Below are 144,179 nucleotides of genomic sequence, written 5' to 3' on the forward strand. Positions count from 1 at the left end.
AGTTTTTTCAATTGCATTTCCAATTGATTGATCTCTGCTCTCCCTTGTTTGTTAATATGAGCTTTCAGGGATATGAATTTGCCTCTGATTACCGCTTTGGCTGCATCCCAAAAGGTTTGAAAGGATGTTTCGCCATTGTCATTTTCCTTGATGAAATTATTAATTGTTTCTATGATTTCTTCTTTAGCTAAACGGTTTTGGAGTATCATATTGTTTAATTTCCAATTGGTTTTAGATTTGGTTTTCCATGTACCATTACTAATCATTATTTTTATTGCCTTGTGATCTGAGAAGGCTGCATTCATTATTTCTGCTTTTTTGCATTTGTGTGCTATGTTTCTGTGACCTAATGTATGGTCAATTTTTGTGAATGTGCCATGTGGTGCTGAGAAGAAGGTGTATTCCTTTTTATCCCTATTTATTTTTCTCCATATGTCTATTAATTCTAATTTTTCTAAGATTTCATTCACTTCTTTTACCTCTTTCTTATTTATTTTTTGATTTGATTTATCTAAATTTGATAATGGTTGGTTTAAGTCTCCCACTAGTATGGTTTTATTGTCTATTTCTTCCTTCAATTCTCCTAGTTTCTCCATTAGAAATTTGGGTGCTATATTATTTGGTGCATACATGTTGATTAATGATATTTCCTCATTGTCTAGAGTCCCTTTTAACAAAATATAATTACCTTCCCTATCCCTTTTGATCAGGTCTATTTTTGCATTGGCTTTATCAGATATCATGATTACCACTCCTGCCTTCTTTCTATCAGTTGAGGCCCAGAAGGTCTTACTCCATCCTTTAATTCTGACCTTGTGGGTGTCAACCCGCCTCATGTGTGTTTCTTGAAGACAACATATGGTAGGGTTTTGGATTCTAATCCATTCAGCTATTCGTCTACGTTTTATGGGTGAGTTCATCCCATTCACGTTCAAAGTTATGATTGTCATTTGTGGACTCCCTGGCATTTTGATTGCCTTCCCTAATTCTAACCTTTTCTTCTTCGGCTCTACCTTTTAGTCCAGTGATTTACTTTGAATCAGTCCCCCTTGTCCCCTCCCTTGATGTTTCCCTTTTTAGTCCCTCCCTTTTTGTTCCCTCCCCCTCCCCCCTCTCTTTCCCTCCCTTTTTGTTCTCCCTCTCCCCCTCCCCCCCTTGGTTTTCCCTTCTCCTTACCCTTGTTGGGTAAGATAGAATTCAAGATCCCAATGGATCTGGATGTTTTTCCCTCTCAGAGTTGATTTCCCTGAGATTGAGGTTTAAGTAAACCCCCCCCCCCCCTCTCTTCCTCTCCTTCTTATAGGTGTTTTCTTCCCCTCCCCTTCCCCTGTGAATCTTTGTGTGAGAACCATTATTCTATTTGGTCTTTCTTTACCCCCTATTTATATATTACATTTTCCCCACATATTAGTATACATAGGTTGATATAAATGTAGTCCTTATAGAAGAGAGTTTGAGTAAAAGAAGATAACATTTTTCCCCTTTCCTTAATATTTACCTTTTCAGGTATTCCTTGCTCTTTGATTTTCGGTATCAAACTTTCCACAGAGCTCTGGTCTTTTCTTTGCAAAAAGTTGGAAGTCTTCTATTTTGTTGAATGCCCATACTTTCCCTTGGAAGTATATAGTCAGTTTTGCTGGGTAGCTGATTCTTGGTTGGAGACCCAGCTCTCTTGCCTTTCTGAAGATCATGTTCCATGCCTTACGATCATTCAGCGTAGAACTTGCAAGGTCTTGTGTGACCCTGATTGGCATTCCTTTATATCTAAATTGTCTTTTTCTGGCTTCCTGTAGGATTTTTTCTTTTGTTTGATAGCTTTGGAATTTGGCAATTACATTCCTGGGAGTTGTCTTTTGGGGGTTTAGTGTAGAAGGTGTTCTGTGAGCTCTGTCAGTGGCTGTATTGCCCCCTTGTTCTAGAATCTCTGGGCAATTTTCTTTGATTATATCTTGTATCACCATGTCCAGTTTGGTGTTTATTTCTGTCTTTTCTGGGAGTCCAATTATTCTTAAATTTTCTCTTCTCCCCCTGTTTTCCAGATCTATCACCTTGTCGGTGAGATATTTTATGTTCTCTTCTAATTTCTTGGTGTTTTGGCTTTGCTTTATTAGTTCTTGCTTTAAAGCCTGGTTTTCTTTTACAGTTTGGTCAAACTGGTTTTGTAGATGCGTGAATTTCTTTTGCATCATTTCCCACTTTTCCTCCCAGAGGGCTTCCATCTTTTTGGTCCTTTCTGATTCAAATTCTTCATGGGTTTGTGGAGAGTTTCTATTTCCTTTGGAAGATTTTGGAGAATTTTCTTGTATATCTTCTTCTATCTGCTCTGTATTTTGTATTTTGGCTCCATAGAATGTGTCCAGAGTCGCCCCTTTCTTCTTATTTTTCTTGGTATTTTGGGGCTTCTGTGCTTCTGTGGAGTTTGTCATCTCTGAACGTGGAGGATTGGCTTTTCTTGTCTTTGTCTGGTGATCAGAGGCTTTAGTCCTGGGCAGATGTTGGTTCTATGAGCGTTCCCTGGGTTAAACTGAATATGCCTCACTGGAACTGGAATGGAAGGGTCGGACCACGAGGCCACACTCTCCCCCTGGCTCGATTTCCGGAAGTTGCCTTCAGAATCCCTGGCCGTGAGGCTGTTTCGTCGGCCTGCGGGGGGATGGGCTGCTGCTTCCCCAAGCTCCGAGAGCACAGACTTTCACTGAGACTTGGATAGCAGGATCCAGCCCGTGAGGCTGTCTTGCCCGCCCTGAGGGTTGCTGTTGTTTTGACCAGCTCTCTGCAGCGGAGGCCCCAGGCAGTAAGTTTCACCCGGACTGGGACTTGGGTAGAAGACCCTGAGGGTTGTTGTTCCTCAGACCCTGCTCTCTGAGCCCGGCGCGGCTGCTGCTTCCGGGAGCTTTGGACTCTGCGCTCCTACCCCTGAGGTCCGAGGGATCTCGGGTTCTGGCTTTTAAGGGGAGCCGTACCTTTTGAACCGGGTCCAGGTCCAGGAGGAGGGTTCCCAGGGTCTGTGCTGTTGATCGTTTTGAATTTCGGCGCCTTAGGAGCTTCTAGTTTGAGATCGGTCGGGAAGGGTTTTCCGGAGATCTGAACTTCAGCTTTCTCTAAGCTGCCATCTTAACCGGAAGTCGAACCCCCCTTTTTTTTAAAGAGACTCAATAAGTTAAAATGATACATATCCCTATAAGAAAAAAGGTCATTGGTAACTCTTAAAAAATGTTATTATCGACAGGAAGTCCTAGGTTCAAATTTGGCCTCAGCCACTTCCTAGCTATGTGACCCTGGACAAGTCACTTGACCCCCATTGCCTAGCCCTTATCATTCTTCTGCTTTGGAGCCAACACACAGTATTGACTCCAAGACGGAAGGTAAGGTTTTTTTATTTTTTAAATGTTATTATCACCTGGGCAGCTAGAAGAATTACACTCAGAGGGAACAGTGTCAAACTGTATAGGATGAAATGCCAAGACACAAATATGTATATAGATATATTTATGCATAAATACATATATATACATATATATATATACATACACACAACTAGAGCCAAAAAAAAAGAGGTTACTACTAAAAGAAATGGGAAAAGAAACAAAAAGGGATAAGTTTATATGCCACAAAGAAGCTCATGGCGGGAGTGGGGAGAACATCAATACACTGGAAGGGTAAAGAGGTTGGAGGTAGGAAATACTCAACTCTTATGTGCATTGAAATTGACTCAAAGAGGGAAGAACAATCAAATACATTGCGGCAGAGAACTGATTTGTGCCCTATAGGGAAGTAGAAGGGTAACAAATGGACTGGTGCGGAGGGAAGCAGTACAAGGGAGGGACAGGGTGGGGGGGGTAGTATATAAAAAGACTGTAAAGAAAACAAGAGAAAAATAAGAAGGGAGAGGGGGTAGAAAGGAAAGTCTACAGGAAGGGTGGGATTAGGGGATGGAAGGAAAAAATATGATTCTTGTAACCAAGAAATAATGTTATAAATTGACTAAATTAATTTAAATGAAAAAAAAAAAGAATTGCAATGGTTTTGATATGTGCTTTGAGAGTATGGAGTCAAGAATGACGCAAAGTTACAAAGCTAATACAAAGCTAGTTTACAACACTGGATGATGGTGCCCTCAACATTAACAGAGAAATTAGAAAGAGGTGTGGGTTTTTTAGGGAAAGATGATGAATTTTGTTTGGATCATATTGTGTTTGAGATACTTTACACTCCCAGCTTCAAAGGTCTAATAGGGAATTGATGATATTGGACTGCAGCACAAATGACTGGGAACATATTTCTGAGAGACATCTGTATAGAGATGAAAAAACTATGGGATCTGATGAGATCACCAAAAGGAATATAGGCAGAGGACCCAGGTCAGTGGCCTGGGGGAACATCTAGAATTAAAGAGGCATGATATACATATGATGAGCCAGCAAAGGAGACTGAGTACTTAGACTGGAAAGCAAGCAGCAATCATTTATTAAACATTTATTATGTAGGAGCAGAATCAGGAGAATAATTTCATAAAGACATAGAAAGGTTCTAGAAGGTGGTCAGCAGAATAGATAGATTAGGATGAGAAAAAAAATTGAATTTGACAATTAAGAGATCTATGGTGACATTAGAGAGAGCTGTACCAAATCAAATGATGAGGTTAGAAGCAGAAATGCAAAACAAAAAGATTCCTAGAAACCTATAGTTAAGACAACTTTCCCTCTCTCTCTGGCATTTCCCACCTTCCCCTAGCTCGAGTTAAATCTATTCCACTTTTGGAAAGCTCAAATGATTTTTTTAAAACTTATCTTACATCTTAGAATCAATGCTGTGTATTGGTTCCAAGGCAGAAGAGTGTTAAGGGGAAGGCAATGGGGGTTAAATGACTTGCCCAGGGTCACACAGCTGGGAAGTGTCTGAGGCTAGATTTGGAAAGCTCAAATTATAAGGAATTTTTTCCAGATAGCAGTCAGGTCTAACGATGTCACTGCAACTTTTACCCATTGCTTCTGGTTCTGCCTTCTAATTCTCCAGGTCTTCTCTTTCCCAGGCTAAGTATTTCCTGTCTTTTTAGCTACTCCTTCTAACATCATGAACTTAGAAGACAGCACAGTTATGGCATGCTTGTCAAACTTGTAGGTGACATGCAGCTGAGATCCCAGGGGAAAGTCGGAGTCTATATCTTAGACCAAAATAAGGGGCCAGATGTAATAAGATGAAATTTCTACATAGACTGAAAAAATGAGCCTAATCAATGATGTAGGAAGTTTGTATGAGAAAGTAGCTGGGAGTTTTAGTGGATTAAAAACAGTCACCAATGGGATAGGGTAATCAAAAAAGTCAACACAATTTTATACTACATTGAAAGGAATAATACCCAGAAAAAAAGGAGGTGATAGTCCTCTTTCCTAGTCAGAACACAGTCTGGATTATTGTATTTATTTTTAGGTACTTTGTGTTATGAAGGAGTGGTTATAAGCCGGAGGATGTCCAATTCTACAAGCCTTTTTTACTATGTACCTAGAACTATGACTGCTCCTGGAGAAACAAATACAAACACACTACCTATCTTACAGGGTAATTGTAAGGATCAAATGATATTACACTATATGAATTAGGAGAGACTTCAAAGACCATCTTAATATAATACATAGATGTGTTGCTGTATGTTCAACAACCAGCTCTCTCACTGGGAGAAATGTATCTAGGATACATCTTCAAATTTAACCTGAATCGTTAACATTTTCTCTGTTGGGTGGTGGTCAAATACATGCTACCTCCAGTCTCTCCCTCAGTATGTCTTGCTGCTCAGCTAGGGATGGCTTGGTTTTTGTGATTTACTTGTGTCTCTTGTTATGGCTGCTAGATTGCTCTCGTCTTTGTAGGATCTTCATGCTGACTAACTAAGGCTTTGTTCTGGGCTCTCTTTACCTTTCTGCCTATTAAAGTATCCCCTTGGTAATTTGATTGCTATAGCATTAAAATTTTAAATGAACTTTTACAGTATTGTCATTTTTATCATATTGATATGACCTAGCCATAAGCTCTGCTATTTATATTTTTTCCTTTAAGAAGCAACTTGTATTTGACATACAAGTCTTTTATGTGCTTTTTTAGGTCAATCTTCAGATATTTTATACATTTTGCATTTATTTGGAATGAGATACTCCTATTAGTTTTTTGTTTTGTTATTATATAAAATGCTATTGATTTTTGAGATTTATTTTGTAGCTGGCCACTTTGCTTAAGCTAATTGTGTTAATTAGTATCTTTGCTGTTTCTTTTTCCAAGTAAATCAGCAAATCAGCAAAAGGGAATAGTTTTACCTCTTTATCTTTGTCTTTAGTTTCTTTCTCTTGTCTTATTGCTATGGTTAACACTTCCAGAACTATATCAAATAATAGTGGGAAGAGGGAGCATCCTTGTTTTATGACCATTTTTTATTGGAAAGGATAATAGTGTATCCCCATTGCATATAATGCTTATATTGAGAGATTTTTTTATATTGAAAAAAAGTCCCTCTATACCTATACTTTGTAGTTTTTAGCATAAATGTAATTTGCCAAAGGTTTTTTTCTGCATCTGTTGAGATTATCTGGTTTTGGATATTTTGGTTTTTAATATTATGTTGATTGCTTTCCTAATGTTGAACCGTTGTTGCATGCTTGGTAAAATCTTCCTTGGTCCTAATGAATGTTGTTTTAGATAATTCCCTGAAATTTATTTGATGGGATTTTATTTAAAATGAGTTGAGTTCATTAATGATAGTAACCTAGTTTTCTCTTTGTTTTAGCTTTACCTGCCTTAGATATTAGGACTGTATTTGACTCAAAAAAAAAAAGATTGTGGCAGGGTGTTTCCTTTCTCAAATTTTGGGAATAACTTGAGAAGTATGGGATCTAACTGTTCTCTAAAAATTTGGCCAGTTTCCTGTCAATCCATGGAGACCAGAAGTTTTTTTCCTTTATAGCTAGACATAGTCTCTTTTCTGAGACTGGGCTAAGGTCTCTATCTGGTCTTAATAATAATTTAAGTATTTTACATTTTTAAAGATATTCCTCAATTTCTTTTGTATCTTTAGCTTTATTAGCATGCACTTGTACACAATGTTCTTTTGCTGTGCAAAAAAATTGCCAATTTGATTTTCTGCTCTTTTTAATCAGATAAACTAAAAGAACTGTTTCCAATTTACCCATTTCCGCTCCAATTTTAAATCTCCTTTTATTTACTTTGTAATTTTTTTTTGCTGGCTTTCTAATTTTTTAAATGCATATTCAGTGAATTGATCCTTTCAATTTTGTTAACCTATGTTTGTAAGGATATATTTTTTCACTGAGGATTGTTTTAGCTACATACCAGAAATTTTGACATTTAGTTTCATCATTATAGTTTTCCTTTACATAATTATTGTTTTTGTGATTTGTTCTTTGACCCAATCATTATTTCAGATTTCACTGTTTCCATTTGAGTCTGTATCTTTCTTTTGTGGTCCCTGAAAAAATTTCTATTCTTACTGTATCATGGCCTATTTTACCATGTCAGCCTCTTCCCTCCACTAAACTTCCACCTTCTCTCCTTGTGTAAATTTAGAAGGAAGTTTCCCACTTTCACTCTTGCTATTACTGTCTTTGGCTGCTACATCTATTCACCCTTCTTGCAGATCTTATTTTGAACACTCAAGAAGCAAATAATCTCTTCAGTTCTGGTTTTCTTCCTAAAAATATTTACAAATGCTTCTTTATTACATTTATTCTGAAATGGTTATAAATGCTAATAAAATGTGTGTATAAATAATTAACACAGCAACACCAACTACAAACTTTTACTGCACTCAGGAGAGCTCATGAGCCATCAACGCATTCAGCTGTAACTTCTCCCCACCCCAGTTTAAAACCTTCTTCAATGCTATGTATTGGTTGACTGGCAAGGGCTAGGCAATAATGGTGAAGTGACTTGCCCTGTGACACAGTTAGGAAGTATCTGAGACCAGATCTGAACACAGGACAGCCTGTCTCTAGACATGGAAAAAAATATCAAGACAGATGGGTTGTTTACCCAATTCGTTTGTTCATTAATGGGACAAAGATCTAACATTTAGAGTACCAACAGTTGAGTGAATGCTGATTGCTAGCAATATCTCCCTCCTTTTGCACCATTCTCACTATAAAAGTACAATGGGGTATAACTGAGGATCATTTTGTATCTTTTGGTTCATGAGATGTCATGGGTCATGACTTTGGCATTTTGGTAATAAGCCTCAAAAAGTAGGTGGTTGCCAAGACTACTCTACATCATTTCCAACATGGTAGAACCTACCAGAGTTTATGCTCTTTTGGAATAATCTACAAGGACCTAGGGTCAGAACCTTAAGGGGCATCAGAGTAAGTTCTCTAATTAAGCACCTACTAGGTGTTTAAATGTTTGGCTTGGTCTTTTCCCAATGCGTGGGTCAAAATTATAATGCAAACCATTACAGGAAAATAGAAAGTACTTAGTAAATATTTAATAGCCAAAAAAATACTTCTGATTTAAAGGCAACTAAAACAGGATAAATGCTTTTTGAAAAGATCTTAGAAGTTCCCTTGTATAGCCCCTTTATTTTACAGAATATAGAATATAAGACCCAAAGTGAAAAGATTTGCTTATGACCCATTAGTTTAAGTATCCAAACTGAATAGTATTATAAACTTAAAAGACTAATCAAACACATTTCATGTCTTACCTACATGCTTACTGTATAAAACACATGTAAGTAAACATATAAAACTTGCTTTCTGCAATTTCATCTCATATTTATTTTTAAGTATATACTTGTCTGTTCTTAAGCTGAGGGAAAAAAAATCCTCTTAAGGAAAACATGGTTTCATTAAAATCTTCATTCTCACTTCCTAGAGCACACAGATGAATTCAAACTGATCTGGAGAATAAATGAACAAAAGCTTCAGCCATATAATACGAAGTGATAATATAAAATACGTTCAGATTTATTCTGTAAAGGGTAAAATTATGGCTGGACTGAATATGAGTATGGTTGCCAATATTAATTACTCAAGTCAAAATGACTTTTACGGTAGTTTATTTACAAATAGAGTGAAATAAGGAAAATAAGGAGAGATACTCTGGCCTGGTCCAAACCAGGCAGGGCTTCAGAGGCCCCAGCAAACAGGGGACCCAGAGGTAAATTAAACAAAGATTCTAGCCACAAGGCCTTCCCCAAGATGAGGGGCCTCTCCAGAGGTTAGTCTTTCCAGAAAAACTAGGAAAGGGAATCGGCCTTTTCACTCACACAAGTGGCAGTCCAAAGGGTCCGAGGTCTCAAGCCTGAACTCCTCCAAGATCAAGTTCCAAGGGGCAAAATCTCACAGGAAGTTACCACCATTTTTAAAGACGATTCTTTGCATTACTTCCTGTGCCTTCCCTTTACATTTTTTATGGGGATCAATGGCAGCTTTAACTTTGCTTCAGACTGCCCAGGGGACAGTCAGCGTTTTTGATTTGTCACTCACTAGCACACGTGGGGTAATAGCCCTTCCCCCCTACTTAAGGATTAAGTGGGGGTATATACATTCCTGGTGGCTAAAATCTAAATAAATAGGGGAGAGTTAATCCCATCTTCACAATTTCCATTGGGAATTGAAAAATTGGTTTTCCAATCTACTTTTGATTATTGTATACATGTGATTGTTAGGGAGGATATGCTCCTTGTCCATGGTTTATAGAAAAAAAACCACCTTACCTAAGCAGAATAAGCTAAACCTTTTTAAATCAGAGTAAATGTAACATGTTTATAGAGTTGATTCCTTATATTGACTTTTTTCAAAAATCTATTTCAATAAATTGCTCATTACTACAAACTACTTTATATTATTACTTATTAAGATAGGTCATACCAATCTTCATGTACTAGAACTTTTGCCAAAACAGAACTATAAATTCAGGTATAAATCTCTTACAAGATAAAAGTATAACCTTCACTAGTCTCCTTTGTATATATTAGAGGATTTGACTCCTGGTTTATAAATTGCCCAAGAGAGCACAAGGGTCCACAACTGTAACAACTTTTTGGCAACTCAAAAGATGTTTTACTTAGGCAGACTACAGTTCTGATGTGGGGTAAGTAAGCCACATCCACAAAATGACCTTAAATAACCTGATTTTCAATTTGAATAACTGAAATACCTACTGCAATCTGTTTTGCACTACAATTGCTAGAACTTTTAAGATGAAGTTTCCTATCCTATTATAATTAATCTCAATCCAAACTACAGGATTTATCGTTAGTCATTTTACTTTCAAATGTCCTAGCCATCTTTCTTTCTTGCTGTTAGTACTACCTATCACTTTCTAGTTACTCCAAAAGACAAGTGACAAGTATTACTGACTTCCCACTGCATTTATAGTACCATAGATTACTAAATATTCCCTTCAGCATAATACAGCTTCTGGAACAATAAATTATAAATTTACTCATCTAAATTTATTCATTTTTGAAGCTCTGATAGAAGTTCTTAACTTGAGGTCTGTATGCTTGTTTAAAAAAATCATTTGAGCACATATCTTCATTAGTATAGTGGTAAGTATTCCTGCCTATCACACAGATGACTGGGGCTTAATTCCCCAATGGGGAGGCCATTGATTACCTTCTGTAAATTAAATTTTTAAAAATTAAAATACAGCATCAAAAAAAACCTTTCAATTGTTCAACCTATTTGGCTTCTTATATATTGTATTTGAAAACATTGATCCAAGGAGTCCATAGGTTTCACTGGATTGCTAAAGGTATCTATGACACAAAAAAACTGTTAAAACCCCTTGCTCTAATAGAGGTTAATAAAAATAGCATTCTGTGTTTTGCAAACTGGCAATCATTAATAGTTCAACAAGTCCTAACTTTGGGAGAAACATTATTTAAGCAGTTTGGGGGGAATTAACAATATATTCCTCTTACCGAACTGTAAAAAGTTACTTAGTATGATTTCCTTGAATCTCCAGTAACCTTAAGTTCCTTAAGCAAAAGCATATGTAATCTCAAGAAAAGGGATGTTTAATTGGGTTAGTCACAAAACTATTTATTTGGAGAAATGATCCCACAGTAGCAAGAAGTTTCTCAGCTTTAAAGTGGAAAATAAAAACAGTAAAGTTGTTTGCAACTATAAGTGAATACAAAATAGAAACTTTGTTTTGCATTCAGTCATTTTTATTTAAATATATGGTACTGCAGTAAAAGTGTAGAAATAACCAGAAGCAATGCAAATTGTCAGTGATCAAAAAATGATGTAAAATGTAGGAGGCAGCATTATTCATTGTATACTTTCCAATTTCAACAATATATACCTTTTGTTTAAAAGAATTACTGACTTAAAAATTTCATCCATCCATCCATCCATCCATCCATCCATCCATCCATCCATCCATGTCAAAATGACAGCAACAAATTCCAGCTATGGTCATTTGATCAGATTTTAAAAAAAGTTTTAAGACAGAAAGTCAAAAGATTGGTTCCATCAAAATTGACAGAACATGGCTAATTTCAGCATAAATTAGAAACAAATGCATTTTCTTATGCCCCATTTTACGTATGCAAAACATATTGGGCTACTATTGAAACTAGAAACTAAAGGCTGTGTTGATTCTAAATGATAGTTTTCTTTTACTTCTTTAAATAAATCAATGTTTTAAGGTAAATGGTCTCAAAGATATTTGAATATATGCATATACAAACACATGTATATACATGTTTTTCAAGGAATACTTCAGAGATGGATGAGTTTTAAAGATGTTTTGAAATAATGATTTTCTAGAATGTTACTCCCATTTATAGGACGACGACATGTTAGGAATAGCTGCTTCCTAATATATATATGCATAAGCTTGAGATAGAAATATGGTCAATAGAATGAGACACCACAATGAAGGCTTCATGAATAATTTATTCCATTTGAAGTTTTTTTTCTTTTTCTTTTTTTTTTAAAAAGTATAAACCTTTTTTCATTTCCTCAATCACAATTTGTACAACTCAGTGTTTATGGCATTCGGCAGCAATAGTGTTTGTTCCTTATTCTCTTTTTTATCATGTTAAAAAAAACACAATTGGACCATATTAAATGTCATTGCTAAATAAGAACTTAAAAACTCCCCTTATTAAAGTGACCTGGCCGTTTTAAGAGGGTTTATGATGCTGCTGACATGTCCAGTAATGATGTCACAATCCAATTTAAACCCATAACTTTAAGGTCCGCAAATCCAGTTTACCTTGAAATCTAAAGCTATTTTAAAACTTCATGAAAAAGTCAACATGAGGAGTATTCTTAGGTCCCAAATCCAGTTTTGCTAGTTAATACTCCACTGAAAGAGAAAACACATAAATAAAAAATCTGAACCACAGTTCTGGGCCCACCAAAAAAACAAAACAAAACAAACAAACAAAAAAACCCCAAAAGGCAAATCCAGCTGATATATTTTGTCTTGTCAAACAAAAGTAAGCCAAGAACATTTTTACTTAATTTAGACAAACTAAAGTCTTTAGAGAAAACCCAGACCAATGCATTACTTTTGTGTAACATTAAATGTATTAGACTGATATGCGATGCCATAGGTGGTTGTGTAGCAAATTATATGATGCAACAGCATTTAAAAACTTCCTTTTAATCTATTCAATTTGAACATTTTAAATAATGCGACATAGTATTTTGATATTACAGTATTAACATAGTGCTTGATTAAAGATCTGCAAATCTTTGTAGTAACACATTAAGTTAAAAAATTACCTCAGAAGGTAAATATGAAGACGAAAGGAGAATATTTTAATACAGTAATCTGTGCCATACTGACAATTGAGTACGAATACAGCTGAGGATATTTGACTAAGTAGTAAGAGCTTAATTTTAGTGGTTTCAGAAAAGTTTAGAAAGATTTAAAAATTACAGCTACTTTAAAATTTAAGGATTACACATAAGTACACTTGGTGGCCATCTGGCCAAACAATAAGGTGTACAGAAATTTATTCATACAGTGTTAATTCACAGTCCTGATAACTGAATGGCTTGCATAAGAAAAGTATGGCTAGATGTTTCTGACTGGCTGGAAGCAGACATCATGTAACTATCACTTCAAATCCCCAAATACTGAACTTTCACCCTGCTTCCTAATGGACAACTGCACAGAACACAGATATGAGCACTGTAATGAACAAGGATTCAAGTTGTTGATGATCCATTGGTACAAACTGTAATATTTAGCTTGCACATTAAAAAACTGCTCTTACCCATCTGTGACAGTTTTATAGATAAGTCAGTATAATAAATTAGTCATTACCACCCTAGGGGTAGAATGTTAATCACTATTGAGAAAACTGATTCAACAGGTAAGAAATATTTTATTTAAAAGCCAAATAGGTTAACTTTAGCATGCTTCTTGCCGCTGCTGGTATGAATGTGTCCATTGCCTGCAATGGATATCATGTCAAGCAGATCCATCATCCTGCATAAAAGTCTTAAAATTTTTTTTTTTCTGAAGTGGGTCTCCTGACCTTCTCTAATGGCTATTAATTTGCAATTTGACTTTCAGTTGACATGTGGGGGGAAGGGGAGCACAATGGAAGGAGAGAGGTGAAGAGAAGGAATCCTATCAGCAAATCCTATGTTTGGGGAATATTTAGCCCACATAAATTGAACTGTATATTATGCTCCTGGATGTCATTATCTAGGAAGCTGGTTCCTTCTTATGGCTACAAATAGAAAAATCACTGACAAGAGTTTAAAATTTTACTTCTACCTGGTTTCAAACTGGAGGCGTGTTCACTTCAGGCTAACAAATTTCAACAACGGAAATTAAGAGACAATTCATTGCTGAATTAAAAATATAAAAAGGGGTACTTTTAGAAATTCCAAATTAGCCTCTTTTCCCTCATATCCCAGCCAAGTTTTTAAAAAGCTATAGAACAAAACATGCCAACTGACTGTATTGTGTTAGCATAATTTAAAAATTAATGCAGAGATGTGATCTTTACACTTCAATATCAAAATAAGTTGACCATCTGGATTGCACTATTATTTTGAAGAAATGACTGAAAACCTTTGTCATCAATGGAACATTTTCTTTGTACAAAAACAAGAGTTGCTAATATTTTTATATACACAATTCAAAGAAGTTAGGTTGTTCATATGAAAGTGATAATTCAGATAGTTATTTTGTATTTATGAAACAGGAGTTTCAGGAACAAAAAAAAAATAACAACAACAAAAACCAAATTGGAGTTTTGTAAATACAAGTGATTTTGTCCTTGTAGAGGATTAGTGAGTGCACTTAACAGGAGTTTTACCAGACTGCTTCTGAGAAATAGGTAGACTAGGCGGCATTTTACGGAATCAAGTCAGTCCTACCTCCGAATAGGAGGCTAATGGGCTCTCATGTGAACAGCACTGTTGAAGGGATTTTTCAAGGGAGTAGAAGCTGCATAACTGCAGCCATCATCTTGGCATGTGCAAAAAGGAAGGGGGTGGGGGTGTTGGGGTTGTGATGAAGGAAGGGGGGTGATTAAAGTCCCTCAAATTCAAGTCCCTTCTTTAGGGAGGTGAGAACCTCCTTGGCATGCACCTTATCTGAGCTGTGTGATGATTAAGTATGGACTCTAGTGTTTGGGACTGCCACCTCCAAACCAAGGAAATTAAATAAATAAGAAAGGCAAAGGGTTTAAGAAGTTTAGAAAATGGTTATTTCACTAGTGGAATAGAGTCTGAATACCAGAATTCACTGAGAATCTATTTACACCACAGTTTGCTTGCACACACACACCCCCGCCCCCATTCACACACCCACACACCCACGCATACTTGATCTCTTAAAAAAAAAATCAAGAGTGACTGCTTTTAAAAACATTTGTAAAATGGCTAGAGCTGGGCTAAATTTCAACCTTCTAGTAAGACCCTATAGAGATGTCATAGAACTTAGCATGTCTAGATCTTGGCATTGAAACAGAATCTTTTCAGTATGATGTTAAACATTACAAAATAACATCAGGATAACAGTATCTAGCAAATATTTCATAAACACTAAATTTCTATTAATGGAAAAGGTCTGAAATAGTAGTCATAGCCCTGAACCATAGTACAAAATGTAACTGAAGAATTAATTATATTCTCACTACAAGTTAAACCACCTAACAATATCACTTGTATATTGCCATCATGTTACTCTGTAAAGGTGTGATATATAAAATGCTGTAAGACCCGGTACCTTTTCAATTTATAAACACAGTGAACTTCATTACTGTACATGTACTCTGCAACTACAGCTTAGCTGTAAATCCTCCACACACAATGGCATGGACATTAACCCCCCTCTATCCCCATTAAACTGTACATCAAGACAATACAAATTTACTGTCCCACCCACCCCCTTACAAAAAAATAATACTCTAAAAGCAACCCTACTGCAACTTTTAATTAAGACGATTACATATATTTTAGACCAATTGCTTTAAAGCAAGAAGGCAGTATAAACCTTCTAGGAAAATTTTTATAAAAGAGGTTAAGAAATATAAGACAATTTATACATTTAAAAACTTACAATAAATAAGATGCAGGCATTTTTGAATACTAGGTACTATAATCCAATACAAGAACATCTTGATGTTCTGAAGCCATATGCTGAACTCATTGTTCCTCGTGTCTCTTCTCCATGCTTTTAATATTCATTTAACATGACTGGGCACTATGGCTCATTACTTTCACAAATACTGTGACTGGAAAAAAAAGGTTAATTTTTGCTACTAAAATGTTATAATACATTTTGTATGATCAATCATCATAATCCTAAAGAGTTCGGTATATGATCAGTGGAAAAACAGCAGGGTTACAGCCCCCTCCCCCCGGGTCAAAACAATATTTGTTGAAGTAAGAAGAATGATACCCCATCACAAATGACTTGCACTGAGAAGATTATAACTTAGTCCTGCAATGAAATAAAATCTCTTTTCCTTGTTCTTTTCTTGCACAGTTCAGAAGATCACAGCATATTCATGATAAAGTTATATAACTGATTCAGCACCACAAAATGAATTGGGAGACATGACCGTCTGTCCTGGGTTGCAGGGTCACAGGTAAGCCAGGAGAGTGCATTGTACTGTTCCAAAACAAACCTGAAAAAAAAAATATGTTTCATAAGTCATTTTATTTACAGTGTAGTATTTAGAAACATTTATGTGCTAAATGCAATTTTTCTAATAAAGTAACTAAAAAAAGCGGGGCATAGGGGAGGGAGGGTGCAGGGAAGTAGAAGTGTTCAAAAGCATATTGAGCCTAGTAGTTAGAAGGGGAAAAAAACAAAGCACTTAATCCACGTCATTCAGAAGTTCCTTTTGGAAAAGGTCTTCTACATGAGCTCCATCCCAAATATTAACTCCCTTAAAAAACAAAAAACTAAATGTATCAAGTCACTAAAGGAAAACCAAATTTCTATCTTAATTGTAAAAGAAGCCAATACCTGAGGACATCTGAAGTCTGATTTGAGTCAAGTGGGTGGGAGTGTTTACTGTGAAGCAGCTCGTCTGATTGCACTGAAGGCACATGGAGGTGCAAAGAGGCCTAGGAAAGAAAATTAAACGAGAATGTTTTCATTCTATACAAATAAGTGGAGTTATCATGAAATATTGAGATGCCATTCTTTTTTTTTTCCCTATCAAGGCACAACCAGTTTAAACAAAGATTTCTGTAATTTTATATTGATCAACTTGCCTAGATTTCAAGATGAACTGTAATTAATCAGTAGGAATCAAATCTCAATCACAACATTTTTAATCGTCTGAGAGATGACCCACTTTTGTTTTCAAGTCAATAATGCCGATATTACATAGCTGTATTTGCTTCTCAGGGCCCTGAACCTGGAAAGGGGTAAGTAAGTAAACCTAAGAAAACTAACACTGAAAGTAAAGCTCTAAATTACCAGATGATTTGGAACCAAGAGTTATAATTGATAATATTAGAAGATTATAGGAAATACGGCTATCCTACCCCCTCAGGTTATAATTCTATGAGTAACATTCATTATAAACAAGTTTCAGGAATTTTGATGGTTGTTGTACTGCTAGAGGTCAAATCCACTGGATCAAGGATTCTTAATCATTTTTTTTGTATGCCATGGGCCCCTTCTGGTGATACCATCTCAGTATATTGTTTTGAAATGCATAAAACAAAATATAAAGGATTACACAAAGGAGACCAATTGTATAGTTTTCATAATATATGTTTAACTCCTTGTACTAGATATGAGAACTAATCAATTAGGATTGGGGCAGGACAAAGGGGAAGGAAATGATTTGGAATGAAAATAAATACTGCCTTGATGGGAGCTATCTAGGTGTATGACATAATCCCCATTAGCATAGTCAATTAATCTTTCAGAAATCCTGAACAAATGAGTCTACTCTCTCATTGACATTTTCACATAGGTATCACCACACAAAGCTTAATAGCAACTATAGGAACTATTTACTTTTTTTTTTTTAAAGTGTACTGCTAAAATAAAACACAAGACCGTTCTTACATCCATTCAAGGACTCATATTGTATCTAAATATTTTTTAAAACTCTTTTAAAAACATTTACTATGGCTGGGCATTTGTCTGTAATCCCTGAAAATAGAAAGGCTGAAGTTGGTGGACTACTTGAGTGCAAAAGTTTAGGATTACAGTGAGCCAAACACTAAAGAGTCTGCTCTAAATCTGGCACCAACATGCTTAGCCCTCAGGACTTAATCTCAAAACATAAAAATGCTTAAAAAAATTTCAACTGCAAGCATGGTTACTCCCACTGAAAGGTGTGCTCCTCATTCCTACAATGTATGTGGTACACTTTTAAATTAATCTGATTCATTAATGCTTTCTCTATCCCTTTATTTAAACTCTGATGTGTAGAGCTATGAATGTTTACAATGAAAATTTAACTTATCAGTCAGTCTGTGTGTGTGTGTGTGTGTGTGTGTGTGTGTGTGTGTGTGAGTGACACACACCCCTTTGACCCCCCCCCCCCCACGTTATCTGTAAAATGCATACAAATAATACCTTAAGAAAGAGGGGACACTGATGTTGTGCTTGAGGACATGCTGACCAAAACCAGTCAGGTAATGGACCCGCTTTGGCAGTTGATACAAAGTAACCAAGGGCCAATGGTTGCTGAAGAATATTTGTTACTTCATCATGAGATTCTGTCGAAAGCAGCCGATCTGTACCTTGACCCTTTAGAATGGATAAAAGGGATAAAACTTAAGAGTTCATCTGAGAATAACAAAGAGTTTTCCACATAAAAACATAATATGATTTATGACATTTGGTGTGGTTTTTTTGGATTCTATTTAGGAAACTGTGTAGTGCATATAATGATCTGAAACTACTTGTCACCATAAATACACCCACCTTTTTAACATATTTTCCTGTTGATGCTTTATAGTTGTGAATTTTAGACTAACACAACCTTTGAGAAACCAAAGTACCAAAAGGCAATGAAAAGCTGTATGGACGGAAAGAAACTATATACTATTCTTGCTCATGATGTATGAGACATTGCACAAAGAACTATGGAAACATTACTGGAAAAGGAGATGGAATTATCATCATGTGGCTAAAATGAGGGATCACTCACACACACACACAACTGCTACTGTGAGAACCATAAAACTTAAGAAGACCTATGCTTCTAGGCATCTTGGGTAGATACTCTGCAGATTCTATGGCAATATAAGCAAGAATCACAAGAGGGTGTAGTTGTATTCATGAGATGACAGATTTATTGATATGTTAAAAGCATTTGGTATGATTATAAAATAAATTATGGCTCAAGGGAGTTGCTTTTAATCTCTGATACAGATTATAACCGGCAAACTTTTTTTTTTTAAAACCCTTATCGTCCATCTTGGAATCAATTCTGTGTATTGGTTCCAAGGGAGAAGAGTGGTAAGGGCTAGGCAATGGATGGGAGGGGTGGGGAGAGGGGCCGGGGGCGAAGAGAGTGTCAAGTGACTTGCCTAGGGTCACACAGCTGGGAAGTGTCTGAGACCAGATTTGAACCTAGGATTTCCCATTTCTAGGCCTGGCTCTCAATCCACTGGGCTACCCAGCTGCCTCCTGGCAGACTTTTTTAGGCCCAATCCTTCAATTATAAAATAATCTCAACAATGGATAATTAAGGGAATTTGAAAGATTACTCCAGGGTATTTGGGTTTTTAAATATTATTTTTTATTTTAAAATATTTTTTCCATGTTTATATGATTCATTTTCTTTCCCACCCCTATTTCCTTCCCCTTCCCAGAGGCAGCAAGCAATTCCACTCACTCCAGGGTATTTGGGAAAGTTTACTGTATAATTAGTACCAAAAGAACGATTGATTTTCCTTTTATAAAATTTGCATTTTAAAAGTACATATCAATTATTTGCAAAAGTTACTTAAGTTGCTTCATCATATATTACTCATTAAACTACTGTTTTCCTTGCCAAAATCTGTAGAGCAGCAACAACTAGGAACTAGACCTATAACAAAGTTGTTGTGGTCCTGGAGACCAGTAAGAGTAATGATAGATTGTAAACAAAGGCTTATAGCTTTTTTATCACTGCTCTGCCAAAAAACAAGAAGTATTTATGAGTATTTATCAAGCATTATAGGATACACTAAATGACATGCAATGAGATATTCATGGTGTAAGAGTAAGTTACAAGCGTCCAATAATTAATGTCACAGCATGGGAGACAAAAGAGATACACATGTATATTCACTATTAGGTGAATGAGTAAAAAATATGTCTGCCATATAGATAATAAACTTAATTTATTACGGAAGTTACCTTGCCAGCGTCACCTCCATGAGGATAATGAGATCCTGGAGAATGTACAGGGGATGTAGTTGGGGATGCAGGAAGGATATTAATGATGTCAGGGTCAAGATCATCTGCTGTGTCTAAGAGATCAAAAATACCTATTCCATCTGCTCCATCTGTATAGGAAAAAAAGGGAGGGAAACAATTTGTAAAATATTTTCCAAATTTCATATTCACGTGCACGTGTGCATATATAGATATACATATCCAACTTCCCCACCTAGCATGTGATTTAAGTATTGGCCTAAATTAAAATCTTGCTTCAGACTTGACTGGACAATATACTTAATCTTTTTTTCTCATCTTCTGCTTTCCCATTTCTGAAAAATGAGGACACTAATAATACCCACTCCACTAGATTCTTATGAGGATCAAATGAGATAATGTTTAAATGCATATGCAAACCTTTAAGCTCTATATAAATGTTTACTATTATTATCATAGTTGTAAAAATAGAAAATAATTTAAAAATGGATACAGGGTCTCTTCAGTAAGAAAGAAAATGTCCAAATTGTAGTATAATATCATAAAATACTGAGAAAATACTTATATCAAGTAATTTGGGAAGTTATTTGGAATTGTGCAAGAGAATTAAAAGTAATCCATATTTTTTCAATATAAATTTGAATGGAGATACAATTATTGCTCAAAGGTTTCTACAATTATTTTATAATGCTCAGTTGTTAAAATTCTAAATGACAATCTCAACATGAACAGGAATACAAAATAAATTTTAAAATGTGTTCCTTTACCAATTTTTGTATTTTCTTACCATTGTTTGTATTGAAAGCCAGGTCCAAATTCTCAGTGGTGTAAGTGGCTGAAGCTACTTGCACAGAAGCAGAAGTAGGGAACACAAGTATATGAGTGCATGATGTATCCTGTGGGGTACTGAGCTGAGATGTCTGCATATTTAAAGTGGTACTTCGGCCAAACACAGACCCTGTTGATACGGAATCTGAAACAGAACCAATAAATTTTCTCTTTCAGAAAAAAGTAGGATAAACAAGAGTCTCATGTAATATAAGGTATTTCAAAAGTCTCTGTACAGTTTTAAGCTTTGCATGAAGACTTTTTGGACATTTTACATCTACAAAAGTAAAAAAAAGGGGGAAAAGTAAAGAATAAATCAAAATTAAGAAAGATACCTAACCTGGCATAATAACGAAAGATCCTTGGGGCTCCATTGCTACCAGGCAAGCACTAAGAATGCTTGGAGAGTCAGCAGCAGATATGCCACACATCCTACACATATCCTTTAGTCTTTTACTAAGAGATTGCAGATTGTGGCGACTCAGCAAACAGCTCCAATCTGTGGATATTAACATTCAGAAATAACATACAAGCAATGAACTAATGTAGATAATATTAACTTGAGGGATTTAAACAGAAGAGAAAAAAAAAACATTTAATGGCTTAATTCAGTATTCTCTAAAAGGCAAGGGCTAATAACAACCACCTAAACTGGTGAATGCATGCCAGGGGGAGCTGCTCTCCTCCCCATCTTCACGCATGCCTGAGTACATTTCACTGACCCCTCTACCCAGTAGCCCAATGAGAGAGTTTCTGCCCTCCCCTGTCAGGTGTAAAGTGGTTCACATGCAGCCATGAGGGTTGTAGCTGGGCACGGTCTCTAAAAGGTTCACCATCGCCGACTTAAACTATTTTCTATAGTCTTACCATTCTATTATTCCCTTCACTTTGTAGTATCTGCCCAATTTCTAAGGGATGTTTCTAAATAAGAACCTACACAAATGATGGTGGGTGAATTAGAAGTTAAATAACAATGAAAGGAAGTAACAACCTTAAAGAAAGCAATAAATAGAAAAACACTCATGAGCAAATTAAAAAGCCAGGTGGAGTGGGAGGTGGAGGAGAAAAATCTTTATGGCCTTTCTTATATTTTAGGATTTAGCTCTTAAGAAAAAAAAAATCACCCAAATAACAACCAATAATATGTATTATTGTAAAGCTGATCTGTTGCATTAATTTAAAGGCTTTGAAAATGGTTGGAGGGTGGGGGGAGTCAAACCTAATTATGGTCTGCTTCTGAAGTTTGTATGTATGTGGTTCATACATAAAAGCAATTTAAATAATGAATTTCGAAATCAAAATTTTACCTTTTAATTCTCCGTGCCCTATTCTTCCTAAACGACCAATTACAACTCTCCATGGTAAAGAACTCATCTGTACAAGTCCTAAACACCATTCCCACAGTTTCTGGAGACCAAGTCTTCGAGCAGAACCTTTTTTCCTACGTGCTCTATGAAAATGAAAAGAAATAGTTGTTGATGTCCTTGGAAGCAAACAAAGGGGGGTGGGGTGGGGAATCCTTTCATATTCACTCTTATTAAGTAACTCCTTTCAAAGTATTCAGCAGGAGTAGGGTTTATATACGTAAGAAGGTAGCAGAGTACATATAAAATTTTAAGTGTTTAACTAACACAAAATTGACCATGTTCTAAGTTTAAATAAAACCGTATCTACAGATATTCTCTTAATTCTGGATGGTTCAGATGGCCAAATTAGCTAAAAAAAAAAAACAAAACTGTTATCCAGAACTGTTATTCACAGCTATTATCAGGTTATTGGTTTAGGCTTTTTTTTTTCACCTATTCAGAACAATGTATACCTATAGATCTCAAACTATATAAAATATAAACATTCAATTTCATACAGGCCAACTTCCTATAAAAAAACTTTAGGAGGCTATTGCTAGTTAAAAAAAAACCCCCAACAAAACTATCGATTTCATTTGAATAATGGTATTCTCACCCCAAACCACCTTCTAAATCATTATGTTAATGCTCACAGTTTTAGGAACATTTGCCAGTATTTTATTTGAATGTTATTAAGTTATATAGCCCCTGAGGTTATGAATTTTGACAAGAAAGCTTACAAAATCAATCTCAATAAGTTATAATATGAACTACTTAAGAGGTGAGTTTGTTTTGATTTTCTATTTGTATATCTAGAGCGTAGCACAGGGTTCTGTACACAACTGAAATAATAGCTAAAGCAGTGATTCCCTATAAGGTCAAAGACATAGTCTGGCCCAGTGTACACAGAGCACAGGACGTGAAGTCAGAAGGCTTGGGTTTAAATCTCACTTTTGTGACTTAACTATCTCTGGAATTAAATATATGGAAAATCTCAAGTTACAAATTTGTCAAAGGAAAGGAGAACAAACTATAGGTAGCCTTTATATAACTGAAATACAATACCACTATACAGAGACTAACTCAAAAGAAGTCAAATGATTTGCCCATGACCATACTACTGAATTCCTAAAACTGGGGTTTGAACTCAGGGTCTTCCAATTTTAAGTTAAGTGCTATCCTAAAGTCCAAGCTCATACTATAATACAATATAGTAATTAAATGTAAAACAAAAATGGCTTTTCAAGCCATTCTTCCTTACTGACCTCTTTTTGTCATATTTTTGTGGCAATAATAAATTAATTTTTGCACTGTAACTTTAAAAGGTTTATGCAGTACTTTTCTCAAAACCACATGTAGAAAGAACTACAAATTTCCTATATCTTAACCAAATCTCTGAAGTTAACAGTTTTATTCATGGCCATACAACTGATTAGTAATGAAGCCAGAATTTGACTATTATAATGACTCTATGAACACCAAACTTTTGATAATTTAACATACAATAAAATTTAAAAAGTAACTTTTAAAACTATTGCAGGGGGCAATTGGATGGTCCAGTGGATTGAGAGCCAGGCCCAGAGATGGCAGGTCCTGGGTTCAAATCTGACCTCAGACACTTCCCAGCTGTGTGACCCTGGGCAAGTCACTTGACCCCCATTGCCTAGCCCTTGCCACTCTTCTGTCTTGGAACCAACACACAGTATTGATTCTAAGACAGAAAGTAAGGTTTTAAAAGAAATAAATTATTGCTATTCATATTCACTCTATGTTACAAGGTGCTTTATGTTTTTCCTTATTTGAGTTTCACTACAACCCTGAGTTAGGTAAACTTATAGGTACCATCCCCATTTTATAGATGAGGAAACACTAAGGCTTAGAGAAATTATGCTACTTTCCCATGGTCATATAGCTAATAAGCACCAAAGGCAGGATTTTATTCCAGAGCCACCATTCTATTTAACTCAAAATATAACTATTTTAAGTTTGTTCAGGGAATGTTAGATTTGCTTCCCAATGAAGTTCAAGCCATCTATGTTCCGGTGGAGCTGAGTATAGTATTAGGCAAACAATATTTAATAGTCTGATTAGCTATGTAGCCATATAAAACTAAAATGAGTAACTTGAGAATTCAAAAACAGATCTTCAAAATAAATAAAAAAGAAATAAGGTTCATAAAAAAATCTAATATGGATTTTTCCTTTAACTTCTCTTTGCAGACTAAAAAGTAATAAATAAAATAAAAAATCCCAAAACTTATACAGTTGCTATTTGAAGCTATTCATAAGAGGTATTCTGATAAGCATACCTAAGTACTATGTCATTCCTTTTTAAAAGAATAAAAGTTCATAAACTCCCATACTTAGGTGAAATTTTATTACCTGTTTGGAACATCAATATTAATGATGCAAGTTTCTAATAGTTCTCCATAGAGATCTGTGCATGATGCAAGAAGCCACCTTTGATCATGAGATAAACAATAGCCCACAAAAAGTACATTGTATTTCTGTCCAGCTTCTCCAAATGTTTCTCCTAGTTCTGTCTGTTTGTCCTTCACGGGGGCCAGAACAAAAGGAGGAGTATAAAGCCGAATACACTCTGGTCTCTGTAAAACAGGAAACTGAGGTACTAAAACGCCATCGTAAGGAATAATTTTAATGATGACAATATGAGATCTTATTTAAAAACCCCACAAAATAATCAGGAAATGAAAATGACAAAGAATTTTTTTTTTAATGCTTAACCATGGTAAAAAACCCTACAAACAAGAATTTGCTTATTCAAGAAAAATACTCACATCAGGACTTTTAAGGGCAGTTTCCATTGCTAAACCTGGCCCAAAGCCAGTTAACGTTTTTACATTGGTTGATGTTGGGAGTGGTCTCCGACACTGGGTAAAGACCGAAAAAGCCAAAGATTTTAAATGCTGGGTATAGATCTGTCTATCTTCATGTTTCACAGGTTGTAGCAGGTATTGACATGGGACAATCTAGAAATTGCAGACAAATAATGTTACAAATGTGGAATATGTAATCCAGAGATCAGATTATGTTCTAGGTTAAATATATGCAACTGATATTCTGGCAGAATGTTGAACTCAATCACTGATATAGAACCAAAGTAAATGATAAGGTAGTGTTTTCCCAAACTACTTGGCCACAGAACACTCTTGGTCTTGAAATATATAGATGAAACCCATAAATGATGGTAATTGCTGAGGGAAGACAAAAGAATGTGGAGAGAAAAAAATCACAATGCAGGTGAAAGAAAAATCTAAGGTTTGTCACAATGAAGGAAGGAGTGGTGATGCTCCACCACCATGAGTGCTCACCACTCTCAGGTTCCTCTACTTCTTCCCCTATTCCAGGTACAACAAATTGTTCTGTCCTCCCCCTGGCTCCAACCGGTCTCAGGAACAAGGCTACACATTGAAGATGTCAGTGACCATTTGGAGCTGTCATTGATTTTCTCATGGAACCTTATTCACATTTACATGTGTAAAACCAGGATTCCATGGAACCCAATTTGGGAAACGTGGCTATATAAAGTTTAGCTTAAAAAAAAAAATGAAGCTTCCTGATTGTTTATCAAAATCTATTTAACTAAATAAGAAACTTGTCAGTCAACCTAGATAAAATCAAAAGCTGAGTTTAAGAATTACCCTAAAAGCTTTAAAAAGAAATAGGCTCTGAGTGAAAAAAAATTCCAACAGTTTAGTAGCATTAGCTCACCCCAAACTTTAGCTACTTCTGGTATAGTCTGTAACAGACAACAGAGATGTGTCAAAATCTTTAAGTCTGTGCAAACCCTGTTATGTATGACAGAAAAGTCAACCCCCCCTTTTGTGACCTCCACCCCTCCTTCCCCCTTTAGCATCACAGATCTTGATTACATCCATATAACTATTTTCACTGTTTCTAATGAGAAATGTAATTAAATGAACAAAGTAAATGAAACATTTTTGCAAGTTTGCCAAATTGCTGTCAGTTTCTCCAGAAAGTTTAGATGGAAAATAATAAAATATATAATATACTTTCCTAAATTACTATTATCTGATACATATACATACATATTCTCTTCCCTTTTGTCCCTCCCCCTGCAATAATCAATGAATTGCTATTGTTACTAAGACATTTTGGAAAACTGATTTGAATCCAGAAAAGTAAAGAATGCCCTTTAAAATGCCCTGTTAAACTCAATTTTACCCAAACACAGAGCTATTTCACACATTCTTAATTGAATTAGGATATATTACTCTTACCTGTACAGAAACAGTACTCTTAAGATGAGGTGGAAGAGTTTGGACCATTTCCAAGAAGCATCTAAGTAGACCCAAGGTCCATACATTAGAATTAGAGCTCTCATCTTTATTTTCATATGTAAAAGGATCAATTATGTAAACAACAATTGCAGGTGGATAAGTGATTGCATGTGAATCACCATCTGTTGGGATTCCCACCTTATCTCTATCCATAGTGCTGTAATTTAAAAAGGAAATTTAACAGTCAATAGTCTAATAAACATTTATTAATGTCTATTATTGTTCCATCAGAATATGCACTATGCTATACCATTGGGACACCCCTCTTCAAAAAGCAAAATATAGTCTATATTCTCAAGAACTAATAGTATAAAGGGGGAAATTATGCAAATAGCTACATACAAAAACAAGCTTATATAAAGGATTAACTGGAAAACACCAGCATTAAGGAGGATTGGAAATGGTTTCCTGGAGATGAAGAATGTCATTTGAGGAACAAGGAAGTCAGTGTTGTCAGAATGTAGAGTGCATAGATATAAGACTAGAAGGGAAGATAGTTATGAAGGGCTTTCAATGCCCAAGAGAGGATTTTATATTTGATCTTCAAAGTGACAGAGACCCTCTGGAGTTTACCAAGTTGGAGAGTGACCTGGTCAGACATGTAGTTTATTTAGGAAGATCACATTGGCAGCTGAGTGGAGGATGGACTAGAGTGAAAAGAGATTTGTGGCAGAAAGAAATTGATGGGGATACTATTGCAATAATTTCGCATTTTTAAGCTTTTATTTATAAACTATACCAGTTAAATTTTCATCAAAATTAAATTCCCAAAGGGAAAAACAAAAATAAAGTCTAAAACTCATTCTAAACAATGAGCTATTTCTCATTTATAATATATATATTTTTACCTTTCAGACACTTCTGGATGTGGCTGAGTAGGACCAGAGGATGCCTCTGCTGAGACTCCAGCAGTCTGTAGAGTTGGGGGCTGTTGCCCCCCTAACTGGGCACTTTGAACAGTGGCTGCTTGTGTAGCCATAGATCCAGCAGCAGCATTGTTCATGCTTCCAAAAGGTGGAAACGAAGGCTGTTTATTGGCTGACATTCCACTGCTTATGTTGGTGGTGGAGGAGGAAGAGGATGAGGTTGTAGTCAAAGTAGAATTTGTTGTGGTGACTGCAGAAGACACAGAGCTACCTGAAGTCATGGTGCTGCTAGTTGTGGTTGCTGGGGTGGCAGACGGAGTGTTTGAATTCCCAGTATTTATCAGCTGAGGTGGAGTAGTCAGAGACTGACTTGTGGGGACAATCAAATTTGGCTGGGAAAGTAAAGAGCTATCCAATGGCTGAGAAGCAAGGTAAGGACCTAAAGATGACAGAGCACAGGGTATATATTTAATTCTTAATTTTTATTAATCAAATTTGTCTCCATTTTATATATTAATTAAATTTGTATCAGTTGCTTTTATAATTATTAAGCATCCATAATTTGCAAGATAACATTTACTAGCATTTATATAATAAAAAGATTAAGACACTGTAGTTAATAAAATGTAAACTGGCACCATATAAATGATCATTCAAGTAAAAATGTTCTATTTCCAAAGAACAAGGAACTTTGCTTTTTTCTTCTGACAGAAGGTCTATCACCTTAAAAAGATTAAGATTATGGTATTTAACATTATAGTGTTACTCTTACTAAGTTGCAACCCTACCCACCCTTCTGAAGTCATTAATGGGTGACAAACCAAATGACAGTTCTTGTAGAACTTCCCTTTGTAACATTTCTCCTAATGTAGTATCTGTAGTTTTCTTGAGGCAGCTAGGTAGCAAAGTGGATAAACCTCTGAACTGGAGTCAGAAGACCTTGGTTCAAATTCTATGTCAGATGCTAGCGGCTTGACCTTGGGGCTCAATGGTTTCTAAGGTTCTTCCAGCTCTTAATCTATGATCTGATGAACCAAAGGTTAGATGAAATACACTATGAGATACATGGCAATATCCAGCAAATTTTTAGCACCAGTCCACAAGGCTTGCCACATAATAAATGTGGCAATAACATGGCTAAACTAGAACCTTGCTCTAAGGTCACCAATTAAATATCTCTTGGATATTTGTCAAGTAAAAATGCTGCCTTTAAAAAGTTATGTTGATGAATTCTACAGTAAGACAATAATGTAGTTTGTACACTATCCTTAGATTGAACACTGAACAGTCATAGGATATTATACAAGCTTAAGTCTCTGATTTCAATCCATTTATAAAGTTACTAACCTTGAGTTATAAGTAAAAATCCTTCATGTTTTTCAGGCCCAATAATCAAAGAATGTATGTCACATATTTGAATAGTTTGTAATTCCCAAATAATTCCCTTTCCACCATCCCCTGCAGTAATATAAATTCAGTACCCAGGTCATATCTGCAGACTTGTGCATACAGCTTGAGCTTAGAAAATGCTTCGTTGTTGACGTCAGCTGCCTGAGAAAACCATTCGGTTACCAACTTTTCTGAAAGTTTCTTTGAAGCAGTAGATCCAACTCTCATGATACCATCAGCCAATAATCGTGAAATGGGTCTATGTTGTCCTAATCGACAGGACTACAAAACACACAAAGAGAGTGACAAAGCTAGTGAATTCATAACAGTATATAGATGGATACATTTTTTTAAAAAAGCATCTGTTAAAAATAAAGAAAAATCATCCTTTACTCCTTTTTATAGGGTAGTCAAAGGGGTTTGGCATCAAGATTAGTGATAAATGATTCATGCTATTAGAGGTCTAGCTTCAGAATTTTAGATACATTAATACTTCCTCTTACTCAAAATTAAAATATCACACACAACTCATTTAAGTGACATATCAAGAATTATAATACGATATTACTTGATGAAAAAAACTATAAAATATATAGATAGACATTTAAAATGAGTGTATAGCCTTAGTATAGAGGCAATGTGTTATATACAGCATATAGAGGGGCTGGCCCCAGAGTCAGAAGATTTGTATTTTTAAGTCCTACCTCTGATAAACACTAGTTATCTTGACCTTGGACAAATAATTTATATTCCAAGTGCCTTAGGCAACATGGTAGGAAATCTGCTGATCTGCAAGATTGGGGTAAAGTTTCTACAAGGGGAATACTCTACACAGATGAAATTACTGATTTGTACCCCTCTCCCCCAAATTATCATGACTTCCAAAATAGCATGAGAAAGAAAATTGATATAGAAATAAATTAAATTCTTATGGATCTACATATAGTTATCATGATGTGTACATGCTTGAAATTTATGATGAGTTGAAAGATCTTACTAAAGCCCATGAAGAAACTGTCTTTTTAAAAATTTCACATATATTTAAAGTAAATAAAAACATATTAAAGAAAATACAACCGTAAGTATTATGTGTGTGTATATAACAACCCCACCCCCCCCAACCTAACTCTCCTTCCACACACTGACAAGAATCATAAATTGAAATAGTTGGTAAAATAGTTGGTCAGGAAAAACAAAGAATTAAAACTATAATTATACATAATTATAACCACCTGCTTGGTAGGTTAGGTTTAGATAGCAGCACAAAGATATAAATAAAATTCCATTCTCACTTTGAACACATACCTCATATATTGCAGTAAGATCTCTAAAAAAGGTTTTTGCTCCATTCAGAAGGGCTTCATTCTCTGGACACAGTACAACATATGCTATATCTCTTTGAGATCCGTAGGGTTCTAGCATCAGCCTCTCCCAATAAGGCAAGGCAAATGGAGAGAGCACCAGAAAATCATAATCATATCCCAACAAAAATGTGGGAATTGGCAGTGGTTCTGGGGACTCATCAGTTCCTTTAAAAAAAAAAAATTATTGCATTAAAGAGCATATACGTAAGTAGAAGAAATGTACTCCTTACTTAGATTAATATGAAGCAGTATGTTACTTACTTGAGAACACTACAAATTAGAAAAGACTCAGAAAAAACCACAGTGATTTAAGGACACTTAACCAATCAATAATTCCATACATGTTATTTACCATATGAGCCTCGGCCAGCCATTTTATGAAACTGTTGCCAAGTAAGAGGTCCTTGGACTCCCCAAGATCTCACTGTTCGTTTTTTCTGAATGGCATCTTGAAGTACTGGCTGAAGGGACAGGAGCATTCGAAGGATGTCCTGTGAACACTGCATGCTTACATCTATAGCTATAGAAAGGATACAAAAATAAGAATTGTTATCACAGCTCTATAGAAAAGCAACTCCTACAATTTTTCAATTTTATCAACTACCAATACACAAGTTGTTCTTTGACTAACTTCATAATTATTAATCATATCCACTTATTTTCCTTTTAGACACATTAAACTGCTCACAGAATTTCCATAGTGAAAAAAGGCCTACATGGCAAAGGGTAGAGACATTAAAATTCTGATCTGGATTTTGGAATTCTCTTGTGATGTAATTTTTCTACACTATTATCAGAAAACAGTTAACTAGGATAGTTATATGGATTTAATTATACATCACCTAATAGACCCATTCAAACTGCTATCATTCAAGTCAAATTGTTGTTACCAATTACTGGTTAATCTACAGATTATCCATGTTTTTATTTTTATTTTTCATGGACCAGCCACATAAGCATTTTACTACTTTGATCACATGATTTAAGAAGAAAAGGTTGTTGATTTGGAGTCAGGAGAAACATGGTCTTGAATTCCACCTCTTATACTATGTAATCACTTAATTCCTAAATTCCTCTGAGTCTCAGTTTCCCCATCTGCAACAGTACTAGTTTAAACACTTACCTCCCCAAGGATATTCAGGATTAAATTGAGAATGTATTCTTGATATAATCAATTCTTCCCCTTGTACTCCTCTACTCCCCTACATAACAAAGTTGGCTATCATCCAGTTTTGGCCTGATATTCCTTCACCTAAACACTTTCAGTTTTAATTTCTCTTTATTCAAAGCAATATCAAAGTGATGACTTAAATCTACTAAATACCAAAATAATCCAAGATCTCTCCTGCCAAACGTATGTCAATGCCCTAACAATAAACCATAAAATAACTATTTGATTCATAAGGCAGTTCTCTAACTCATTAAATTACAAAATTCTCTTTTGATTTCAGTGCTAGTGTAGGGAATATCTGTCAAAGAAACTCCCTTTATCAATACAGATGGGCACCTTCTCTTCAATTTATGGTTTTAGAGAGCTGTCCAGAGCACTGAGAGGTTAAGTGACTGACTAGTCCAGTTCACAGAGCTGGAATGTGTTAGGACCTTTAGGAGATCATTATGTCTCTGGGACTAAGTCTTTATGACTGACAAGGCAACACCTCTATTCCAATTGAAATTACAAATTACTATAATTAAAACATATAGTTTTATAAAAATTTGAAATGGACTGTTAAAAAAAACCAAAATCTTGGGAATCGTGATTTAGCAAAACTTAATCAACCCAATAATTCAAGATCCACATTCTGAAATGGTTTTATCTTTTTTTGGGGGGGGGGGGAGGGGGGTAAACACTTGCTTTTAATCATTCTTGAGGCATACTTTTAACAGTATGCTTTGCTCAAACTCAAACATTGCTCAAATGAAACTCCCCCCAATCTTTACCCATATTGATCTGAGGAGGCAACACCATTGACTACCCTCTTGACGTTGATATTCTCCCCTGATTGGGTATTGATGACACAATTTCCTTCTGCCCTCTTGATAGCTCCTTCTCGGTCTTTTTTACAGGATGACCCATACATACATATATATATAATTAAAAACACATGACCACTATTCATGGACATATCTGAAACATCATTATCTCTCAGAGTCCTCATTAGCTATCATAAGTTTAATGATCTGCACAGAATAGTCAAAGACTACTTCCCTTTTCAATCTCCTTTGCTAGACTCATCAGCTCATTCCACTAATTTAAGGGGTGAACCACAAGGTTCTATTCTGAGAGATTTTCTTTTCTTTCCACTACTTCATTCCATGGTCTCAACAACTATGTATATTTAATAATCATCTCTATGTTGACGATTTCTCAAATCAAGCAATATGACTCTAAGCTCTACTGACCTACAGTCTAAAACCTCTGCCTTTCAGACATCTCAAAATGGATGGCCAGTAGGTATTTTAAACTGAACTTTCCCTCTAAGTCCTCTCTCACTCATACTTCTCTAATACTGTAGCTGAAAATGGCATTCACTCAGTCTCCCACACTGACACAACTTAGGTATATCCTCAACTCCTCACTGTCTCAACTCCATGCCTCCAATCCAATCCAATGTGTTAGTTTCACCTTTTCCACATCTCTTGAACATGTTCAACCATTCTGGTGCAGGCCCTTATTATTACCTTAAACCTAGTTTAACGTTGCTAGTGCAATGGCCTGATTCAAGTCTCTTTCCACTCTATTCCAATCCATCCTTCATTTAGCCACCAAAGTGATTTTCCTAAAGTATAGGTCCAACCATGTCACATCCATGCTCAATAAATTCCAGTAGCTTCCTATGACCTCTAGGAACAAATATGAAATATAATACTCTAGTATTCAAAGCCTACTCTTCCTTCTCTATCTTTTCAGTCTTCATACACCTTACACCCTACCACATAGTCTTCAATCCAGAAACACAGTTCTTTGGGTTGTTCAACAAAGAAGAATCAAATTGTTTCTGGCTTGGAATACTTTTTTCCTCCACATCTCTATTTACTTCTCCACCCCTGCTTCCTTCAAGGTCTAGCTAATATTCCATCTTCTACAGGAAGCCTTTTCATCCCCTTGAAAATTATTTCCTGTATATAATTCGTCTATATATAATATACATTTCCTTTACATAATTTCTTTGCTTATTGTTTCCCTCGTTAAGACTGTGAGCTTCTAGGCACTGTCTTTTCCTTTTATCTCCAGTGCTTAGTACCTGCCACAGAGTTGGTCTCAATTCATTATCAAAAACTATTTATTGGGTTTTATGTAATAAAAACAGAACTCAATTCCCCTCTTCAACTCCTAAACTTGCTCTTTTGTGAATATTCTTATTTCTACTGAAGGCATCTATCGAAGGCCAAGTGCTTCAGTATAGGGACAAAATTATTTCCTGCATGCATTTGTGAAAATTTGTAATACAAATAGATTAACTGAATATGCCAATAATATAAAAAAAATCACAGAATTTTAGGGAGCAGCTTGGTAGCTCAGTGGAGTGAGAGCCAGGCCTAGAGAAAGGATGTCATAGGTTCAAATCTGGCCTCAGACATTTCCCAGCCTCAATACACAGTACTGATCCCCAAGACTGAAGGTAAGGGTTAAAAAAAAAAAGAATCACAGAATTTTAAAAGGGAACCATAGTGTGTTCAACAAGTGCAATTTACATACAAAAGGAAACCCATCATAACATACTCAACAGGTGGTCATGGAGCCTCTGTTTGAAGACTTCCAAGGAGGGAGAAACCCACTACACCTCTTCTGGAAGCCCATTCTATGTTGGGGCAGCTCTTACTATTAAAAGTCTTCCTGCATAAATGAGTCTATTTGCAACTTTTATAAGTTGCTCCCATTTCTGACCCTAGGGTCAAAGAGAACAAGTTTAATCCTTTCCCTACCCAATAGTCTTTCAAATCCTTGAAAGGAGCTACCTACCATAACTCTGCCAAGTCTTTTCTGATTCTTTTTTTTTTTTTAAACACCGTTACCTTTCATCTTAGAATCAACACTGTGTATTGGTTCCAAAGCAGAAGAAAAGTAAAACCTGGGTAATGGGGGGTTAAGTGACTTGTCCAGGGTCACACAGCTAGAAAGTATCTGAGGCCAGACTTGAACCCAGGATCTCCTGTCTCTAGGCCTGATTCTCAATCTACTGAGCCACCTAGCTTGCCTCCAACATGCTGATCTTCATATAAGAAAAGACTCGAGGCACTGGATCTGTTTTGAATTAGTAAAAAGTATCTAAAAATAAAAGCCAGTCTGAATATCCTTGAAAATTTTAAAGCAGTACGCAATACAATTTTAAGAGATGCGCTTAGCTACATAGGAAATCATACATTTCTTACTAAATACTGAAAACAATAAACAGATATAGAGGGGGAAAGTTTAAAAAATCCTATTAAGTTAGCACACTTACCATTTCTTTTGGCCCAGGGATGTAAACATGTAGTTTTCACAAGGGTTTCATCAACTTTTCCCCCAGACATATTATCCATGAACTGACGTCCATGTTCTAATGCAAGGTAGCAGTCATTGCAACAATCCCGTTCTTCAACACGTACCGAGCTACTAATAACACCAATTTTGGGAATAGGATCTTGGTCTGCTGCTCCAAATGGTGAAAATAAATTAGTGCACTGATCCTGTAGCAATAATATTAACTCATCAGGCAATTTTTCAGGTTCTTTCAGTACGCCATTGACATGTTCAACAGAGGTAGCCCTGAGAGCTTCAAAACGTTTCTCTGCTTCTTTACCACATTCAGTGTTACGTCCTATGATATCTAATTCATCTTCAAGAAACAATCCAGAGCTGTTTCCAAATTTTCTGTTCATGACAGCACTGAAGCCACAGGTACACCTATACTGTGCCTCCTGTGTTGGATCTGGAATGTAAACTCCAACATCAGCACCTTTGATGTTCATGTTGCAGACACAGATACAGCAACTGTCAAAGTTACAGTCTTTGTACAAATTCATTACTGACTCTGAAAGAATGAGGTTTACATAAAGACTATGTGCTTCAGGGATAGATGGAACAGTTGCAGGCTCAACAGAATTTAAGGGTCTACATGTTGATGGGGTGGAAGCTGGTGAGTACAAGTCTGAGTTTTCATATTTGACTGAGCCTTGAGCACTGGCAGGTCCACCAGCTCCACGAGGTGTACGAGGTGTCCTTGGTGTTCGTGGTGTTGGAAATCTAGGGGTAGAGGGAGAAGGAAGAATCCCTGCTCCACTATTACTAGGAGGTGCACTGCTTGGGGGCATTCCAAAAGGAGTATGAGTTTGAGGAGTATAAGCAGGGCCATATTCTTGATCCATAGTACTTCCATCACTATTATCATTCCCCAGATGAAAAATTCATAAGGAAACATACAAAAAAGAGAGAAAGAATGAAATTAGAACTGCAAAATATTCCATAATTGTTTGGAAAAATATGGATTAGTATTTTTTTTAAGTATCTTTCTACAAAGTACCTAGTCCCTAAAGTACTTGTCCTACAGTTATTCAACCATACACAAAATATTTGGAAAGGTCAAAACTGTTTACATACACACATACAATTGTAATGTAATGAGTAGTATTCATAGTATTATAGATTTCCAATGCTACTAAGTCTAGCTCCTTCATTTTAATTATGAAGAAAAAGGTGAAAGAGATCAAGTGATTTGCTCAAGGTCACACAGCTATTAAGTATCTAAGGTAGGATTTGAACTCATGTTTTGAGCCTAGGATTGTATACCACCTAGCTGCCTCATGTACAACCACATCCAAAAAAATCTACAAAATTTATACTGGTCTAATAAGAATACATGACTCAAGAGAATAATGACTGCTATTTTTAAAAAATTAAAGATATGAGGCAATAAATCAAAATATACTATTAGGTTAGGCATGCTATGAAAGATGTTTTAGAAGAAAACACCATCATACTATTCACCCAAAAGTAAGTAGTGCTGTAATATATCACCAATTTTTTTGCTTTAACAAACAGAAATAACAAACGGAAATGAAGAATTTTAAAGACTTGGGAGGAATTAAAGAGTCTTTTAAAAAAAGTCTAGTATTTACAAAGTATTTCTTTCAAAACTCAGTTTTATACAACACGTGGCTATAAATCATACCCCTCTTTGATGAAAGGCATGGTAGGCCCTGGAGGAAGCAACTCTAATTTTCCAACAGTCCAACTTTGCCGATAAATACACTCTTCTGGAAGCTTGATAGGAGGCAAACACTGACTGGGGAGTGTTTTTAGAGGCGCAAACATGGAACATCCCACCAGCGCTTGACAATTTTCCAGTTTATAGACATATGAAAAATCCTATAAGATAAAAAACTCAATTACTATGTCTTAATTTTCTAACTTCAAAAAGAGGCAAATAGTTAGTAAATTATAAGTGTAATTTAAATAACCATAAATAATGTTTGTTAATCCTTCTGTCATTTTCTAACAAATACTGACATTACAATTCTATTAACAATAAATTCTGGGGAGGTGGCAGAGTATAGTGAATGCTAAAAGTTAGCATTAGTACTGTTAACTTCAAGACTAGAAATCATATAGAAAATTCTATAGGGAAAAATAAAATATGAAAGTTTCTCTTGCATGAAATAATTAATAAATTTACCTTAATTTCAGAAGGTTTAGGACTGCAGAATCCCTCATCAACCTCAATTTTGAATTGAGCTCCTATGCTGGAACTACTTCCATCTAATATAGTTCCGCCAGGCGTTGTATCAATACTACCATATTCCTTATTATTCATATTCATTGGGGAAAATCCCATAATATGCTGTTCCAATGATGGTGGTGTCGGATACATCTTATGGAGATCTGCAGTGCCTAGCAGAAACACACATGTTGATATAAAAGACATCAAGAGAAAGTTCAAAAAATTTAAAGTGACTAAGTTGAGATTTTATGTATTTAAAAATACAACAAATTATTTAGGAAACTTACTTATACAGGATAGTGGATCCAAATTTCCTGCCTTTGACTCCTTGGAATTTGATTTTTCATCTGCGCCATTTAGTATTTTTTTAGAGCCAGGCTTTTAAAAAACAAGAGGGAAATTTACATGAAAGTTTCATTCAGTGTGATCTCAGGTCAATAATAATTCAAACTGAATGTCTCCTCAACAAAATGCTTGTTTTATTTGTTAAACATTTACTAAGCACTTAGCAACTACAGTCTATGTGAGGTGAAAGTGAAGATACAAACCAGGTAAGATTCAGCCTCCATTTTCACGTACCATTCAGTCAGAAGGATGAAACTGATATGAAAATAACCATTATACACTATAAAATTACATGGCCAGTACATTAGAGAACAGCAAAAGACTATCTACAAAAGGTATGAAGAAGGCAGAGGAATCAAGTATCAGAGGAAGATATAAGATTTGATTTGGGTTTTAATAGGGTTGGTAGCAAGTCAAAAGTGAAGTGCAAGAGGGCAGACATTTTAACAAGGTATAGCAGAAGTAAATGTATAGACGCCAAGATGGTGGCATAGTAGCAGCAAAAGCTGAAACCTCTTGGACAATCCTTCCAAACCAATCTATAAAATGCTCGCTACAATTTGAAAGGTAGGTAGAAAGAGTAGATTTTCCCAGGCTAAGGGGGAACCAGAAACAAAACTATAAAGGAGTGTTGGTCAACAACCCCACCTATTGTGCCAGGCTCCAAGCCTGAGCATAGGGTCAACTTTGAGATCCTGGGACCCTGGCTACAGTAACAATGGCGCATTCCCACACTCCTGACCCACCCCTTGAAGTCCTAGGAATTGGCACCACCCTGGTTGCTGGGAAGTCCATTGTGCTTGCCCCTTCCAAGCTTGCACTGCAATGAAAACAGTCCCAGAACAAAATAGCTCATAGTGCCAGGTCCTGCTATCAGCAGAAGAGACAGAGTTGGCAGCTTTCAGAACTCCCAGGCCACAGCCCCCCCCCCCCCAAAGTGAAAAAATAAGCAAACAACAAAAGAAACCAAACCCTAGAAAATGTCTGTGGGGGCAAAGAACAAAGCACAGAGTCAATAGGTGACAGTGAGATCTAAGCAACCTCACGCAAAACTAGGTACTAGAAGAACCCAAAAAGGAATTAAAAAAAACAAATAAGAAAAGTCAAAGAAAAATGGGAGAAAGAAATGAAAGTGACACAAAAAGAAAATAGCTTTAAAAAGTTTTGTTTTGTTTTTTAAACCCTTACCTTCCATCTTGGAATATTGGTTCCAAGGCAGAAGAGTGGTAAGGGCTAGGCAATGGGGGTTAAATGACTTGCCCAGGGCCACACAGCTGGGAAGTGTCTTGAGGCCAGATTTGAACCTAGGACCTCCCATCTCTAGGCCTGGCTCTCAATCCACTGAGCTACCCAGCTGCCCCTTAAGAGTTCCTTTAAAAAACAGAATTGACCCACTGGAAAAAGAGGCCAAAAAATCCAATTAAGAAAAGAGTTCCATGAAAAGTAGACTGGACCAAAAAGAAGGATGATGAAAAGGTCATGGAAAAAATCCATTCTTTAGAAATAAAAGAGGAAAGAAGAGAGAAAATCAGCAATATAATGCAGTTGGAGTATAGGACACTTGGGGAAAAATATGAAGTCTTGAAGTCTGGAGAGGTAAGGTGGTCACAAAGTAGAGGCAGAGGAATTTGAACTTGGTAGGCAAGAGAAGCCACATAATCAAATCTATGCATTAAGAACAATACTATCATCCATGTGAAGGATACACCAGGGGTGTGGGGGAAGAAGATCTATCAAGAAGTTTATTTCCAGCAAGATATAATCTCTAACTAATAAGAAGTTAAAGGATACAAAGAGTTAAAAAAAAAGGCAAGCCATAAATGCATGCACCAAATCACTAATAAGAGAAATGCAAATTATTCCCACCGGCAAACAAATCTGACAAAAATTGAGAATACAGGAGGGACTCTGAGGCAAAAAGAATAAGAATATACAGCTGATGGAGCTATGAAATGGTTCAACTGTTTTAGATGTCAACTTATTATATAAGGAAAAGTCACTTGTCTTAATCCCAGCAATTCTATTTCTGGGTATATACCCTAAGGAAGTCTTCAAAGATAGAAACAAAAGTCTTTAATATACACCTATATTCATATTTCATGAAGGGCCCAGCCTATTGAAGTTCATTCTTTTATTTCTTGGCTTTACCCTTCCTCATCAGCTGGTGGATCTTCACCCTGCAGATGACTATCCACTTTTAGTTCTCTTCTGTCCCTAGATGGAGTTACTATTTAATGAAGTAGGCCACCCATGTTAATTTCTCTCCTGATTCCACTCCTATTTCTGGATAAATTCAAGGTCCTCATTGCTGCAAGACAATCCTTTTATTTCTCTTTAATTAACTCACTACTGCATTCACTACTCTTTCTATAACTCTTCTGTCACTCCTGTCTCCCAAGAAGAGGTGGCGGATGGCCCTTTTTACCAAGGTTAAATCCTCTAACTCTAAGAATACTGGCTGCTTCACTACTGCTTACAAAGATACACATTTCTCCCTTTCCTCAAAAGACTCACTTGATCCATCCATCACCACTATTATCCCATCTCTTTTTTGCTTTAACTTGTAAAAGGCCAAGTGTCTCTTCATTATACTCTCTTCTCCAGCCCCTTTATTCCACCAAAATTGCTTTTGTGTCTGACATGAGCTCTTAATTGCCAAATCCAATGGCCTTGTCTTAAACATTCTTCTGACCTCTCTTCAGCCTCTGACATTATCAATCAACTTCTCCTTGATTCTCTTTTCTCTCTAGATTTTAATGACATTACCCTCTCCTGGTTCTCCTCCTATCTCTCTGATTAACTTTTTCTATTTGACCCCAGAGACTAGAACAAGGAACAAAGAAAAGAAATTATTAAGAAGTTGATTTGGGCTAACTATCAGGAAAAACTACCCAACAGTTAAAAAGTTCTCTTAAAGTAGAATGGGCTGCCTCAACTAGAGGTAGGATATTCTGACTTAAAGTAAAGGTTAGAAGACAACTTGTTGTTTATATTACAATAAGGATTTCCTTTTTAGTATCAGGTTAGAGTAGATGCTAAGATAACTATGTCCATCTAATGTGGAACTAGGAAGCTAGGTAGAGCAGTGGATAGAGGGCTGGGCTTGCTTCCTCAAACATCAACTATGTGATCCTGGGCAAGTCACATAACCCTATTTGATTCAGTTTCCTCATTTTTAACATGAGCTGGAGAAGGAAAAAGAAAACCACTTTAGTATTTTTTTCAAGAAAACCCCACATAGTCAAGAGTTAGATGTCTGAAAATGACTAAACAACAACACTGTTGGAAACTGCTGAAAAAATTATGGCACATAAATATAATACTGTCAAATAGTAAGAAATAATAAATGAAGATTCCTAAGTAAGAAACTTTTTATCATGGAAAAGAGCAGTGACAGTCCTGGATAATGAAGTCTAACCATTATGGAAGACTAGATATTACTCATATTGTTAAATGCAGTCACTCCATTGGATAGTTTCTCCATTTTTTTCTTTGTCAAAAAAGAGAGTTCAAAGGGGTAGGGCTTGAAGTGATTAATGTAAAGGTAAAAAACATCAATAATATTTTCTCTTTTCTCTCTTAAAAAAATCTGAACAATAAACAAAGTCTATACTATAGAGATGGTTTGTAGAAAAAGATGTGGGACATGTTACTAAGGCAGAATCAATAGGATTTGATAACTTATTGGCTAAGTCTCATTCATTTAATAATACAACCCACTGAAAATCTTAAAAGAAAAAAAAATTGCATGTAAATCAGTGACAAATTCAAATTAAACAATGGACCAAAAGGGCAGTGTAACACTTACTGTTAGTTCATCTTCATCAGAATTGAAGAGATTGTCAAGGTCAGTATAAGAGACAGCCAGATCAGAATCATAAATGAGGCTGGTTGATGGAGGACGGGCATGACCAGCAGAACGCTGTGCATCTACAAAGTATAAGCAAACATTATGTAAACAATGATAAAAGCATGCTACTTAAATCATTTGGAAGAAGCTTCCAACTTACAAAAGAAAAATGTACTTAATTTTTTTTTAATGCTTCTTGAATCTGAAAACATCCAGTGTAAGGTATTGTGACTAAGCTTTGGTGGAACTTATTTTAATCAGGAATGAAGTTAGAATGCTTAATATTTGCAATAAAAAAAATAGAAAATATAAGTTACTTAATGTGATTTTTCTTTATTGATAGAGGTAACAATAGCCCGTTCAACCTATAGACAGCCCTAAATGTTAGGTGATTTTTTCCCCCTTATGATTAGTTTAAAACTTCCTTTGCCAATTAAGTTCCATATGGTGATTTTAGAGCTTTATAAGTCTAATATTTTTTAAATGGTTATGCTGGTCTAGATGATTTCTAATGTCCCTTCTGGCTCTAAATATTATCCTAGGTCTCACTTGTCCCTTCCCCAAAGTTTCCTCTATTCAGGCTCAACATCCCAGGTGTTCCAAATATTTTTTATATTACATTTCACATTGTCTTGTCCACTACTCTCTAGACAAAAATCTAATATGTCAGATGGAACAACCATAAGAAAGCATGGAATGAATAATAGATAGATTGCTATAATTGGAATCAGAAGAGATAGGTAGGCTAAAATCCTAACTAACAGTTATTAGCTTCCACGGGGAAGGCTTAGCTTCCTTATCTGTAAAATGGGAATAAAAACTCTAGTCCCTAACCTTACTTGAGTTGTGAAGCTCAGATGAAGTAAGGTATAGTTAAAGTGTTTTAAATATAAATGTCAGATGATGTTTTTTAAACAGGATTTTGACATGCACAAGAAAGACTGCCTAAGAGTTGGAGGGAGTAAAAAGTAAGTTGGTGTTTGAGGAAATTGAGAGGATAAGGATTACAAGTTATGGGAAATGAATGAATCACACTTACTCCAACTTATCTAGTTCAGTTCCTTTTCTGTTCAATTATGGGGTTGGTCCAACTTCTATCTTGTGAGAAAACTATATTTAATTGTGGCATTAGGGAGAAAATCTTATTGAGTTGTTTGAATCTAGTCTGGGAAACTGGACCATCTATACCTACTGTTAAAGACCATTAACCAAGTACCTAGATTATGCTGAGCAGAAAAACAATCAAATCCTAGAGATTTCTCACAATTTTATATTTCAATCAACTCTTATGTCTTATTTGGAAACCGGATGCATAATGATCAATTAGTTATTGTTTCCATGTTCCTTTGAATGTTTACAGAAAGTTGTGGGGGAATTGTACCCATTCACTTTCACCCTCTCAATTTGCAAAGTCTCTAATCTTTTCTCCAATTAGAATTAAATGGCTGTATTTGATTGTTTTTAATATGTAAAATATAAAAGTCTGACTCTCTCCTGGTACTTGGGGTCCAGACCTAAATTGAGGAAGGGGCCTGGTCCTGATTTGTTGGGCAATCGCCATGCATTGATTAATGTTCAGAAGACTGAACCTTTGTTTCTCCTGTCATTTCATTTTTCACCAGCCACTGTGGTACAATGATAATCTCCAAAGATAGAAGGGAAGTAGTAGCACATCTCTGGAGGTAAACATTCAAACAGAAATCTCCCAATAATATTACTGGAGTAAGAGATCTTGGATGATGGCCAAAGGTCAGAAGGACAGAAGCAAATTTTATTTTAAAAAAATCAAGCATTCACAAGTCTTTAACATCAGAATTACTAAAGATTCAGCTTCTAATTTTGAAAATAAAAGTTCCTATAATTCAAAGCTTAAAGAATCTTAAAAATCTACTCGATCATACCTTCACCCATAATGTATAAACAGAAATTTGAAAAAAGTAACCATTACTTAAGTTTGAATAATATATATACTAGACATTTTATAACAATAAAATAAGGCAATATTCAAGTCTGGACTTCTCAGAGTTAAACACAAAATTTTCTTCTAATTTATAAGGTTCTGACTGTAATACACTTCATACAAGTTCTTAAATAAGATTCCTGGCCTACTGGGAGACAAAATTTTAACTTTTCCTTTAAGAGGCAATCCTATATGGATAACCTCATCTTTCAGAACTGAACAGAATCCCCAGTATTTTTATTTTCTCCAAGGACTCACTGAAGTGAAAACGAAGGGGATTAGGTTCTGTTCCCACCTCAAAGAACTGTTCATATACATCATATTCCTTCAACATGGGGACATAAGATAAGCTATACAAATATACAAGTTTTTATACTGTTCTGTAAACTCTAGGTTGAGATATTCCCATCCAGTACCTGCACTTTCACTTTCTAAATTAAATTAGCTTTTTCTTATAGTCTTATTAGTAGCTTCACTCACACCAGAAACTAATACTCCATAGGGGGTCCATAACAGATGGCTTTCCCCTTTCTCCTATCATGAATATAATAAAGTATTTTACTCAACAAGTAGCTAGTTGGTACATGTAAACAAATTAAAAAGTGTACCCTAAACAAAGCAGGTGAAAATGTAACACTGAAGGCAATCTGATTTATTGGGAGGTTATTTGGAAGATGAGAAGAGGGGAATGGGTTGTAATTTCAATGGTGCTGGAAATAAATTTAATATCATAAATCATCTCAGAAGGATTAAGTATATTAATTTTGCAAAATGGAACAGGATTTTAGCAAAGACTTCTATTGCCAATCTGAAAATGAAAAGATTATATCAGAAAATGTCAATATACCTTGTTTGACAGAGGGACTAAATAACGACATAGCATCCTCTTCATGTGATAACACTGTTACATTAGATGTCCCATCTTCTGCCTGCAAATTATAATGAGAAAGAATTTATCACTTTCATTTTTAAAAACCCACAAAATTTCCAGTCAATATACACTATGTAACACATTAATTCTTCTAGAAATATCACATATTATTTATTTAGTGATTACCATAACCACAGGCAAATACTGGCAAGTTAAATGTTTGGTGCTACAGATATAGGTGTAGAGGTTAAGCTTGATTCCAAAATAGACTTTGGAAATCAATCAGCACTTTTTTTTTTAAAACCCTTACCTTCCATCTTGGAATCAATACTGTTGATTAACTGGGGGTTAAGTGACTTGCCCAGGAAGTGCCAGGAAGAGGGCAGATTTAAACACAGGACCTCCCATCTCTAGGTCTAGGCTCTCAATCCACTGAGCCACCCAGTTGCTCCCTCAAAAGCAATCTTACTGCATGTGGTTTTTTTTGTGCTTTTTGATACTATGGCTGGTTAGCACACCTTTTAATTATTCACCCAAGTGTGAAAAATACTTTTGTATTTGCTAAATGTTAATTACCTTTGTTTTCATAATTACATTATGTCAAAGGAAAATAATTTTCATTAGTGATTGATTAATGTAAAATATCTTGGGGTTTAGAGTAATAATTTCTTCTGATCATGTAATAGATGAGGAAACTGAGGCACAGGTGTTAGTTGGACTTACTTAATATCACATATCAAATTAGTAACAGAATCAGATCTATAGCCCTGGTCTCCTGAATAAGACCACTAATCTTTTCCTTACATTATGCTATCTCTTCTCTGACAAGTCTCATGCCACAAGTATTTGAATTAGTTTAGTTTTTATATTTTCTTTCCATGAAAGTTACACAGTAACTTAATTTGAAAACTGGGATGCAAGCCAAATAGTCTTATCACCCAGCAACTCTATCCTTTATCAATACAATGATTTTATTTCATTCTAATTCTCTGAAAATTGGTAATTTATGTCCAGCATTATTAAATGGAGTCATTAAGACCTCAATACAAATCTGGCCTTGAACTTAACCCTTGCTCTTTTCTTCACTTATTTAATAAACTGTAGAGAGGAAATTTTTTAAAAGTAAATTTTATTTTCTAAATTGAGGATGGGAAGGGAAGAGAACAAGCTGGATCAATTCAAAATACCCTATTTCCAACCATGAAGCTTATACAAAGTTACCATATTAGGAAGATGTCTTAGAGGAAAATGGTTTTTTAAAGTTTTTTTTAAGTATTAAAGCCAAATTGACACCTCTATAGTTAATAGCAGCTATGATTTCAAATATAACCAAGTATTTACTTTTATAAAAACCTTTGCAAGAATAGGAAAATTGCTCTAAATTAAAAAAAAAAGTATAAAAAGAACAAAAAATGACTATAATATCCTAGACTTATCAACCACCACTCAGAACACTATTTTCTCTACTCACCTTGTGTTTTTTCCCAGGTTCTCTCTCACTGTTCTGCTTGTCTTTTTTATTATCAGGAAAAAGAAATTCTACATCTCCATCAACAAATGCATATGGATCAATTTCAGGTTCTTGTTCCATATCAGATACTACTGCTGAAAGATACTGATTTTTACTCTGATACTGTTGCACCAGTTCATCAGAAACCTTTAAAGGTTTTTTACATTGCACCATTAACCTGAACAAAATAAAGATAAAATTAGAAAAATGTGTCTCTGTATTAATGAATGCGCACCCCCCCCCAATAATTAGAATCATTGAATTTTAAGAGCTGGAGTCTCAATACCAGCCTTGTCTTGCATATGAGGAAACTGAGGCCCAGAGGATGGACTTATCTAAGGTTTTATGGCTAATCAGTAAGAGAAGCTAGAAATGAAACATTGAAATGGAAGTTTTCTTCATTCTGAAATTCTTCAGTATTCAAACATTATCAAATTTGCCTTGCCCATGTCCCTTTCCTTAAAAATGTATCTGTATCTATTCTCCTTTGTTAATAGTGACTGTAGAATCAGAATGGGTTAATTCAATAGTATTAATTAAGCATGATAATGGTCACACTTTTTGCCATAAAGTCTTTATAATAAAACTGTGCATCACTTTTATTATTATCCCATTGAAAGATATGTATCTTCTTAAATTCTGCTAGGTGTTTTATAGGGGGGAAAGGACAAAAGGCTAAGTACTTATTTTGCTCTAAATTTGAGACCAATTCAATTAGTTATACTGTATGATGAACAAGTGAAACCCAATGAGAATTCTTGGGACAAACTTGATTGATTATTATAGAAACAGGGAAGGAATTCGAGTTCCCTAGTGTAGGAACTCCCAAAACAGGAAACTACTCCAGCAAAATTTGTTGGCAATTTATTAGGTAAGTACTAGGGGATTCCCTAAGGCTTGAAAACAAAAGATGAATCTCGATTTGCCTGGAACCAAGTTCAGCATTATCCCCAAGCACTTCTACACGAAAACAGAATATTCCTATGGATAGAGGTCCCAATTTCTTCTGCTAGGAACATTAAAGAGTAAAAACCAGAGCTGAAAATCTTTTTTACATTTGCTATATTGCTAGTGGAAGGTGGCTGTCTTTAAAACGGGATAAAGATAAAAATAAATGAATGAAAATGTGATAAAAGTATGAGACCTTTAAAAAATTATGTTTTAAAAATACATACAAAGGATAAGCATTATGACACGCCACATCTGTCTTTGTTTCTTCCTTTACTACCAAAAGTACTTGTTTTAAGAAAACTATAAAAAAAAAAAGTCAGACATTTAAAAAACTTTTTACACCGTCAATTGCTATAACTTGGACGTTTTTACCACTACCAACTGCAGAAAGGTACTATTGAAGCTCAGCTTTCTTATACTCAATCAAAACAAGTAAAAATCTGTGAAACTATGAATATGGAAAAAACCCTATAATTTGATTTCCCTTAGTATTTATAAAGTGCTTAATATCTGTTGAAATGAATATAGGGGAAATTTCTGATATTCTAGAGGAAAGGATGGGAAGCAAAAAAGGTATGTCACAGCTAAAAAAAGGTGATATGATATGAAGTCATTAAGGTCTACAAAATAGTTGGTACTATGATATTTAAGCATTATAATACCTAAAAGTACATGACAATCGACATAGGCTACTAGCTTAAAACCTCATCTATAAAAGCTATCAATTCAGATGATCAGATATTAAGTCTTATATTTACATTTTTAAAATAATTAAAGTCAAAGGAAAGATAGGATTTGCAATTCAACCAATATTGCCAGAATGTATATATTTAATAAATTCAAGAGTACATTATATTTAGAGATTAGTTAAAATAAGATCTTACAAGATAACACATTTATAATACTTTCTCCTCACACATTTAAGGTATACATTAGTCCTTTAAATTCTCACAATTATTATTAGTGCAATTTCACAGATAAAGAAAGTTGAAGTGATCTCTTCAAGATCACCTGGGCTAGTCAGTGGCAGGTCCAGGACTAAAATCTGTCTTCATTCCTAGTTCAAAAATTATTTCAATTTGAGCTCATTGTTTCCCTCAAACATTTCACAATTATAATATTTACAAGTGACTAATCACACACACCAGAGCCTGATTACATAGTATGTGGGCATTGTAGCAAGTGTAAAGCTTTCCTTTGTATTTTCTCAGAACCTTAGCTTTTGTTGTACTCCCAATTGTTTTTCAGTTGTGTATGACTCTTCATGACCACATTGCAGAGATGGAAATATCTTGCCATTTCCTTCTCCAGTTCATTTTACATATGAGGAAACTAAGGCAAACAGAGTTAAGTGGCTTGTCCAGGATTACACAGCTAGGAGGCCAAATTTTAACTTAGGTCTTCCTAACTCCTGGGTCAGCATTCTATCCACTATACTAGCTAGCTGCTTCTAGTTAAAATCTCAATTACATATTATCTAGAGTGGCCTGGGCTTTTACTCTAATCACTTAACAAGCATTTAGGAACCTTGCATTAGACATTAGGGATAGATACACATGCAAAGAATGAGCCAAAATATACAAAATATTCTAAAAATAGTTAGGGAAAGAGGACAACATTTTGGCAGGGGAAGAGTGGAAATTAGGAAAAGTTTCCTATAGATGGTGGTGCTTTAAGTTACATATTATACAAAGAGGGGATTTTATGATGCAAAGGTGAGTAGAGCATACATTCCAAGGAGAAAAGATGGGAAATCCTCTTCTCTAGGTTAAATGTACCCAAATCTTTTAAATAATCCTTGAATTAGCATGGTATTCTTTATAACGCAGTCTTTTTTTTTTAAACCCTTACCTTCCATCTTGGAATCAATACTGTGTGTTTGTTCCAAGGCAGAAGAGTGGTAAGGGTTAGGCAATAGGGGTTAAGTGACTTGCCCACGGTCACAAACCTGGGAAGTGTCTGAGGCCAGATTTGAACCTAGGACCTCCCACCTCTAGGCCTGGCTCTCAATCCACTGAGCTACCCAGTTGCCCCCATAACTTGTAGTTAAATACCATCAGCCAGCAAGCTACAGTTTAAATGTAAAAACCCTTAGCTTTATATGGGATTAAAAAAACAAAACAAAACCGTTAGAGGACTACTAGATTTGGTCCATGCAGGTTAGTTTGTAAAAGGTATCAAAAAGGTAGGACCTAGACTCAGGCCATCTTTGCTTAAAGACTAGTTCTCCAAAAACAATACCATGCTGGCCTATATCAATACTAAAATTTGATGACCAAAATTGAACATAATGCTTCAAGGTCTAAGACAGTAAAGTGCAATTTTAACCTTATTTGTTCAGGATAAACTACCATTTTTGTTATAAAACATGAACTATTATTTCTTTCAAATGAAATATAGGGCTGAAATTTTATAATGATAAGCATAATTTCAATAGATTAAACTCATTCTATTCCAATGAGATCTTTTTGGATCCTGATCTTGTTGTTTACTATGTTGGCTACCATTATACAGTTTCACATCATCAGCAAATCTGATGAGCATTTGACCCAGGTCTTCCCAAGTCAGTAATAAATGTGTTTTCTTCCCTCCATTATATAGATAACAGAAATGTAAGTAGTCATTATGGCATAAAGACTGGCCCTTTTTTCGATATGCTATGGTAACAGTTATTAGGCCTTTACTAGACAGAAATTGTTACATTAGAAGAGACAATTTAATCTGTTCAATGAAACAATTTGAAATTTCTTCACCAAGGGAAGTATATATTTTGAAATGAATGTTTTCTACATTTAATTATTTTACTAACTTGTTAATCTTTATAGTTTAACCAAATTTAAGTGAATAAGGAAAATCTTATTGCTACAACAAAATTCCTCTGCCCTCTCTGGTCCTTCTGTCCGATCTCTTCAGTCTCCTTTACCTTCATCCAATGGATCATTATCCATTATAGGCTCATTAACTTTAGTTAACCGCCTTCCCAGACCTCATATTCTTTGGAAGATTGTCATAAGCCCCACCCCCAGTCTCATTAACAGACAGTTGATGAGGTTATCACTTTTATGCAGAAGGCTCCCAGATCTGTATAACTAGTGCCAATCTCTCTCCTAAACAAGTTAGTCCTTTTATCACCAACTACTTATTCAAACTGGATGTTCTGTAGATATCTCATTCAACATGTCCAAACACAGAACTTACTGTCTCTTTCTCTCTGCAAACATCCTTCCAATTAGCCAATTTCAATAATATTCTGTCATTCTTAATTCCTCTCACATTCATTTGTCTCACAATACAATATTTTTTAGTGCCTTTCTCTAAGGCATTTCTTAAGTCCTCTTCTTTTCAACTCATCATCACTACTCTAGTTCCTTTCATCTATATTATTGTAAAAGCCTTCTAATTGGACTCTGACTCAAATTTTTCCCCCACTCCAATTCATCTTTCACAAAACTGTTGAAGTGTTTTCTTGAAAGTATGTATTGACTATGTTATTTCCACCTTTAGACTTTAATGGCTACCTATTATCTCTAGAAGAAAATATAAATATAAAACTGTTATTCAAAACTCTTCACAATCTGGTCATTCCTAGCTTTCGGGATCATCATTCCTCTTTGGGCATTATATAGTACAAACATACTGCCCTATTTGTCAGAAAGGCTAGTGGAAATGTGAGACTAGAGGTTACCAGAAGTTAGGGCAGGATATATATAGACTGAGAACCATCAACATAGATATAATGATATCTATGAGTTCTGAGTAATCATGGCGGCTACGTAGACACAGGACTCTTCCTTTCCTCATCGCCTACTGATAAATACTACCTCAAAAGGTAAAAAAAAAAACGAAAACAAAAACCCAAATTCATATGAACGAAGGGACTCCAGAGGGACGCAGCATTGAAGGTATGTGGAATTCGAGCATTTCCACACTATAACAGGGTGAAAAGCTGATCAGCCCTCCCCCACCCCACACACAGTGCACTACAGTCAGACCCAGTGCACTACAGTGAGCGAGCAAGGGGCAATCTGAAGCGAGTGAGGGGCACCCCTAGGTCCTTGGCAGCTGACTGAGACCACCAAGGACCTACTCCTGAGAGCCCAGCAGGCTTAAGAGCATAGACCTTGGGCGTGGAGATAGGGCAGGCAAGGGCAGGTCGGCAAACCATAGAAGCAACGAGTCTCAAGAGGTGGTCTCAGGCAAAAACCTAGCTCCTTAGCTCCATACACAGAGAGAGCCTGCCCTCCTCACTCAGACTTCTGACAGGCAAGGGAAGGAAAAACAAGCACAGTGATGGCAAATAATGCCCAGGAAAAACAACATCCCAATACCAAGAGGAATAAGAAGAAGGGATTGACCCTGGAGGAAAAATCCAGACCACAGAGGAAATAGCAGAAGTGGATGAACAAATAAATGCATCCAAACCTTCCCCCCCCAAAATGGAAATTGGCCACAAGCTCTTGAAGAATTTAAATCAGAGCTTATGAGAAAGATGGATGAATTGTGGAAAGTAAAGTGGGAAATAGGTTGAAAAGAAAATAACAGTTTAAAAGACAGGAATTGCCAACTGGAGACCAAACTTAAATAGCTGGAAGCCATGAAAAGCAGGATAGACCAAACTGAAAAGGAAAATCAAAAGATTATAGCAGAAAAAAAAATTATAGTGGAAAACCAGTCTTTAAAGACCAGAATTGGGCAACTGGAAGCCAATGATCTTGAAAAACAGCAAGAATAAAAGTCAAAGAAACATGAAATATCTCACTGATAAGATGACTGAACATGAGAATCGATCTTGAAGAGACAGTTTGAGACACTTTGTTCTACCTAAAAACCCAGAAGTAAACAGAAATATTGATATTATACTACAAGAAATTATCCAAGAAAATTGCCTTGATGTTCTTCAACAAGAGGGAAAAACAGACCCTGAAAGAGTTCACAGAACACCCTCTACACTAAATCCTCAAAAGACAACCCCCAGGAACATAGTAGGCAAATTGAAGAGCTTCCAAGCTAAGGAGAAAATTTTACAAAAACCCAAAAAGAGACAATTCAGATATCAAGGAACACCAATCAGGATTATACACAAGACCTGGCAGCTTCCACACTAAAGGACTGCAAGGCTTGGAAAATGATATTCAGAAAGCAAGAGAATTGGGTCTTCAACCAAAGATCACCTCTACCCATCAAAACTGACTATATAACTTCCAGGGGGGCAGTTTAGGCATTCAACAAAATAGATCTCCAATTATTTGTAAAGAAATGACCAGACCTAAGTAGAAAGTTTGATATACAAATAAAATAAAATGAAAAGGTAAATAAGAGAGGAGAAAGGGAAAAAATGCTTTTTTAATTTAAATTTTCTTCTTTAAGGACTTTAATAAGATCAAATTGTTTATATTAATATATGGAAAATGTTATTTGTAACTCTCAAAAGCTACATTTAGTAATTAGAAGAATCATGAACAGATAGGGATTGGGGTAATAAGTGGTATAAGGTGATATGCAAAAAAGAAAAGGGGGAATAGAAGATGTCACAAAGAGAAACTTGAAGGAATAAGATAAATAAGATAATCTATATCACACAAAGAGGTGCATGGGAAGGGGAGGAATACTATTATAAGTAGGAGAGGAAGAGAGTGCTAATACACAATACTTAAATCTTACTCTCGATGAAATCAGTTCTGAGAGGGAAGAGCATCTAGATCCACTGGGGTATGGAATTCTATCTTATCTTATCCTATAGGGAAAGGGAAAAGGGAAAAGGAGGGGGGAGTGGGGCAGGGAATTCAAAAAGGGAAAGAGGGGGAAGGGAAATTAATAGACCATAAAAAAAGGGGTACAAAAAGGGAGGGGAAGGAAAGGGAAGTATGATAAGGGTGGGGATTAGGGGGACTAAGTAAAAGCAAACCTCTGGTTTGAAAGGATAAAGTGAAAGAAGAGTAGAACTAGGAGAGGATAGCAAAATGTTGGGGAATACACAAGTAGCAATCATAACTCTGAACAGGAATGGAATGAACTCATACATAAAACAAAAGCAAATAGAGTGGATTAGAAATCAAAATCCTACCATATGTTGTCTACAAGAAACACACATGAGGTAGGCAGCCACCCACAGGGTAAAAATTAAAGGTTGGACCAAAATCTATTCGGTCTCAAACGAGAAAAAAAAAGGCAGGGGATCGCAATCATGATATCTGACAAAGCCAAAGTAAAAATAGATCCGATTATAAGAGATAGGGAAGCTAATTGCATTCTGATAAAAGGCAGTATAGACTGAAGAAATATCAGTAATCAACTTGAATGCACCAAAAGGTAGAGCATCCAAATTTCTAAAGGAGACACTAGTGGAGCTGAAGGAAGAAATAGATAGTAAAACTATACTAGTGGGAGACCTGAACCTTCATCAAATCTAGATAAATCAAACCAAAAAATAAGAAAGGGGTAAGATATGTGAATGAAATCTTGGAAAAATTAGAGTTAATAGATATATGGAGAAAAATAGGGCCAAAAAGGAATACACCTTTTCAGGAGCACATGGTATATTCACAAAGATGGACTATGTAATAGGGCATAAAAACATGGCAAACAAGTGCAAAAAAGCAGAAATAATAAATGCAACCTTTTCAGATCATAATTCAATAAAAATAATTAAGGGTACATGGAGAGCAAAAATAAAAATTAATTGGAAATTAAATAATATGGTTCTCTAGTATTGGCTAATTAAAGAACAAATCATAGAAATAATAATTTCATTGAAGAAAATGACAATGATGAGACATCCTTTCAAAATCCAAGGGATGCAGCCAAAGCAGTACTCAGGAGGAAATGTATATCCTTGAGTTCAAATATTAACAAATTAGGGAGGTCAGAGGTCAACAAATTGGACATGCAAATCAAAAAAACTTGAAAGTGAACAAATTAAAAATCTCCGGATGAAAACTAAATTAGAGCTCCTAAAATTTAAAGGAGAAATTAATAAAATTGAAAGTGAAAAAATATAAAATAGGCAAAGTACTGATCAATCTAATTAAAAAAAGGAAAGAAAATCAAATTAACAGTATCATAGATGAAAAGGGAGACCTCAACTCTAATGAAGAGGAAATTAAGGCAAAGATTAAAAACTATTTTGCCCAATAGTAAGGCAATAAATATGGCAGGCGATATGGATGAATGTTTACAAAAATACAAATTGCCTAGATTAACAGAAAAAGAACTAGAACACTTAAATATTCCCATATCAAGAAAAGAAATTGAACAAGCCATCAAAGAACTCTCTAAGAAAAAATCCCCAGGGCCTGATGGATTCACAAGTGAATTCTATCAAACATTCAAAGATCAACTAATCCCAAAAGCAAAGGAGTTCTACCAAATTCCTTTTATGACACAAATACGGTACTGATTCCAAAGGCAGGCAGGTCAAAAGCAGAGAAACAAAACTACAGGCTAATCTCCTTAATGAACATAGATGCAGAAATCTTAAAGAATACTAGTAAAGTCTCCAGCAAGTGATCATAAGGGTTATTCATTATGATCAGTTGGGATTTATGCCAGGAATGCAAGAATGGTTCAATATTAGGAAAACCATCCACATAATTGACCATATCAATAAGCAAACCAACAAAAATGACATGATTATCTCAATGGATTCAGAAAAAGCCTTTGACAAAAAATACAACACTTATTCCTATTAAAAATACTAGAAAGTATAGGAATAGAAAGGCCTTTACTAATAAACACTATACATCTAAAACTATCAGCAAGTATCATCTGCAATGAGGATAAATTAGAAGCAATCCCAATAAGATCAGGAATGAAACAAGGATGCCCATTATCACTTCTATTATTTAACATTGTGCTGGAAACACTAGCAATAGCAATTAGAGAAGAAAAAGTAATCGAAGGTAATTAAAACAGGTAATGAGGAGACTAAGCTATCATTCCTTGCAGATGATATGATGGTCTAAGTAAAGAATCCTAGAGAATCAACTAAAAAGCTAGTGGAAATAATCAACAACTTTAGCAAAATTGCAGGATACAAAATAAACCCACATAAATCATCAGCATTTCTATATATCTCTAACGCATCTCAGCAGCAAGTTAGAAAGAGAAATTCCACTTAAAATCACCCTAGACAATATAAAATATAAATATAAAATATAAATATAAAATACTTAGGAATCCATTTGTCAAGACAAACACAGGAACTATTTGAACACAACTACAAAACACTTTCCACACAATTAAAACTAGATCTAAAACATTGACTGCTCATGAGTAGGACTAGTTAACATAATAAAAATGACAATCCTACCCAAATTAATTTACTTATTTAGTGCCATACCCACTGAAGTACCACAAAACTTTTTTACTGAATTAGAAAAAAACATCATAAAGTTCATTTGGAAGAACAAAAGATCAAGGATATCAAGGGAAATGTTGAAAAAAAAGTAAAGGAAGGTGGCCTAGCAGTACTGGATCTCAAACTATACTATAAAGCAGTGGTCGTCAAAACAATATCCTACTGGCTTAGAGACAGAAAGGAGGATCAGTAGAATAGTCTTGGGGTAAATCACCTCAGTAAGACAGTATATGATAAACCCAAAGATCCCAGCTTTTGGGACAAAAATCTACTATTTGACAAAAATTGCTAGGAAAATTGGAAGACAGTGTGGGAGAGATTGGGTTTGGATCAACATCTTACACCAGGATAAACTCAGAATGGGTGAATGACTTGAATATAAAGAAGGAAACACAGAATAGACTTGTTAGATCTTTGGGAAAGGAAAGATTTTAAGACCAAGCAAGAATTAGAAAAAAATTACAAAATGTAAAATAATTTTGATTACATTAAATTAACAAGTTTTTGTACAAACAAAACCAATGTAACCAAAATTAGAAATGAAGCAACAAATGGAGGGGGGGGGCACACGGGCGGGGGGTGTTTATTGAAAACAAAACAAAACAAAAAAACCCTGACAAAGGTCTAATTAATCAAATTTATAAGGAGCTAAATCAATTGTACAAAAAAAAAAAAAATCAAGCCATTCCCCAATTGACAAATTGGCAAGGGACATGAATAGGCAATTTTCAGATAAATCAAAACTATTAATAAGCACATGAAAAAGTGTTCTAAATCTTATAATCAAAGAAGTGCAAATCAAAACAACTCTGAGGTACCAGAAGTACTCACAACTAGCAGATTAGCTAACATGACAGCAAAGGAAAGTATCTAATGCTGGAAGGGATGCGGAAAAATTGGGACATTAATACATTGCTGGTGGAGTTGTGGATTGATTCAACCATTCTGGAGGGCAATTTGGAACTATGCCCAAAGGGTGCTAAAAGACGACTGCCCTTTGATCCAGCCATAGCACTGCTGGGTTTATACCCCAAAGAGATCATAATGAAAAAGACTTATACAAGAATATTCATAGCTGCACTCTTTGTGGTGGCCAAAAATTGTAAAATAAGGGGATGCCCTTCAATTGGGGAATGGCTGAACAAACTGTGGAATATGTTGGTGATGGAATACTATTGTGCTAAAAGGAATAATAAAGTAGAGGAATTCCATAGAGACTGGAACAACCTCCAGGAAGTGATGCAGAGTGAAAGGAGCAGAACCAGGAGAACATTGTACACAGAGACTGATACACTGTGGTACTATCAAATGTAATGGACTTCTCTATTAATAGCAATGCAACGATCCAGAACAATTTTTATTTTTTAAGGTTTTATGTGAAAGAACACTATACACATTGACATGAAAAATTGTGGGAATAGAAACACAGAAGAAAAACAACTGCTTGACCACATGGGTCAATGGGGATATAGACTTGAAATGATCACCCTAGTGCAAATGTCAATAATATGGAAACAGGTTTTGAACAAGGACACATGTAAAACCCAGTGGAATTGCACATCAGCTATGGGAGGCGGTGGGGGGAAGTGAGGGAAAGAACATAATACTTGTAACCACGGAAAAATATTCTAAATTTTCATGAGAGTGAAAAAAAATAATGAAATCTATGAGGTGAACAATAGCTTAAGAAGACTAAGTCAAGTGAAGGGTGGTTTTTTCCTTGTTAAAGGTTGGAGAGATCTAGGTAGCAAGGAAAGAACCAAGTGAGAAGGAAAATTTAAAGATTTGAGAAAATAGAAGGGAGGAAAAGGGATAGATAAAAAGTACAAGCAAGGACTGATCTTGAAGGGGCCCCTCTCCAGACTGGAAATGAGATATTAAAGAGTTTTGAAGAATAGATAACTTATTTTTATGGCAAAGGAGGAGGCGAAGTCTTTTGAGAAGGAGAAGAGGTTTGGAACAAGTGCTAAGGAGATTAGACAATTATTTAGGGACAAATAACAGATCTGTCATTTTGCAGTGAAAGCCAAGTTGAGATTAGGTAATGAATTTATAGTAGACACAGCAGAGGTGTGGGACTTCCTTTAGTAGCACATAAAAATAGAGCAGAAAGTAGGGATTACCTGGGTTTAGGCAAGGCATGAGTGGCAAAAAAAAATAAAACAAGAAGGCAAGTGATTTAAGAGCAGAGGACAGTATATGGTTGTACTGGGTAACTAAAAGGTCAAAGGAAAGAAGAAAGGCTAGAGTTATGGACTGGAAAATAAAGGAAGATTAGAGGTGCTAAAGGTCATGGCCAAAATGAAGAACAATACGAGGGCAAAAGACAAAAAGATTTTAGTAAGAGAGTTAACTTTAAAAGATGTGGATCATGAAGGAACAGTACTCAAGTGGGAAGATTAATCGTTTAACTCATTTCTATGCAGGACCAAAATGTAATGAAGGTGCAGTTCATGGAGTGTTTAAAGGAATATCAACATACATATTGAAGACATTAAGTGTAAGAAAGGGATTTCTCTTGAGGGGGACAACAGATTAGAAAGTAATTGCAATCAGAAGCAGAATAAAGTGGTGTAAAAAGATGGAATTAATCCAAAGGTAGACAAATAAGTGATAGCAGCAAAGGGAAGGTCTTAAAGTAGCAATGAGAAACAAGAACATTTTCTTCCCCCAGACACAGAAGACATGGGAGCTCTATCCTAGAGGGGTGAGGGACAAAATGTCTTCTGGGGAAAAGAATAGGTTTCTATGAAAATAAGAAAATGAAAGTATAAATCTAAAATGAAAGGAACTATGTTAATGATATAATCAATATTTCAGAGGACACAAGGAATGAAGAGGACAGAGAAAGATAGGGGTTCAGAGGTTGATAGGGATGAGAAGGCAGTCATAGAATGAATCACAGGGATTAGAAGGGCTAGTTGCTTGCTAGCAAATTACTTCAGTTTACATAGCTGAGTTTTGGCATATTTCAATTTATACCAGAAAGCACTGTAGGAGACACACTTAAGCCTTAACTAAGCAATCAAATAGTTTAAAATAAAGCAATATCACCATCTTTTTATCTATCAACAGAAAAAAAAAATTACAAAAGCCAAAGCTGAATAAAAATAATTGGAGCATTTAGTGTGTATGTGTATATATTCAAATATATGCAAAACTACAGAAACTACAACCGACAACCAAGTTCTCTCCAGAGTCAAATCTCATCCTCAGAGAAAGCTAATACTTTGAAAACTAAGAACCAATACAAAATAACACCAGTTAAGAGCAATCAGCATTGAATTTCTGTTCTTCAAAAATAAAGCTAAAAATTACTAAACATGAATGATCATAGGCTAGGTAATAATGATCTAGAGCTACCTGAAGGCAGAAAACTATAAACAAAATATTGAACATATACTGAATCGAAAACAAGAGCCTTTAACTATTGATCAGTTATCACAACCCAGATTTGAGGGTGAGGAAATAATTTTCTCTCATCTGCCCAAAAAATCAAGTGTCAGCACTTCTTGAGAAGGTTCAGGATGATCAACAGAATATACAGAAACTATCATCCAATTAATTAATAAATATTTATTAAGCACCTACCATATACCAGGTATTGTACTATTTACTTACAGCTTACACTAAAATGAACTGATAATTTGTCCTAATTTTCCCCTATCAAATACTTTAACAATACTTCCTTTACAATTTGTATTCTTAGCTAATTTTCAGGATTTCTATTGTAATAGCAAGAGATATATAGTTCTTCTTAAAAAATGACAAATTTTAAAGAGGTAAAAGCATGATAATCTGAGCAATAATTAAATTTACTCTGTATTAAACATATATATCAAATGTTGGAAAGTATTAAATGCAATCGAATGTATTAAAAATCTCATGGGTAGGAGAGTAATGTCTGTACAAATTAAATTTTTTAAAAAAGCATAAAAATTAAGTCAATAGATCATTTTATCTTTATAAAGTTATTACATATGCATTATTAAATGCCACCAGGAAGACACAATGAAAATAATACCAATAATTTATTTTTCAAAAATTAAGTAAACATATGGGTTCATATTAGAATTACTAGTTCAAAAAGGAACATAGTCCTTTGGATTTTCATTCCAATTAACATTGCTACCCTCAGGGAGGCAGATATTACCGAAATGTTATACCACTCTGGTCAATTTGAAATCCTCTCAAGCAAAAACATATGCAAAATCCTTTTCACTTGAAGAACATTCTGGTTTGAGGTTCATGTAATTAATGAGATGAGGTCAGGTACATTCTTTTAAAAATGAAAATGTTTAGCTCTCTACAATATTGAGAATAGCATCATCCCTAGTGAAACTAACTGGGGAAACTCAGTTGGCTTATAAAATTGAATAGATATTGTACTCCAGGATTCATTAAATATATGTTAAAATGATATTCAAGACCTTGGAGGCATACATTCTTATCAAGATTAAATTGTTTCCTCCTTTCTAATTCATATGCACACATAAGCATGTGAGTGTGTGGAGATATAGATATATATATATAGATATATATATATATATATAAATAAAATCTCAGATTTCTTAGTCTATCTGATTTAATAGAAAAAATTCTGAACTGAGTCAGAAATACTAGTTTGGTGAGTGGATAAATTACTTAACCTAAGCCTATTTTTTCAGCTTTAAAATATTTGCATAGCCTGCCTCATAGTTATTTAAAGTGCTTCACGAACAGCTGGAAGAGCAAGCAACAGACTATGCATGTATTATGAATACATATGCTTTATATATACAAATACATATATATTCTTAAAGTAAGCTATCATTAACCTCATCATCCCTGTCAAACCTTTGATATCCAAAATTAAACATTTTCCATTTATTATCAAAATATTAACTACATTTTTGAAGCATAAAATTTTTTTGTCTAATTATACATGCACAAACCAGTCAATAAACCCCAAACCAGCCTCGGGTATAGATAAAGATAGTCAGAAATCAAAAGTATAAGATGATTTACTACTCACATTATGTAATAGTTTTTAAAAATTTTCCTATACTTTATCCTCAAACTTAAAAAAACAGAATAAAAGGAAATATTTTATTTAAATCAGTTACCCAGGATTAAATATTGAAGAACTCCCAAATACATACTACTAGGGAGACATGCCAAAAGAAATGACTACAGAAAAGGATGGCAAGACTTGGAAGAACTAATGCCAAGATGAGCAGGGAAACTATACATGTAATGATTCTAGTAATACAATAAAAGAACATGAACACAACAAAAACTGAATGTTGTGAAATTATAAGGACTAAGTTTGATTTCAAAGAAGAGATATGAGAATCACCTCCTTTCTTTATAGAGGCAGGACAATATGAGCATGGAAGACGGGATAATTGATTTAGAGCAAAAGTCCTTTATAGTCCCGTCTCCTCATTTGAAAGGTAAGGAATTGGAGTCAAAAGAGGACAAAAAACTAGTCTAAGGTAAAAAAAGTAGTAATTGGCAGATTAAATTTAAATCCATATCTTTTTACTCCAAATCATATAACCCTTTCTGTTATGCCTGATATATTGGTTAATTTTAATGAATCTTTTTTTTCTTTTTAAATACTTCTTTGTTATAAAGGTCTGCTATCCCTAATATATATGAATCCAACTACTGGAAAGAAGTGTGGGGTGGGGAAGAATACATAAGAAAATGAAAGCAATGTCAAATGTCTGTTTGCCATACATATGGTTAAAATTAATTTGACTTTAAAATTTGAGGATTTCAAGACACCCTTGAGATAAGTGATTGTTCCTATGAAATTAGAAATGCAAAGAAATGAAAAAAAAATCTGGATCCTTTCATAACCCCAAAATAAAGAATTTTAAAGATAATATAAAATATACAGATAGACAACAAAAGTAAATATGTATTATTCAAGCTTTAACACAAGCCAGATATGGGTATGGTTCAACTTATTTTCAGACCATAAAAAAATTTTGGATATTGGACAAACACACATATTCCATGCCTTTATTTTCTGCCTGTGTAGTATCCCTAGCAAGTATTCAACAAAGGCTCATGTTCTTCCAATTAATTTCATTAAAAAAATTCACAGATCTATTATTATTATTTTATAACATACTCTTAATAGCTATAATAGCTGCCAAGTCTAACTGGACTATAATGAAAAAAAAAAAACAGAGAATCAGAGAAATTCATGCAAATGTCTGTCATTACTAACATATTCCTAAAAATTACTGTTTATCAATTAATTAATGACCATAGAATTTAATGAAGTGGCTTAACTCTTTTAAATGTATGTAATATTAATTTTATCTAGAAACCAACACTGGCACCCTAGAAAAGTTGGACAAAACAAATATTTTTCATTTTGGTTAAAATTATATTATTGAACTATAAAAATACATACTCTGTAACTGATGTTACTACACTTTCCTGTCCAGCAGGTCCAACTGGATCATCTTTAAATTTATCACTTGGAAGTTGTGGTGGTAAAAATTCCACATCTTTTTTCTTTGGGACCTTGTAATACTTCCAGGTTATATGATCTTCATCTTCTTCTAAATTTACAGCTGTACCAACATATACCGTAGGCTCCAAAACTTCTGGAAACTGTGCTGGGAAAGAATGAGACAAACCATCTATCCTATCTTCCAATGGTTTAGTAGGTACCAAGGGATCAGGTGTTGGCATTTGATAGAAATGTTGACTCTGAGGAGTTGAGGGGGTTTTAGTTACTGCTTCGTCAACCACATCACATGGATGAGGACTAAGAGGTGGTGGCTGAGGGGAGTTTGCAATTTCAGTGCTATGCATCTGAGGAGTCTTTGCCACATCATTAGTTCGGATGTTTGAGAATCTCACTTGGCTGTCTGGAGCAGAGATCACCAGCCTCTGACTTGCTGTATCTGTTTCCATAGTATCATCACTAATAGATGCCCGATGGTGAAAAGGAGTCAAGGGACGTTTCTGTGGCTTTTCACTTTTTTCTTGCTTCTCATTGGCTTTGTGCTTGGGAGCTGCTTGTTGTTGCTGGCCTACAGGTGGTGCCTGCCCCTGTTGTCCAGAATGTCTTGGTTTGAAATTTTTGTGCCTGAAGGAGGAAAGTCAAAGAAAGATTTGAAAAACTTAAGTCACTACTATAACTAGTTACTGTCAACATTAAAATAATTTTCAGTACAAATCTATAGTTTGACAGCTTCTTCCAAGTTAAGAGACAGGACTATATGGATAATTTCAGTTCAAAATAAAAGATTTTAATCAATGGCCTACAACTCAAAAGAATATTGAAGGGCAGCTAGATGCTTAATAAACAGAGAGCCAAGCCTGAGAGGTGATCCTGGGTTCACATCTGTCCTCACTTTCTAACAGGATGACTCTGGGCAAGTCACGTAACCCCAATTACCTAGCCCTTGCCACTCTTCTGCTTTGGAACCAGTACTCAGTATCGATTCTAAGACAATAGGAAAGAGTTTTTAAAATAAAGAATGCTGAAATGAGAGGTTCATGGAAAATAATCTTATTTAGCATCTCTGAAATCATGTGATTATAGCTAGTTTTCCTTAAATGTTTTTAAATTATGTAAATGTTAAAGTACAGTTTAAAATTAATTTTAAGTATATGATGATACTGCAAAAACAATAATATTTATATAATAATGACTGACCAAATTCTATCAAAACTCCAACTGTGGGCAAATTTTGACTCTCTGCTTTAAATCAGATCAAGCCTAGAAAGTATAGTAGTGACCATTGGGATTCCCCTCAAAGAACGATCCAAAGCTTCCCTGGATTAAAATTAACCAGAAGACCCCCAAATATTTAATCTATTAAGTACCAACCCTAGCTTGTATTTCATCAACAAAATTAGCATCCTTTCTACCAAAAAATACCTCCCCCACACCAAATTACAATTGCTTGGTGAGGGGCCCCATTGCTTGGAGAATTCAAATAATACAAGAACAGGTATACTGGAAGAATTGAAAAACAAGAGACTTTTAGATATATATCATTTGGGTTCTGAAGTAAGGAGAAATATTTAAGGTAAGTGGCTATTTTTATTCAATGAGAATATTATTAGCCTTGTCAAGGCAAATTGGCTCCTAGTCTTTTATTCTATGGAAGAAAAATCCTTCTATTTTTAATCACTTAAAAATCATATGCATAATTTTTCTGCATTATTAAAGTTTTTGTGTTGTATTATGATGGTTTAATGTTTAAAAACAGACTCTTTGCAAGTCTGCTATAAACTCTGGTGATGACAAATAATTTTTATTAGTCTATTCTTATAGTTAGCAGATACTTTAATTGATAATTTTGTAAATTCATTGGTTTAGAGTAAACAAATACAACAGAGGTAACTGTCTTTAAAGTTCATATACAATAAGTATACAAATAATGGGAATATATATATGTGTTGGACTGTTTTGTTCATAGGACCTAAATTCTGCAAAGAAACTGAATTCAAATATTAAGTGTTCACAACACAAAGGATACTATGTTGGGTCTTAGAGATAAAAGGACAAAAAAGAACATAAAGTCTACCTTCAAGGAAATTACAATCTAAAGGGGGATAGGGGGTCGCTGAGAAGAGAAAATTTCTACAAGTCAGTCCCAGATATGCTGATTTATACAAACAGCAATCATATACTGTTTCTGTATAATGAGGCACACCTATCACACCAAGGGTTGTTTTGGAGTATAATTCAACTTGGTTCTTGACAATAGCGATTTCTAGCTATTTCCAGATAGATAAATTACCAGAAGGTAAATACCTTCTATGGGGGGGTGGGGCGAGATTAGAAATAGAACCCTTTGACAGAAGTTTTGCTTAGTAAGGATAATAAATTCAATTTAAAAGCAACTGATATTCACAACGCCTCCTTACCATTTTCAACATTCAGACAATCCTACCAAAATACAAAATTAGAAAGTTAAATTATCATTGGAGAAAGAAGATATAATCATATTTAACATTGCTACTAATTTACAAGAGTTGATGCTAGTTTTTCCATACACCACTCTCAGTCACAAACTCTGCCTAAATCAGATATTAGCCAATATTTTTTGATCTTTGTTATTTTTCAACCAAAAAGAGTCATGAAAGTCATGAAATTTCATGAAAGTTCCTAAAGATAAAACCCTCTTGATATTCTGTCCAACATAATACAAGTCTGTTTAGCAACTATGAATCTACCTTGAACAGCTACAACTTGTCCTCTGTGTGGTCTCAACAAAATCCCAGGATGCAACTTTGTCAGCAGTTTCTTCTTCACACATACCACTTGATGAAGCAGAATACTTCCTCCTAAGAGTTGAAATTGTTTACAAATTTCATTACTTTGTGTATTTAACTTAAGCTAAATCAAATGCTTGTAAAACAGTTAAACAGAAAAACAAACAATAAAAACTTAACATTTTAGAACTGAATAGAAAATACATACTTGTTCTGTGCTCTGTTCATATTGCATTCTTGCCAAACTCTATCCACCACCTGATCGGCTAGCTTTCTGGGTATTTTCCCACCATGATGGCTAGTACTATCTGAGTTGAATCCATCAGAAACTGAAGGAAATTTGACCCATTTATGAGCAGACTGAGCATCAACTGGGGGAAAAACATAATACAGGGTGGAATGAATAAATGAATAGGTTTGTTCCATTTTATGTTTAATTAACTGCTCCAACAAAAACTTGTTCCAAGTATTCAATTTAATCCATTCACACAGAAACAGTTTAAAATTTTTAATTTAAAATACTGTTTTAAGTACAAAAATTAGCCACAGGGGAAAAAAATCTTTACAAAAGATGTTTTATAAAAGGGTTAGTGTTCAGTATCCATAGAAAAGGACTATTTTAAGCAACCAATAAAATATACAAGTATTCAAAAGTAGACACCAGTAACTAGTTATAATGGGATGTATTTTAAATGGTACAAATACTGCTTCTATTGTCTAATTCATATTACCTCAAAGTAAGGGGTATATATGAATTCTTCCTTCATGGAAGAGTATTGAGGAACTAGGCATTCAGAAAAATTCTCTTTCACAGAAAGCACAAAACATGGAAATAGCCATTCCATGTACATTTCCCATTTACTACCATTTCTCTCCAGTTAAAGTTACCTCACAAACAAGGTTATATAATAGTAAGTGGTAGAGTATATTACTAATATAAATGTTAGGCTATTCTTTTTTTAATAACGTCTTCATTCAACTAATATTGAATAGATTAAAATACTACTTTCCTCTATAATTGCCCTTCAAAATAACATGATGATGGTATATAGGAAATATATCTTGGTAGGAGACTGAAAAAGGATAGGACTGCTTATAAACTAAACGAGTTGAATCACTTATCCTAACTCCCTGAGCTTAGCAAACTTAAGGATATAACCCAACAAATTCTTAGTAGTTATCTGAGGGTAGACCATACCCACTGGGAGGCATTTTCAGAAACTAACCACTCTATATCAATACAAAATGAACTATCTAAGTAGGTCTTAAGAGGTGCAAGATATGAGTAAAGAAAATGATTTTTAAAAACTCTTTTTGCTATCTTAATGTATTTAAAATTCTCTGGACTGATTGTTTAAAAGAAGTAAAAAGCATTTATCAAGTAACTTAATGCTGAAATTGAAAATTTTTGGCTTTACCACAAACAATTCTAGTATTTTATTTGCTTTCTAATCAGTTTGGAATTGTCCCCTGAAATGAAAAATATGCAAGCTGACTACCAAATGACTGGTTGAACTAAAATAAAGAGAGCAAATTCTAGCTACAGAGAGCTTTAAAAGCAAGATGTGAAAGACACTACATGCAAATCCTTCTCATGAAAGTCACTTGTACTTTTCTGTAATTTGCTTTTAAACCCATTAAATTTTCTACTTATATTAGCCTCAAAACAAAACCTAAAAAGCTTTCCAATCAGGTACAACTGCCAAACAAATTGGGAGCATACAGAATGTTCATCTTCTTTTTGATTTCTCTAAACACAAGTGAGAATACATATACCCATTTTGCAGATTAAGAAACAGAGGGCAAATGTCCAAAAAACCTGATGGCATCTACTCCATTGTTTTTTTTTAATTTATAGGATATTATTATTGTTTTATAATAGCTCATCAAAACAAGTTTATAATATTTTTATCTCAGTAACAAAAATGAGTACTTTTTCCATTTTTTAAATGGAAGGTAAAAACAATTTTAGAACTTAGATCCTAAAGAGGAATAAAAAACTGTGTATAAATATATGTAAAAGTATACATACACATATGTATGTATGTGTGTATGTGTGTGTATGTGTGTATGTGTGTATGTGTGTGTGTGTGTGTGTGTGTGTGTGTGTGTGTGTGTGTGTGTGTGTGTGTGTGTATGTATGTGGTCACCAATCAAAAAGAATCTATCAACAGTGATACCTGTTTGTACTTCCTCAGGAGACGTAGGTGGAGTCAAAGTTACTGAAGACATGGCAGGATCTCTTGTAGAGGCAGGCACTTGGTGGACACCCAAGCAAGTTGTTGAACAATGCGAAGATCCCACGGAGCTAGGAGTAGGAATGTCTGACTGAGGAACTAGCACAAAGCACGCTGGGTAGATCATTCGCACACCAGCTAAAGGGGTGGGGGGGTGGGGGGGAAATCAAATATTTGTCTCAATTGCTAAAGACCATAAAGTTTTATGGTTTCCAATACAACCAAAATCATGTGTCTTTCTATATATGAAAGTATATAAAGATGCTAAGAGCAGAATTAGATCAGTAAATACAAGTTGGCTATGACAATCTAAAAATTAGAATTTTACATATTAAAGGTAAAAATGGACAGATTTGAAGACAATAGTATTTTTACATATGGCAAAAAAACTCTCGTACTATGTAATGCGTTTTTTCTTTATAACAATAAATTTGTTAATTAACATTATATTCAACTTTCAAACAAAAATATTTAAACATGACCAAAAAACCCTGTACTTACGGTAACATTACATAAGTTGATAAAAACCATAAATTTCTGTTGTATTTTGTTCAAGTGTTTATAACTTCAAATTCTCTCTGTAATTTTTCTGTGTTTATCCTAATTGCAATAGGATCTCTGCTATTATTTAGTATGTGTGTGTATATATGTATGTATGTGTATATATTACAGATTCTATTTTGTTCACCTTATATCACTAGTCTTCCTCTACTTTAGATTCCTTATAGTTAACATTTCTTATAGAATAATATTTTTTTACATTCCTATCATTTGCTTAGCCTTTCTCCATTCATTGGGTACACAATTAGTATCTTAGTTGTTTACAACTTATCATAAATATTATTGCTAGTAATACTTTTGTACAATAATAGGTCATTCTTAGGGCATAATCCTCTACAGATGAATTGTTTTGCTGGGACAAAGTGCCAGGGCCATTACAATTAGCTCCTTAGAAAGTAATCTCCTTGAGAGGAAGACTTTTTCACATTTGTATACATAACCTAGTACACATACTGGGTGCTTGATAATGTTTTGTTGATTTAGTACCACTAAATACTATTTTTACCTATAAATCTGCTGAGTTTTTTTTCTCTTTAGGAAGAAAAGTTTATTTTGAATTTACTTGTACAGGTCATAAATCTGCTAAAGCTATACCTTAATTTTGCTTAAGTTTCAGAATTTTTATAAATAATATGCAAAAATATTTTAACTTATTTCCTTGATTTAGTGCTATAATTAGCATTTTTTAATACTATAAGACTAACAATGGAGAAAGTAAACAGTCACACTAAATTTATCTCATCCTGAAGAATCTATTATAAAACATTAGGATATCTATTCAGTTGTGCAGTAACCATTGACCTAATTATGATATTTATGGGTTAAAAAATTATTGATAACTATATTAATTCAACATTATGAAAATGTTCTTGCCATAATGGCATAAATCCTCCTTAATAACAATAGCTACCACCACACTATCAAATGAAAAGTATTTAAGGTTTGTGATACATTTATATACATATATTATTTCTTTTGATCCTCATAACAACCCTGAGGGATAAGTACAAGAATTTTCTGTTTTACTGATAAGGGAATGGAGATTAAATGACTGATCCATCTACAAGCAACAAATTGGCATGTCAACAGCAGGTTTAGAACTCAAGTCTCTCCAACACTCTTTTCCATTACATAATGCTACAACTAATCATAACAATTTTTAAAAAGTATTGCCATGTTATCATGTTACTAATAACATCGTGTGGCCAGTATTTTTTAAATATCTTAGTTCATATTTTAATATATCCAAGAAGTGGTGTATATCCCCACAGCATGATATTCATTCTGTGTCTTCAAAACTGTGCCTAAAGAGTATGCTCTGGAAAGGTTCAGAGTATGGTCCAGGTGACAAAACAAGCCTAGCATCTGAGGAACATCTCAAATAGAAAAAGGATAATCATTAGGATTCTGATGCATGAAATTAAGAATTTTTAAATGGTGTGTGGTCCTTTGCTTCCACAATGATGGAGAAAAGGGGGCGGGGCAGAGACTACTAAGATTCACAAATATTTTTATATTTTTATATCTATAAATTGCTGGTTTTCAAAAGTTGAGATTTTTGTATAATGACCAAATAATATACATCACTATTGAAAAAATTACATTAATACTAACATTTTCATAAAAATAAAACCAGAATAACACATATTTGAATAGTGCACATATTTTGAATAGGTTTACAAAGCACTTTTCTCATATGTCACAGCTGCCATTTGAAAGTCACAGCATGCCAAAAATGTTAATATGTGCCCAAAGGCAGTAAAGAAATTTCATGTAATATTTGGTTATCTTACCTTGTAATGTTCATGATAAACCTAAGTAAAAATGAGCATTGTAATAAGCATAAATATCAGCTATGAGATAAAGAGGTAAGGAAAGCCTACAAAGAACTTGACATGATTCTCAAACAATCAAGTCAAAATATACTTTGATATGCTGTGACTTCACTGTCCACCCTACCTCCCAATCTCTACAACAAACCTAAAACACAAAGGAGGATGGCAATAGATTGAAAGAAAAGTATAGTTTAAGTTCAAGAAATGAAAAAAGCCAAAGACTAGTTGACTCAGAAGTCTCATGGCTATATATCATAAATACTTCCTTCAAGAAGAGAATTTAGATGGGCAGCTGGGTGGCTCAATGGATTGAGAGCCAGGCCTACAGACGGAAGGTCATAGGTTCAAATATGGCCTCAGACACTACCTTGCTCAGTGGAGTAAGAGCCAGGCCTAGAGACTGGAGTTCCTGGGTTCAAAACTGGCCTCCAACACTTCCTGGCTGTGTGACCCTGGGCAAGTCACTTAATCCCATTGACTAGCCCTTACCACTCTTCTGCCTTAGAACCAATACACAGTAATGATTCTAAGACAGAAGGCAAGGGTTTGAAAAACCCTTGGAGAATTTAGAAGGCACTGAACAAGGCAAATTGACTCATATCACAAAGAATGAGCATGGTTGATAATCTCTAGAAAGTGGAGGACTGGTTACCAAACATCAACTAACAATTATTAAATGCCTATTATGTGTTAGGCACTATGCTATGTGCTAGGCATATATGTAGAATAAGAGAATTATTTATTTATAATCTGTTGAACTGTGTGCAGACTATCAACTAAGTTAGAGCAAAATGTCAACCTACCAAAAAAAAGTGAGAAAATGACAACTACTTGTGATTAAAACATTTCTAACCTGGCCTATTCGAAAAAGTCACTGAAACAAAAATGTGGAAAACTGACATGGATCATCACCATTTTCTATAGAAGTTTAACCAGTATTTTTAAATTTGCCTCTATGAGGGAGCCAAGCATCTAGAAACTGACTCAAAACCCTTGATCCTTTTATCAAGCAGAGAGACATGGTCAATGGTCTTGTACCATTCTTAAGCATATTTACTAGAAACTGGAAATGTGCTTACAAACATAGAGAGGGGCAAAAAAGTTTGCCTATGTTTCTGTAGGGATCCATTATCATCTAGAATTGTTAAACCATTGTATGAGCATACCTGAGTTTTCAATTATGTTTCTAAGGACTTGGCAATAGCACTCAAAATAAAGTTGGGAAGAACCAATGAAACACATCCCAAACCAAGCAGACCAGATACAGATGAAATTCATGCTGGGGAATGGGGGGTGAGGGTTGGGGGAAGAGGCTAAGATGTAACTCTGAGAACAAAGAACAATTTTCCCAAACATTCTCCAAAAAAAATAATATTGAATGATAAGGGGTAGGGGTGAAGAGTATAGAGAAAATAACAAATAGTATGGCTATCACCTAAAAGACAATGTGGCAATAACACTAACCCATCCAATATACCCACTCGCTAATAAATAACCTTGCTGTAAAGACCCTTGTGATTAACCTATGTATGAATTAAGGGTATCCTTAATAAAAAACAAGAGAAGCAGCCTTCTGCCAACAAGTTTCTCTAGCCAATCCTATCTTCAATCAAATGACTGACTGAAATATGTAGAGAATATAAGATTGCACCATTACTTTTTGTTGGGTTTTGTTTTTTCCAAAGTATTCAATTTAGTAGCCTTAAAGGTTCTTTTCCATGCATATAAGATCAAATAAATAGAAACAACCACAGAGATGATCAGAATCACTGAATCAACTTATCAATACTAAAGCAAGGCATGAAGGGAGGAATCTACATCTGCTAAATGGGGTTTCTGTTGTCAGAAGATGTCCTAATGGAAAGAGAAGAAAGTGAAGCCTAAGATTCTTTTATGCAGATAGCATTGAGATAATTCCATCAAGTACCAGAATAATATCAGGTCTCCTCAGAGACCCCTAATATTTCTCTTTTAAAAAAAAAGACCCTTACTTTCTGTCTTAGAATTGATTCTAAGGCAGAAGAGTGATAAGAGCTAGTAAATTGGGAGTAAGAGACTTGCTCAGGGTCACACAACTAGGGTCTGATTCACTATCTAAACCCAGAACCTCCTGTCCACTGAACCACCTAGAGGCCCTGAGCCCCATAATTTCTTATATAATGGGGGTGGGGGGGAAAGGGAAGTCAAATGACCAAAGAATTCCCATTGTCTATACATACAGTTGGATAGGTAGTTCATCATTACAGGTGGGTACTGCCAATGGATAGTAAACTGACCCAGGCTGGAATAAAATTAGAGATGGAGCTAGGTTGCATTGGAGAAACTTCAATGATTTCACAATAATTCCAACTTAATTCCTAACACAAAATCCAAATTAACACCATTATTCCCTCAGTGATGCTACACAGGACTATGAATGCTACTCTATGAAAAAAATTAAAATTGCAGGTAATAAGAGGTATAAGAGCAATACATAGTATGATTATAGAAGCAGGCTTCAGTTTATCACTAATGATAATTTTTTTCCCTTTTCTTTTTTCTTCTTTAAATCCATACCTTCTGGTATGGAGTCAATACTGTGTATTGGCTGGGGCAGAAGAGCTAGGCAATGGGGGTCAAGTGATTTGCCCAGGGTCACACAGCTGGGAAGTGTCTAAGGCCAAATCTGAACCCAGGACCTCCTATCTCTAGACCTGGCTCTCAATCCACTGAGCTACCCAGCTGCCCCCTACTAATGATATTTTTTACACTCAAAAAAAGATGTGGGGTGGTTATACGAAAGAGAACAGAATAACCAATTAACAATTCAAGGGCAGTTTAAATGTCTTCTGAATAGGCCTTCCAAAATGTTGACTATAGTCTTCTAGAAAGGATCCTATAAAAACCAAATGCATAGATAAAAGGTCAAGTGGTGAGTGTGCATTATGATCTGAGCCACAGAAAGAAGTAATATCCAAGCTGAAGAAATTTCAGATATATTGCAATAATTATATTGCTACCTTTCATGTAATTTATTATGATGTTATAATCTCTTAGGGGAAGTATATACTTTCTTTCTTTAAAAAACCCTTACTTTCCATCTTACCATTCAATTTTGTGAAATGGCTGCAAGGCAGAATAATGAAATAAAGGGCTAGGCAATGGGGGTTAAGTGACTTGCCCTCTCTAGATCTGGCTCTCAATCAACTGAGCCAGCTATCTGCTCCCAAAGTATATACTTTCAAAACACTATTTCTCCATTGACTGAAATTAGAAATACTGAAAGTTTACCATACTTCTTTTTAAAAAAATTTTTTTAGCATAATGCATACCAACAAGAACTTCTACAGCAGCTAGAGAGTCATCTTCCCAATCCATATCTTCCTGCTTTTCTTCTGACACCTCCTTCAAGCATGATGAGATAGGATAAAATTGTTTCCATTCACCAATCAATTTTTTGGTGGATGAATCTGACATCTTAAATGCTTGTCCTGTGAGAGTGCCATTTAATCCAAATGGACTTAAGATAACTAGAAACACAAAAAGTTTAAATGAGTTAATACATTAAACATCAATTCATTAAGCATGTCAATATTAGATGTCAATATCACATGGGTATACTGTCTAAAGAAAAACAACAAAAATCATACACGGTCCCTAAAAACTATGGACTCTGTCCTTAAGGAGCTTATTTATCAGAAAGGAAGAGAGATGAATGGGGAATAAAACCATATGACATTTAAAGTCAAGCATTTAAAAACTGACATCATACAAGACTGTTTCGATCAGGAGTATACTGAATGTCTTATACTGAATGAAATTTATGTTCAAGGGCTTTCTGATAATACTTAGCTATGATAAGCTTTTATTCATCAGTAACAAGAGAATTACTAAAAAGCTGGGGGGGGGGCGGGGGGGAAGGAAATCGTGGAATTTATGAGTGAAAATTTTCTATTCTGAGTAAGGATATTCCTAAGGTATAAAATAAAGGAAGAACTATCCAAACAGAGGAAACAAACAATTGAAGAAAACATACCTTGAAAGGGGTTATTAGATTGCTGAGCAAGGGTGATGTGCTCTTCACTAAGAAGATATACAGGTTGATGCTGGTTAATTTCCACGCTGGTACAAACATTGCTGTCCCCGTGCAAGAAAAAGGTGAAAGAGCAGGACAAGTGTTCGCTGATTTAAAAAAGGAAAAAAGAGGAAAAGTTATGGGTTTTTTTTTTAAGTTTTTAAACATTATTTTATTTGGTCATTTTCATACATTATTCATTGGAAACAGAGATCATTTTCTTTTTTTTCCTCCCCCCCCGCCCCCCCCCCATCCCTCCCCTAGCTGATTCCACTGGGTATCACATGTGTCCTTGTTCTGAACCCATTTCCTTGTTGTTGGTATTTGCATTAGGGTGCTCATTTAGCGTCTCTCCTCAATCATATCCCCTCAACCCCTGTAGTCAAGCAGTTGCCTTTCCTCAGTGTTTTTACTCCCACAGTTTGTCCTCTGCTTAAGGATAGTGTTTTTTCTCATAGATCCCTGCAGATTGTTCAAGACCACTGCATTGCCATTAATGGAGAAGTCCATTACATTCGATTGTACCACAGTGTCTCCGTCTGTGTGTGCAATGTTCTCCTGGCTCTGCTCCTTTCACTCTGCATCACTTCCTGGAGGTTGTTCCAGTCTCCATGGAATTCCTCCACTTTATTATTCCTTTGAGTACAATAGTATTCCATCACCAACATATACCACAATTTGTTCAGCCATTCCCCAATTGAAGGGCATCCCCTCATTTTCCAATTTTTTGCCACCACAAAGAGCAAAAGTTATGTTTTTAAGTGATGTGACTAAATTAAAAGATTGGGGTTTGTTTTACAGAATATATTCTCATAATAGTTCCAAATATTTCCCAATTGTATAATAGATCTATTTATTCTATTTGACAGCCAAGTTTGCTCTTAAAAAATTATGCCATCAAATACACATTTTAAAAGATTTATTTGAGTGAATAGGTTGAAAAGTTACAGTCAAAAATGCCCAACAATACAGATAAGTATATTAATTAAGTCTGTACCATAATTAGATTCTTGGCAGAGTCAAATCCAAGAATGAAGAGTGGGAAATGGGAGAAAAAAAACAATGAGGTAGAGAAAGATTGAGAGGGGGTAAAGCACTTTCTAAACCCACTCCGTTTTCTACCACTTTTTTCTACACCTTAAAGAGTTCATTCTTAAAAATAATTCTTCTGAATGCAGCTGTTCATAATTTAATCACTATATTATATACCTATTAAATATAAATGGTTCTTTTACATACATTTCCACAGGAGATTTTAAGTTAGCAAAGACTTAGAAAAATAGCTAATTTGAACTTCATCAAAATACCTAAGGGTGGCTTGAAGTAAAGTTGAACAAACTTGTTTTAGTATACACTGGTATAACTGACAAATAAAAGTGTTCTAATAGTACAGAGGCTATCAACTCACAAAGATCCTAAGATATCTCCATTAGCAAACAGATTAATTTTTATTTTAAACAGACACTTTACTTAAGCTACTGTTACCTTAGACAAAAGGTTGAATGGACCGGCCTTTTGTTCTCTATAAATGAGATACAAAATTTAGGTAGTAGTGAATCCTAAAACTAAAGGAAGTCAGAGTAGGCTAATTATATTCCCCACCCATTAATAGTTATTGAGTTTGCCACTTTCCAGGAAGTAAATATCTTACCCATCCTCCACAAAGATGTCTTTCCTAAAACACCATTTAGACCATGTTGCCCCCCTACTCAATAAACTCCAATAGCTCCCTATTGACTTTAAGATAAAAAACAAAATCCTCTGGAATTTAAAATCCTTAGTAACTTGGCCTCAACCTACTTTTCCAGGCTTATTATATCTCATTTCCCTTCCAGCATTCTGACTTTCTACACATTCTTCATACACAACATTTCATCTATTGTTATTTTTGCTTTTGCTTAGGCTACTCTACCCCTAAACATGCTTGGTACAAATTTCCCACTTACAAGATTTAGAATCCTCAGTTTCTTTCAACACTCAATTCAAATATTCTGTCTCAAGAAGCTTTTCCTGATCTTTCAGTTGCAAGTGTCTCTCTGGACGAATTACTTTGAATATACCTAGATATGTGAATGTTCTTTCTTTAGTAGCTCTTTGGAAGGGAAGACTAGTTCATTTTTGTCTTCACAGCCCCATCACCTAATATAGTCCCTGTCACATAGCTAACACTAAATAAATGCTTGTGGATTCATATTATATTTGTCTCTCTTCAGTAACCTAAGAGCATATTTAAAAATCTGGATTGTTCCTATGATTCAGCAGGAACAAATCTATGGCCACAGCTCCAGCTGGGATAAATTCTCTACAAATGTTTCTGTTAAGTTTCGTTCTTAGGCTCCTTCCCAGTAAGAACTATTTTGTTTTTGGATGTCTAGACCAGTCACCATCAACATCGAATGGATAATGATGGGAGGTCCTGGGTTCAAATCTGACCCCCAAACACTTCCTAGCTGTGTGACCCTCGGAAAGTCACTTAACCCCCATCCATATTCTAGCTCTTAGCACTTTTCCGTTTTAGAACCAAGACAGAAGGTAAGGGTTTAAAAAAAAAAGGGGGGGGGGGAAGACCCTTAAATGGATCACAATATATTCAATGAATGCTTATGGATGTTGAGTATGTCACAGAACTGCCCAAATTTAAGCCACTGAAAAAAGTCTGTTTCAAACAAATGTTGTCACTTGTATAAGGACAGACTAATCTTCTGCATTTATTAATAATTAATATTTAATATATTAAGTAGTTCCTTTAAAGTATAACAGCTAAATAAACCTCCCTCCAAAAACACAGGACAGGCAATCATACTCCATTAAACTTAATCCAGCTTCTACACAAAAAAGGACAGTTTCCAATATTTCTTTTTCCTTGATATTTCAAAACTTTGTGTTTGGCAAGTTTCTCCATTATTTACATCACTGGCAGTAAACAAATTCTGACATTCTATTTACTTTACTAATAGGAAGAAAATGGTTAAATTCTCTCCAAGTTTTTAGTCCCCCAAAGCCTGAAGGGTTAAGTGTCAACACTGAAGAATTAAGGCTATCATGTACAGAATTAGGTACCCCAATCAATTTATAAAACATTTGCCATTAGAATTCTTTAAATATTAAGATAACTACTCAATGTTTAGAATTTTAAGTCTTGCAACTGTCATTATTTAAATATAGGGATTTTTTTAAATTTTAATTTTTCAGCACAATATGCTTATTTATCTTGAGGCACAAGTAGTAGTGTAAAAACCCATCCAGGAAACTTAACAACTAGTTATAAAACTGTGTTTATTATTACAAAACCTGGATATATATTAAGCTTTATTTTTATTTTTCCTGTACCTTTGGATTAACCATCAATTTAGCCATCATATCTTTTTGTCACAAGTTCTATTTTCTCAGTAGGGAGTAGAAACATTAATATGCTAATATATAAATTTCCTAAATGCATGTTTTCTAAAATTGTTTAGCTGAATGGTAAAGCTGGAAAAGACTGAATCCTGCCTCAACACTCACTATGTAATCCTGTACAAGTCTCTTAACCTCTCTTGGAATTAAGTTTCCACATCTGCAAAATGAGGAAAACAATAGCACCTACCTCACAGAATTATTGTGAGGACAAAATGTGTTAACACGCAAAGTGCTGCAAACCTTAAAGCACTATAGAAATATGATTCATTTATCTATTTCACATAAGGAAATGATAGTAGAATTAAAAATATTAACATTTTAATACTTTAATCACTAAAGGTAAATTTACAAAAAAGATTACTATTTCTAATATGTATGTTGACAAGATCTACAGAAACTCACATTTTTTTCCTCAAAACATTTATGTGAAAACAGGGGGCATGTAGGAAATGCAGAGCAAGATGAAATAGCAATAAGACATTATAACAACCAATGAAAAACTGATCTTCAATTGGGGAGATAAAAAATGCTGATAACAAAATAAAGGACTATTAAATGGTTGTGTTATTCTGAAACATTAGTCTTTCTTACAATTTAAAGGAATTTATTTAAAAGTGGCATCATAATTGCTCTATAGCAAAAATGAATATGGAAATAGGTATCAAAGTGGTAACATTTGCACAACCCAGTGGAATTGCTTGTCTGCTATGGAAGAGGGGAGGAAGAGGGAGGAAAAGAAATGAATCATGTAAACATGGAAAAATATTTTAAAATAAAAAAAATTTAAAAAGTGGCATTCAGTTCCCTAAATACACAAAAATGCAATATGAATAAGAATTGAGGAAAGATCACCAAAAATAAAATCAAGGGGAAAAAAGGAATAAAACATAAAAACAGTTTTTTTCAATCCTGGCTATAGGAAGCTGTTTGGTTATTTTTAAACATTCAAAAAGTGTCCACTACTACTAAATAATTAAGAATTCTGTCTTCTCCATATAATTTGGAAGATTTCAAAATCTGAATGGCAAATTGTAGCAAATATTTGCAAGCACAAGCAACCTAAAACAAATGCTCCATATTCTTATGTCTTAAAAGACAAAGTGAATTTGTTTTGCTTGACTATGGACATTTGTTACAAGAATTCCATTTTTATTTTTCTTCAGAAGAGAATGGAGAGGAGGGAGAGAAAATTAGTGTTTGTTAATTGAAAAAAAAATTAAGAGACAAAGCCCATATTTTTACTACACTACCCCTTAACAATCAGGGAAACATTTCTTAGGCTAATAATATATAAAAAATGTTAATGAATTTTCCAAAGGGAAAAAAATTTAACAAATCATCAATTATTTTTTTTTCTGACTCCAAAGAAACTGAAAATAAATACCTAAACAAAATGTCTAAAAATTATGTTAAATGCCTTAGTTGCCAAACATTCAAGAGAGATGAAATGATACTATTATAACTATCAAGAGACCATTCCCTTCTTCTAACACTCCTCTTCTACTCTCCTAAAATGACCATTTGTATTTTTAAGGAAGAATATGACTTTCTGATGTAAAGTGCTAAATTTGTCTCCTAGAGGTCTCTGTAGCAACCAATATTCCAAAGAGACAGTCATGTGATCATTGCTCTCAGCTCCTGCTGTTTATCCTGCACTGTCCTACTTACAGCAGCTTTCCAGCTGTCTACAGTAGAAGAAAAATATCACTTATTATACTCTTAGCACATATTCTTAATACATTCTCATTAGTACTGTTGTAAAAAGCAAATGTTAAAAAAATCATGTTTGTATAGAGTATGGGGGCATTTTTACATGCAAAACGAGAAAATTAATACAACTTCTGAATATCATATTAAGTATTGCTGCAGTAAAATGTAGTATTAACATTATAAAATCCGTTATCACCTTTAGTATGGCAAAAAGCAAAACCAATAAATAGCACTATATATCAATACACCTTGAATTCAGAGTGGATTTCTTTGAGGTACTATTTGGAACTCCATTACACTTTTCTCTTTACAACATTGCATACACAAAATATTTCAGTACCTATTATATCAAGATAGTAGGCAGTACTTTGATCCAGCCATAGCACTGCTGGGTTTGTACCCTAGATAATAAGGAAAAAGACTTATACAGGAATATTCATAGCCACGCTCTTTGTGGTGGCAAAAAATTGGAAAATCAGGGGATGTCCTTCAATTGGGGAATGGCTGAACAAATTGTGGTACATGTTGGTAATAGAATACTATTGTGCTCAAAGGAATAATAAAGTGGAGGAATTCCATGGGAACTGGAACAACCTCCAGAAGTGATGCAGAGTAAGAGGAGCAGAACCAGGAGAACATTATACACAGAAACCAATATACTGTGGAATAATCAAATGTAATGGACTTCTCCATTAGTGGCAATGCAGTGATCCTGAACAACTTGGAGGGATCTATGAGAAAGAACACTATCAACATTCAGAGGAAGAACTGTGGGAGTAGAAACACAAGTAAAACAACTGCTTGATTACATGGGTCGAGGGGACATGGCTGGGGATGTAGTCTCTAAATGAATATCCTAATGCAAACATCAGCAACATGGAAATAGGTTTTGATCAAGGACACATGTAAAATTGTGCATCAGCTATGAGAAAGGTGGGGAAGTGGGGGTGGGAGGGATTCTTGTAACCAAGGAATAATGTTCTAAATGGACAATAAATAAATAGAAATATATAAAAAAAGATAGTAGGCAGTACACAAAAAAAGACAAGAAATTCCTGCTTTCTAGGAACTTACAACCCAACATGCATGGGACAAACATAGTTGGGGTACATAATATTTTGTAAATTAAGAAATCATGAGACCATAGTCTTCCTGGTATAGCATGGAATATTTCCTATATAAGTATGAAAATTGTGCAACAAAATAAATATGTGTCTATGGAATATCCAAGTCATATATATTCATTCTACCACCACCTATCTAATGTATTCTTAGTATTACTAATTAGATTATCTAAGTCTCAAGGAAAGATGGTATCAAATGAGATAACATGTGAAGTGCTTTGTAAACCTAATATATGTAATAGGTATATATGTAAAATGCTTTGTAAACCTCTATTAGCTATTATTGAGAGCTCAAGTCAAATCTCATAACTTCTGTGGTCTAAGTCATAATTAGTCAAAATAAACACTAATATATCATCCTATTTCAGGGTAGGGTGAAGGATGGTAGGAGGTTTTCTTTCTTAGATGAGCATGCCTTCATTGTGAACATTCAAGAATATATTGCTGTAATGATCCAGGGACAATTCTGAGAGACTTATGAGAAAGAACATTCAAAGGAAGAACTGTGAGAATAGAAACACAGAAGAAAAACAACTGCTTGATCACATGGGTTGATGGGGATATGATTGGGGATGTAGACTTAGTGGAAATATCAATAATATGGAAATAGGTCTTGATCAATGACACATGTAAAACCCAGTGGAATTGTGCTGATGGGGGGGTGGGTGGAGGAAAAGAACATGAACTTGTAACCATGGAAAAATATTGTAATTAACTAAATAAAATTTTCCAAAACTTAAAAAAAAAAGAATATATTGCTGGATTGATCATCAAAATAATACTACACTGGCTAAGAGACAGAAGGGTGGATCAATGGAAAAGACTAGGGGTAAATGATCTCAGCAAACTAGTGTTCAATAAAATCAAAGATCTTTGGAGATATGCTTTGGAGATAAGAACTCACTATTTGACAAAAACTGCTGGGAAAATTAGGTTTATATCAACACCTCACACCCTATACAAGATATTCAAAATGGATAAATGACTTAAATATTAGGAGTGAAATCATAAATAAATTAGGAGAACATAGAATAGCATACCTGTCAGATGGGAAAGGAAGAAATTTAAGACCAAACAAGGGATAGAGAACATTACTAAATGTAAAATGAATAATTTTGATTATATTAAAAGTTTTGTACAAACAAAACCAATACAACCAAAATTAGAAGGGAAGCAACAAGCTGGGAAAAAATTTAGAAGAAAACTCTGACAAAGGTCTAATTTTATTTTCCCAAATATATATAAGGATCTAAGTCAAATTTACAAATTAAAAAAAAAAAGTCATTCCCCAATTGACAAAAGGTCATGGGACATGAATAGGCAATTTTCAGATGAAGAAATCAAAACTATCAATAATCACATGAAAAAGTGTTCTAAATACCTCCTGATTAAAAAAATGCAAATCAAAACAACTCTCATAGCCCTGACCTCACACCTAGTAGAGTGGCCAATATGACAGCAAAGGAAAATAATAAATTTTGGAGGGGATGGTAAAAGTGGGACATTGCTGGTGGAGTTGTAAATTGATCCAACCATTCTGGAAGGCAATTTGGAATTATACCCAAAGGGCTTTAAAAGACTGCATGCCCTTTGATCCAGCTATACCCCTATTGGGTTTGTACCAAAGATTTTTTTTAAATGGGAAAGAATTGGTTTGCACAAAAATATCTGTATCTGCACTTTTTGTGGTGGCAAAAAATTGGAAAATGGGGGGTGGGTATCCATTGATAGGGGAATGGCTGAACAAATTATGGTATTTGATGATGATTAAATATTACTGTCCTATAAGGAATAAACTGGAGAATTTCCATATGACCTGGAAGAACCTCCATGAACTGATTGATGCAGAATGAAATGAGCAGAATCAGGAAGATATTGTACACAAAAACTGAAACACTGTCAATCAGTACAATCAAATTAAAAGAGCACTCTATCACTAAAATGAATAATATGGAAATAGGTTTTGAGCAATAATACATGTATAGCCCAGTGGAATTGCTTGTCAGCTCCCAGGGTAGAAAAGAGAGGGGAGGATTCTAAATCAATAAATGCATTTTTAAATAAAGAATATATTGCTGGGCACATATAGGTGGCTTAGTGGATTGAAAGCCAGGCCTAGAGACAGGAGGTCCTGGGTTCAAATATGACCCGACATTTCCTAGCTATACAATCCTGGGCATGTTCCTCAACCCTCCACTGGCTAGCATTTACCACTCTTTCAGATGCAAAATTTACACTATATTCCCCAGAAAGGATAAAAGCTACTTCTATCCAGAAAAGGCTTAATAGCTTTATTATCTATGGATCTTTTTGTACACCTTCCTAAACCTATCATTTGAGCAATACATTGAAGAATAAGTAGAAATATTTTGTTATTCTGGCCTACAATTGTATCACTGGAGTTTTATTATCTCCTATCACTTGAAGGTATACCTTGCAAATTATTTTGATCAGGTGCAATCTATTTTCAAATTTTCATGCCCTACAGCTTTGCCTGTATCCTATAGCTATCAAGGTATTTTAAAGTCTTATTCTTGAGGGCTATTAATTGAGCAGATTTTTTAAAATTAATGAGTAAATTACTGTTTTTAGGATTGTTAAAATACTTGTTCTTGATTCATTTATATTTACTAGGAGTGAACTTTGTTCAAAAAATAATTTTTTCTAATCAAAAAAAGGAGAATAATTTTTAGCAATTAAGCAAAGTTTGAAGACATGGGAGTTCAAATCATGCTAATCATAAGGAATTTAGCACTATAGACAACTAGGAGTTATATTTACATACTACATGAGGTAAAAAAAAAAAGGATCTATGTGACTTTGACCCTGTTGAAACTTATTCTACCAAAGAAGAATGCAAACCAGTTTATACCCTTACTCTTCGGTTTCATGGTGACATAGTTAAGTGATAGAGGCTATGAAGCCAAATCTTTCTGACTCCCAAGACTAGCATTTCAGACACTATGCCACAGTAGTTTTTATAAATCAAAACACAATTACCGAATACAACACTAATATATAATCTACCCTTAATGACAGGCCCTAAGGGCACTGACTATGAGTACTGAGATAAAACCCTGGAAGCAAGAAGCAAGCTATGGAACTCCAGAAACTATAATCTCAGCAAAAACAGTCCACTGCTAATAAAAATGGGTCTTCTCTAGGCAATGTGGGGCATTGCCATGGCTCTGGCCCCTCCACACTGCTCCCTAAAAGACAGAATATCAGATTCATCTGGCTTATAAAGAGTGGTGACAACATAAAAGGCAGGAATTATCATAGCCCTGACCTTGTTAAAAACTCAAGAGTTCAGTGGAATTCATTCTGTTGGCAGGTATTTCTATCTCTAACAGATCCCTGTATTCAAAGTGGAAATAATTAGGCCTAAAATCAAGGCGATTTCTTAAAAATCTGCCACTTAAAATTCCACTTACAGTAACTGGCTTTCAGGAGTTTATCCTGACAATGAGTGGTTTTTCTACATCTAAACCAAAAAAAAAAGGGGGGGAGGAGTTCTCAATTCTTTTTTGCTCCCAATCCTGAAATATCTCACAATTCATTATGGACAAAATAGTTTGTTACTGTCTTAAAAGGCAGTGAATCCCTAGGTCAGACTTAAGAGATTATATTCAACTGTGCCTCTGACCTAGTCTACTGTTTTTACACCTGTCAGGGATTCACCTCTTTCTTCATGAGTCATCTACCTGTAGTGCCTTTTTAAGTTGAGGTCAAAGATCAATAGCTTTTTATTGCAGAGTACAAATTTCAAAACAAATTTAGCAATAGAACAGCATACTTTTATGTTCATTTCACAGAAAAGTCAATTATAATTCTCCCTCCCTGGTTGAGGAAGAAGAGTAAAATGAAATTATGTCGATGGGAGGCAGTTGTCTACATATATCTTAGAGAATTTAAATAGCTGATAAAGATGCAACCATGAAGTATGAATGCATACTACTAACCTACTAGATAGCAAACACCTAAAAGTTGTCCTTAATATCTTTCAAATGCATGAGAAATTTCTGAGTATAAGCCTAACACATAATGTAGATGTAATATAGTTTTTCTGCAATAAGCTCCACATGGATATCAATAATCTAAATAAATATTTGTAATAATTCTCTATAGGAACCATATCAGAAATGACAAGACAATTAATAACTTAAGAATATCTCATCTATTAATGTTTTTCTCCTTCCCATGTCAAATTAGATAAAATATTTTTCCATGGAAAACAAAAAGATCCCATGACCCCACATCTAAAATGAACAGAATATGTATTTCTTTATTAAATCAACTCAATGAAGGTCATGTGAGCAACAAGATGGCAAACTAAACATTTTCTTTAATCCCTATGATCTCTCAAAATTCCCCCCAAAGAGAAATTATATGCCAAAGATAAAGCAACTTCAGTTGTTTCCATGATCTAGGACACCAAGAATTCAAAAAAAGGTTGGAAAACAACCACCACCACAACCCCAAACCCAGGATGATGTTCACTGAGCTCACTTAGCACAATGACAGTATCCTGTACACTAACAGATACATAAAGATGGTAGAGGCCTACACTACCACTCATCCCTACCTCCTTAATCTTACCCTCTTCCCTCCTTTCAATGCTACAGAAACCCTGGCTCCAAGATATGGAAGTTTCCTTCCTCAACTGCCACTATGGCATAAATACTTTTGGAACAACAGCCTGCTAGAGGAAACTGAAATCCAGAATCACCAAATGCTCAATGCAAAGCTCTGAACTGCCAGTGGTGGGCCAAAGAACTAAGAAACAGAAGGAATGGGACAGGTCACCAGGATAGAACATTGTGAATGTAGGGAGCTGTGCAGCACTCCATGCAGCTGGGGCCAGTTCTTGACTACGTAAAAGTTAGCTGGAGCAGAGACCTAGGCTGATGATCTGTGATTTGCCAGTGTGGGAAGTGCCTGGGATGCTTTGATATCTACTCCCTAAGAAAACCTTAATCAGAGAGGGGGTAGAGTCAGAAGTGAGCAATAAGGAAAATGAGGGGGAAGACTAAAAGTACCAGACTCCAGGAAAATCAACTCATTGAATACTTATTACATACTACATGCCAGACACTGTTCTAGGTACATGGTGAAAGTATCTTTACCATCTTGTTAAAAAGATTGTTGAAACTTTTCCTTGCTGTAAAAAAAAGTGGATAAAGTGGTTAAGTGTAACAATAGCTAGCATTTACAGGGTTTTAAAGTTTGCAAAGCACCCAATTTTATCCTCACAATAACAGTTGAGGGTAGATGCTATTTTTATCTCCATTTTAGAGAGGAGGAAATTGAGACAAACAAAAGGTGAACTGACTAGCTCAGGGTCCAAAGCTAGTGCCTCAGGGCGAATTGTGAACCCAGGTCTGAGTGCCTTCAGGCCTACCACTCTTATCTACTTATGCAGCCTGGCATTTACATAGTGCTTTAAATAAAAAATTTCTAACCAACTTCTGAAGATCATTTTATATAGTACTCTACCACCTTGTTTAGTAGACTATCACAAAAATTTAAATCTGTTCCCTCTCCACTTTCTCGATTCTCTATGTATTTAATATGAAAGTTTTAAGTAGGAGACAGGGAGTGAGGCAAATAAAGCATCAGGGCTGGAGTCAGGAAAACCCGAGTTCAAATTCAGCCTTAGACATTTACTGGCTTTATGACTTTGGTGAAGTCACTTACCCTTGTTTGGCTCAGTTTCTTTGTAAAATGAGCTGGAGAAAGAATTGACAAATCACTCCAGTATCATTACAAAAAAGGGGAGGGGGCCCTATGAAGAGTGAGGTTGAAATGACTCCGTAACAAGGGGAACCCCACAAATAATTTTTTTTCTCTTTTTCAGAATGTTCAAATCCCAATAATTTTGGGGACAATTTTTCCTTGATCAATTTAAGTTTCCCACAATTTTTCTAGCCAGTTTTAATAATTTGTCCAAATTAGAAATGGGAGCATTACACTTATGCCTCAAGATGGGATGGAATATATAACTAAACACAGTATATAAGTTGTATTTTGTTGTACACTATACCAAAACAGTTAAATATATACCATAGTTATAAACATATCAAGAAATTTTCATGGACCCTTCTTATGCTATTCCAGAGGTCTCAATTTTTATACATTTATACATTTATTTTATTTGATCTAAGCATATGGATATTTTCAATAAGTAATCATTAAATGTGCTCAACTATCTACAGTTGCTTACTCTTACTACTTCATCACCTCATTCCTCAAACCCCAGCACTCTGTCATGAAGCCCTATCATTCTACTCCAATTAGGTCCTCTGAGGAGATAGCTCCTCAGAGGCTATCAGATGGCTAAATTCAAAGGCCTTAAGGTCACATCATAAAGTAGAGGGGCAGAGAAGGATATAACTTTAAAACTATAGAGGGGGAAAGACTTCTTGAACAAATGAATGACAAAGATGAATTTATTACATAAAATCAAAAGGCTTCTACATTTAAAGTAAAAAAGGAAACAGTTACCTCAAGGAAGTCTTTGCAACAAACTGTTCAAATAAAAGGGGTGATAAAATATTTAAATAAGAATAAGAGCCATTCTTGAATAGATGGCTTAAGGTAAGGATATGAACAAACAATTATCAAAAGAAATCCAAGTCATATGGAACTGGAAACTAAGGGGATTCTCATTAACTGGGGAATGACTGAACAAACTATGTCAAAGGAATATAACAGATTATACTATAATAAATGATAGAAGGGTTAGATTCTGAAAAATCTGGGAAGACTTGTATTCTTAATGCAGTTAAATGAGAACTAGGAACAATATAGTCTATCATAATGTAAAGGAAAACAACCTCAAATATTTAATAACTATTATCTATGCAGTGTCCAATCATGACTCCAGAGGACTCATGATGAAAGAATGATACTTCTTAACAGAAGTATGATTAACTTAGGTGCAATATAAAACAGACACAGGCAACATATGTATTCACTGATTATTTGTTACAAAGGAAGTTTTTTGTTTTGAGGGGAACAATAAATTAGTGACACCAAAGAAGGGGGAAAAAAATCTGAAAAAAAAATCGAGTCTGAAGCAAATTTTTTTTGAAATGCAAAGAAAACAAGTTTAGAAGAAATCATAGGGCACAAGAAATCTTGAAACTCATCTGTTGAATTTGTAATACGTATATATTATATGCACACATACATATAATAAAGATTCAGTTTCATATACAATCCCCAAATCAGTGGCCTTTACTTCAGTTCTCATATTTCTTTTACTTTTTTTTCTCTATAATACTGATAACTCCCATATTTATTGATAATTTTCTCTTACTTCCACAACTTGTTTAACTTTTCCCCACCTTTGCTTGTTCATCTACTTCCTGTACCCTATCATGAACGTCTAAGGTTCTGTGCTCAGTCTTCTTCTTAATCTGTCAGATCTCATCTACTCCCACTACCTTAACTGTACTGACAATTTATACATCAGCCCTAATCTGTCTTGAGCTCCTGTCTCACACATTTACAGCTGTCTATTTTTACCCATACCTGTAAATTCCATCTCAACCTCAAACCTGCTTAAACAATTGAACATCTACCTACCTCTTCCCTTACTAAAAAAACAAAAACCCACTTAGCTCCCAAATTTGCTATTCTGTTGGACCAGTGATTCTTTCTTCTTCACTACCTATAACCAATCAGTTGTTAAATTCTGTTTACTTGAATGACCCCAAATTTTCTTAACCCCTCCTCTCTAAATTTAGAACTATCAGACTAGTTCAGACCTTCCTCATCTCTTAGAGATGCAATGATTTAAACTGGTCTCTATATTTAGGCTCTCCAGTTTTCTAAGATGCCTTTCATGGAAGTGCCAAAATAATTTTCCTAAAGAGGATGTCTTATTTCACTTCCATAATCAAATATTTAAATAGTTTTTTAATCCTACTGCCTTCACTATAGTATAGGCCAGTCATGGTGAACCTTTTAGAGGGGTGGTTGATATGAGAAATGTCCTCAAGCATGTGTGGAGAGGGGGAGGGGAGCAGCCTGGACTAGGGTCCCTCTAGCTTTCTAGTATTGAATTCTGCTAGAGCAACAACAGATGTGTCCACAGAGAGGCTTTTGAGTGGCTTTTGAGTGGCCCCCTCTGGCATAGGCCCTCATTATACCAGTCTAGACTATTTCAATAGCCTCCTAATGGGTCTTCCTGTTCTTTTTGCCCTCCAAATCCATCCTTTATTCTGTTTCCGGAATAATCTTCCTTGTATAAAGATCTGGCTATGCCCCTCCCTATTGTGGGATTCTCATGTACTATACCTTATCAATGAAGGCTAAATAATAATAGTAAATACAAGATTTGAAATCTTGAATGATCATAGTCTAAAAAAGTTGTCATTAATGGCTTGGTGTCAGTTTAGAAAGGGGTCTCTAATATACTGTTATAGGAATTATTTTCTTATTGTTACTTTTTACTGATTCTTTTAAGGTATAATCAAATTTGCAGATGATTCAAAGGTGGGAAGAAGTCAAACACAATAGATGATAGAATGAAGACCTAAAATATTCCTAACAGACTTGAACATGAGCATACTAGGGAGCATTCAGAGAAAGAGAACCAGAATAGGGAAGAGGCTTAAGGCCATAGGGGCTATCATACAGGTTTGGATTTGTTCTGTTTGGGAAAACTAGGAGCAATCAATTCAATGTAAAAAAAAAACTTTCTAATAATTAGAACTGGTCCTGTAATTATCACTAATCTGTGATATCACTAATCTAGGGAACTTCTAATTTAAAAAAAGGCAACAAAAATTCCTACCACTATAGCCTAGCAACTCCTTTCTCCGAAGTTTAGTTTGAGTTACCTAGAACACTAAGATGTCAAGTGGCTTGCCCAAGGTCACAAAACCAAAATGTGTGACACATATCTTCTGACAAGAGTTAAGATTTCTTATCTGGTATACTGTAAAGGAGATTTTTGACTACTCATGGATCATATTAAGTGACCTCCAAGGTCTCTTCCAATGTTGAGATTTTATGATTTAAGAGTATAGTTTAAAATCTTTTACCTAGCAATCAAGGCTTTCTATCTAGCATGAATACTTTTTCAAGCCATCTACTGCTGCTCTACTCTACACTTTGCATGTTCCTGTCTCTCTCTCCATGACTAGAATGCCGTTCTCTACTTGCTTAGTGAATTTCTACATATCATTTAAGGCTCAAGTCACACTAATTCCTTCCTTATGTATTTTTTAAGATACAAATCAAATGTCACCTCTCCTATATGTTTTCCCTGGTTTCCATGTTGATAACATCTTATGATACTTCATTATAGTTGTGTGGTATGTCTTAACCTTTCTAGATCTCCATAAGCTTTATGAATGGACCATATCACCCCCACAAACTACTCTCAAACACTGATCTATCTCTGTGCTATGAACACATTCAGCCTAGCTTTGTTTCACTTTTTTTTTTTTTACACATCACAGGCAGATTAGATTCCTAGATTACCGATCTTGGTTTCTGCTCTTCTAATTCTATGTATTTACAGATTATTGCCCATGTTGTTACTGTTGGTTTTTTCAGTTGTGTCAAACTCTTTGTGATCCAGTTTGGGGTTTTCTTGGCAAAGACACTGGAGTGGTTTGTGATTTCCTTATCCAGCTCATTTTACAGATGAGGAAGTTATAAACAGAAACAAGTGACTTGCCCAGGGTCTGAGACCAAATTTGAATTCAGGAAGATGACTCTTCTTGACTCCAGGCCAAGTACTCTATCACTGCACTCACTACCTAGCTGCTCACAATGGCCTATCCATAAGGTGTGTCTTCTACATGGCTCTTTTAGAAAGTCTTTTATTCCCCCAAGACCAAATTCAGCTTCAATCTGAAATCATTATGATACTGTAGGAAATTAGATTTGGACTATTAGGTTTTATACTAAAAAACCTTAAAATCTTTGATTTTACAAAGTCAAAATACTATGCTCTTCCAAGATGAAAATTATTTTTCCATCCTCAATTTTTCATATTTTTTGGATCTTTTACAAAGTAGCATAGTTTATACCCCCTTTGTCCCTGTTATAGTCCATCTTAAAGCATACTTACTTGGACATGTCATATATTCCAACAGACTTAAGGTAAGCCCTAAGGTAAGACTAATTTTTTCCATCTTCTATCAGTATTTTGCACTCAGCAAGTACCTAACAAGTCTGATAAAATGATTTTCTTAAATTACCAATAATCAAAGATTTCACTTTAGTAGATGTAATCTCCTTATTCACTACTGCTTCCCAAATGAATCTCTATTGCTGTTTTGGGACAATTATACTGATACAGGAAAATTCTTAGAATATGTAAAATGGACCACAGATCTAAACTACAGAGGTTGTCTGTTTCCAAATCATTATAACTGTTTCCCCAAAGAAAAATAAATCCAAATAAATAACAAATGAGAGTTAAAACAAGATGTCTTACCTTTTATTTATAGGTTTTTCATCTTTTTCATAAGGTTTCACAAACCACTTCCCAATTCGCACAAAGTTACGATTCATTAAACACCTCTCCAACAGATTGTGAACTGCTTTGAAAAGCAGTGTACGGCATTCATAAGAAAGTCCATTCTCCCACACTCCATCTTCTTCTTCTACAAGGCCAGTGGGGGGAAGGGGAAACAACACTTTAAAAAGTCATGCAATAGATTATTCAGAATAACTTGTTAATTCCGATTTCTGTATTCATGAGTTCTACCTTCCACAAAATATTCAAGACCAGTAATTTATAGTTTTCCATATATAATCTGACATTTTAATAAATAACATTACAAAGTAAAGAAGGAATAAGACTTAAATAGTGGCTCTATGAAATGATTGTCCCATTAAATTACTTTAAGGTGTTTTTTTCCCTCACTGAACAAAAGCAGTCACATAGCATAACGTCATTAATTAGTGGTTTAAGTTCCAAAGAAAAGGCTAAGAGTGCATACTAAAAAATAGTGAAACTAAATATTTACGCCTAAGAAAACAATTTTTAAAGTTGTCTTACTGGTTACTGTCCTAATTTTTGTCACTCAACTTGTTCATAGTAGGTAGACTATATATACTGGGGGAGGAGGGAGAGTTGTGAATATTATAATATATATAACTAGCAATTACATTTTCTGTAAGAACATTGGTTCCCATTTCAATTAAGTAATATCTAGGAATAAAGAAAAACCATTGGCAGATAGAGTGCTGGCTCTCAGTACACCAAGGTTTATGTTCAAGTCCAACCTGACACTATTGACTACATGACCCTGAGCAAGTCACTTAAAGTGTTCTAGGCAACGCTCTAACCCTAAATGTTGCAGAGAAGGTGCTAACCTGCATTAGAGGAATTTCCTTTAACCAGGAATTCCTTAGACCAATAAAAAAAAAAATCTAAGTACAGTCCCTATCCCTAATTCCCAACAAATATTATTAAAGCATTCAAATGCATAGGTTTAAATAATTATCTCCATTAAATCATCCTAATTGTTAAAATACAGTATGAACTATTATTTTAAGAACTAAGGGTATTTGCCATACCACTTTTTGAAAATAAAAGCCTAAGAGTAATTTTGAGACTATTTTGGTTTTATTTTTACAAATATCCACAAACCCTAACTTTATTATTTAAAGCAAAGTTCTAAATCTTGCAACAAATTATCCACATATTCTTAAGACTACTTCAGGAATTTTACATCTTTTAAATTATTTCAAGCATGAGTCATGTTTTGATTGCCACAGGCACATGGCTAGTACCTTTAAAATTTGCAAAACCTTTTAACATACATACATACACAGTGCCCTCATTACAAACAAAAAACCCAAGAGGTTTCAAAATAAAATTAAGCTACATAAATATACACTAAAGGGCACAGTTATCAGAGCTTACACTTGCTATTCAGAGCTTACACAACACATGGGCAATACAACAAAATAAACATTAACTAGAAAGCTTAATGATAGTGGACTTTAACTGCACTATAAACTCTGAACCATTACAAAGGTTAAACAGTTGATTTTATGTTGTTCTTTAAAATGTCCCTTAAATTACAGTGAAGTCTTTCAAAATCAACTAATCATGGTGTTTCTAAAAGCTTAATATTTCTTGTCACTCTAAAATCTGGATTTGGAGTCAAATGGAAAAATGAATCCATTCTGAAAATCTTTTGGGTCAAAAATTAAGATTCCCATTTCTTTTTAACCACTGATATTTTAAGTCTAAATTTATCATAAAATGGAACACTTCCTTCCATACTAATTACACAGATATGTCCTTTTATCCAAAACCACAATGCTTTTAAGTTTTGTTTTATTTTTAAAATAAAACTCATGTTGACAGCCATTCACCATTAAAAACATTAGCATAGGTGGTTTTAAAATAGGCATATGTTGATTTACTTAAATGATCTAAATTACAAGCATATTTAGGTGTAGCTAAGAGAATAAAGTATTTACAGCAATATTCTTGAAGATTCAGTCAATTGTCCCTGTAGGATCATTTCAAGAATAGACATATTAACAGATTCCTGTGTCAACTATCTATAATACTACTTTATTTTGTAAATTCTTTCTTGCTCATAAGTCAGCATTGAGCCTACCATCTCTCAATTCCTAATCTTATTGTAAACTATTTTTAACATGCTTTTCTCATTATCTCAAAAAATCCTTAGCTCCTAAGAAGCATGTATTATGTTTACATTATTTAGTTACATTCATTATTTGTCTATAATACTTAAAATATCTAAAGTAACAATTACTTTTTAAAAATTAAGATTGCTTTAGATAAGTATATATTTTTATAACTATGGTTTAAAATTCAACACTCCACAATACATAAAATATTTATGTGAAGGTTTTTTCATTTTTTGTGCACATAATGGACCCTTTAGGCAGTCTGGTGAGGTCTTATGGACCTTTTCTCAGAAGAATGTTTTTAAATACCTAAGATATACAAGATTACAAAGTAAAATCAACTATAATGAAAGTTATCAAAATATTTCAAAAGTTCAGAAACCCAATGAAATACAACCATTTAAATCCTTTTCTATTACTATTAGTGAATTTAATATTAGAAAAATAGGTTGTTCTTAAAATATAAAATAAGTTAATGGAATAGTAAAATCTTTATTCCATTTTTAGTTTATATTTTAAATTCAATTAGTTCACCTAAAAAATCATTTTGTGGTTCTGCTTTTTTAAACTTGCTCCTCCTCCTAAAGGTTTTTATTAATTTCCAAGCATCTCTCTTCTATTATTCTAATTATATCTCAAGAATCTTAGGTGAACTTGATGCTTTCAGTGGGGGTTGGGGGTGGGGGTGTCTCCCTAAGCCCCAGAGTGCCCATAGTTCTCACTAACACTAATGGGAATTTTGTATAAAACAAAGGGAAGGCTAGACCACCATTTAGGCTGATCCAGGGCCAACAAGTCTCTGAAGTATTTCTACAACTACATGGTAATGACTATGCAAACACTAACTACAGGGTAGCTTTGTCTTAAGTACTGCAAATTCACTTTCCTTCGGAAGTAATGAGTATAAACCTTAACTTCATTCACTGATGTCTATGACAAGCAATAGTACTCAAATATTAATTCTACACTGACAAAGTTAAAGGATACATCCCTCTCTCCTGTTAAAAATCAATAACAGGGGTTGGGGGGGGGGGTGCACACAGCTTGGTGGCTCAGTGGATTTAGAGCCAGGCCTAGAGACAGGAGGTCCTTTGTTCAAATCTTGCCTCAGACACTTCGTAGATGTGTGACCCCTGGGCAAGTCTCTTAGCTCCAGGTCCTCAGCTCTTACCACTCTTCTCCATTTAATCCAAAACACAGTACTGATTCCAAGATGGAAGGTAAGGGTTAAAAAAAAAAATCAATAATAAATTAACTTTTTGGGGGAAGATAGATGTATTTTCTAAGTTATGTAAACTATCTTTGTTGGGAATTATTGTGATAGAATAAAATGTTATCCCTAAAAGCTATTTTTAAAAGCACAATGCCTTAAATTTTTTTTTATTTTGAAAAGATCAGCACTAATTTGTTGCTAATATTAACAATTAACATCCTGGCAACTGGATTCAGCCCAGTTTTGGAGAATACTGTGCTGTTATATAAAACTGACCCATAGAACAAGTGTCTCCCTATATACTGAAATCAGTTGTACCTGAGGATCGATATATAAATACACTATATTCCTATCTATAAAAAGCAGTTCCTCATACCACCTGCCTTTCAGGCTTTAAAGTTCTATCTTACTCAAATCTGAAAATTTCACATTACAAAACTACGAACAGTTCCTTCTCTTCAACAGTAAAAACCACAGAGAAATTTGCTTTACAACAAAACCTGCTAAGTATACAAACTGAGGGTGTGTGTGGGGAGGTATGTGAGAGCAAATAAGATACTATTGCTTATCCAAGCTTCTTACAGCCAAAGTTTCCTTTTAGCAAACTTCTAATAAACTTAGAATTTATGGTTTAGGATTTTGTTTGATTTGTACTGCTCATAATAACTTTCTTTTAAAGACTTTCTTGTAAAAAAAGACAACTCATTTAACAGCTTCATGTCTCTTTAAAACCTATTTAAATACTATTTATCTGATTTCCAGGAGAAAAGTTAAGTTTATTTTCAAATACTTACAATATATGATAAAGCTGGAATTCTAAGCAGCAACATAATATTGTTGGATCTCTGCCCCTAGCAAACAACTTTCCCTGACACTCAGTTTCTTAACTATAAAAAGAGTTGGAGGGCAGCTAGGTAGCTCAGGGGATTGGGAGGCAGGCCCAGAGATGGAAGGTCCTGGATTCAAATTTGGTCTTAGACAATTCCTAGCTGTGTGACCCTGGACAAGTCACTTAACCTCCACTGTCTAGCCCTTATCACTCTTCCCCCAATGGAACCAAAGTATTGATTCTAAGACAGAAGGTAAGGGTTATTAAAAAAAAAAAAGAGTTGATACTATTATCTACTTCACAATTTGGGTTTGGAATAAGTGGAACAGAAGTTCAACTAGCACTCATCTACCATTCTAAGACCAGTTTAGCACCTCAGAAGCTCCTTATTAGATTGGCCACAGCAAAACACAAAGACTATCTACCAGTCATTAAAAGGTTTCATCTACAGCAATGAGTATACAAGCTGACATAGTGATGGAGCCTTCAGAATAACACTTTACCAATTAAAAAGTTAATATACTCAAAACTCTAAATTTAACGAATTTGGATTATTTTCTTTTTGTTTCTAGAGTAATCAGCTAGCTACAAATGAAATTTTTTTTATCCAATTCTGTCAAAATAGTCAATAAAATTTAATAAAATATGCAAATGGAAATAAGTAAAAATGAATAAATCAGAATTTCAATACTATAGAAAATAGCATGCATTTTCTAAGATGAAAGAGAAATGTTTAAATTGTCCACCTCTGTGCTTGTCTTAGAAAACAAATTTCCCCAACTGTAATCCATTCACTCAAGTATTGAAGCCTTTTTTGGCAATATATAACAAAATATGGAAAAATCTGAGTCAAAGAACACTCAGCATGTTGAGCTTTGTCTTTGTTTTAACAATAAAAATATAGTCCACTCCTACTTAAAATTAAAAGCACAGCAAAGAAAAAGCATAAAACTAATTCTATGAGGCCAGTTAATATTTGAGGGATAAAAGACATTAAGAAAATGGTAAATTTTGGAAGACAGACATGAATTAATTACTTTCAGGTTTACTTTAATATTAACAGGACTTATTTTTTTACTCTCAGCTACTATTTTACCTACTTGTGATCAAAAAAAGAAATCTGAATTTTAAGGTCAAACCTTATTACATTATAACATTCAAAAATATTTCTTAAAAAGATGCTCAAGCCTTAGCTATGACCCATTCATTTAGAACAATATTCACAGAAGGAAAAAAAAAAAAGGAACCCTAGTGGTCATCAAGACCATCCAAGGATAGAATCTATCGACCATTTAATGGCAAAATCTCTTTTACTATACATTTGTGTAAAGTTCATCCTGTAGTCATTCTTCTAAAAAGAACTAAAAATAAAAGGTCTAGAATATAGTATCCTTTCAAATCTGAAAGTCAGCTACGAAGTCCAAGTCTTTTTTTTTTACAGGTTAAGAAATTTCAGTCCTTCAAAAAGATGAAATTCTAGTACAATGTCAAATTCGAATTTCAGTCTTGGATATCCTTTGCAGAAGGCAGAAGTTAGTCATTACTGACACTGGTTACTTCTGTTTAATGTCGTAGGGAGTTATTTATTTCAAAGTATATACTAACATTTTTAAAGCAAAATTTTAATTTAAAAAAAATCCATAGGATGACCTGTTTTTTTTCCTTCTGCCGTCCAATTTACTAAGTTTTAGAAGGGCTGCAATCTACATTAGTGAAAAGAATACCAGTATATAGACACAGAAACAGTCTTTTTTAAATTTTACTTAAGGAATATCATTAAACAATGGCACAGTATCACAATTTTAAAAGCATTAAGAAATGCCCCCCCCATTATAATAAAGTACACAATTACCTATTCTCATAAAAAGAACACAAATGGCTATGTCAAGTTGGTTAGCACTACTTAAACTAAAAACTAGAACTTAGTGATTGTTAAATAGTTTTGACAAGGGATGAAAGCAAAGCTTCTTCCCATCAACTTAATATGTAATTGAAGGTAGAATCACATGTTAGAAACTGTGACTAGGCACAGATTCAAAGGCTAGTCAATTTCTGCTCAGTGATTTTGATCAAGTCAATCTAAAGCTCCTCTGTAAAATGGTAATAAAATACTTGAGCCGCCTTTCTCTGAGCTTTGTCATAAGTGAAGCACTTTTACAAACTGTTAAAAGTGCCATATAAAAGTAATCTATTAATAGTGTCAGAATAATTAAATAAGAACTGTTACAAAATTAAGGACTATTCAGCTGGAAGTGAAATGTGCCATATCATATGTATCACTTTTTTTTCCTCTTAAAACAGTCATGGTCAGGCTGATATTTAAAGAATAGAAAGTTGACAACATAATTACTATGCTGACAAGTTTAAAAAGTGGAGAATTACTACCCTTTTTTGCCAAAGAGAATTCAAGGCTCCTTCCAAATCAGAAAATATAAGAGAAAATATAAGCATAGTAATATTTGAATGACAGGATTGTTAGAAGCTCTACCCCAACCAAGCAAACAAACCAAAACACCTTATACTGTCCATACTGAATAGGCTCAGGTTAAATTAATGAAGCTTTGCAGCTACCATCTGGATCCTTCCGGTTCCCTTTTCCTCAGTACTACACCTCCACTTGAGCTCAGGATTGCCTCCTGCAGCTGATGCCACCCCCACTGTCCAGCTGCTCTCTTCTCAGGGGAGCTTAAAAGAAAGCAATGGAGTGACACAGATGGGAAGAGATGAGAGCGCAAGAGAGCTGAGCCAGAGACAGGAGGGACTAATTACTCCAAAAGGGAGGCAGATTGCCTGGGGGAGGGGAGGAGGAGGGGCTAAGGGAGGGAGAGGAGAAACTGACTACCTAAAAAGAACTAGTTACCCTTCTTTTTGGGTCTGATTTAAGAAACATTTTAAACTTGTTATAGATAAACAGGTACTATATAAACTGAAACACTTGAAAGAATACATAGACCACATACCTGAAACTGAGTTCAATGAGTACATACCTACATTAATACCAATCGTACTTTGGACTATTTCGAAATAAACACTTCCACTTTGATAAGTCAAAAATTAATTTGTGAAAGTACACTTGGAAATTTCGTTGTTTTGATTTTAAAAATAGTATAAGTATTTTTAAAAGCATAGCTTCACTTTACTAAAGCAATAAAGAGTCGTGAATAGCCAGATCTAGGAGTCAGAAGAAATACTGCCTCTGACACCTACTGGCTATATACCTGTTGAGATACATTGACCTAAAAATCATCCTAAAGATTAAATACTAAAAAAACTCTAGCTTTAATTTAAATGGGGAGATATGTGGAAACCAAGGCTCAATGTTAATACAAATGAGCACCTTACCTGTTTCTTCATTTAATTTACAGTAAAAGCTCACTTCATTAAAAAACTGACCTTTTCCCCAAAATGCCATCAGTATAGGTAAATAGTTGCTACATTAGAAATGAAATAAACACAACAATCCTTAACAATGTCAAGGGAAAAACATGTAATTTGACACCCAAGGAAAAATACCCACAGAGGAACTCCAAGAGCAGCATGCTTAACTTTAAGACATGTAACTTCCAAACTAATAATTCCATTTCACACTAAATTAATTCACTACAAATTAATTTATTCAACATGTATTTCATATAAAACACTTCACCAGTGTAGAGTAAAACTAGATTCTACTCACCTGTTCTGATAATCTCTGACACTAAATTTGGGAAATGGTTTTTGCCTTTCTTTGTATTTCAAGGGACTACCAAGTGTCTCACCCAAAGTAAGAGTAAAAAGAAAGGCTTGTCTAGTTGATTTAACAAGGGTTCAAAATCTAGAAAATGGTCTGTTTTCTAAAGAATATTGCAAGTTCTAGCATCTAGTACATGTTTTATCAAAAGATTCCATCTCAAACTTATTTTAGAGATAAATGCCTATGAGTCTTTTGAAAAGATTAAAATAATCTACCTAAATTCTACTATTCAAAATTTGTACATTTCATGTAACTAGAACTATTTCTTAAGTTTTTAAGTATATTAATAAGGCTACCTTATTTGTAGAGTGCTTCGCATTAAGAGACAATTAGAGCAAACAGTCTCATTTTATGGGGACTCAGAAGTGGCCCATAGAAATGAAAGCACGAACTGCTTTAATTATAATTTACACTAGACTATTACCAAATAAATTTATTTAGGTTAACTTTTTTTTTTAACCCTTACTTTCCCTCTTGGAGTCAATACTGCGTATTGGCTCCAAGGAAGAAGAGTGGTAAGGGCTAGACAATGGGGGTTAAGTGACTTGCTCAGGGTCACACAGCTGGGAAGTGTCTGAGGCCAGATTTGAACCTAGGCCCTCCCATCTCTAGGTCTGACTTTCAATCCACTGAGCCACCCAGCTGTTCCCTATTACCAAATCTTCTAATCCAAATGAACAGTGAATTGTTTTGATCAAATGTGCAATTATTCAAAATCCTACATACCTACATACTTAAGAAATAAGATAGAATTATGAAGTAATGAGATTCCACAAGACACCTAGGAAAATCAGTTTCTACTGTATAGACATCTCATTCTCCAATACAATTACAAGCTCAATTCCTAAAATAAAACATACTTGTTTGGTTAAGATAACTATAACCTATAAATAAATTATGATCTTTACATCCCATTTAAACAGTTGCCCTCTTGCAAGGAGTCAATTACTTTTTAACACTCAAGTCACTGCCTATGGATACAGTGTAGATTGATCCATGGAGTCACACAGGACTTAGCAAGTATTAAACAATATCCAAGCAAAAATAGTCTTTTTTACTGAAGAAACCATTTATCACATTTCTTTTAGGGGGGCCAGACCTATGGTTTCACCCATATTGAAAGCCCCAGTAAGGAAACTCCTTCTACCAAAGCATATTAGCAATTTTCTGCTACTAATAGTCCTAGAGAGTCACTTGGATAATTGAGAAGTTAAGTGACTAGTCCAGGATCTTATCAATAGTATGATCAATAGTATGTGTTAAAAATGAAACTTGCTTTCTGTCTATTATTGCCTCTCCATATTCATTTTTGACATCTATACCATGTTGTCTGTCAATTATTTTAAGTCTAGGCAAAAGCATTATAAAGTTAGAAATCTGATACGCTAGTTCCAAATTAATCATTGTTTTCACTAATAGAAGACAGCAGTGGAAGATAAAATGCCAATCATTTATATTGGTCTTCTGAATGCAAACTGTTTTGTCTTATACAAGATTTACATTCTGAACTGCTTTGTTTAGGTAATGTTAGTATATATTCCCTGAGTAGGAAATAAACCAATGGTAGGGATGCAGAAGCCTATAGGGATTAGTGACAGGAAAAAAGATGTTTAAGATTCTACAATTTGCCACAGAAAACCTACAATATGGAAAATGAATGAGACTAATCAAGCACAGTAGGATCAATATTCACTGGAATCATTTCAAAGTTTACGGTTAGTATGGTTTCATCCTTTTTCTTTTTAGTATAAGAAAATCTTTTAGTCAGGTTGACAATGCTTTATTATGTTACTAATATATAAAAATATTCTCACCTGCTAAGTCATGGTGAATTAGGTCAGCAAAGTTGGGATCCTCACCCCACCAAAATATCCACAATTCTCTTCTTCCAGGTCTCTGATCTCGCCGCCAAACACCAAGTACATCTGCCTTAAGGCAGCGACTAAAACTGCTCAAAATAGGGTCTTCTTCAGTAACAGGGAACAGAATTGGGGCAGAAGTTGGGCCTTGCCATACATATCGCTTCCATTTAATTCCTGTCAAGTCAGCCTAAAGAAAAGAAAGTGTGATTATGTTATCTTTCACTCAGAGCCAAAAAGTCTTCTTTAAAATTTCTGAGATTGTCATGCTTTTCCAATTTTGTAGTATATAAGTAAAGACATTTAGAGCTATTTAAAGTCAAAGAAAGTTTTGAAAGAGTTATGCACACTCTACTTTGTCATCATATTTAATATCTTTAATAACAATAACAATCTTTAATAACAATTCATTCCACTGTATTTGACTGTCAACTCCTCAATGACAAGGGCCATGTCTTAGTAATATCTGTAACCTTAGGATGCCTTGCAAACAGAAGTCACTCAAATGTTTTTTCATTCACTCTAGTTTATAACTGGCTGCCTATAAAGTAAAAAATGTTAGTGGAAAAAAAAAACCTCAAGGGTGAGAAATATCATAAGATCCCAGGTCTAGAACTTAAAGGGACTTCAGAGGCTATCCAAATCCAATCTCCTCATTTTATAGATAAGGAAACTGAGGTCCAAGGAGATTTAGTGATTTGCCAAAGTTACAGAGGCAGAGTTGAACCCAGTCCTCCCTCACCATTCCAGAGTCAAAGCAGCATTGTCTCCTTTGAGACCCTTGAAGGTTTTTTTGTTTCAAAAAATATCATTTAATTAAATATTTGCAAATGAGTAACATTTTTTTAAAATGGGCATTTGAAGAAAAAGTTTCCAGTCTTCAAAAACAGTTTTAGGCAATCTCCATTATTGTTTATAAATGAACTGTCAAATCTGTACTAGCCTCCCACCACAAAACAAAAAACAAAACTTAAAATACATGATAAAACTGAAGCTAAAGAAACTAGAATAAAACCTAGTTTCAAGACAAAATTGTGTACTCAAAAAGATAATTATAGCTTGGAGGAAGGATAGTCCAATTCTAAGAAAAGTATTTCTTCATTTTTCAAAATTTAGGATTGTGGAAAAGAAACAGCTGGTATTTCAACATGCCTTCAGTTTGACTTCAAGGTGCAAACTGGAGGTGCCAAAAATGAAACTGCTGATACATGACCGCCAGCTTACACTTGCCAACTAGTTGTGCTCTCATCCCCTGAATTCACTTTCCTGACCATGATATACCCTTTAATGATCCCCTAACACTCAGGCAAACAAAAAAGGTCAAACCAGTCACTTAAAAACAAAAGCTGAGGATTTCAGATTTATAACTAGAAAGTTTGCAACAGTTGAGATGTTTTCAGGCCTGGTCAATCCGGCACAATGAATTCCTCTTAGCTGCCTAGCTTTCTCAAGCATCTCACTCCAGTTAAAACAAGGAGCAGTCTGCTTAAAATATTTTAAAATGCATACCAAAATAAACACAAATATAGAAACATTCAGAAGCAACACTACAGTACCTCCTCCACTAGTGCCCTCTACTCACACAACACAATGTTCCAATGAGAACAAGATGGTTAGAAAATTGTCAAAAATATAAGGAAAAAAACTTTTGTTTTCAAAGTAATAATTGAAAAAACGACTATGAAATGGCATTCCTGCAATGTTTCAGTGCTCCCTTAGTTATAAAGGTGAGCAAGTCAAGAAGAGGAAAAAAAAAGGGGGTTTCTTCCTGTTAAAATTGGTCTCCAATTGTTCGGTTTTTGTTTGGGATCCAGGGGGGTTCGGGCTCCCTGAACAACGGCAAATTTAAAGGGGGTAGGGGGCAAGTTGGTAAAGAGACTAGCGTAAGCCAGTCATAGAAAAGTGTTATGGGCAGCGAGAGAAAGCAGCAACTGAACAGGAGAAAGAGGTGATCGGTCCTGGGCCTGGCAGGGAAGGGGAGGAACGGAGTTTGGGAAGGGGAATTCTGGGGAGGGGGAAAAAAAAAATCAAGAACAAGCCGAGAAGGGGCCAGGAGCCTGGGAAGGGGGGGTGGGGTGGGAGGTGGCGCGGTGGCGCCCGGGGCCGCCAGCAGCGGGCGGGGAGGGGGCCTAGCCCAGGCCGCCGGGGCCTAAGAGCCGGGGCCGGGGCCCCTCGGGACGGGGGCAAGCACTCGCTCCCTCCCTCGCTCACTCCCTCCCTCAAGCCATCGCTCACTCGGCCGCCCGTTCCCTCACTTACCAGGCAGAAGAGGTTACAGTGACAATCCTCTAGGCTGGCCCCGTTCGGCACTAAGCAGGAACTCATCGTCCCTCACAGCCGCCGCCGGCGCCACAACCCACCATCCGCCATTACCGCCGCCTCCGACCAGAGAGAGAAACACAGACGCCGGGAAGGGAGGCGGGCGGGCGGGCGAGGGAGTAGGGGAAGGGGGGTGGAAGAGGAGGCCGCCGTGGGGCCGGCCAGCCGCCCGCCCTCTCCACCCACCCCCGGCGGCGGCCCCGGCCGCGGCCCCGGGGCGGAGGGTCAGGCCGGGCCGAGCCTTGAGAGGAGCCCCACCCGGGGGCGACGGGGACGGGACCTGCCGCCGCCGCTGCCTCCGCTGCCGGGCCCCGGGGACCCACCGCCCCCCGGCTCAGCCGAGGCCGACCGGGGCTCGCTCTCTCACACTCACACTCAGTCACTCACACACGCACTGGCACGCACACGCAGCCCCCCGCGGCACGAGAGAAGAGATGAATAATTAATAATAAATTACAAAATAAATAATTAAAAATCTAAACAGAGGCCGCAGCGCCCGGACCCGGACCCAGACTCGGGCGCAGGGAAGGAAGGGCGGGCGGGGAGGCAGGGAAGGGGCAGGGCAGGGCAGGCAGACGCGGCTCCGGCCCCGGCCCGGCAGCGGCTCCAGCGACGTCCTCAAGCCCGGAGTCTCCTCAGCAGCAGCAGCAGCAGCAGCAGCAGCAGCGGCGGCGGCGGTGGTGGTGGTGGTGGTGGTAGTGGTGGTGGAGGCGGCGGCGGTGGCGGCGTCCGCGGGCTGAGACCATTCTTCGGTGGTGGTTTCGCTTCTCTCCCCCCTCCCCCGGACCGGGCCGGGCCGGCCTGCCCGTCCGCCCGTCCGCTCCTCCCCCCCCCACCGCCCCCCGCGGCCTCACCGCCCGGACGCGGTCGTCTCCCCCATTTTGTGGGCCCGGCGGGCGGTGTTTTTCCCCCTTTAATCCGAATTCACGGGTTTTCCCTTCGCTTTAATGGCGGCCGCAGGGACCAGCTCGGCCTCTCCGCCTGCCCATTGGACGCCGAGGGGTCACGTGAGCTCAGGCTCCAAGGGAGGGGGGAGGAGGAGGAGAGAGGGAGGAAAGGACCAAGGGACTGAGGGGCCGGGAAGCCAGAGAAGCCCTTGTAGCTCGCCACTAGGGGCGGCCTGGGGAGCGGGTGGCTGCTGAAACAGCGCCACCTAGTAAGTGCCTCTAGGGTCGAAGACCGAAAGTGCGCTTTTAACCGGCCTGGCATCTTCCTGGGAAGTTACAGAGGAACTGAAAAAAGCGAGAAAATGGCAACAGTAGCTGAAGGAGTTGAACTTTACAGTTTATTTCGTAAACAAAGCATTGCGGGTAGTGTATTGCGTTGAGCAGGCAATCTCAATCTGTGGAAAATAATTTGGAATTCTATAGCTTTCTTCACTAAAATGCTATGATTGTTCACCCATTTTATAGATGGGAAAACTGAGGGCCATAGAGGTGAAATAAATTTTTTAAAAAGTGTTTTTTTAAATTGATCAAAGAATCATGGCCAGAAGGTCTAGTCCAACACTTCTATTTTTACAGATGAGACCTAAGGAGGTTAAGTCACACAACTAATAAGTATCAGAAGCAAGGATTTGGCACAATGCCAGGCTGTCTTTGAAGTGTTTCTTTTTCCTTGAAACAGTCATTTCCTGATTTGCCTCATACAAATACTTACTGAACTGTCCTTTGTAACACAGGTCTAATGGGTGCCTCTCCACTGCTCAATAAAGTAAGTAGCTACTTACTGTGTATTTATAGGAGCAAATGCAAACTCCTCACCTTCCATAACCTTTACCTGAAGTGGCTTTCTCAGGTTCATCATACATTGCTAGGCTTCAAACTCTCTAAGGTCCAGTCAAATTTGTCTTTTTCCCAATTCCTTATAGGATACTCCATCTGTCAACTCTTTGAGTTTTGTAAAGGCTGGTTTTTTTTCCTATGCCTGGAATGTATTCTCTTAGCACCTCCACCTCTTGGAAATCCTAATTTCAAAATGCAGCTCAGGTATGATCAGGCCCAAGAGACCTTCCTTTCCTGATTCACCCAGCTCCTTTTGTCTTCTTAAAAAAATTCTTATATTTATTTTTCATATACTTGTGCATGTACTTTTTGTTTTCTTCAATAGAGTACAAGCTTCTTGAGGGGACAGACTATATTATTTTTGTCCTTGTATTCCCAGTAGTTAGCACAATGCCTACCTAACAGTGCCCAAAACACAGTAGGCATTTGACAGATGTTTGTTGGTGGATTAACAAAGAAAAACAGTTAATCAAAACAAATGGGAAAATAATGGTAGCTCACCTAGCTTTAAGACTTGCTTTACGTACTTTCTGAGCCTACCAATAACCACATCTTAAGACTTTAGTCAGTTGTGCACCCTACTTTCCCACCTCTCTAACTGAGAAGGATGTATTTCATCTTCTCTTTCTCAGGCATCAAGATTGTTCATTAAATTTAATCTTTGATCCATTGCCTTTTAGGATTGTTTTCATTTACATTATGTAAATGTAGTCATTGTATATGTGGTTTTCTGGTCTCTGGTTTCTTTTTTCCCCCTGCATCAACACATACAGTTCTTCCAATGTTTCAATGTATTTCTCATATTTGGTAGTTGTTCATTTCTTACCAGTACAATAATATTACACTAATACACTAGAGTTTGTTCAGCCAACTAAAATGGGCACCTAACTTTGCTTCCAGTTTTTTTTGTTTTTTGCTTTACAACCACAGAGAACAGCTATGAGTAATTTTGTTATATATGGGGCCTTTCTTTTTGTTGATGCCCTCCTTAAGGTATAAACCCAGAAGTAGGATTGCTGAGCTAAATGAAAAGACTTTTCTCTTATTTCAAAATTGTTTTTTAGAATGATCAAACCAATTCACAGCTCCACCAACACTGACTATTTCTGTTGTATCATCTTTATCAGTCTGATAACGGTGAGGTGAGAACTCAGAGTTGTTTTAATTTGCATTTTTAGGTCATTAAAATTTATTACTTTTATTATGAACTGAAATATCTGTAGTACTTGTTCATATGGTTGTTCTTTCTTTTTCTGAAAACTATTCATATCCTTTAGGGTGAAATTGTTTGTTCAAACTCATACAAGATTGGTCAGGGGTAGAATTTCAACCCAGATTACTCCTGATTTGAGTTCCAAAGCTCTTTCCAGCTCTGCTCTTTCCAGTTCTCTAATGGATAAATTGTTTCAATGCTATTTTAATTCTTTAGTAGAAAGGTCTTCTATAAATCTATTGTATTACTATGTATACTCTTAACCTACTACAAAAGCCTACTTCCATGCTTCATCTCCAGAACTATGTCTGTTACCCTGGGTTCTTAAAGGCCTGTGCTGTCAGTGGTTTGTAGTCTCTTGAAATTTCAACTGGGCTAGATGTTATTTCAAGTCTGGTCTGACCACAAACTGTTTCTGCTCTCTGAGGGTAAACCTACCTGGGTTTATCAATGAAATCCAAAACACCAAGGCAGTAATTTTCTTGGCCATAAGAACGGTTGGAAAGTTTTAAAATAGTTTTTTCTTTTTCCTTAGTTTTTGCTTTTACATAGTTAACAATAACTAGCATTTATATAGTACTTTAAAGTTTACAAATTGCTAGACATGTCATCTATTTTATTCTCACAATAAGTCTTTTACATAAGAGCCATTATTACCCTCATTTTACAGGTAAGGAAACCAAAGTTGAGAGGTTAAGTGACTTGCCTAATATAACTTGTAACACAGCTAAGGGTGAAATAGTCCTTGTCTCCAGGGAGCTCATAATCTAGTAGGGGAAACAATAAGCAAAAGCTTGGTGCAAACAAGCTATATACAGGACAAACTGGAAATAATCAACATAAGGAACATACTAGAGTTAAGAGGGATTGGGAAAGGCTTCCTGTAAGTGGGATTTTAGCTAGTGCTTAAAGGAAGCCAGGGAAATTAGAAAGCAGAGATGGGAAGAGAAAAAATTCCAGGCATGGAAGACAATCAGTGAAAACATCTTTAGTCAGGAAATGGAGTACTTTGTTCAAGGAACTGCAAAGAAACCAGTATGACAGGATTGAAAGTTATGTGAGGGGCAGAGGTGTAAGGTATAAGAAAATTGGATAGGAGGGGTCCAAGTTATAAAGGACTTTGAACACCAAACCAAGGATTTTATGTTGAACCTGGAGTTAATAGGAAGCTACTAGGGATTATTGAACAGGAAAGGGATACAGTGACCTGGTGAGACCTGTGTTTCATGAAGATCACACTTTGAAGAGCAACAAAAATTAGCCCAGTGGATAGAGTCCCAGGCCTGAAGTCAGGAAGATCTGGTTTCAAATTTGACTTCAAATAATTCCTCGCTGTGTGACCTTGAGCAAGTCCTTTAATTCCAAATGCCTGGCCTATACTGCTCTTCTGTTTTAGAACTTAGAATTTGTTTCAAGATAGAAGGTAAGGATTAAAAAAAGTAAATCTTCTCATTTCTTACAGCACAGTAGTATTCTGTCACAATCATATAGGACAACTTGTTCAGCCATTCCCCAACTAATGGATATTCCCTCAATGTCCAGTTCTTTGACACCACAAAGAGAGCTGCTATAAATATTTTGGAACAAATGGGTTCCTTTCCTTTTCTCTGATCTCCCTGGAGAACAGATCCAACAATAGTATTTCTGGGTCTAAAGGTATACCCAAGTTTGTAACTTTCAGGTCATAATTCCAAATTGCTCTCCAAAATGGTTGGATCAGTTCATAGTTCCACCAACAGTATATTATTAGTGTCTCCAATTTTCCAGACCCCCTCCAACATTTGTCATTTGCCCTTTTATCATTTCAGTCAATCTGATAGGTATATGACAATAACTCAAAATTTTTTTTTGATTTAGTGAGTAATGATTTAGAACACTTTTTCATATACTTATATATGGATCTGATTTCTTCATCCTCAAACTCAGTATATCTTTTAATCATTTATTAATTGGGGAATGACTCTTATTCTTATAAATTTGACAAATTTTTCTATATATTTTAGATTTGAGACCTCTATCTGAAAAAAAGTCTATCAAAAATTCTCCCTCCCCTCAATTTTCTGCTTTTCTTCTAATCTTGACTATCTATAGTACCCCACCTCTGCAAAGAAGGGAGGGAAATACATTTCCTCATCTCCTTTTTGAGCCAAGGCTTATTCATTATAATTATAAGTGCTCAGTTACATGTTAAGTTATTCTTTTCATTTGCTTTTTGTTTATATTCCTTTAGTTTGTTTACTTCACTTGGCAAAGAACTAACATTTATATTCTTATACCCACTTTACAGATGAGGAACTACATAAAGTAGGCAGCAATTAAGTGACTTGCCCAAGTTCACAGGCTAGTTTCTAGTTCTACTGCTGCTACAAAGTTGCTGCTGTAAATATTTTGGTGTCTATGGGATCTTTCCGTCTCTGATCATATTGGGGTATTTGTGTGGGATTTCTAGGTCAAAGGCTATGAACTTTTTAGTCACTTTCTAAGCATAATTCTCATGGATATTTTTCCACTCAGAGCATAATTAAGTGTTCAAGATTGAGTGTCTTATCTAGGTTAGATTAGGAACACCAGTGCTTACTTTGTAATTACTTTGTATAGACTTTTGTTTACTTTTCTGTGTACTAGTTACATCCACCCCTCCAGAAGAAGGTTAACTCCTTTAACATTCTGTCCACTGAGCCACCTAGCTGCCCTACAGATGGCAAGTCCTTAACATATGCTTGTTGATTTGAATTGAGATTTTCACCACATTTATAGCTGATGAGAGATAGCCTCATCTTCTACTTCATTGAAAAGATGGAAACCAACTTATTTGAGGCTTCTCAGTTCTCTTTGACTCAAAACTTTTTAGTGTCTTTCTCACATTCTTTTATCCTTCCCTCCTATCTCTAAGATAAAAGTGACCATCTAACCACAATGAAAAGATGTATTTCAGGGTGACTCCTAGTGTAAGACAAACAGTCCATCTCTGATGCTTTTTGTTTTTTTCCTCCTTTGGATTCTCTCAGTACTCCTTCCCACTGCTGTGGTGTTTTCCTGACTGTTTCATGTGAACCTTTTCCTCAGAGTTTGTACTTTTTAACTCTCGGACTCAGTTCATGATTTTCTTTCCTTCCTGGAGAACAGGAATTCTTTTGTGTGTGTGTCCTAGACCCCTTTTTGACAGTTTGGTGAAGTTATGGACTCTTGAGAATAATATTTTTAATGCATAAACTAAAATACATTGGATTGCAAAAGAAGGAAATTCCAAGCAATACAGTTATCAAAAAAATTTTTTTGCATATCTTCCCCAGCTCCAGAGCTATAGGATAGGCCTCTGATGGGACACTTTACTGCAGGTACTTTACTACTGAGAAGTAATCAGCTAAAAGCTACAGAAGTGGACCACAGGTAGCATATTCTGGAAGAGCTTCTGGAGAAGTATATACAGTAATAACAATATTATAAGAATGATCAACTATGAAAAATTTAGCTACCCTGATCATGACAATGATTTGAAACAATTCCAAAGAACACATGATGAAAAATGCTATTCACTTCCAAAGAGAGAACTGATGAACTCTGAGTGCAGATGGAAGCATGTTTTTACTTTATTTTTATTGATTATTTTCTTTGTGCTTTCTTTTACAACATAGCTAATATGGAAATATATTTTGAATGACCTCACATGTATAATCAGAATCAAAGCCTCCTTAGGGAGAAGAGAGGGACATGAGCGGAGGAGAGAATTTGGATGTCAAAATTTTTTAAATTATTGTTTTTAAAAAGTTTACATGTAATTAGGAACTATTTAATGAAATTAAAAGAATTTTAAAAAATGTTTAAAGTATACTATGGCCATTTGAATAACACTCTCAATGATTTGTAAGGCCAGAGGGAGAATTGCCTGTATACATGATGGGGTATAGCAGGAAAATTTGGTGAGGCCTCTATCATGACTCTATAGACTCATGAAAGGTGTTGACACAGTAGGGAGGCATACATTGTAGGTGCTGGAGAAGATAGGATATTTAGAGTGTAAAAGTCATTTTTGACCAAAGTTGGTACTGAGAATGGAGACCCATTTGCAAGAAGAGAGGCATTTAGTGTTCCTGGCTTTGCCTTGTCCTAATCAACTGATCAATTATGACTAAACAGAGGGCTGGTCTCTTGGCTGAGGAAGCTAAAGGTGCCACAGTAAAATTTCATTATTGTACCCTAAATATATTTTACTAGGCTAGCACATGTTCATGTGTATTACTACAGTATAGTTTACATAGCTTGTATAGAGCCACACAGCCAGTAGGTGCTTGACTTGGTATTCAGAGCCAGGCCTTTCCACCTCCTAAGTTATTGTTTGGTCCACTTTGACCTACTGTTACAAGGGAAGTAGAAAAGTCATTGAGGGGTATCTATTTGCTGTTGGCTCCAAGAAGCTATAGCATGTGCAACAGCTAAACCTCTGTAAAACTATTTCTGAAAATGAGCTAAACCAGGTTAAGGGTAGCTGACAGGTTTTAAATCTATTGGTGATCTAGGGGGATATCTACCCTAAATATGTGAAGACTTCTCCTGGCAGAATGAGTGAAGGAGAACAATTTATTCCAGTGTCCATGAAGGCAGCAAAAGCAATCACTCAGAATTTGGTTAGACATCAAAGATGCTACATCCCAGGCTGTCTTGATGATTCTAGAAGAGTGGATGAGGCTTATAATTTTGAACAACTCTGCTTTACTAAAATCTAATTCTCATGTAAATCAAGACATCAGTCATTGAAGTGTCCTTGGATGGACAACAATCACACCTTTAATTATGGCTCTCTATAATTCCTAGCAGCTGGTACCCATTACCCTCTTCTAGGATTCCTAATTGTCTCTTGCCATTCCTTCAAATTGATATTTTATCCTATATAGGTAATAAATAGGAAACCATGGAATTACATGGTCAGGTCTGTGTTTTAGGAAAGTAGGCACTTGTTTGGGAAATAGATTAGAGGAAAGAACAAGCATTTGAATTAGTTAGAATCAAGGAAACCAACTAGGAGGCTATTTTAAAAGTCTAGGCAAGAGGTATTAAGAGCTTGACCTAGGGTAGAGCATTTGAAAGTGGAAAGAAGAGAAAAGATGTGAGAGATGTTATAGAAATAGAATTGGATGACTTGACAACTAATTGAATATGGAGGGTGAGAAAGAGGGAAGAGTCGAGTTGTGAAGCAGGGTGACTGGAAGGGTGGTTGTTCTCTTAACAAAAATAGGAAAAAATGGAGCAGGAGTAGATAAAGAAAATCATTGTGGAACCATAGCTCCTTACTCTTTTCCTTGACAAACAGGACCAAGTCCCAGATGGAGATGTAGCAAGACTAATTTAACTCCTTTGGAGAATTATTTTCTGTGGAGTCACAACACTTGATGGCTATTTTCATGGATTTAAATGGTTATCATGTGGAAGAAGAATTAAGTTTGTTCTATTTGGGGCTAGAGGGAAGAATCAGGAGCTATGGTATGAGTTATAGTGAGGGCAATTGGGGCTTCACTTGAGAAAAAAAACAACTTTCCTGATCATTGTTCAGTCATTTCAGTTGTGCTCAACTCTTCATGACTCCATTTGGGGTTTTCTTTGCAGAGATACTGGAATGGTTTTGCCATTTCTTTCTTCAGCTCATTTTGCAGATGAGGAAACTGAGGTCAAGAGTTACTTGACTTGCCCAGGGTCACCACCTATAAGTGTTAAGGTTGGATTTGAACTCAGGTTTTCATGATTCCAGGCCTGTCACTCAACTGAGCTAGTATCCAAAATTAGAAAGAACTGCTTCTAGAAATAGTAGAGGGAGAAAAAATCAGATTTCTTTATTGGAAATCTGCAGAGGCTATAGGACCACTTTTCATGTATATTGTGGTGGGGATTCTTTGGGGACATATTGGAAAGAGGAGATGGCTACTAGAATCCTTTCCAAATCTGAAATTCTGAGATTATAGAATCTTGTTAATAGAAGGACCAGAATTTAAGAATATTGTACTTTGAAGGAAAATTTGCATCAATTGACACTAAATTCTTTTATCTATATGTCAAAGAAAATGCATTAATTGATGCTTCTATTCCTTTTGTATTCAAATTGCTTCTCCAAGATTAAGTTAATGGTTTAGGTTGTAAGGTTAGTATGTTAGTAGTGTCTTACTTGTCTACAGAATATATCACTAATTCCTGCTACTAGGGTAGAAGCCTTTACCAATGGGGGCACAGCTTAGCATATGTCAAGGTAGAAGAGTTGGAAATGACATAGGTTAGATCTAAGTGAAACAATACTAATGGTTGGTACTATGGAAGATGTTCAGTCTTTTAAAGAACTCTTCCCTTCTATAAAGGATGGAGCTGAATCTCACTGAGGCCTCACTTGTCCCTACTTTCTCCTCCAGTCTCAAACCCCTACCCCCCACCCTGCCTCTGCCCACACCCCATACACCCATAGCTCAGAGTCCAAACTTAGCAAAATCCCAAACATTCAGATAGACATTTAGCTATATGCCTTTTATAGTTTAAATTTTATTAATTTCCAGCTAACCCCTGGTTTCTTTGTATTTGAGGCAACAATCAGGATACAGGAAGTGCTTAGGTAAAAGAAACAAACAGATTATATTACAGTGCCTGTTATTTGGACAGGCAGATGGAGAGGAGATGGAGAAAAGTATAGATTTTTTTAAACTGCTCTCATTACTTACAATGGTGATTATAACTTACACCTTCAATATGAATTTTCTGATCCAGGATACCTGAAGGAGACTGATGGTTCATGTCCATTTTCTGCCACAGCTCAGCTTTCCTTTCAATTTCCCCTTTTGCCTGTGGCCCTTATGTGGCCATTTCTTTCCAGCTGGACTTGTTAAAATTCAGGTAAAGTTAGGGATGATATCTCCTGACAGATACTGCCACTCAGCTCATGTAGTTTCCACTCCTTCCTCTCAGTCTGCTTACTTGAAAACTCTGTATATCCCTTTAAAAATTGCTGCAGAAACACTGTCTGGAAAGTTTGCAAGGTCAGAGATCACAATAGCCAAATAATACTCAGGGCTGAGAGGGATACTTGTCCCAGTGAATTACAAACCCCAAGATGTCAGTCAATTCTCCTATCCCTATTTTAATCCCAGTGCTTCCTGAAAGGTCTGAAGTCATACATAATTTTGAGTTCTGTGAGATATCCTCATCATGCACAATTAGTCAATGTACCCCAAGAACTACAGGAAGAAGGGGAAATCATGAAGCTCAGGTTGAGCAATTTATTGTGCTTCCCTTTCTATGTCTTTAGGGGCTTTGTGTTCTAGCTCAGTGGGTCAGACAGAAACAAGGACCCATTCACTGATAATCATCAGGGGATGGGGTTCTAGGGACATTTACTCTTCTTGAGCAAGAACCAAATCTATAATATTTCCCAAATCCATCAAATCTTAGTTGTATAGCACCAGGAGTTAGGACAGTTGATCTCAAGGGTCAGTAATGGGTAGGTAGGTATTCATTTGGCATTCGAGTTGCTCAGGTAGGGGCTCTCTTGAAATTTCATTACATGGGGAGCTGACTAAGTTGGTCTAGGAATAGCCTCATTTATTGGTTGTACTGTAAGTCAGTGTAGAGAGGATGGCCTGGACATGGTACCCTTGAAGCTACATATGTCCCATTGTGTTAACACATTACTCTACTGGTAGGTGGATAGGACAGTAAAGGTACTGTAGGAGTACTTTGGGCACAAACAAAGCTGAAACCCTTTTCTAGAATGTTGCCAGATAAATGTGAGTATGTTATTGGCTACTTCTACCTAGCCTAATATAGCATGAAAAGGCCAAACCATGCCTTTTAAATATTGATTGCACAGGGTAGAAGAAATATTAGAAAGCTTGGCTCAGAGTCCTGAAGTGTAAGGATAATTTAGGGTCATGACCTAACCTATATTTAGTTTTTGGTCGCCAGAGGATATGCCAAATAAAATACCCAAGTCAGTTTGGAAATCTATGGTGGTTTAATCAATATAGAGGGAAGAAATCAAGGAGAAGAGAGAGGGAAAGGGTATGGGATTTCTCCCACCTGGCCTGTGCCAGGGGGAGTTCAAAGTCCTATGCCACAAGGTTTCTGAAGAAGATTAGAGGCTTCTAAAGTGGAGGAATTCCATGGGTCTGGAACAACCTCCAGGAAGTGATGCAGAGCAAAAGGAGCAGAACCAGGAAATCATTATACACAGAGACTCATACACTGTGGTACAATTGAAGGTAATGGACTTCTCCATTAGGGTCAATGCAATGTCCCTGAACAATCTGCAGGGATCTAAAAAACACTATCCACAAGCAGAGGATAAACTGTGGGAGTAAAAACACCGAGGAAAAGCAACTGCTTGACTACAGGGGTGGAGGGGATATGACTGAGGAGAGACTCTAAATGAACACTCTAATGCAAATACCAACAACACAGAAATGGGTTCGAGTCAAGAACACATGTGATACCGAGTGGAATCATGTGTCAGCTATGGGAGAGGTAGTGGGGGGAGGGGGAAGGAAAAGTAAATGATTTTTGTTTCCAATGAATAATATTTGGAAATGACCAAATAAAATAATGTTAAAAAAAAAGATTAGAGACTTCTAAGTGGATAGTGTTTGGAAGGAAAGGAAGGAAAAATCAGCCTAAACTCCAAGAGAGCTCAGAGAAATCGCCTCACCTGAACTAGGTTACTAGGCTTTATAGTGATGATGATTGGGAGACTAGTCTCCCCAATTAATCTCTAAACATAATCATTCTGTACCTTCAAATTTTCTAATTGCAGGTGCATACATAATTTCACCTTCTAAGAGGAAATTACAATAGTTAGATAGAAGAGAGAAATAGAAGAAAGACAGACAGCAAAATCAATGTTTGCTGGGTGCATTAACAAAAACCAATTGGGGGCAGTCCCTTTTTGGCATAGGAGTATACATTCAAATAAATGTTCAATCAAACTTCAGTTCAATCAACCACACCCAAAGTTCATTCTGGATCTTCTTGATGTACTGTAGGTTTTCTGGCATCTTTCTGCAGCAGTTCATTCTCTGGATTTAGGAGTTATCAAGCTTCTCCTTGAAGATCTTTCCTCAAACAAAATTTCAAAATCTTGAATTTTTATTAAAATACAATCCCCCCCACCAAAGTGGGTGTTAAGAAACATCCAGTTCAGCTCAGGATGCATGGTTGAGTTATGAGGGTGTATGAATCAATTATCAAAAGAAGAGAAAAACAAAACAAAACAAAAAACCCCCCAAAATATAAAGAAGAACAAAAAAATGGAAGAAAGTTAAACTTTTGGGAGAAAGGGAAAAAAAAATTCAAAATAGACCCTTTTTTGGGTTTAATAAATTTCTAGCAGGCCCTTGTATAAGTCCAATTTAAAATAATTTCTATCCCACAAGTCTGTAGGACAGAATGCAGTAATATTTCACTTACCCATTTGCAGCCAAGACTACAGAAAGTTGCCATACTATAAGAAGAAAAAGATTAAAAAATCAGTCAATCCCTGGTCTAATGTTTTCGTCATTCTCAAGGATATGGGGAGCCAGGATGATAGTCAAACTTTGGTACTTGTTTGAATACTTCACAAAAAGTGTAGATACAAGGAAGTCCTATGACTTAACAAATGTCAAGCGTCGCAACCTCGAGTCTCACACTAGTTTTCCCTGTGTGCTCTTTTTGGCACTATTCAGGTTAAGTCTGTGCTCCTTGTTTTTATCTCATTTCCTAGAATGAGACACAAACATTAATCACAGTCCCATAACATTTATCAATAAATGGCAGGTTCCCATAGTTTAAAGCTTTTGGGTATGCATTGATATTATAGCAAGTATATATATATATATATATATATGTAAATATATATAACTTATATTACCAAAAAAGTAATATTAATTATATGTATTTATGTATGTATATAAATATATATAATTTATATTACTACAGAAAAATAATATTAATTATATGTACCCTTAGTACAAGAAATGAGAAAAAAGGGAAAAAATCAAATATTCTAAGCAAAATAAAAGAAAAGCAATAATAAAAATAAGGGGGAAAAGAAAAAAAATCAGAAACTCAGTGTATTCTCAAAAAACAGCATCTACTTGTCAATGGATTATTATCTCCAATGCATGTGATAGGATACAGTCAATCAGTCTCAACAGAAATGCTCTCTTTACATGTGAGCAATGAATCCAAGAGTCCTTCTCTCCAATCTTTATAGATGTTGGAGTAGTTAACAATATTTGGAATGGCCCTTCCCAGGAAGACTGAGTTGCTCCAGTATGCTGGAAATTTTCAATATACACCTTGTCTCCTGGGTTCAGGTCATGAAGTGAAAAGTCTAGTGGTTTGGCTTGTACTGCAGCTCTGGATTCATGGAGTTCACACAGTCTGTGCTGTAATTCCTGTTATATAGGAAGCAATAGTAGTATCTCCCCCTAATCGTGATGTATATGAAGGGGATAAAGACTTAGCTTATATAGGTGGATGTCCAAAAAGCATCTCAAATGGTGAGATGTGTACGTCTGCTCTAGGCCTGCTTCTAAGATAAAATAGGGCCAGAGGGAGAATTTCAGGCCATTTTAAATGGGTTTCAGTGCATGATTTGCCAATCATAGTTTTAAGTTCTCTGTTCATTCTTTCAACTTGGTCTGAGGTCTGGGGATGATATGGTACATGAAATTTGGGAGTTATCCCCAAGCAAGAATATATCTGATTTAGGACAGAATCAGCAAAATGACTTCCTCTATCTGAATCAATATGTGCTCGTAGGCCAAAGTGAGGAATAATTTCTTTTAAAAGCACCTTAGCAACAAAAGCCATTGTGGCTCGGGTTGCAGGAAATGCTTCCGGACATCTGGTTAGTTGATCTACTATGACTAGACAAAATTTATAATTTCCAGCCTTTGGCATTGTTATGAAATCTATCTGTAGGTGCTCAAAAGGGGTGTAAGCCAGAGGACGCCCACCAAAGGCTTTGCCATGAAAGGTGTGTTGGTTATATGCTTGGCAGGTAGAGCAGGCTGTACACACTTTAGAGGCTATAGTAGTTATGCCAGGGGCTATCCATACTCTCTTAACAGAGTCCACAATGCCCTGGGTACCAAAGTGGCCATTTTTATGAATAGATTTGCAAATTTGGTGATAGAAACTTCTAGGGAGCAGGGGTTTTCCTTCAGATGACACCCATACTCCATTAATCTGTTTTGCTTTGAATTTTTGCTTCCATTTTTCCACTTCCTTTTCATTATAGAAAAGTGATAAATTTAAGACATCAGTGGTTGTTAATGTTAAAATTAATTCAGGCCTTTCTATGACTGCTAGCTTTGCAGCAGCATCTGCTCAATTATTTCCCCTAGAGACAAGGTGAGTGCCACTTGTATGGGCAGAGCAATGAACTACAGCTAGGGCTTCAGGCAGCTGGAGAGCAGAAAGAACTTCATTAATAATTTCTGCATTAGCTATAGTTTTTCCAGCTGAGGTTAAAAATCCTCTTTGGAGCCATAGCATCCCGACCAAGTGACAAATGCCAAAAGCATATCTAGAAACTGTATAAATTGTTGCCTTTTTATCCTTTGCAATTATACAGGCGAGTTTCAGAGCTATGAGTTCTTCCCCTTAAGCGCTAATATTAAAGGGCAGTGAAGCTGACCACTCAGTGGCAAATTCTGTAACTGCATCTCCAGTGTAGTGTATGCCATCCCTCATAAAAGAGGAACCATCAGTAAATAAGATCAGATCTGGATTGTCTAAGGGAGTGTCCAAGAGATTATCTTGAGGCTTTTCTGCCACGGACACTAGTGTTTCGCAACTGTGTAACTGTTCTCCTGAAGTTGGTAAATCTGGAAGCAAGGTGGCAGGGTTAAGAGTTGTACAGAGTTTCAAGGTGATGTTTTTGCTATTTAACAAGGTCATTTCATACTTTGTTATTCGCTGATCCGAGAATGCCTGTGTTCTATGCCTTAGCAATAGATGCCTCCTTCTACCTCATGAGGGCACGTAATTGTTAATGGGCATCCCAATACTAGATCAAAGGTTTTTGTCACTAGTAAGGTTGTAATAGGCACGCCTCTAAGACATGGTGGTGCTCCTGATGCTACTGGGTCCAGTAGGGCAGAATAATAAGCAATTGAGTGCTGAGAAGGCCCCAAAGTCTGAGTTAAAACACCTGAAGCTACCCCTCTTCGCTCACGTACATACAAAGTAAATGACTTGTTGTAATCTGGGATGCCTAGAGCAGGGGCAGACAGGATAGCCTTTTTTAGATCTGATAGAGCTGACAAGTGTTCTGGCTCTAATTTGAGGGGTTCAGGAACCGAATCCCTTGTTAGTCCTATAAGGGGTTTAGTAATTTCTCCATAGCAAGGAATTCATTGTCTACAAAATCCTGTTGCTCCTAAAATTGCTCTCAACTGTTTCTTAGTGGTAGGAGCGCTTACATTTTGAATATTTTCAATTCATTTGGGAGAAATAGAGTGGGCACCCACAGTCAGGATAAACCCCAAATATTCTACTTTAGAGAGACACCACTGAACTTTATTCTTTGTGATCTTATGCCCTCTTTTGTATAGTTCCAAAAGAAAGTGTTTACTATTTTCCTGACATGCTTCTGCATCTGTTGAGGCCAAGAGTAGATCATCTACATATTTGATTAATTTACTATTTTTAAATGCTATATTATCTGTGTCCAAATTTGTGCAAATAAACTTGGGCTTTCCACGACCCTTGTGGCAGATGACTCCATGTATCCTGGGAGTCCTTCCAGATGAAAGCAAAGATATGCCTGGAGTTCTCATGTATGGGTATGGAAAAGAAGGCTGAGCACAAGTATACTATTGTAAAGTATGTAGCTATACTAGGAATAGAGGAATCATATGTATGTTGGAAACTACAGAGTGTCTCTTTATAATGTGATTGTTCACAGTCCTCAAATCCTGTACGAATTTATAGAGGTGCTTGCCATTGGGCCCCCTTTTTGGCTTTTTAACAGGCAGGATGGACGAATTGTATTCAGATAAAAGAAATTATTATTCCCTGGTCAATTAATGAGTTTATTAGCGGGGTAATATCCTCTATTGCCTCTTTTGAGAGGGGATACTGAGGAATGGAAGGAGGTGGGCTAGATTTAGTTTTTATCTGCACAGGGAGAGCCGACTTAAGTAAGCCTACATCAGAAGAAGATGTGGCCCAAAGAGACTCTGGTATATATGCAAGTATTACAAAGGTGGGATGTTCTTTCCCCTCCGTACTCTCTGAGAGAAGTATAGGGAGTAATTTTAAAGATTTCTCAGGTACTTCCAATGATAAGGAACCATCTGGGGAGCAAGTTATTGTGACTCTGAGTTTGCATAGAAGGTCCCTCCCCAGCAAATTTAAAGGGGAGTCAGGCATCAAAAGGAAGGAATGTTGAACTTCTAGGGGTCCTACAGACACCATTCTAGGGGAAAGATTTTGAATTCTTTGGGGTATCCCTGACACTCCCATTACATTCTTTGAGCCAATGGAATAGCAATGTAAATCAGGTGTACTCTTTAATACAGACCTGGAAGCTCCAGTGTCTAAAAGACAATCATAATAGGTGTTAACCACCTTTAAGGTAACAAGGGGCTCATGAGTATGGCGGGGTGCAGTAGATAGAGACAATGGGTAGTATGACATCAGGGTCTGGAAAATTAAAGGCTGTATTCTCTGCCCCTCACCCCCCAGACACCTTCATAGTATTTGCGAAGTTCATTGGGCACCCCCCTGAGTACCCCCCTGAGGGGCATTAGCACCCCGAGCATTTTTTGGACAAGTTATGTTGTTGTGGAGTCATTTGGTTTGAGTTATCATTTTCCCAATATCTATTCCTATAGTTATCATCCTAAAGTTGTGGTTTCCGTTATCATTATTATAGTTATTTCTATAATTATCACTTCTGTAGTTGTTATTAAACTGCATATTCCTTCTGATTGCCTTGAATAAAGTTCTATACTCTATCATTCTGTGGCCCTTCTTCTCACAGAATTGGTAGGTAATGGATCAATAATTAGATTCCTGGAGAGGGGCATGAGTATCATGCCCTCTTTCCAGTTTAGCCACCTTATCTGTTAAATATGCCAATTGTTTCTCTATTTTCTCCATGAGATCATTATTCTCTTTCTCCTTTTATTTGTTTCCCTTTGAAACATATAGAGCTGTTTCCCGCAATTCTTCAAGGTGCATCTCTAGCCATCTTGCGCAATGTGTTCTAAAATAATCCCTAATCACTTTGCAAGAGTTATTGACAAAGTGCCTTCTAATTTGTCTTATGCAATTTGCTTTAGAAAGGTCAAAATCCAGGTATCGACCCCCAAACTCAATTATTCTGTCCATGAATTTGGGGGGTGTCTCTCCCTCATTTTGCTTAATTCTTTCAAATTCTGTCCACTTATCTGTACTGTCTGCATACTCTCTCATTGCTGTTAAGATGGCCTCCCTACAATAGTATAGTTGTAAATAATCCTCAGAGTTGTTATAGTCCCATTTGGGATCCTGAGATGGCCAGTGTGCTGCATTGCACCCCTGGATTTCCATCTCCATTTTGGGGAAGGGAATTTCCTCATTTAGAGGTTCAGAAACAAGTTTGCTAGGTTAAGACCTGTTTTTGGTGGGGTAGATATTTGCCAATTGATCCTGTAAAAAGCATTTTAAATTATCCAATTGGGTGTGCATGTTCTCCTATATTTTAGCCTCAAATTTTTTTTTATGTTTTCCTGTGTTTTATCTTCAGATTTTTTTGTTTTTATGTGTTTTATCTTCAGATTTTTTTATGTTTTTCTGTACTTTAGCTTCAGATTTTTGCATAATTTCCTGTATTTTAGCTTCAGATTTTTACATAATTTTCTGAATTTTAGCTTCAGATTTTTGCATGGTTCCCTGGATTTTAGCTTTGGATTTTTGCATGTTTTTCTGCATTTCAGCTTCAAAATTTGTTAGCATTTCTTAACACAGTATTGAGGAGTACAAAAATGACATTACCTAATAACATAAGAAATTGGAGGTATCCTGAATTCCTTAATGTCCCTAATTCTTCAACTGTCATATAAATGTTGGAGAATGTAGTATTCATTTATATATATATATATATATTTTTTTTTTTTTTGGTAGTTATTTTCCTAGTGGGCCTCACAAAATACATGGGGAGCAGGACAAGGCCAAAACTTTCTTCAGGTTTCTCTCAGTGCTAATTAAGAGTAATCTAGGCAGTATTGTCAGTGAGGGTTACCTAATTGGGTTGTTTGTTCCCTGAGGGAAAGGGGATTCATAGGTAAACAGCTTCCCTAGTCCTGCTGCTTTTAGGTTTTTAAAAAAACATGGCTGTTTTCAATTCAAATTAAGGAGAAAAGAGAAAAAAATGTTTTATACTCACCTGCTCTAGCATCTGTGTTTTGAAGCCAAGTTAGCTGTTTAAAAGACTGACTTACTTGAGCAAGTAATAAAGAGAGAAAGGAAAGAAATTTCATAGAAATTTGAGAGTCCCTGTCATACCCTTCATGGATTAGCCAGACTGTAAGGATAATTTAGGGTTGTGATCTAATCTAAATTTGATTTTTTGCTTGCTAGGGGATATCCTAAATAAAATACCCAAGTCAGTTTGGAAATATATGGTGGTTTAATCAATATAGAGGGAAGAAATCAAGGAGAAGAGAGAGAGAAAGTTATAGGATTTCTCCTGCCTGGACTGTGCCAGGTGAGTTCAAAGTCCTCCGCCACGAGGTCCTTGAAGATTAGAGGCTTTCTCTAAGAGGATAGTGTTTGGAAGATAAAGGAGAGAAAAATCAGCCTAAATTCTGAGAGATCTCAGAGAAGAGCCTCACCTGAACTAGGTTACTAGGCTTTCTCCAATATGGTATCAAGGAAAACTCACTACTAAACCTGGACAATAGCAGCCGCCATGCCAAGATGCCAACACACTCAGCAAGCTGCAGCCAGCCACCTCTCCACCATCAAAGAGGCTGGAGAGAGAAAGGGGCGTGAAATATGTAGACGGTTTTACATCACTTTTCTGCATCTCACCTGTACCAATGGTAGCTTAAGCTTGATTTAGGACAGCCCAGGGGTCTGTCAGCTGTTTCTGATTTGTCATTTGCTAGCACATGTCTATCATAGGTCATCCTCCTAGATACTTAATCCTTAAGTATGGGTGTAGACATTCCTGATTTTGTTAGACTAAGTAGGGTGGAGTAATCTAAAGTTCACAGAAGTAACTGTTCCCCCCTGAATGGTTTGGTGTTTTATCTCTCTGGCCTTTTCAGACCACAGAAAATCTCTTTGAGCTTCTGAAAGAATCTCTCCAGGACATCCAATAGAAAATGACTGTTTTCCATGATGTAGGGAGTAGATAAATGATTTATCCTGACACAAAGAACACTGAAAAGGATACTTTGGCCTGTTGTGTAGGAAGTGCTTGTATGTGATAGTCTATAAATAGACTCATTTGAGTCAACAAACCTAGGAAGTCCTCTGCCTACCAAATGAACTGCTTTAGGCAACTCCATTCAGTTGGGTAGATGGAGCAGTTGACTCCACTCACTTCTGGATCCATGCAGTCATTTCTCATAAGATTTCAAAAGCTCCCCCAGAGCATAGGTAATTCTGTGGTCTGGCCCAGTTGTTGGAACATTGTGTTCTGGCCCTTGTAAAGATTAAAAATTTAGGAAAGACTGAGGCAGGTAGATATTAGTTTCTCTCTGCAAAGAGTATTATATTTTTACAAGGTTTATTAAAGGTTAACGATTAAAGAAAGTACAGGATAAGAAAGCACAAGCACGTGACTAGGCCAGAGAGAGGCCTAGACACAACCTCATCTACGTTATGAAAAGAGCCACGTCTGCTTGCAAGCGGAAAACAGGGAAGAAAAGAGAGCCAAAAGCCTTTGCAATCAAGTTAAATACCCCATCTCATTCTCGGCCCAGGTGAGGTTACAAAGCATTCTGGGGAAGTGGAGCAAGGGTTTCTGGGGATTGAAGTCCAGAGTTCAAATCCATTTTTTACACCCTAAAGTTCTGAGGTCCCACCCCATGCCCTCCTCTCCCTCCCCAGTATGCCCTATAGACCAGCCAACGTTGCTCTATAGTTTTCTGGAGTAAGAGCTGGAGTTTGTTTTTGTTTTAGCGTGAGAGAAATTTAATACTTAATCTCTGAAAATGATGCATTTGTAGCCATTGCATGTTGATGATTAGTATAAATTAATAGAATACACTTATCCCTGACTTCGTGTTTCATAATCTTCAAAACATGCACAAAGGGCTGTGTACTTATTAATGTAGATTTTTTCTTAAGACAAACAACACACCTTATTTTCAACAGAACAGAAAGGCCTTCTTGAAGATAAATGCAGAATATAGCTACTGCTTTTCTGTGGCTGCTACAAGGAATCTGCTAACTGTATATCAAATGCCCTGCATAAGCAGATAACTTGAGAAAAGGTGGGAAAATCTGCTATAAAAAAGCCTGGCTTAGGAGGACCCATAACAGAGCTCTCCTTCAGTGAGGGGAACAGTTTGCTGTGTCAGTTAGTAGCATGTGTTAATAGCATGCGTTAGCAGCAAGAGCCATCGAGAACTGAGGAATTTCAGTTTCAGCAAGTATGGAGAGAAACGGGAATATACTAGAGGCTCACAAAGATTGTACTGTTTATGTTCCTCCAGAACCAAATAACATCTATGGTGTACAAAATATAGATTGGTCTGCCTGATAAAAGAAAAGATAAAAGGAGAATCTTTCTTCCATTTTATCAAACAAAAAGAACTGAGCCTTCTGTAGACCAGATCTTTCAACGCCCAGGAGCTAATAATAGAAAAGGATCTGATAACAAGTTGTTAAACTAACTGTTAACTTGGAAATAACATAGAACTATCAAATAGTCAGAAAAACCAAGTCTTTAATCAGGATAGGGATAAGTCCAGTATTTAATTCTTTACTCAGAGTCAGGTGCCACAACTTTTTCAGGGTATAAACACTGGATGCTGGGGATGTTATCCCTGGAAGTGCCACCAAACTAGATGACAACTATAAGGAACAAAAGAATTTGGGGAACCTATATTCCGTTTGGGGAATCGAGGGGCAGGGAAAGATGATTGACATCACTATAGCTACAAAGTAAATGGGACTGTTCAAACTACACTGACAGGATCCAATCAAACTTGGGAAAGGAATCATAGCTAGAAGCTAGGGTGTAAGAGAAGGGGCTGCTTCCTATGGACACTAAAAGATGGTTCCTGCCCAGGTGTGGTCTTCTTGGGAAAGGATCTCTGATACAACAGGGGAGACTACCTAAAACAAAGAGAGTCCTTAGCATATGCTTAGTCCCACCCAACTAGGACTATGTCATTCACCTGAGGGTCTCCCACTCAGTCTGAAACTGCTAGCCTGGGATTCTCTTCAGGGTGGGTTCCCATGGAAACAGGGAACAAGTACAAACTTTGGGGTCTCCAACCTATAAGCTAGTCCTGAAACCTGGGATTCACCAGATCCCACTAGGCCACAAGTTTGGGGTTTCTAGATTCCATGTTGATATAACTCTTAATAATGTAGTTAGGGGGCAGCTGGGTAGCTCAGTGGATTGAGAGCCAGACCTAGAGATGGGAGGTCCTAGGTTCAAATGTGACTTCAGACACTTCCAAGCTATGTGACCCTGGGCAAGAACCAATACACAGTATTGATTCCAAGATGGAAGGTAAGGGTTAAAAAAAAAATAATGTAGCTGGTCAGTCAATAAAATTTTATTTAGCAGCTACTAAGTACTAATCACTGTGCTAAGGCTGAAAATACAAAGAAAGGGGAGAGACAGTACCTGCCCTGGTGGAGCTCACAGTCTAATGGGTGAAAGAACCACTGTGGAATGTTCTCTGGAGTGAATTAGGAGGGAGCAATGAAAAAAGACAAATAATGATAGACCATGCCCCCAGGTGACCTTTAAAAGTCTGAATAGACAGAAGTTTCTCTCTGAGAGGAGCTCAGCTTTTTGAGGAGACTTGCAGAAGATGAATGGAATGGAGAGGGAGAGGGTCTGAAGTCCCATGGAACTGAGTGGAAACTCAAGTCAAAGGAAGCAGAGTCTAGCAGGACTCTGGGATTGAAGTTATTTGGCCTAATCAGGTTCTAGGAGTACTGGAATAGATTTTTGAAACATCATTCCCAAGACTATCTAAAATGTAACTCCCCATCTTGCTTTCCCTTTACAGACCCTAAAGTAGTAATTCTGTATCTCCTTCCTTCCCTAGGATTCCTTCTAAGGAGCCTAAAGATTTTTTTCTGAGTTTGGGACTGGAAGTGGAGTCTGTTAACCTTAATTTAAGATGTTTATTTCACCTTCATAAACAACATTAACCCATTATTTATAAACATAAACAACATAACCCAACATTAACCTTCATGAGTTAGATATTCTAATTGGGAATGCAGCTGGGAGGAGGAAATCAAGGGAGAGAGCATCCCCAGACAAGTAAGAGATAGATCTAACACTGGAATTTTGCTTGAAGCACTGTCTCTGGCTGTGGGCTCTGAGCTAAACAACAACAACAACAACAAATCATTACAGATCTTTTGATACAACTTCAGAGCAAAGGAGCATCATGAAGAAATTTATCTAGTATCAGAAGTAGGGGGAAGGAGGGACTAATCAAAGCAATTGAGTCAACTTGTTCACTACCCACTCCACACTTCAAGAAGAAAAAGAACTCCAGGAGGCAGGAGGGAGTCAAACCTGTGTCACAAATTTAGGAAGTGGAAGAATTTGACAGAGAAAGAAGTAATTTAAAAAAAAAGACTGCTGAGCCACTGGGGTTATATAATTTGCTAAGGCTTCACCCCCCCCCACCCCCCATGGAGCATGGACCTTTTGAGAATGAAGCAACTTCCTGTTCTTGGTGAAATAATGGTGATGCTCCACAGGACTGTGGGAAGAAAGGGCATCTAATATTGGGCAAAAGTAGGAAATAAAAGTCCTGGCAGCTGGTGATCTTTTTTCTAAGGGATATGGAGGTAGCCTTATGTTAAACTGAAATGAATAATCTAGAGGCACGTTGTCTTTTTTATAATCTACACACAGGATATGATGAAAAGCCTCCTGAGGCATGCCAAAGCAGACAACCAATACCCACTTCTGATGATTCATATGGACAAGTTGATACCAGCAGAAGAAACCTAGAAAGTATCTCTAGGGATTATAGAGTACAGAATAGGAAACTAAAGAATTTTGGACTACAAGTGATGTTTTCATCATGTTGGTGCCAGAAAGAGAAAAGAATATAGGCTGGTTAAGAAGAAGATGCTAGAAGATAGAAAATGGGTTTTGGATCCCTGGATTGGATTTTAAAACATAAGAATCATGGACTGTAGTTCAGATATCAGTATATCTAATGGGGGGCTAGAAAGAATGTGTTTGCTTGGGTACTTGTATTTCTTTTTTTTTAACTTTTCATTAAATTTTGCTTTTTTTAAAATGACATGTAGAAACCATTTTTGACAATTGTTTTCTAATATTTTGCAATTCAGATTCTTCCCCCCCCCCATTTCCCAGGTGGTAAATAGTCTAATATAGGTTATACCAGTGCTTTTATGCAAGACATATTTCCATATTCCCCAAGTCATGAATCAAAGCACATATCACAAATACAATAAAAAAAAAACTCATGAAGGAAATTGCCTGGATACTTGTAAAGAAGGCTTTGAACTGAAAGGAGAGAGAGAGGGGAAATTATTACTATGTAACCACAGAGATACTTCCAAGAGTAGCAGCTACAATGTGGAAAGAAGAATAGCAGTGGACATAATCACAGCTTTTAATTAATAGGAAACAATAGCTGCGAAGGGAGATAGCAATAATACTTGTAGAAGAGATGGATCTGAAGAGTTCCTAATCAAATCTAGGAGTTTTCCTGGTGACAGGGCATAGAGGTAGTAGATTGAGGAGTCTCTGTTCAAACCAAGTTTCTTAAATAACTAAGAGAACATAAGAGAGGAGTGTCTAGAAGCTGAGAAGGAAAGTTATCAGTTTCAGTGAAAGCTTGTTCTGGGTATGTGTATATGAGATTAGATTATAACAGGTCTGAGAGGGTAAATGTGAATGTGGAGTGTGTATGTTCAAGTGAGATTAGGTAGTGAATAAAACAGGGTAAAAGTGGGTGCTGAGTGTACAATTGGGACTGGCTCGAAAAAAGGAGTTACAGTGGTATCCTGATAAAGGTAGTAACCAGCTCTATGTGTGTGTGTGTGCAAGTGTGCACGTGTACACACACACACACACAAGTTGTCTTTTTCACTCTTTTTAATTTAATCTACACTATTAACATTTTCCCTATTATTTTCTGAAGTATAAACAACTGACATGGAACCCTGATTTGTAGTGTGTGTCAATATCCAAGCTGTAAATGCTCATGCAGAAAATCTAGCAATTGTTCTTCTTAGTTTAAATTGGCTCCAGTACACCTCTGCTTTAGGTATGGTTGTACCCAAACGGGTGAAAGTGAGAAATTTGGGAAGATTTTGAATTCTCCAAATCTTAAAGTGAATGGAGATGGTTTCTTGTCCTCCTACATGGCATCAATGGACACTTATTTGACATGAACTTAGAACTCTTGGCTTGGTTGTCCACACCTGCTTCCTGCTCCCTACAACTTATATCATTACAGAATTTGTGATGATGAAAGGTTTTAAGATCAGATTCCCATCAATATAATGCATATGAATCCTGGGCCTTTGAGTTTCTCCTGGCTCTTGTTTTAGAAGTAGAGAGCTTAAGGGCCAGAGGGGTAACTGGCTGTTTGGCACTAATGTCATGATAAATATGACACCCTTCAGAATGAAATTCTCATAGAAAAACTTAAAAATTTTCAGTGAGTAAAAAGGAGGAACTTTCTAAGAGTTATCAAATGAGATAATATTTGAAAAGTGTTTTGCAAACCTTATAGCACTATGTAAATGTTAGCTCTTAATACCTATGAAAAAGGATTATGTAGTTGCACAGAGAACTTACTAAATAACTCAGATGTTTTAAAGGACACATACAAAAAGATGGCAGCAAGGGCAAGGAACTGAATATGAATTCAAAAGAGTGGCATAGGCACAGATGATGATCAGGAATATGAAAGCTTAGAAACAGATGAGGTTTGCAATGAATGCTAAGATCAAGAAAATGGTCTCTTAGAAAAACCAACTTTGTGTAATAGTATGAAGAACCTAGGTTACTGCTTGGTATAGGTAGAATATATGGACTATGAAGAGAAGGTTTAGTTATTTTGCTTCTTTTTCTCTACTTAAGAGAATGATCACCAGCATGGGAAATATAAAATTAAAAAATCATTAAGGAATTAAAGCCTAAGATAAATTAGAAGGGCACCCAGGATCCCTAAATGAGTCATTAAAGGAAGATAAATCCCTATGCAAGGTACTGAAAAAACCCCTGCAAATGTAAAATTGTTGATTTGCTAATGGTGATCATAGGGGAAAAAATTGTGGACCACCTGAGATATGATATAGGACAGGAGAGAGGAAAATGTGGTCCAAATTTTAAAAAGAGAAAGTAGAGGTATTTTTCTAATTTCAAATTCAGACAATTAATTACAGGCAAAATTATAGAACAGATTATTAAATGTATGTTTGTGTGCAGTTAAAAAAGGAAATGGTTGGGGCACCTGGGTATCTCAGTGGATTGGAGAGCCAGACCTAGAGATGGGAGGTCCTAGGTTCAAATCTGGCCTCAGACACTTCCCAGCTGTGTGACCCTGGGCAAGTCACTTAACCCCCATTGCCTAGCCCTTACCACTCTTCTGCCTTGGAACCAATACATAGTATTGGTTCGAAGACTGAAGGTAAGGGTTAAAAAAAAAGGAAATGGTGATCACTATGAGATATCAGGGATCATGAAGAGCAAATCTTGCCAGACAATTTCCTTTAAAAAAAAAATGGTTGCCAAATGAGTAGATCAGGGAAGTGATCTATCTGAGTTTTAGCTAGGCTTTTTGACAAAATCTCATTATATCCTTATGGACAAGATGTTGTGATAAGGTTTGGATGATAGTACAGTTAGGTAGGTGCAGAACTGGTTGAACAACTAAACAGAAAGGTGGTAATTAAGAGATTGATATCAGCCTGGATGGAGGTTTCTTGGTAGAGTGCTATTATGGCTTTGTCCTTGACCTTATTCTATTCCACACTTTAATTGCTATAAATATAAATTATGAAATTCTTGGATGACATGAAGCTGAGTGATAACTAATATGTTGGGTAAGAGAATGTATATCCAAAAAGATCTAGATAGAATGGAGCAATAGACTGAATTGAATGAGATAAAAGTTTATGACAAATGTAAAATGGTACACTAGAATTTAAAAAAATCAACTTCAATAGGACAGGAGGGAAATGACTATCTAAGATTTCATGCAAATAGGGTCTGGGGTTTTAGCTGACTCTGAGTCCAAAAGTGTCAATGTTTAGATATAGAAACTAAAAACACTAACGTGATCTTTTATTGCTTTAATACTATCCACAAAGAAGTTATAGTTCTGCTGTGCTCTGCCTTAGTTAAAAGGAGAGAAACATTGTATGACTTTGGGCAAGTCCAAGTCATTTAATCCCAATTTGCCTAGTCCTTGCCCTTCTGTCATAGAACTGTTACTAGAACAGAAAGTAAAGGGTTGTTTTTTTTTAAAGGAAGAAAACATGCATTTATTAAGCACCTACTATCTGCTAGGCACTGTGCTAAGTACTCTACATATATTATCTCATTTGATCCTCACAACAATCCTGGAAACTAGATGCTATTTTCTCCATTTTATAGTTAAGGAAACTGAGGCAGGTGGCAGGTAAGTGACTTTCTAAAGGTCACAGAGCTACTAAATGAGGCCATATTTGAACTCAGGTCTTTCTGATTCTAGACCCAGAACTTTACTGTTTAACTTTACTACCTAGTTTAGATTACATCAGAAATAGGTTTAATTTGGGGGTTTTTTGAATTAAAAAAAAAAAAACATTGACATGCTGCATTATGTCCAGAGAAGGGTGAACAGAATGGTGAGGGAACTGCAAAACATACCAGATTAAAATAGGTTGGAGGAAATAAGGATGTTCAGTTTGGAGAAGAGAAGATAGAGGAGATTTAGAGGTACATGGTTGTAGTTTTAAGCTTTGGAAAGGCTATTATTTATATAGAAGAGAGACTAGAATGCTTGGTGCTAAAGGGTAGAACTAGGATGGAAGATGCAGAGAGGTGTGTTTTAGTGCACTATAAGGAAAAGAAATGGACTTCTTTGCATGGAATAAGCCCTATCACCAGAGATCTTTAGTTCAAAACTGGGTAACTCACTTAATTGGGAATGTGCTAATAAAAAATCTTCAGGTAAGATTGGGGGAGAAATAAGCCTTCTACCTCTGAGATTTTAAGTTCTAAGAATTCCCTGCTTGTCAGCTCTGGGAGGGGGGAGGAAAGAGAGGGGAAGGAGAAAACATGAACCATATAACCATGGAGAAATATTTTTTAAATTAAATTAAATAAAAAAAAAAGAATAATTCCCAAATGGTTTGAGTGGAAAATATCAAATCAAAACAAACTCAGAAATAACCCTAGACTGAGAGTGAAGACTTGGGATCAATTTTTAGCTGTACCAGTTACTAGCTGTGTGACCCTGGGGAAGTCATATGCAAAATAGTCATAATAATACCTTGCCTATATGACCTTGAGAGGGTCAATTGAGATGTTTTTTTTTTTAAACAAACACTTTGCAAACTAAAAAGAAATACACAGATAATAAGGTAAGCTATAACAATGGCTCCTTGAAGAGCTATACTCTTCAAGAGTGCCATTGTGTCTTTTAGATTGCAGTTAGAATAGAGAGGGCAATTAGATGGCACAGTGGATAGAATGCCTACTTGGCCTGGAGTCAGGAAGACTCGTCTTCCTGAGTTCAAATATGGCCTCAGACACTTACTGTTATATGATCCTTGTGGGCCAATCCTTAACCCTGTTGACCTCGGTTTCCTAATTCTATCAGGTGAGCTGGAAAAAGAAAATGGCAAACCACGGCAGAATTTCTGCCAAGAAAACCCCAAATGGGATCATAAAGAGTTGGACACAACCCAAAACAACAGACTAGATAGGACATTGATAAAACAAAACAAAACCAAAAAAACCCCTCTTACTTTCTATCTTAGAATCAGTACTAATTTAAGATCTTGTAGCAGTTTTAATACTATACCTAATTTAATAGCTGAAATAGATTGAGGAATTTAAACTTTTTCAATTATTAAATTCATAGACTCTACAATTTTGGGACATTACTATCCAAACCAGGTGTAAATTAGCAAATCATAATGGTAAAATGGAAAATTGGAGGCATTTATTGAGAGCATAAATACTTTTGATTTCATTATAGATATGTTTCAAGTAAAAGCCTCCTATTGCTTCTGTTATCTGGGAAATTGCTTCAGTTCTTCATTTTACATGCTAGTGTAGACCTGGCTTCAGTCTAGAAGAATGAACTCTAAGCTTCCATTTGAGTACCTAGTATTTCATGGTCTTAGAATTCACTTTCCAACATCTTAATTTTTCCCATTTAAATTTTCTCGCATCAAAATTGCATATGCCTGTCTTCAAAACCAAAACTTAATGCTTCCCTCCCACTTATATATATATCAGTCTTTTAAAGTGATTTCCTTGTCCCTTCGTGGTCGCCATAATGTGACAAGGAAATCACTTTAAAAGACTGATATATATATTAATTTAAGGTCGCCAAGGAATTCAGCTATGTAATTCCTAAATGAAAACTCAAGTCAGCAGTCAATCTTTTATGGAGTTTAATTACAAACAGGAGGAAGAAAGAAATTAGAGATAGAGAGAGAGAGGGAGAAAGAAAGGGGAGAGAAGGGAATAGGGCTTAAATACCCCCTCTGTTTAGGCTGGGCCAAAAGGCCCAAGCCCTTAGATAGCTGGGGCAAAGAAAAGAGATCAGTCCCTATTACTCACGTGACCAAAATGGAGAAACACTCTCAGAGGCCCCCACCTTCAGCTTCCTTCAGAGCAAGCTTCTCAGAGCACACTCCAACCACTCAGACAAACTCCTCAACCACCACCCCTTCAGCTTCAGACCCCTCTCTCTTTAAGGAAACCATCCAAGTTGCCTCCCCTCAGTTCTCACATCTACCAATCACTGTCCATCAATTTCCCTGTGCCAATGGAGGCTCTAGCTTAACCCAGGACTGCCCAGAGGTCTCTGGCTTTGCACATGTCTGTTGAAGGTCATATTTTCAAATAATTAAATCTTTGATCCTTTGCTACAGCCCTTCCTAAATCCTGTTAACCTGAGTAGGGTAGAGATTGGAATAATTGAATTTTGATCTATGCTGCAGCCCTTCCTCAATCCTGTTAGGATTGAGTAGGGTGGAGATTGATTCCAAGTATCTCTATTGTATCAATTCTAAAATCAATCATGACTCAAAGAAATTCCTGTTCTATGCTTAAGCATAGGTCAAAGTCCTTTCCATTGTTCAGCAAAAGGTTTCTGTCCTAAAGTAATCTTAAGAAGGGAGGAGGGGGAAACTCTCATGCCAATGGGGTTGACATTCCAATAGCCAAGACCCACTATCAATAGGAAATTTTTCAAGTATGAAATTTCCCAATGGTGAAATTTCCAACATTTATAAGTCTAAGAAATTTTGAGGTTTACACAACTTTCTTCCAATAATTGAACTTCTCTCAAAACATCTCTCTTGTTAAGTACTGTGAACTTTGAAAAACACAGAACTACTAAAGTGGTTAGAAAGAACAAGTCTTTAATCAGGACAAGAGATAGTGCTCAGATTCAGGTGTCACACTGAGTCAGAGGCTTAATACCACACAGAGCCAAAGCTCTGGGACTCTAGGAACAGTGTCTCTGGGAAAACACACCAATAGAGATGATTGAGAAAGAGGCTATAGCCAGAGTCTGGGGTACTAGGGAGGGGCTTAAGATGCAATGGGAAAACCTTTTAAGACAAAAGGGTACTTGATTTTTTGGGGGGGTAATAACATCAATTTATTAATTAGGCTAACATATACTCAATAAATAAATACCAGTCAACTTATTTATTTATTTAGAATATTTTGCCATGGTTACATGATTCATAATTTGTCCCATTCCTTTTCCCTCCCCTCTCCTGGAGCTGACAAGCAATTCCACTGGGTTATACATGTATCATTGTTCAAAACCTATTTTCATATTATTCATATTTGCAATAGAGTGATCTTTTAACACCAAACCCCAGTCATATACCCATCAAACTACATGGCTGATCGAATGTTTTGTCTCTGCATTTCTGCTCCCACAGTTCTTTCTCTGGATGTGGATAGTGTTCTTTTTCATAAGTCCCTCAGAATTGTCCTGGGTCATTGATTTGCTGCTAGGAGAAAAGTCTGTTACATTTGATTATGCCCAAAAAGGGTGCTTACAATTTGATTATGTCTCCTAATTCTACCTAAGCCTAGATCATTAGGTCCTTTAAGGTTTGTTGTTCAGTCTGAGACAAGGTCAGTTTGGGACTTCTCTTAAGGCTATTTACCAAGGGATAAAAGCAAATTTTGGGGTTCCAAAAACATAGTTGACAGGGCCCATTCCCTCCTTCAAAAAGTTAATGCATGGGGCACCTAAGTGCCTCAGTGGATACAGAGCCAGGCCTAGAGCTGGTTTTAAATCTGGCCTTAGACATTTCAAATCTTTGTGACCTTGAGTAAGTCATTTAACCACCCATTGCCTAGTTCTTACTGCTCTTCTACCTCAGAACCAGTACTTAGTATTGATTCTAAGAAAGAAGGTAAGGTTTAAAGAAATCAATGCAGGAGGTGAGGAAAGCAGAGAAAACCAGTTTTGCAAACTATATCTATGATTCTGACAGCCTGAAGCTGAAGATTTTCTTCAGACTATCTGAAAGGGGGATCTGAGGATGTGAAAGGGGGACTTCAGGGAAGTGACAAGTGGTCTGTTACCCTACTCAGAACCAGTTCCTTCGGGCAGCTTAAGGTAGGCATTTGCAAACAAAGGAACTCAAAAGTTTTGAGCAGTATTTTAGTTTTAAAAGGTAATTGTTTCTGCCTGAAGATAAACCTGTTTGGAGGGCAATTAAATGTCCTTTCCCCCTTTACCCTTAAGGAAAGGTTCACTGGAACTAAGAAGAGAACAGGGTTGAGTTAGGTTCCAAAGCCAACAAGAATGTAGTTCTGAATCTTCCTTGTTCCACCATTATGCATACTTTTCTTTTTTCTTTTTTCCTTTTTTATTCTGATTATTATAAAGAAAGAATTTCCTTACACACAGAACACAATTTTGGTTTTTAAAAAAGCATTTACCTTTAATTTTTTTAAAGTCACAATAACTATTACAATACAACAATTAGGAGCAGTATAGTTTATGACAAAATTTGACAGGTTCAGATCACTTCTTAGCACCTATTCCTATAAATATTTAAAATTTTATTTTAGTTAAAACAATGGTCATCTTAAATGTTTACATCTGCTATGACCAATATTCCTAGGTCAGTACAACCAACTAACAGAAGAAATTAGATATAATTGCAACTGCTACTCCCACCAAGAAAAAAGCACAATGTACAAAATATGCATGTTTCTGTTTACATTATACACAAATGATCAAAATACATTCCAGGTAAACATCTTACATTAAAAAATAGTTTCTATTAAAAGGATGTCCCTCAATTGGGGAATGGCTGAACAAATTGCATATATGATGGTGATGGAATACTATTGTATGCTGAAAGGAATGATGAACAGGATGATTTCAGAAAGAGCTGGAAAGACCTACATGAACTGATGCAGAGTGAAATAAATAGAACCAAGAGAACATTAGCAGTAACTGAAGTATTGTAGAACAATCAAATGTGATAAACTTTGCTACAAATAGCAATACAATGCTTTATGACAATTCTGAGGGACTTATGACAAAGAATGCTATCCAACTCCAGAGAAAGAATTGTGGGAGTAGAAATGCAGATGAAAACATATGATTTATCACTTGTTTATCTGGGTATATGTTTGGGGGTTTTGGTTTTATAAGATTATTCACTTACAAAAATGAATAATATGGAAATATATTTTGCATGATAATACAAGGATAACCCAGATTGAATTGCTTGTCAGCTCTGGGAAAGGTGAGGGGAGAAGAGAGGGAGACAATATGGATTATATAACTTTGGAAAATTTATGTGGAAATTTGTTATTAAAATAAAAAATCCAAGTTTCTAGCAAGACTCTGGCACTCAAAAAAGGGAAAAAAGCAAAACTGTTTTCAATATGATAGCATAAGAGTGAAATTAGGAAGTTTTATATCCTATAGACTATGTACTTTTATGTAGCAAACTTTACCCCAAAAGTCTGTAACTGATGTTTCTCCAGGGAAACCATCCCAATTTCTCTGTGTACATCTGTATATTCATGATCATCATTCCACATAGATACTCATTTTGAACTGTTGAACTGACACACAGATCTCGAGCTACATAATTAACATAAAACTCAGTAACTCATTTGAATGTGATATTTGGAGAAATGCACTATAATTGTTTTCCTTATTGTACCTAACTAGTCACAATATAGTTTCATGGCATTTGATTTTCTCTGCATGGAATTTCTAACAGTCAAGATTATAGCTTAACAGTTAATTAATAAAAACTAAAATTTCATCTTAATTATTAATTGCTAATTGCCTTTTTAGAAGGTGATTCTCAAGATTTCATAGTTATCACAAGGCACTTATTACTTCCTGACAAGTAGAATCGATAATGAATTCTTATATGGTAAATGATTTAAGATGTGAATGTTTTTGTTGTTACCATCAAAACAAAATTTGAGATATTCTTGTTATTCAGTAATTTCAGTAGTTGTTGTTCAGTTATTTTTCCAGTTATGTCCAACTTTTTGTGACTTCATTTGGGGTTTTCTTGGCAAAAAGACTGTCATTTCCTTTTCCAACTCATTTTAGAGATGAGGAAACTGAAGCAAACAGGGTTAAGCAACTACTTCAGGCTAACACAGCTAATAAGTGTCTGAAGCCAGATTTTAACTCAGGGATATGTCTTCCTGATTCTAGACCTGGTACTTTATCAACTGCACCATCTAGCTGCTTCAGGATGTTCTTAGAAAAAATATTAAAAGAAATCCACTGGAATACAAAAAGTTCAAGTTGTGCAAACTACAACTCAATATGCCCCAGTTTCTGTATAACATAAAACTACACAAATGTGGCGAAGATTTTGATATTCTATAAAAGTTAGGTTTTTAATTCTTATGCAGTTTTACTCAGTTCAAATAGAACTTAGATCTTCTAATTTTTAGAAAATGACTCAGAAGCATATTATCCACATTTGATACTTTCTTCCACAAATATTTTATAAGACCAGGTCAATTTTTTTCAACCTCAATTTTGGAGTTTGAATTTAAAGCTATTATAATTAGGCATTAGGTAATGTTTATCTTCCTTCTAGGAGCCTTCCCTACTTCCCTTTAATCTCTACAAAAACTTTTCCTCAAACCACTCACAATTCACATAATGAAGAATAATCTATCAGTCATATAGAAGTGAATATAATCTCAAATGTCCTTCTAATGAGGTAGCCTTTAACTTAGTAGTGTCAAACTTAAATAGAAATAGATTCCTATGGATCTATTTTTGACCCCAGGTGGAAACAAATAGTCTGGGGGTCATAAATTTGACTAATATTCACTAGGTCGGCCTTAAAAGTAAAGCTCCTGAGGCAGCTAGGTGGCTCAGTGGATAGAGAATCAGGCCTAGAGCCAAGACATCCTGGGTTCAAATCTGACTTTAGATACTTCCTACCTGTGTGACCTTAGACAAGTCATTTAATTACAGATGCCCAGCCCTAACCACTCTTCTACCTTGGAATTGATTCCAAGTCCAAAAGTAAGGGTTAAAAAAAGAAAGAAAGAAAAGTTCCTTGGTGGAGTCAAAATGGCTGATTAATAGAACTTCCCCTTCCAAACAACTTTAAAATAACTCCTCAGATCAAATTTTGGAAAGGTAGAGCCAACAAAAGTTAAGAATAAGATATTTTTTTAGCCTAAGAATACTTAGGAGGTTGGCAGGGGAAATCTGTGTCAGTAGGATGGAGACCTGTCATACAATATCAATCATAGCAGAAGCAGCAGCAACTTTGGGAGCTCTCAGCTCAGAGACTGTAAGAGGTACTGAAAAGTGGTCATAAAGAAATTAGAGGGGAGTCTTTGCTGGCACTAATGTTTCTGACTGACCATACCTCTCCCATGTTCACACGACCTTGGAAGCACCAACCACTTGCAGACTTCCAGAACTAACTCTGAAAACAGTAGCATGAAAAAGCCTGAAGCTTAGGATAGGGCATCCCACTCCAACATGAACAGAGTCCAACTTTTAATATAAAATTCAAATTTAGAAAAAAAAACTAGAAAAATGAGCAAACAAACAACAACAGAAATTGGTCATAAAAAGCTACTACAGTTGCAGTGGCAGGGAAGAATAAGACATAAGCTCAGGAAAAATACAACAATATGAAAAGAATAACAAAAAAAAAGCCTGAAATAAATAAGTTAATTGGGTCCAAGGCCAATGAGAATTTGTAAAAGAGTTTTAAAAAAGAGGTAAATGGTAGAGGAAAAGAAAGGACAATAAAGAAAATTATTACAAGAGAATTAGTACCACATTATAGAGATAAAAAAATACCAAAGAAAATTATATCTTAAAAATAGAATTGGTCTAATGATAAAAGATGCACAAAAATCCACTGACAAGAAGTTCTTTAAAAAAGGAGAATTGGGGGGCAGCTAGGTAGCTCAGTGGATTGAGAACCAGACCTAGAGATGGGAGTTCCTAGGTTCAAATGTGACCTCAGCCACTTCCTAGCTGTGTGACCCTGGGCAAGTCACTTGACCCCCATTGCCTAGCCCTTACAACTCTTTTGCTATTGGCTCCAAGATAGAAGGTAAGGGTTTAAAAAAAAAAAGGCGAATTTGTAAAATAGAAAAGGAGATGCAAAAAATTCACAGAAAAAACTTAACTCTATAAAAAGCAGAATTGGTCAAATGGAAAAAGAGGCACAAAATCTCACTGAAGAAAATAATATTTTTTAAAAGAAGAATTGGGCAAATGGAAGCTAATGACTTCATGAGACATCATAAAATAATAAAACAAAATCAAAAGACTGAAAAAATAGTAGAGAATATGAACTATCTCATCAGAAAAACAATTAACATGGAAAACAAATTGAGGAGAGATAATTTAAAACTTGGACTATCTGAAAGTAATGATAAAAAAAGAGTCTAGATACTATACTTCAATAGTTACTAAGGAAAAGTGTCTATAAGTTTTATAAGTAGAGATTAAAAGTAGAAATTTTTAAATTCCACTGTTTACTGCCTAAAAAAGATCCCCAAATTAAAACTAATATTTTCGGAGCTCCCATGTCAAGGAGAAAATATTATAAGCAACTAAAAAACAATTTAAATCAAATGGAGCTAAAGTCAGGATAACACAAGATTTAGCAGCTTTCTACATTAAAAGACTGAAAAGCATAAAATATGTTATGTTGAAGACCAAAGAAGCTAAATTTGCAACCAAGAATAATCTCTTTAGCATAACTGAGAGTAATCCTGTAATGGAAAAATAAAGATATTTAATGGGCTGAAAGACTTTCCATATTCTTGAGGAAAAACCCAGCAATGAACAGAAAATTTGACTTACAAAAATCAGGAGAAACATAAGAAAGCAAATGTGAAAGATGAATTTATAAGAGATTTAATAAGGTTAAACTATTTACTTCTTACATAGAAAAATGACACTTATAACTCAAGAATGTTGTCATTATTAGGGTAGTTTGAAAGTGTGTACACAGAGAGAAGACTTGAGGTTGAATTAATTTTGTTAGGATGATCTTAAAAAATTGAGTAGGGGGAGGTAAAATGGAGCAAATTATCTCAAATGAAAGAAGCATGGATGGAGGACCTTTTATGGTAGAGGGGAGAATAAGGTAGAGGGTGGGTAGTGTAGGAACATTATTTTCATCAGAACTAAGTTAAAGGGGAAATAATCTACATCTAATAGGGTATTAAATTCTTCTTAACTTAAAATAAATAGGAAGATGGGAGACAGGATGAAGGACAAACTCTTAGAAGGGTGTATGGATTAGGGAGGCAGTAATAAAAAATAAGTAGACTTCTGAAAAAGATAGGGGAAAGAGAGAGAAAGATAAACAGTGAGGAAAAATAGGATGGAGGGAAATACAAAACTAGTAATTCTAACTTTGAATGTGAATGGGATAAATTTACCAATAAAATTGAAATGAATAGCAGAATGGATAAAAAACCAGAATCTGATAATATGTTGTTTGCAAAAAACACATTTTAAAATTAGAGACAAACATAGAGTAAAAATAAAGAACTGGCATAAAATTTATTACACTTTAGCTGATGAAAAAAACAAAATAGGGATAGCAATCATGATCTCAGACAAAGTTAAAGATAAAAAGATTTATTTTAAAAAGATAAGCAGGGAAGCTACATTATGTTATGTGAAGGGTAAAATTAGGGGTTTTTGACTGAATATATCATACTAGTGGTCACCAGGGATTAATTCAATCCCAATAAAATACTCAAGTCAGTTTGGGATTTTTATGGTGGTGTAATTATAATAGAGGGAAGAAATTAAGAAGAAGAGAGAGAGAAAAGGGTATAAGATTTCTCCATCTTAGCCTAAGCCAAGGGAAATTCAGAGAACTCAGCCACAAGGCCCCCTCAGAAGATTAAAACTAGCTCGGCTTCCAACCATGAGGTCTTCTCTGAGATGAGGGGCTTCCTAAGAGGATAGTGCTTTAGGAGGTAAAGGAAAGGAGAAATCAGCCTAACCACTCACCCAGGGCTTTTAGGGAAGACGTGTCACTTAACCCACACTACAGAGCTTCTCCAGTCACCTCACCGGCAAGCTGCAACCCCCAAACCACCAAGATTCCCAGCACACTACCACAAGTCACATGAGCCAGAGAGAAAGAGCCACATCTCTGTGAGAGAGGCTAAAGAGAGGAATTGACATGAAATATATAGACCGTTCTTTACATCACTTCCTGTGTCTCACATGTACCAATGGTAGCTTAAGCTTAATTTAGGACAGCCCAGGAGGTCTGTCAGTTGTTTCTTATTTATCACTTGCTAGCACATGTCTGTCATAGGCCATCCTCCTCAATACTTAATCCTTAAGTAGGGATGTACACATTCCTGGTTGCTAGGATTTTTAAGACTAATCAGGGTGGAGAAAATCTAAAATTCACAATTAAAAGGTACCACAAATAATGAAGTAATATCAGTACTGATAATATCAGTACTAAACATATGCACCAAAAACTACAGCATTCACATTTTTAAAGGAAAAAGTAAATGAATTACAGGTAGAAATAGATAACAAAAGTATAATAGTGGAAGATTTCAACTTTCCCTTCTTAGAACTAGATAAATTTAACCAAAATATAAATGAGAAAGAAGTAAAAAAAAAAAGATAAATAGAATCTTAGATAAGCTAGATATGATAGGTATCAGTAGAGAGCTGAATAGTGATAGAAATGAATATATCTTTTTCTCAGCAGTTTATGGCACCTTCATAGAACCTGACCATATATTAGACCATAAAAAACTTTATGGTTAAATACAGAAAAACAAAATATTAAATGTACCATTTTCAGATAATAATGTAATAAAAATTGCATTTAATAAAGGACTATGGAAACACAGATTAAAAATTATTTGGAAACTAAAGAACCTAATTTTTTTAAACCCTTATCTTCCATCTTAGAATCAATACTATGTATTGATTCCAAGGCAGAAGAGTGGTAAGGGCTAAGCAGTGGGGGTTAAGTGACTTGCCCAGGGTCACACAGCTAGGAAGTGTCTGAGGCCATATTTGAACCCAGGACCTCCTGTCTCTAGGTCTGGTTTTCAATCCACTGAGCCACCCAGATGCCCCTAAACCACCTAATCTTAAAGAATGAATATGTTAAAAAACAAGTCATAGAAGCAAGAAATAATTGCATTAAAGAGAATGATAACAATGAGACAACACATCAAAATTTACTGAATGCACCAAAAATAGTAATCAGGAAATTTTAGATCTGTAAATGTGTACATCAATAAAGTAGAGAAAGAGCATATCAATGAATTGTTAAAAATTAGTAGTGTTAAAATTATTGGTTGGACTTAATATTTAATTTGGTGATTTCCAGGGATTTAATTTCTAAGTCCCAAAATGAATTACTAAAGTAAATGGAATTTATGGTAGTTTATTTACAATAGATGGAATATATTGAGGAAGAGATAAAAAGGGAGAAAGAGAGCTCCAGCTTCATTTGAGCCAGGTAAAAATTCTAAGCCCCAGCCAGGGGAAAGGAATATCAAGACGATGGGCCTTTCTCGGAGGTTCACACCTCCAGAAGGAGCAAGGAACTAAGTCAGTCACTCACCAAGGTGACCAAGGTCTAAAAGGAAAGCAGTCTGAGATCTCCTGTAGGAGTTCCTCCATGGGTCTAGTTCCACAGCCAAGTGTCTTGACTCCAAGTCTGAGTGTCTGTCTTCCAGTCTCTCCTCAAGTGTCTGTCTTCCAGTCCAACTTGGAATGACTGAATGATCTATTGATTGATCCTTGTGTGCCTGTTTCCTCTATTTAAAGACCTTTTTCTCTTGTGTCACCTATTCTAAATTTTTATGTCTACCAATCAAAGCAGACATTCCTCTTCAGGACTGCCCACTCTTTCATATGTGGGTCACAGACCTCCCACTCAATACATAAAATGGGTGTTCACACCTTTTTGTGGTTAGTTCCTACCTTTTTGTAGTTAGTTCACACCTTCTTGTGGTTACAATGGGTAGATCTATTCTAATACGGAGTTAACACTTTTAAGGATTAAAATCTAAAATTAGACAGGGGATTACAATTTAATCTTCACAATAAAGGAAGAGCTAAGTATCTTCATTGTTGCAATCAGGAGATAGCCAAATCCAATCTTCACAGTAGGTAATTAGAAAAATTAGGGGAAAAATGTTTAGTCTCCAATTCATCACCAAATTGGAAACCCTGAAAATTAAGGTGAGATCAATAAAATTGAATGTAAGAAAAGCACTGAATTAATAAATAGAAATAGATTTTGATTTAATGGAAAAAACAATAAAATAAACTATTGGTTAATATGATTTTTATTTATTTATTTTTTAAAACCCTTACCTTCCATCTTGGAGTAAATACTGTGTATTGGTTCCAAGGCAGAAGAGTGGTAAGGGCTAGGCAATGGGGGTTAAGTGACTTGCCCAGGGTCACACAGCTGGGAAGTGTCTGAGGCCAGATTTGAACCTAGGACCTCCCCTCTCTAGACCTGACTCTCAATCCACTTTGCTACCCAGCTGCCCCCAGTTAATATGATTTTTAAAAAGAGAGAAGAAAATCAAGTCACTAGTATCAAAAATGACAAGGATGTAACCATGAAAATTTTTCTGATTAATTAATTAAATAAATACACTTTTAAAAAATGACAAGGGAGGCAGAGTCAAGATGGCGGCCTAGAAGGAGCAGAAATTCAGACCTCTGAATACCCTTCCTTACTGATAACAAACTGAATGCTCATAGGGGACTGAAAATCAAACCTAAAAACAAAACAGAGCCAAGCAACCCTCCTGCTGGACTCAATTCAAAAGATACTCCCCCTCCCAAAAGCTAGAATCCAAGAACACTCTGGTTTAAGGGAAAGACAGAAGGAAGGTCCTACGACTCCTTCCCCCACACCTAGAGCGCTAAGTCCCCAGTGGCAACGGGAACCTTGAGGCAGGCAAAGGCGCTGATCTAGAAGGTGTACCTTGTGGGCAGGGCTGTGCCAAGCTCAGAGCGTCGAACACAGATGGTGAGGAAGGAGCTGGAGAGGGAGAATAGAACTCGCAGCCTGGTCAGAGCTATGTAGATCCTCCATATTGCTTCCAGGAGGTTTTGACCTCAAAGCACACCCAACCCAACCCAGATGAACTTAATCCCATCAAAAGTCTTCAGAACTTAGGGAAGCCCAGGCTCCAACACCCCTCCCTCAGGGACTGCTGGGCTTTAATCCAATCAAAAACCTCCAGAGGACAAGGAAGCTCAAACTCCATCAACCCTCCCCCACATACTGCACCTAGAGATCTTCTGTCAAAGCTACAAGACGGGAGACTGACAGAAGCCCCCAAAACCAAAAAATGAGAGGAGCAAGAGCACAGACAAATAAGGGGAGAAAAGAAGGGGTAAATATGAGCAAACGACAGGAAATGAAGAAAGAAATTACAATAGATAGCTTCTATTCAGCAAACAGAACAGAGGGGGAAAGATCCGCAAACGATATATCAGAACTCCCAGCAAATTGGATACAGGCTTTGGAAGAACTCAAAATGCAATTCAAAACACAATTAAGAGAGGCTAAAGACAATTGGGAAAAGAACTTAATAACTAAGATAAGTCATCTGGAAACAGAAGCACTTGAACTAAAACAAGAAAATAATGTCTTGAAAGCCAAAATCAACCAGCTGGAAAATGAAGCAAAGGAGATGAAAGATGAGGCAAAGAAGATGAAAGATGAGGCAAAGGAGATGAAAGACGAGGTAAAGAGTGTGAAAGATGACTTCCAAAGAAAAACCAGACCAGAAGGAGAAGGATGACCAAAAAGCCAGGGATGAAATCCAGTCTTTAAGAACCAGAATACAACAACTAGAATTAAGTTACCTCACAAGGCAGCAGGACACTATAAAACAAAACGAAAAGAATGAAAAAATTGAGGACAACATGAAGTATCTCATTCACAAAACAGAGGATTTATAAAATCATTCTAGGAGAGACAATTTAAGAATCATTGGTCTACCAGAAGACCATGACAAAATACTATAGGAAATCATTCAAGAAAACTGCCCCAATATTCTAGAACAAGAGAGAAAAGTGAAGATTGAAAGAATCCACAGATTACCTCCTGTACTTAATCCCCAACTGACAACACCCAGGAATGTTATAGCCAAATTCAAGAACTATCAGACCAAAGAAAAGATATTACAAGCTGCCAAGAAGAAGTCATTCAGATACCATGGAACCACAGTGAGGATAGTGCAGGATCTGGCTGCATCCACACTGAAGGACCGAAAGGCATGGAATATGATACTCTGGAAAGCAAGGGAACTAGGTCTACAACCAAGAATCAACTACCCAGCAAAACTGACTATACTCTTACAGGGGAAAGTATGGTCATTCAACAAAATAGAAGAATTCCAAGAATTTGTAAAGAAAACACCAGATCTGAACAGAAAATTCGATGCCCAAACACGGAACTCAAGAGAATCATCAAAAGGTAATTTTAAAAAGAGGGAAAAAAGAAAAACAAAACAAAACTCCCTCCCCCCTTTTTTATAACAGAATCAATATGTTAAAATGTTATGTATCCCTATAAGAAAAGAGGTCACTGGTAACTCTTAAAAACTGTTGTAATCACCTGGCCAGATAGAAGAATTGCACTTAGAGGGAACAGTGACAAACTGTATAGGATGAAAGGACAAGACATAAATAGGCATATAGATATATGCATACATAAATACATAAACATGTGTATATATATGTATATATATAACTAGAGCTATAAAAAGAGGTTAATACAAAAAGAAATTGGAAAAGAAACAAATGGGGGGTAAATTTATATGTCACAAAGAAGCTCATGGTGGGAGGTGGGAGAACATCAATACACTGGAAGGGTAAAGAGGTTGGAGATAGGAAATACTCAACTCTTACATGCTTTGAAATTGACCCAAAGAGGGAAGAACAATCCAATCCATTTGGGGCAGAGAATAGATTTGTGCCCTATAGGGGAGTAGAAGGTTAACAAACAGACTGGTGGGAAGGGAAACAGTACAAGGGAGGGAGAGAGTGGGGAAGTAGTTTTTAAAAGACTGCAAGAAAAATGGGGGGGGGAATAAGAAGGCAGGGGGGTTAGAAAGTGAAGTAAAATAAGGGTAGGAACTAGGGGGACTGATTAAAAACAAACATTGGTAAGAAGGAAATAGTAAAAGAAGAAAAGGCAGGACCAGGAGTAGAAATCAAAATGCTGGGAAATACACAGTTAATAATCACAACTCTGAATGTGAATGGAATGAACTCACCCATAAAACGCAAGAAAATAGCTGAGTGGATTAGAATCCAAAACCCTACCATATGTTGTCTACAAGAAACACACATGAGGAAGGTAGATACACATAGGGTGAAAGTAAGAGGATTAAGCCAAATCTATTGGGCATCAACTGATAAAAAGAAGGCAGGAGTTGCAATCATGATGTCTGACAAATCCAAAGTAAAAATAAATCTAGTTAAAAGATATAGGGAAGGTAAGTGCATCCTGATAAAAGACAGTATAGACAATGAGTAAATATCAGTACTCAACATGTATGCACCAAATGGCATAGCACCCAAATTTCGAAAGGAGAAACTAGTGGAGTTCAAGGATGAAATAGATAGAAAAACTATACTAGAGGCAGACCTGAACCTTCCTCTATCCAAATAGATAAATCAAACGAAAAAATAAATAAGAAAGAGGTAAGAGAAGTGAATGAAATCTTAGAAAAATTAGAGTTAGTAGACATGTGGAGAAAAATAAATAGGGACAAAAAGGAATACACCTTCTTTTCAGCAGCACATGGTACATTCACAAAAATTGACCATGTATTAGGGCATAAAAACATTGCAAACAAGTGAAAAAGGGCAGAAATAAAAAATGCAACCTTCTCAGATCACAATGCAATGAAAATAATAATTAGTAAGGGTACATAGAGAGGTAAATTAAAAATTAATTGGACATTAAACAATACAATTCTCCAAAACCAGTTATTTAAATAACAAATCATAGAAACAATTAATAACTTCATTG

At 35.9% G+C, this 144,179-nt stretch overlaps 1 protein-coding gene across 1 annotated transcript; it reads right to left on the minus strand.

Annotated features, from left to right (window-relative positions):
• Positions 1-11,892: 11,892 nt before the first annotated feature.
• MED13 (mediator complex subunit 13) lies at positions 11,893-101,416 on the minus strand. Its single transcript, XM_007481770.3, has 30 exons — positions 101,178-101,416; positions 98,874-99,108; positions 89,105-89,273; positions 72,374-72,519; positions 71,670-71,867; positions 65,906-66,100; positions 63,934-64,096; positions 63,687-63,797; positions 60,901-61,584; positions 45,143-45,359; positions 43,648-43,729; positions 40,799-40,920; positions 36,933-37,023; positions 36,601-36,815; positions 36,097-36,293; positions 34,390-35,306; positions 30,297-30,464; positions 29,886-30,109; positions 28,673-28,862; positions 27,174-27,630; positions 26,266-26,482; positions 24,802-24,993; positions 24,386-24,609; positions 21,966-22,108; positions 20,999-21,157; positions 20,618-20,803; positions 19,813-19,961; positions 18,040-18,213; positions 16,465-16,565; positions 11,893-16,120 (listed from the first exon to the last, which is right to left on the minus strand). The coding sequence occupies exons 1-30, from the start codon at positions 101,241-101,243 to the stop codon at positions 15,988-15,990; spliced, it is 6,525 nt and encodes a 2,174-aa protein (XP_007481832.1). The 5' UTR covers positions 101,244-101,416; the 3' UTR covers positions 11,893-15,987.
• Between the last annotated feature and the right edge of the window lie 42,763 nt (positions 101,417-144,179).

This window comes from Monodelphis domestica, chromosome 2 (assembly GCF_027887165.1).
Source record: "Monodelphis domestica isolate mMonDom1 chromosome 2, mMonDom1.pri, whole genome shotgun sequence".
Lineage (NCBI taxonomy): Eukaryota > Metazoa > Chordata > Mammalia > Didelphimorphia > Didelphidae > Monodelphis > Monodelphis domestica.

Excerpts from the sequence above, each read along its gene's own strand:
- MED13 (XM_007481770.3), bottom strand. The coding sequence starts at position 101,243 with ATGAGTTCCTGCTTAGTGCCGAACGGGGCCAGCCTAGAGGATTGTCAC. Across the intron at positions 64,097-65,905 it reads TCCTGAGGAAGTACAAACAG|TTGATGCTCAGTCTGCTCAT; the intron begins GTATCACTGTTG and ends TTTTTCCCCCAG. Across the intron at positions 61,585-63,686 it reads ACAAGTTGTAGCTGTTCAAG|GCACAAAAATTTCAAACCAA; the intron begins GTAGATTCATAG and ends TTCCTCCTTCAG.